Source organism: Sesamum indicum, linkage group LG1 (assembly GCF_000512975.1).
Source record: "Sesamum indicum cultivar Zhongzhi No. 13 linkage group LG1, S_indicum_v1.0, whole genome shotgun sequence".
NCBI lineage: Eukaryota > Viridiplantae > Streptophyta > Magnoliopsida > Lamiales > Pedaliaceae > Sesamum > Sesamum indicum.
The window spans coordinates 7008132-7152310 of record NC_026145.1 but is presented as its reverse complement, the minus strand read 5'-3'; the positions used below and the strand labels follow the sequence as shown (position 1 = coordinate 7152310).

General features: G+C 34.5%; 8 protein-coding genes and 1 long non-coding RNA gene across 10 annotated transcripts in view; 5 read left to right on the top strand and 4 right to left on the bottom strand.

The window, feature by feature from the left end:
* Nucleotides 1-2423, top strand: part of LOC105157699 (RNA-binding protein NOB1) — a 3637-nt gene extending 1214 nt beyond the window's left edge. The window contains exons 2-5 of the mRNA XM_011074146.2: nt 6-1116; nt 1278-1446; nt 1808-1924; nt 2050-2423. Of these exons, the coding sequence (XP_011072448.1) occupies nt 6-1116; nt 1278-1446; nt 1808-1924; nt 2050-2196 (1544 nt within the window). The 3' untranslated portion in view covers nt 2197-2423. The remainder of the gene's footprint in view (nt 1-5; nt 1117-1277; nt 1447-1807; nt 1925-2049) is intronic.
* LOC105157683 (probable LRR receptor-like serine/threonine-protein kinase At1g63430) lies at nt 2591-7984 on the bottom strand. Of its 2 annotated transcripts, none has more exons than XM_011074135.2 (13): nt 7090-7984; nt 6644-6782; nt 6407-6478; nt 6164-6307; nt 5909-6058; nt 5208-5306; nt 5056-5120; nt 4505-4762; nt 4157-4362; nt 3906-4038; nt 3638-3795; nt 3188-3403; nt 2591-3051 (listed from the first exon to the last, which is right to left on the bottom strand). In XM_011074135.2, exons 1-13 carry the CDS (start codon nt 7172-7174, stop codon nt 2806-2808), a joined length of 1971 nt encoding a protein of 656 aa, XP_011072437.1. In that variant the 5' UTR covers nt 7175-7984; the 3' UTR covers nt 2591-2805. The 2 variants fall into 2 exon arrangements, with proteins under 2 accessions (XP_011072437.1, XP_011072429.1); XM_011074127.2 differs by having other exon boundaries at nt 5208-5324; nt 7090-7978.
* Nucleotides 32120-33266, top strand: LOC105158840 (protein LURP-one-related 2-like). The gene is made up of 3 exons (XM_011075733.1): nt 32120-32359; nt 32787-33026; nt 33129-33266. The coding sequence occupies exons 1-3, from the start codon at nt 32120-32122 to the stop codon at nt 33264-33266; spliced, it is 618 nt and encodes a 205-aa protein (XP_011074035.1).
* On the top strand, nt 39886-41889 carry LOC110012144. Its single transcript, XM_020694692.1, has 4 exons — nt 39886-40136; nt 40185-40404; nt 40468-40710; nt 41206-41889. The coding sequence occupies exons 1-4, from the start codon at nt 39886-39888 to the stop codon at nt 41887-41889; spliced, it is 1398 nt and encodes a 465-aa protein (XP_020550351.1).
* Nucleotides 55710-56975, top strand: LOC105158833 (protein LURP-one-related 11-like). Its single transcript, XM_011075720.2, has 3 exons — nt 55710-56093; nt 56362-56601; nt 56718-56975. The coding sequence occupies exons 1-3, from the start codon at nt 55854-55856 to the stop codon at nt 56850-56852; spliced, it is 615 nt and encodes a 204-aa protein (XP_011074022.1). The 5' UTR covers nt 55710-55853; the 3' UTR covers nt 56853-56975.
* On the bottom strand, nt 57015-62972 carry LOC105157674 (intracellular protein transport protein USO1). The gene is given in 10 exon segments (XM_011074117.2): nt 57015-57526; nt 57846-57949; nt 58312-58470; nt 58578-60764; nt 60948-61053; nt 61148-61185; nt 61521-61643; nt 61736-61871; nt 61873-61910; nt 62312-62972. Coding segments are annotated over 10 exon segments (3192 nt in total). The 5' UTR covers nt 62390-62972; the 3' UTR covers nt 57015-57303.
* Nucleotides 85062-86762, bottom strand: LOC105157669. Its single transcript, XR_847465.2, has 3 exons — nt 86356-86762; nt 85359-85436; nt 85062-85260 (listed from the first exon to the last, which is right to left on the bottom strand). It is a non-coding gene; the product is annotated as an uncharacterized LOC105157669 (long non-coding RNA).
* Nucleotides 96099-97814, bottom strand: LOC110012142. Its single transcript, XM_020694683.1, has one exon. It carries the CDS (start codon nt 97812-97814, stop codon nt 96099-96101), a length of 1716 nt encoding a protein of 571 aa, XP_020550342.1.
* On the top strand, nt 140867-142162 carry LOC105157661 (remorin). The gene is made up of 4 exons (XM_011074097.2): nt 140867-141057; nt 141200-141287; nt 141601-141682; nt 141861-142162. The coding sequence occupies exons 1-4, from the start codon at nt 140931-140933 to the stop codon at nt 142059-142061; spliced, it is 498 nt and encodes a 165-aa protein (XP_011072399.1). The 5' UTR covers nt 140867-140930; the 3' UTR covers nt 142062-142162.

The window sequence follows — 144179 nt, the reverse complement described above, 5'->3', positions numbered from 1 at the left end:
TACAGTGATCAGCTTTGCAAAAGCTACTGGTGACTTGCAAACACTTTCAGATGTGGATCTCAAGCTTATTGCTTTGACTTATACATTGGAGGCTCAGATCCATGGGACTCAGCATATCAGAGAGAGCCCACCTCCTATTCACACAGTTAATGTTAAAAGGCTTCCTGAAAAGGACTTGCCTGGTTGGGGTTCTAATGTCCCTAATCTTGAGGAGTGGGAAGCACTGGATCAAGCAGTTGACAGTAGACCAAATCCTAAATCGAGAATTTTACCCATCAAAGATTTGAGCTTCGGTATTAATTCAACAGATGAGCAAAGTGTAGATAATGGTTCAAGTCGAGATGGCACGCAAATTCAGAATCAGGAGGATGGTGATTTTGCTTTTAGGAAGCCCAGGAAATACTTGCCAAAGAAGACAGAAGTAAAAATTGAGGGAAAAAAGATGGTGGCTGATGGTATTGATGCATCGCAAGGCGCATTTGATGATAATGCTGGTGATTGGCGACCTGCGGTGAGTCGAAGTACTCATAGAAGATATCTCAGGAGGAAAGCTAGACGTGAAATGAATGAGGCATCATCTGAATTAGGTGATCAAGAGGGCACAATTGCTAATGTGGAAAATGAAAACCTGGATGATGATCAATGTCCGGAGCTGGTGTTAGATGAAAACTTTGAAGACGGGACAAATGGTAAACTTGAGGGTGGTGAGATCAGTAACGAGAAGAATAGGAATGAAGATATCTCTGCAGTTCTGGATAAGATGAAACTGGAAGGAGGACCTATGATGCCTTCTCAGGATATTGATGAGCTAAATGTTCCTATCGAGGAAAACGAATCCAATGGTGTCAAGGTGACAGATTCTGCTTATGATGCTCCAAATAAAGTTGAATTCACTGATCATGAACTGGGGAACACGGAAATCATGGGCCAAACTGATGAAGATATAGATGCATCACATATGGATGAAATGAGTAGTGAACAGAGCTGGACACTTAGATCCTTGTCTGAATCTAGTGTGGCTTGTGTGACTAGTGACTTTGCCATGCAAAATGTGCTTCTTCAGATGGGTTTACGACTTCTGGCTCCTGGAGGAATGCAGATTCGTGAGCTTCACAGGTATGGTGTAAACTTTGTAGCAGCATCTTCATTTTGCTGTTCTTGAACCTTTCAGCAGTATAGTTCAGTTGCTTCTGAATGTTCTTGCACATCTCTTAGCCTATAAATGATTCATAGCTCAGGGTAGTAGTTTCATTACTTGGTAGCATTTCTCTGTGCAGGTGGGTGCTGAAATGCCATGCTTGCTCTAAGGTGACTACAGAGACCAGCAGAATTTTCTGTCCCAAATGTGGGAATGGGGGCACACTACGTAAGGTTGCTGTTACAGTTAATGAAAATGGTGTTGTGTTGGCTGGGCGTCGACCTCGCATATCCGTGCGTGGAACAAAGGTATTAATCCATTTAGAGAAGCAACTACGGGAAGATTTTTGGTTCTTTGTTCTGTAACTGATTTGCTGATGTTGTAATTCCTGTCCTTCCATTTTGACATTCTTTATCTATAAAAAGAACTGCACCAGTCTAAACTTAGAAAACACCACGGACGAAAGATGTATATCCAGTACTGCACATGCCTCCTTTAGATTAACAATATGTTGAATTAGCTTAAGTAACTTGCTTTATCCTAATACTTGTATATATGTGGCCTATGCCGCTTTGTCGATGTCTCTGCTGTGAGATTGTGGAAGTTGACATACAAGTATCTGCTTTTTCCAGAAATTGACTTAAATATGGTGCATGATTCTCTTTGCAGTTCTCACTGCCTTTACCTCAAGGGGGTAGGGATGCAGTTACCAAGAACCCTATTTTACGTGAAGATCAGCTTCCCCAGAAGTATCTGTACCCGAAAATAAAGAAAAAAAATAAGCAGGTTGATTTCAATTTCCCCCATCGTCTCATTTTCCTGCATCACCGAGATATTCTTTTGTTTTTCGTTTGGAAACCATCCATATTTTCCTGTCCATGACCTAATGATCTGAATGATTTGTTTTCCAGGAAGATGACTTCTTTGTTCCAGATAACATTTTCCGCCATCACACCGATAAGAAAGCTCCTCACCAGCCTCCAGTCAGGAAAGCACTGGCTGTTTTCAGTGGAAAACGGAATCCTAACGACAATCATTTTGCGCGTACTAAACATTAAACAATGCCATTCTACTAAATTAGTTTATTCACCTTCTGCTAAGTTTCTGTCCAGGAATTCGTATTGCTTAATTCTTATAGCATAGAGTGCTAAATCCTGAGTGATCCCTTTTTTTCTCAAGTGTAGCTCGGCAGAGGCTTTTTACCTTATTTGTTTTCCATTATAGCAGAGGGTTTGTGTATTACGAACACTTTAAATCAATGTGATTTGGAAATTTTGCTTATAAAGTGTGATCGATGTTACTCTTCATTAGTGGACGACTAGTCAATGTAGTTCTTACCCGAGTAGAGTTCAATACAACCAGCGATGAAAGTATAGAAATTGCTTTTAACAAGTCAGATATTACTATTCCAAAGAGATGCAGCTAAACTAGGAACATAAACATGAGACAACATTGAAGCAAGACCTTCATCACTATTTCATGACCTCAAATTGTCAGGCAATGCTTACACAAAAAAAAAAAAAAGATTGAGACATTTGCCAACAAGAAATTCTACATTTTCATGCCACGCGACATTTACAAGAGCTCAGGCATCAAGCAGATCGATGGAAAAGGTAAAAAAAAGTATTGCTACTGTATATCTCTGATTTACAGTGTCAGCCGAGTCACTACGACGAAAGTGCGAGCTCAGCCCAAGCCAGAGAAGACGCCTTAATCTCGGCAGATACGGAAGTGTCGATACCACTTTCCAACATGGAGCACAAGTCCCGCATGGACATCCTTGTGCTGGTATTAGGATAGATGCATAGACTTACCACCTCACATATCACCTTCAGATCCTCGTATCTGAAATGTTTCAATTCAGGATCCACCACATAAGACATAACTTCGGGCAAATCCAAGAATTCCTTGGCCTGCAACAAAGTTGATAAACTAAGGTGGTCGGATTTCCAAGTATAAGTTTCAAAATAGCCCTTCTGTTAGAACTGATATTTGGAAAGAGTCAGTTAAATTTGGAGGAAAAAGTTCGAAAAATTCATAACGCCTTACCCAGTCCACCAAGCACCCTTTATCTTTGCAGTATGGGGGTCTGCCGCTAACAATTTCAAGTAAAATAACCCCAAACGCATAGATGTTACCCTGGATGTGAAGATGACGTCCTTCCAAAGAATTTGGAAGGATGCAGACTGCACCTTCGTTGCTTATGGTGCCTGAGCTCTTCTCTGATCGGGCAAGAACTGTCTTCCAGCACTCGAAATCAACCAGCTGTAGAAGAAATCAAAAGTATCTAAGAACTTCGTCAATTTCAAGGGCTGGAAATTCATGCTTCTGTATGTGAATATATATAGGTATAAACAACCACATGACGTAAAGGGTGAGGAAAAGGAAAGCCAACCAACATTTCTCCCTCGCTACACTCAAGAAAAGACCAAAAAGCATAGACCATAAAAAACGTCGGTTGAGCTGGTTTCAAATGATTGACAGGTGATTTCATCTCACCTTGGGAGAAAAATCATCAGTCAGATAAATGGAACTGGAGTTCAGTTCAGATATAGTAAATGGTGGATCAAGTTCTGTGTGAAGATACGTCAATCCCCGGGCAATCCCAACGATAATTTTCATGCGCCGTGTCCAAGAGAATTGGCATGCTTCCCCATCTGCAGTTAACCGGAAAGCTTCTGCTTTCAGATTGTTGAAGCTTTACAACTACACCATGAAGTTCCTAAAGAAAGATAGGAAGGAGAAAAGTAACAGAAATTTAACATACAATGAAGATGTTCGTAGAGTGTTCCATTTGATGCATATTCAAACACCAGCATCCTTGTAAATGGACTGTTTTCTCTGCAATAGCCTAGCAATTTTCCCACATTTTCATGATTTAATCTCGCCAAATCTGCCACCTGAACCATGAATAACATAATGCCTAAGGAATGTCCATATGCAGTAAAAATTTCATGCATACCATCATATAATCCTTAAAAAGGAGTAAGCAAATTTTATGAAGAAAGAAAAAGATACCTCTTTCTGAAAATAAAGCTCAAGGTAGCCACTCCATTGCTCTTCCTTGATGCAAAGAGATATCACAGCAATTTCAGGGCCACCTTTCATGGTGCCTTTGTACACAAGGCTATCGGGAGAGGATCCTATAATGTTGCTGAAATCTTCACATGCTACCTCAAGTTCTTGTCTGCTGTATCTCATTACATCCTTCAGCACTTCAGAGTCTGCAGAAGCCTTTCACTTAGTTGAGCACTATAGAACATAGAAATCGAATATAGATATATATATATACACATGTGCAATGGAAGACTAGGTTGTAATTGTTACTGGATACAAAGGCTAAAAGAATTTTATAAGCCAGCTAACCTATGTAAACTGTCATGTGGTCCTTTGCACTTGACGATTTCTTCCACGGGATAATGATGGAAGGTTTTTTCTTCCACTTCTGGGTGGCAGTCAAAATGGCAATGACAAAGAACACACCCACCATAGTTCCAGTGGCTATCTCAAGAGCCAAGAGCCATGCTGGTTTTGATGAATTAGCTTCATGCTTGGATTCGTCTGTAGCTGGCATGTGCTTCGTGTTACCTTCTGAATGGGCTTTTGCGGGTGGAGCACCACCACCTGATATAAAAGTATCATCATTTACCAGTAGCAAAAATTGAATTATTTTTACAATGGTTCCAACAAATATTCAAAATCGCTTCAGTCTTGGAAGGATTTGTACAGTAAATTCTGAGAGGATCAATTCCAGTTCAATACTTAAGATGCAATATTAGGGAACATCAATGGGAACAAGAACATGCAGTTGTATAGGCATTTGATCATTGTTTTCATGAAATGATGAAAATTGCAATATTATTTATGTGTTCCAGCTTCCAGTGACAAATTACCATGGGCATAAGAGGGTAACGTACCACATTGTGCAGCAGAACGCTGCTTGGGATCTTTGTCTTGAAGGCAATTACCCTGAAAACTTGACCTATACCCAAAATGAATTGTTTCAAATAAAAGGTAAAGGCAAGAAGAAATCATCAAGAAGAGAGCAAGAACAAAATATGAAACGTACCTAGGAAGATACCCTAAGCACTTGGGTATGCTTCCAACCAAAAAGTTGTATGAAAAGTCGGCTACTTTTAGTTGGGAGGATCGACAAAAACCCGTAGGGCTGCCATTTGAAGCATACCTAATGTCATTGTATGAAGAAATAACATTTAGGAACAAGTTCTTATATAGACAGTTGCCAAGTATTCTTGAAAGTAAAACTCAGTGGAGCAATCATATAGAATTGAAGCCCACAATTTGAACAGTAGTTATCGGTTTGGTATCAGTCTATTGACCTAGTAAATTCATCGCTCACACAGTTCTAAGAACCTGAACAACTACAAATTCCTCAGAGTTACAATTTGAAGATTCTTTTTTTCGAATAAGATAAATATGCATAGACTCCCTACCCTAGGTACATAAGATTTCCAGCAAATAATTAAGGCAAACAAGACCTACACTTGGAATTAGTTTATTAAATAAGAGAACAAATCCCATGAGAAAAATATAGAGACCAATAATGTTGTTATTTTTCAAATTTCGTATGTGCTGTAGCAAGAGTACTCCCAAAAAAAAAAAAAATAATTTTGGATTGACGAGGCCAAGATATCACTATCACCCCACCCCGAAATAAAGAACAACAAGAAGACTACCAGCTAACTGAGAGAGAAAATTTCAGGTTTAGCAAGGAAACTACTCAAGATAATTCCAGAGTTACATACTTACATTCCATGTGCACTGGAAGGATAATCTGTGCCATTACTACCAGGTAAAGTTCCCAGAAGCCTATTCCTATCTACACGAAGTTCCTGAAGGTATTTCAAGTTACCAAGTTCAGGAGGCAACTTCCCAGTCAACCCATTGGATTGAAGATTTCTGTAGAATCAGAAGCTAACAACTAGTGAGGGGAAAAAAAAGGAAAGCAGTGGACAAGCAAAAGTCTACCAATGTACTATGACATTAACACCAATTTTCACTAACATTTTCACAATGCTGCTTAAGTTTCCAATCTCGGGAGGAATCGTTCCTGTTAGCCGGTTTGAGCCCAAATCCAATACCGTGAGGTTTTTCAGCATGCCAATTTCCTTGGGTATTGCACCAATCAACAAATTCCCATGTAAAATTCTGCCCATCAACCATATCCACAATCAGCCTATATTACTTCACAAAGAAAACTAGATACAAAATTAAAATTATTGTACATTGCCTAAAGCAAAAGCTTACAGTTCTCGCAAAGTTGAGAGTTGGTGTAATTCTGGTGCAATAAAACCCTTCAAAGCTACCCCGGAAATATTACTGCAAGCCACAGCAGCATCATAAATGGGAAGTTAGATTAGGCAAAAGCATATTTCTATTTGCTACCACTTCCAAATTCTCACCAAGAATGCTGTATATCAAAATCATGTAAATTTGTTTGTGATTTTGCTTTCCTATTAAACTAACAATGAGAGAAGATCTTACAGCTTTATGACATGATCTCCAGCCACGGAACAAGAGATGCCAGACCAACCACAAGGATCTGAGTCCACCGTATTCCAATTTGACAAAACCAGCATCGGGTCCTCAATAATAGCTCTTTTGAAGGAAGTTAGAGCTTCAACTAGAGAAAAAAGAGGGGAAAAAAAACCATAAAGAAATAAGAGTTATTCTGCAAGAAAGACTGCACCAAGATCTCAAAACTACAATTCTGCTAACCCACATTCTTACATTTACTTCACAATTTCTATGAACAACTACAATGGAAGATCTTGGTGATAAAATCAAACAATATCCCACATTGCAATCAATTGAGTAACTACCGATCAATTACTGTAAAGGGTGCGAAACATAATTCTCAAAGCCTAACCCAATCAAGAATCAAGATCTGTGAAATCCACTAAGACTAAGCCCGTAAGGGTAAAACTCACCTTCGTTCTTTGGAAATGAGGCGCAGTCCGCGAGCAAGAGTTCTAAGCTGAGCAGAAGAACTAGAAATGAAGTAAAAGATCTCATCTTTTCTTCAAAAATTCTCCACACAAACACTCACTCAACAGCTTGAAGAAGCCATCCACAGCCACATTCTCAAAGGAACCAACAATTAAATAAAAAAAGAAGTAAAGAGAAAAAGGACCCGGAAGAGCTAAAGAGGTGAGTTTATCAAGAAACAGAAAAGAATAAAAGCCAACTCAAATTAGAGGTGTTAAAAACTCTGCATCAAACACAGAATTTAAAGACTTAAAAAAGAATCCATAAGAGGAAACCAAAGATTCTCTCTTTCTTTGCACAAGGAATAAACAGCATGAAACAACCCAAAGAAAGCAAGTTCAACAGCAAATCTGGAACCAAAATCAGCAACAACTCATGAAAGCAAATCCACCGGCAAACAAAAGAGTTTAAGTTCAAAATGAGCCCATAAATGAGGAAGACTTGGATTCAAAGAGAGGTTTGGTGCCAGAAAGAAACCAAGAGAAAGAGACAGACAAGAAAGTGAGAGTAAAAGAAGAAGAAGAAGAAGAAGAAGAAGAAGAGAAAGAGAAATGGATAGAATGAGAAACAAAGAAACACAGAATTTTAATAAATTCTTTACAACAGCTGCACTTCAGAAAGTGTGAGGTAGAACACCTCTGGAATGTTTTTATTTGTTCTTCCTCTTTTTTTTTTTTGTGGGGAGGAAAAATGCAGTAAAATCTGGCGGTTGTGTATATAAGTTTAGCTTCTGTGAAAGTTGAAGCAGGAAAATAGGAACTAGGAAGTAATGGTTTCGTGGGATTAAGAGCTGCTGCTTAAGCTAATGATTGTAATTATGGGTAGTGAAGAAGAACAGCATTTGAGAAGATGGAGAGACGTATCGTGATATGATGATATGATAGTTTATTTTTAGCTTTGTATTTTCTTCTTGGCTTCTTCCCCTCTTACTCCATTCTTTATTTTCTTTTTTTTTTTTTTTATTGATCAGCACTCCTTTTCTTGTTTTTTGATATCATTTTTGCTATTATTTTGTTATAGCAAAAATATAGTTGATTCGGGTCGAAATTCTGTTCTAATCTTATCGAAGGGATACTTTAATTTGTTAATAATAGAACAACATGAGAAATAATTTAATGACGACAGTTACATCCTCCTATTGTTTAAATTATTATAAACTGTTTTGTTCTTTTTAACAGAAAAAGCTCGAGCTGTGTTAAATTTTAAGGCTGCATAGGTTCGACCATGCAAGAATCATTAACAAGGAATGGACGATGGAGAATACCATATGAAGAAATTAGTATTTAGATTTTTGGGCAGAAGTTTGGCCTAACTCAAACTTTCATACAAGACATATAATTTTAATTACTACGAGTTTGAAAATAAAAAAACATACAAGATAATACTTTTAAATTATTATTTAAAAAATGTACGTTGGAGAAATATTAGACTATCATAATCTCTACTGTACAACAATAATAATATAAAAGTATGTAATAGTAAAGACGTATAATAAGAAATGTAAATATTTGTAAATATTGAAGAATTATCTTTATATGAATATATCACGTTAAGATAAAATCGATGATGAAACTAAGAATTAAATAGGTCAATTTTATTATTATAAAATATTTTAGATAGAGATCATATGTATTCATTTAATATTTATGAAAAAAATCGTAGATATGTTACAACATTTTTAGAAATTCATATGTCATTTTGATAATACTAATCATATTATTTAACGGCAAGTTGGTCCTTCGAGATGTATACTATATGTTATGTTTTTTTTCGACATAAAAAAATCGACTGCAAAGTTGTTTTTTATGGTAATTTATAAATTTTGCAAAGTTGAAAATGATAAGTTGATACAAAAAAAAGTTTAGATGAATTAACTACCTTTTAATATTTTTTTTCTTACAAGATTTTCTTTTTTATTTTCTTATAAATCTAATATAATATTTTTATCTATAATTAAATATTAAAAAAATATAAATATTTTCCAATAGTTTCAAAAAGTTTCGCACACATTATACAGTGTTTCACAAATCACTAAATTCTTTATATTGTGTTTGTCAATTATGCCCCTAGGTTCTAGACTTCAAATTGACCTCTAGGCAGGGGAAAATTCGGAAGAGGGATAAAACGCCGCTCAATGACCTCTGAATCCTGCGCCCAGTAAGCATAATCATGATGCCTCATTCTCAGCGCACATTAGAAGCACACCGTTAATAATTGGACGGCGTCACTGACATCGAGTAATTACGATATTTTAACACTTTCTCTCATCTCATCAAAATACCGCGATAATTTCATTAACAAAAAATTAATTATTTATTAATTAATTTTTGATCAGCAAGACCTAATTAATGATGATTAAGCATAAGTATGAAAAGGGCTTCAAGTCTTGACACAGCTGTTAACCACATACTTAGCCATCAATTAGGTTGGTAATTTTTTTCTCTATTGCTATTGCAAATAAATTAATTTTATATTTTTTTTTTGCATTACTTTAGAGTTTAGCCCCCCAAATTTTTTTTTTTAATTTCTATATAAAAAATTAGATCGAGTTAAATTTGTCGCGATTATGCGCCCGTTTGACTTTGGGATTGAGCAGACCAGACTTGCATTTATATTTTCTTGAACTGTTTGACCCATTTTTCGTTAACCATTTTGAAATTAAATTTTATTAAAACATATTTTGGTATATTTTCTTTATGATCCCAATATTTTTTTCGTCTAATTACTCGCTACGCGCATTAGATATATTTTTTTAAATTATTAATTCACTTTAAGAAGAAGGTTCGTTTTAGAATTTAGCTACAAACTGTATTTGTATGATCAATATATAAAGTGTGAATTTAAACACGATAATTATTAATTTTTTTAAAAAATTAATTATTCAAAATTAATTATATTTGTTGAATTATGCGACAATGGGATCAAATTGGGTCTATCTGAATTATGAAATGTACCCATTACAAAATGGTAATGTCATAAAAGTTGGTCGAGACATGATCTAAAATTCAAACCCTATGAATTAAGCAGGGATGGTAATTGGACCTGATTTTTCGGGGCCCTGCTTCGAATGAGGCGGGTTCGGGTCATAAAATATTGGATTCGGTAGAATTTTGGTCAGGTTACGGATTTTGTATGGGACCCGACTTGAACCTGCCTCGATCTATTTTTTTTAATATTTTTTATTAATTATTTTTCATATGTAATATATTATTAATAGAAAATTGTGATGTTTTTGGTAAACTTTTAAATAGATTTGCGTGTATCCAACTCTATATATAAAATAACAAAAATAAAATAGTTGGATGTGTTATTTGTATAATATAATTTACTTTAGATAGAAAAAATTATATTAAATTACCTAATTTTACAATGATATTTAGTATTACTTATAGAAAACATTAATTGGATGTATTATTTGTATTATATAATTTATTTTGGATAAAATCGTGTTCATTTAAATGGGATATTACTTATTGTGAAATTAAAAGATTAGATTAATGTTTTGTTTATATTATATAATTCATTGTATAAGAAAAATTATGTTAAAGTACCTAAATCTAAATTAGTTATTGAAATAATAAAATATTACTTGATTGTATTTTTTGTATTGTATAATTCATTTTAGATTAAGATCTATGTTAAATTACTAAATTTAAAATAATATTACTTAATAAAAAGATAAAAACTTAGATGAATGTATACTCTGTTTTATACAATTAATTTGATATTGAAAACTATATTAAAGTATTTAAGTCTAAAAATTAGAAAAAATAAAACATTAGTTGAATGTATTTCTTTGTATCATATAATTCATTTTAGAAAAAAAAAAACTATGTTAAATTACTAAATTTAAATTGATATTATTTAATTAAATAAGTAAAAATTTAAATCGGACGAAAGGGGACGGGTTTGGCGGGGTTTATGAAGTAGGGTGGGTCTTGAATCCAAATTAATCCGCGCCAAACCTGCATCGTTGCCATCACTAGAATTAAGTATTAGTTAAGCCCAAAATTGTAGAGGATGATAAAAAAAAAAAAATTAATAAAGAATTTATGAGTTGTTTATAGAAATAAAGAATAATTATTTAAAATATGCAAGAAAAAAATGTCATTATTCAAGTAATAATGAAATAGGCGACTCTCTAACCCTAGCTAGATTAGGGTTTTTTCAAGCTTAGGCTAAGAGGGTGGTTGGATAAATTTATTGAAAATATTTTATAAACTATTACAACGTCAAAAAAAAAATTATTTTTTTTTAAAAAATATTGAATCTTATTTTAAAAAAATAACTCTTAAAGTCTTTGAATAATCGAAATATCGGAGTTTATAAAATGTTAGAGTGTGTTTGTCATGATAATAAGCTCTTCGTCTTGTAATGATGACCGATCGAAAAACCATCAAATTATATAAACAAATTTTTGGCTTTGGGAGGAGGGAGACGTCAATTATATGAAATATAAAAATATAATACGAACAAAATTATGAGAGTATTTTTATCTGTTCGATGTTAGATTTAAATAATTTAAGAAAATCTTATAAAAGAAGATGGGTTGAACCAAATAAACTATGTAGAATTAATACATAAGAATATTATTAATCGAGCCGAGTCGATTATATTATTATTTAAATTTAATTAAATTATTATTGAGTTTTAAGAGGTGTATTTGAATTTGGTTTGATTATCGATATAATCGATCGAGCTCAAATGGGATCAAACATAAGTCGAACTCGAGTAATTTAATATTTCGAACTCAAAAGTTGACCAAACAAAAAATTTTATTTAAATTTAATTTGTTAAATTTAACAAATCGAGTTCAGACGAGCTTTTATCGATCACTTTCAATTAACTATTGAATAGTTTGATTGTTTTTTAGGTCTATTTAAACATTTTTGTAACATGATTAAGATAATGATTCTTAATTTTGTTTTTCAGAATCTCTCTATTTTCATTATAGAAATTTATATTTATTCCATTCCTAAAAAAGAAAAGAAAAGAAAAATGACATAGTTTAAAGTTGCATAGACAAAATTGAGATATCTCAGTTCAAAATAAAAGAAAAATGCTATTTACGTTTGAATTTATAAAGCACGACTACTTCTCAATAGAAATTTAAATCATATATTAGATATTAGGATATATAATATATAATTAATATATATATATATATATTTAATTTGACATTTCAAGCATGTCCTAAATCCTCTTATAAGATTTTGTGTAATTAGATGTAAACGTCCTGGTTGCAAAATTACATCTAACATTCATGAGGTTTGCTTCCGTCTAACAAATAAATTTCTATTAGTCAAAATTTACTGAATTTGTTGAAATTAACAAAAGAACTGAATGAAAATTAGTATTTACCCTCGATTGACTCATTATTAGGTCAAATAATTTTTTTCGAACTAAATTATTCTTATAACGGTGAAAATATACACCTTCACATGTACTCACATGTGAAGATGTATGCGAATAATTTGATCATAAAAAAAATTATTTGCTTTGGAATAAATCAATAATAAGTCAATCAGGTATAAGTACAGGTTTTTTTTTAATTTTTTTTGTTAATATCAGCAAACTTGGTAAAATTCAAATGATGAAAAGACTTATTTACTAAATAAAAGTAAAATTTCACCCGATATTTAATCCAATCTCAGCAACCACAAATCCAGGTTAGCGCAGAATTGGCGGGGTTTGCAAGGGACTGATCCCAAAAAAGAAATTTTATTAAGGTAAATTGTAATTTTACAATACTTTATAAGTATCCTGTATTATAAACGGCTAATATGTGACTTTTTATTATAAATTATTCAAAATAATCGTAGTAAAAATTAGCGTCGAGTGATTGTGGATGTAGCATATTTTTGTGAATCACATAAATTTTGTATCTTACAATTATATAGGGAAAAATACAAGCAACCCCCTTATAATATCATAAATGAGCAAATTACCCCCTTATGAAAAAATAAATAGCGATTTACCTGCTTGTATTTTTTAAAACACATCAATTTACCTCAACATATTGTTTAAAACGGAGCAATTTACCTCCCTGTATAAGGATGTAAATTGCTTCATTTTAAAAAATACAGAGCGATAAATTGCTATATGTTTTTCATAAAGAGGTAATGTGCTCATTTTCAATATCATAGGGGTAAATTGTTATTCACCCCAATTATATATATATATATATATATATACACTTTTTGCACACAGTCACAATTGGACAAAAATCAATTATTTAATTCGGACAACTAAAATTTGAATAATTGTTTGAATGAATTGTGGGGTCATGTGGGAGCGTAGGGTTGTTTTTAGTTTCTTGAGCAAAAGTCTTACTTTAGAAAAAGTGCTAAATTCCCTCATAATTCCACATAACACAGTTGTTCTCCATCAACACATATTCTCAAACATATATACTTAAATATGACTCCTTATTTATTTATTTGGTAGTAAGAATTATTTTTTGATCATTTAAATGTTAATTAGATCAAATTAAAATTCATTGTGATTACTCTAATTATAAGAATCTAATTGCTACAAATATTTTTTTTACCGCGACATTATTTAATTTGATCGCTATAATTCCCTCCAGCACACCGACTATATCAGCCCCAATCGTCACCTAATGTTGCACAAGTATTAATGTGTAATATCTTAATAAACTAAAAAAATACGTCGTCTGTTCGAGCAATACATTAATATACTAAGAACAATGAAATTAGTTACAATAAATTAATATAAAGTGAGACAAACAGTCACACGTCTGGTGAGATTTCAATCTATAAGAAATTATTTAAAAAACATGCAGTTTAATAAATCATAGGTGTGTGTAATGTGTATATTATATCTCCTCACAAGATTAATAATTTATACATAATACAAACTTTGGATAGTCCCTTTTTGAATTTAATGAAAAAAAGGGAATAAAATATGGCAAGTAGCAAAAGCAGGAGAAGACAAGGAAAATTGTTCAAACATGGGCTTCATAATTCCAAGCAAGACATTACAAGATTCATCATTTTTTATTACATATATATATATATATATATATATATATATATTCAAGTTGTCTTAATCCTCCGCGTCCGACACACTGATTGGCTCAAGAATTAATTAATAAAATAAAAATTATGAAAAATATCACATTCGCCTGCTTTTTAGTAGTAATAATTTATACTGATTTTTTTAAGTATGGTTTAAGATTTTGTTGTTGTTCTTCTACTCTCTTTCTTATTCGTCCTTTTATTGCAATCTTATAGGACATATGAACTGCAGACGGACAGTATCAAGGTCCAAATTTTTGTTTTAGTATTATGAATTTGAATTTTATTGAAGCCGTAGACTTCGTCTCTTTATGTAAGGATATTATGGAATGACGATGGTCTGTCCATAATGCTTTGTTCTAGTAAATGTTGGGTGGATGGTCGGCCTATAAGACTTGATTCAATAAAAATTAGACTTGATTTGTTAGTATGTTGGCGATGCTGGGATGGTCAAATTGGATAATATATCAACGAGTTAACTTTTAGTCATGAAAAAGAAAATAGAATTGCATATGTGCATGACGAGATATTCACCAGTAAGTATGTAGTATTAACAATTTATATATATTTTTTATCACCATTTAAGTATGGGGTCAAATGCAACGAGCCGTGAGCCCTCTTGTGAAAATACTCATAACGACCTCTGAAGTTTCGAAGAAATGACAATGCTACCCTTTGCTGCAGGGAAATAATGAGCTTATTTTTGTTCAGAAGTTCTGGGAGCCACGTCCACTTTTTCCTTTTCTTGTTCAGAGGGTTTTGCGTCTATTAATATTTTTACATGGGGTAAAATATAAATAATCCATTTAACTATATGTGGTGTAATCTATGTATGCGACTCATTAAGGGAAAGACCCTTAGGGGTGACTACTTTGGTTGGCAAAATATGTATGGACTAAAATGCCCTTAAATATTTTTATTTCTATCACAAAAACTATCAATAAAATTTTATTGATGTATTTCGAAGTTTCGCATTTCCGAACAGTTATTTATTTTGTTTTTTCTTTCCTTTTGTTAAATTAAATAAATATAATAAAAATAGAATATGCAAGTCTCGAATGTACTTCCACAACTAGTATTTTTTTAAGACACAGAATCCTTTTCTTCTTTTATCTACTGACATAAATATATATCTATAATTTATTATTAAGGAAGAGCGCTTTCTGACGTCTCACATTTTCAGCAGGCGCTCGGCTACTCAGTCGAACCACTCAAATTAGAGAAATGAAGTCGTAGCTCACGGAGAAGGTACCGGGACCTCATTTTCATTTTTGAGGTGAAAGTCATGAATTATTATTATTTAAAATTAATCGATTACAATCATTAGTGTCGAATATCTGTATCTAACAAAGACAATTACATCAATATACTCTGGTCAACAACATCAGATAAATTATATCTAACCAATACCTACTATTGCAATATAAAGACAACACTTACTATGAAGTAGAACAACATCCCATACATTGGTGAAATTTAAACCCACGATCTCTAAGATCACGGACCTCAACTTCACTAATTAAGCTAGGTCTCATTGACGATTGAAATCTCGTTTCTTAGACACTTGACTACTTAATGTTTACCGTAGGCACGATAACTCGTAGGACGGAGCTGCGTCCTTTCCTTCCCTATAGATAGAGACCTAACCCTGTGAGTCTTAAATGCATTTCACCTCTCCATCTATATACTAATTAGGTTGTGGACATTTTGTGATTTGATCAACTATTGACATTCATGAACAATTTAAGCAATTGCATGTTTTTTTTTTTGGATTTGGTTAATTGCATGGTTGTACACAATAAATTTATAGGAATTTTTGTTCGAATTTATTATTTTTAAATTACATTATTAATTTTAATTACTAACATTCATAAAAATAATAGGTCAATTATCATTATTTAATATTAATTTATAATTAATCATAAATAACTATCACTAGAGTAAGTAAAATTAAGACCGACACATTGATGAGATCTGAATTCATGATCCTCGTATTTATGAAATCTCAATTTTACTATTTAAATCGAACCTGATTGAGACTTAATGTTATTATTTATGGAGTTAAAATTCATAAATATAAGCTGAAATATCCAATCAATAACAAATCCAATTATGCACCAAATAATCCAATTTGACAAAATAAATTATAAATTAAAAGAATACATCGAAATCCAGATATGACAACGAGTACACGAACAATACTATAAAAATATAAATGCCCACATACATGAGAATCATTAACTTTAGGAATAATCACATTCCCACCCTTAATTTATGCTCTATTTATACAAATCACCACTATATTTCAAAACTTTATACATATATCCTTCAGAAACGTCAACATGAACTACACAAATCATTCATTTTATTTTGAAAAATTACGTATACACTCCAAAATTGTTAATATGTTGCATAAACTACTCATGTGCTTTGGCTGTTAAGAGCAGTTTTTGTAATTATATAAACTACTGTGGCGTAAACATAATTATTCCCATATTCTAATTGTTACTAGCAAAAAACCAAGAAAAAGAAAGAAAGGAGAAAGTAGAAGGGAAGAGCATTATTAGAAATAGAAGCAAACGTGCATTATAAGGCAGGAAAAGAGGGCTTAATAATACCTATTTTAGAACTATTTAAGCTACCGGACCATAATCATAGAGCATTGACATTTCACCCTTTTCGAAAAGTATTTACAAATTATTGCCAAGAATTAATTAAGTAAAGCATATATATATTACTGTTAATTTTTCTTGTTTTTGGGTAATTGAATATTACCCAAAATAAAAACAAAAATAAAAATAGTATTGGAACGAGAATTAAATAAAATTTTTAATAATATCACTAATTATATGCTTTAAGGGGTGAATAACAATTTAGCCCGTGCGATATTGAAAATGAGCATGTTATCCCCATATGAAAAAAATATAGCAATTTAGCCCCTTGTACTTTTTAAAATAAAGCAATTTACCTCCTTATACAGGGAGGTAAATTGCTCCATTTTAAAAAATATAGGGATGTAAATTGTTGTATTTTAAAAAATATAAGGAGGTAAATCACTATTTGTTTTTTCATAAGAAATAATTTGCTCATTTGCGATATCACAAGGGGATTGCTTGCATTTTTCCCTATGTTTTAAGTGACAAGAATTTTAATTTTGTCGCACTGAATTGTCAAAAATTATAGTGCATTTAGCGATGGTGCCGGTGGTGAAAGCGGAAAGGCGACCACAGAGAATTAGGCAACGGTCGTCGGAGACTACAGCCACGACGGCGAAGAAGGTAGAGAGCAATTGGCCGAGAGGCAAGACACGTTTGTTATAGAAAGGGTTTCCGTATGTTTTAATTAACATCCTTAATGATTTTTTTTTATTTTTAACGATGATAATCAATCAAAATAAAGAGCCATATTTCTGCCAATCATATGATCAAATGAACATACTACACTATTTCATTTATAGATAAAGAGGAGCGGTATTTCAATAAATTTTAAGGGTAAATTATTTGAACATTTCGTATCCTTTGTAAAATTACAAGTACGTTTATAAGGGGTATTTATGTAAAATTTTATCATTAAATAGAAAATATATTTATAATTACAATTACAACCTCAATAAATATAATTTTAATTTTACAAAGGATAGAAAATATTTATGTAATTAGAATTAATTTTGAAGGGTGTTAATGTAATTTACTTTTTACAACAATTTAAAAGAAGTATGATTCAACAAGCTCTTGAGTTCAACTATAAAGCTTTAGCCCATCTCCAAGTCCAAGAACTAGAACTTGGTTTCTCTGCTCCCAACTCTATGGGCTAAACAAATGGGCTCTGGGCCTACTCAGCCCATGCACACAACTTCAGTTTCAGCTGTATAAACATGTCCACAAATCAATACAAGATGTTTCTTTGTACCATTTGATCTAAAGATCTTTGTTGAGTGTTTTTTTTAGTACTATCGCACGCGATACTCACGAACATATTAAAAAAGAATTATGGTGTGAAATAAAGAGAAAAAAAAATTCGTGAAAAGAAATAAACATGGGGTATGAGTGCAGGAGAAAAAAAGAAATATAAAAAGACAAAAGTCTATTAGAAGGGAGGGGGGAATGTGGAAAGAGGTGAGAGAGAAAAAAATTCTAAAAAAATATCAAAATTACTGTTATGATTAAATTTTATTGAATGTATTGAAATAAATAAAAATTGGATTTTTCAAAATTAATACGACAATAAGATTTTTTTTTGATAATAGTATAGATAAATTTACAAAGGAAAAAAGCTGGCAACCATTTTTTTTTTTTTTTTGTTGTGTAAGGTGGACAATGTAATTCAATGAAAATAGTAATTATTGTGATTTAAATAGTAGTAGTTAACATGTTGGGGTTTCACTTTTATTGGTCGTCGCTGTATGTTGTCCCCACAAAAAAAATAGTAGTGTGAGATGAGAAGAAAAAAATTATAAAATCTTAGTGTAAGGAGATGAAAAAGACAAAAAATCATGAGAAAAAATAAATATGGAGTGATGTGAGAAAGAAAAAATAAACTGTAATTGTGAATCTATTATAATATGAAAACTTTTGAGAAAAACAATGGAGAAGGGGAAAATCCTATTTTTGTATAATAAGCTCATTTTCAATTTTGTCCTATATGTTACACTTTTATCATATTGCATTAAATATATTAAAAAAAATTCTCAATATTAGTCCCACGTGAATTTTTCATTACAAATTGAAGGGAAAAGTCACGTGGCCGTTAGTAAGTGCACATGAAGATGGGATTTGGGGGGGGGGGGGACTTGACTATCTCATGTACCTTGCCACAAATGATGTCTGAAATTGACTTAGACAGACCTAACAGCCCTGAACAGATCATGGAAACAAATCAGATTAACATAGAAACTATCGAAGACTTACATGAAAATGAAAATCAAGAAATTCAAGCAAGACAAGATGAGAGCTTAAGAAGATCTACTAGAAACATTTCAAAACCTATTAGATTCCAAGATTACATATGCTCCAACACTTTAGAAAATTCAGATATACTTGTTGTAACACATTCACCTTCTATGCATTCTTATATGTTGGCGGCTGGATCATTGCCTCAGGAACCAAAGACATTTGATCAAACCATAAAAACAAAGGAATGGAAAGAGGCAATGTTAAATGAATTACAGGCCTTAGAAACTAATCAAACATGGGAAATCACATAACTCCCATAAGACAAGAAAGCAATAGGTTGTAACTGGATTTTTAAACTTAAGCTTAGATCAGATGACACCATAGATAGGTATAAAGCTAGGTTTCTTGCAAAGGAGTACAACCAAATAGAAGACATAGACTATGTAGATAGCTTTTCACCTGTGGCTAAAGCTGTTACTGTTAGAACTTTATTAGCTATATCAGCCAAATAAAACTGGTTTCTACATCAATTAGATATAAATAAAGCATTCTTACATGGATATCTAGATCAAGAAAATATATATGCAAGCCCCTCAAGGTTATGATGTGCCTAAAGGTCATGTATGTAAGCTAAAGAGGTCATTATATGGTTTAAAACAAGCATCTAGATAATGGAATAAAAAATTTACAACACAATTGGAAAAATATGGCTTTATACAGTCAAAGTTTGATCACTGCTTGTTTACTAAAGTTGATGCATCTGGTTTTTATTATTTACTTGTGTATGTAGATGATGTTCTACTTGCAGGGCCATGTGAAGATACAATCATAGAAATTAAAAGTTATGTACATAACCTTTTCACTATAAGGATCTTGATCCAACAAGAATTTTTCTTGGCTTGGAAATTGCTAGATGTGATGCAGGTCTTACTATAATCCAAAGCAAATATATCAAAGACATAATTGCAGACACATGTTTGGAACAAGGCAAAGCCACTACTACCCCTTTACCTGTTGGGATAAAGCTTACTTCACAAGAGAAGGAACATTTTGACAAACCTAAATCTTATAGAAGATTATTGGGCATGCTTTTATATATTGGATTTACAAGGCCTGACATATGCCACGTAACACAACAATTAAGCCAATTCATGCAACATCCTTAGAAGAAAAATTGGGAGGCAGCACTACAGTTGGTTAGATACCTTAAAGGAACACTAAACAGAGGACTGCACTTCACAGCTAAAGAAGATTTCAATATGTCTGCATATTGTGAGGCAGATTGGACTACATGCAAAGATATAAGAAGATCTATAACAGGCTACTGTATATTTTTGGGAAAAAGTTTGATCTCATGGAAAACTAAGAAGCAGACAACAGTTTCACGGTCTACAGTAGAGGCTGAGTAAAGGAGCATGGTAACAACTACTTGTGAAATCATTTGGCTGTAAAATCTGCTTGATGACCTTCAAATCAAGGTACCAACTCCAATCCCTTTTATTGTGACAACCAAACGGCCTTATAAATTACAATCCACCCAATTTTTCATGAAAGAACAAAGCACTTGGAGATAGATTGTCACTTGGTCAGAGACAAATATAAAGCAGGATTCATTGCACCCAAGCATATAGCCTCTCATGAGCAACCGCCAGATATATTCACTAAGGTATTGCCAGGTCCAAGATTTATGAACCTTCTCTCCAAGTTGAATCTCATCAACGTTGTAAGAGCTTTAACTTGAGGAGGGGATATAAAGAATCGCATAAATCAGGGAACAAAGTCAGCTCAAAATAAGCAGCTTCAGTGAAGAAGGAATTGCAGAAATTTTCCAGCTCGCATGAAAAAAGAGTAGAAGTTGCGTTTTTCCTTACACGCGTTCATCATCGCAGCAAAAGAGAAATATGTTTTTGTTAGTATAAAGTGCGAGTTAGGAAATGCAACTTAGAGTCTTTAAGCGTGCGTCTCTTATTGTAGTCGTGATAGCAATTTTAGTAATTGGTGACATGTTAATTAGTTACAGGCTATATATATATATATATAGATATACTGAAGGCCTGTTTCTTCCCCAACGAAAAAGGGGTCCCTGTGTAAAAGTTTGAGTATGAAAATGCACGGAAGCCATGGATTCAAGAAGGAAGAATTCAGTTTGTTATTGCTCAAATTTCAGAAGAAAGTTACACAGTGGAAGGCAGAGTCTGCTTTTTTATACAGCAGAATCCGTCAGTTTAATGAGGCTAACCAATTCTTGAATTTAAACAACTAACAAAGTGTTAACTAGAAAAAAAACGTGAAAGCGCTTTTATAAGTGAAGATACAAGCACTAACGAGTATTATAAAGCGCATAACCACTAATACTATAAAACGTAAAACAAAACACGAGCAACTATAAATAGCAACTCTGACGCAGGCTTTCTTCTTCCTCTTCACTGAAGCTCCATTTCCATCTTCTTCTGTAAGTGGCAGCAGCTCTTCTAGTAAAGGTAAGACCAAGCTTTAGCTCAATTTTACATCCCCTCCTCAAGTTGTACTTGTCAATACATTGATGAGTCCTAACTTGGAAACAAGTGTAGTGAAGCTTGGTCCTGGAAGTGATTTTGTGAAGATATCTACAAATTGACCTTTTGATGTCACATGTGTAGGTGCTAGAAATCCTTCCTTGTATTTGTCTCGAACTATATGACAATCAATCTCCCAATGTTTTGTTCTTTCATGAAAAACAGGATTTGCTGATATATGGTGCATATTGATTGTCACATAGGAAGGGAGTGGGAATTGGAATCTTGACCTGAAATTCACCAAGGATATTATATATCCAAATTAATTCACAAGTTGCAGAGGCCATACTCCTGTATTCAGCCTCTGTAGTTGATCTAGACACTGTTGTCTGTTTCTTGGTTTTCCAAGAAATCAATCGTCCTCCCAAATATATGTAGAAACTAGTCAAAGATCTTCTTGTATCTTTACATCCAGCCCAATCAGCATCACAGTAGAATTTTAGCTCAAAGTTCTCATTTGCTGGGAAATATAATCCTCTGTGCATTGTCCCTTTTAAATATTTGACAAGGTGAACTGCAACATTCCAGTGTTGTTTGCTTGGATGTTGCATGAATTGACTTAATTGTTGGGTTTAGCAAAACATATATCAGGTCTGCTAAACCCCAAATACAGTAACCTCCCCAGTAATCTTCTGGATTTTTCAAGTTGTTCCTGCTCATATTGACTGAGTTTGATTCCACAAGGTAATAGTGTGGCTGCTGCCTTTGCATGTTCCATTCCTGCATCGTTTATGACGTCAGTGATGTATTTGGTTTGTGTAATGGACATACCTGTTTTAGATTTTGAGATTTCAAGACGTAGGAAGTATCTGGCTGTTCACAAGTCTCTAATTGTAAAAGCCCTGTGAAGATATCCTTTAATTTCTGTAATTTCATCTTTTAAGGGCTCTGTGACTAATACATCATCCACATATACAAGTAGACAAAAAAAGACCAGCTGAAGTGGTTTTAGTAAACAAGCAATAATCATACTTAGATTGAACAAAACCATAAGCTTCTAACTCTGAAGTGAACTCATGGTTCCATTGCCTTGAAGCTTGTTTTATACCATACACAGACTTCTTAAGTTTGCACACATGTCTTTCTGGAATGTTATACCCTTCTGGTGCCTGCATGTATAATTCCTCATCTATAAAACCATGTAAGAAAGCATTATTAATATCTATTTGATGGACATGCCAATTGAGCTTTGTTGCTACAACTAATAGAATTTTAACTGTAACTGTTTTGGCTACAAGTGAAAAGCTATCAATGAAGTCAATTCCTGGTATTTGATTGTAGCCTTTGGCTACTAATTTTGCTTTTTATCTTTCAATAGTACCATCAGAGTTAAGTTTGAGTTTATAAACCCACTTGCAACCTATTGTTCTTTTATTTTCTGAAAGTTTTACAATGTCCCAGGTCTCATTTCTTTCTAGTGCATCTAATTCAGTATTCATAGCATCCTTCCATTCCTTTCTTTTGATGGCTTGACTATATGATCTAGGTTCCTGCTCATGAGAGGTAGCAGTAAGAAAACAACTATGCATTTCTTGAATGTAAACAACTGATAATATGTCTGTTTGTGCAGATTGTGAACAAATGAAATCTTGAAACCTGATAGGCCTTCTAGAAGATCTTCTAACCTGGATGTTTTGTTCAGGTTCAGTGTTAAGATTTTGGTTTTAATGTAGACTATCTGCATTATGCTCATCCTCAGGTATTTCCTCATCACTATTTATTTGGTCTATTTCAAATCCTAAGGCAGGTCTTGAGCATGTCAAGGGATCAGTTTGTTGCCCTATATATGGGAAGGTATGCTCCTGAAAGGTGACATCTCTAGATATTAGTACTTCTCCTTTATTCAAGCCATAGAGTTTGTAGCCCCTTTGATTATTGACATATCCTAACAAAACACATTTGGATGCTCTAGGATCAAACTTTGATTTATTAGGAAAAGTGTTTGTAGCAAAGCATAAACATCCAAAAGTCCTAAGATGACTATAGTTGGCAGGCCTTTTATATAACACTTCATAAGGTGTTTTCCTTTTTAAAATAGGTGTAGGAAGCCTGTTAATAATATAAGTGGCAATTAAAATGGCATCAGTCCAAAATATTTTAGGCAAATTAGATTGAAACATAAGTGCTCTAGCTACTTGTAAAAGGTGTTTATGTTTCCTTTCTACTATACCGTTTTGTTGTGGTGTGTAAGTACATATAGTTTGGTGAATAATACCTTCCTTTTTAAAGAATTCTTGACATTATGTGTTTAGGAATTCAGTGTCATTGTCAGTTCTTATAGTTCTTATCTTCTTATTGAACTGAGTTAAAACTATTTTATGAAAATCAATGAGAATGTTTGTAGTTTGGGATTTATATTTTATTACAAAAGTCCATGTACATCTACTTAGATCAACCACAATAGTAAGGAAATAAGAACATCTAGAGATGAAAAGTTGATTATATGGTCCCCATAGGTCTATATGCATTAATTCAAAAACATCCTTAGAACAGGAATTACTTACAGGGAATGGCGACCTTTGTTGCTTGGCCTGTGGGCAAATTTCACAGTGAAGAGTAGGAATTTTATTGTGTTTTATTAATCCAGTGTGTAGCATTACAGTATTTGATATATGTCCCAATCTTCTATGCCAAATTTCAGAATTAATGCTAGATACATTTAAGCTAAATTCTGCATAGGAAGCTAGAATCCTATCTATGTGATGCTGTTGAACAGATTGGTGGTCAAGAATGTACAACTTCCCTATTAGGCTTCCTACTGCAATAACTTCTCTAGTCTTCAGGTCCTGCATGATACAATGAGTAGGGAAAAATTTAAAACTAATGTTTGATAACTTGCTAACAGATAATAGATTAAATTTTAGTTTGGGAACACAAATAACATCATGCAAGACAATCTTGTCAAACAATAACATATTTTCAGAATTGATAATAGAATGTTTTGTGCCATCTGCAAGAGGAATAGAATGATTAGTTCTATAATCAGTAAATTTCTTGAACAATGTAGGATTATTGGACATGTGTGTGGTAGCACCACCGTCAATAATCCATATATTGGAGCGGAATTTATTCAAAACAGGAGGCACGAAACATTTACTTAAATATTCAACACTTACATAGCTAGTGCTAGATGCTCCAGTCTCTAAGCCTCCAAAATATTTTTAAAGTTCAATTCTGACAATTTCTGCCATAGAGCCTTAACTTGCTGCACTATGTGCAAGTTCTGTAGATTCTGTGGCCATTAAGGCTTTGTTGTTGTTCTTTCTTTGTTCAATGAGGGTTTTGTACCACTCAGGAAAGCCATAAATTTCAAAACACATCCTTTGTATGTTCACTTTTGCCACATTCTTTGCAGATTTGTGACTTCTTGTCAGGGTAGTTCTTCTTCTTTTGAAATCCCTTTGATCTTTCATATGGTTTTGTAACTTGCATTGCCTTGTTCTTAGGTTGACAAGTATTGCTTTGACTAGTTTCTTTCTGACTTTCTACTCTCATAACCATAGAATAGGCCTTGCTAGTGCTTGGAAGAGGATCCACCAACAAGATCTGATTTCATTTTGAATCATATACTTCATTCAGTCCCATTAGGAACTGCATTAGTTGGTCAGATTCCTTTATTTCTGCAATTTCTTTCGACATACCACAATTGCATTGTTTTATTGCACCACAACTGCATTTTGGGCTTGGTGTGACACATGCCAATTCATCCCAAATCTTCTTCAATCTTGGAAAATATGCAGGGACAGACAATGTACCTTGTGTGATTGAAGCCACTTCTCTTTTCAACCGATATATCATTGGACCATTGCTTTGTCCAAATCTTGTTTCCAGGTCAATCTATAAATTCCTTGCAGTGTTAGTGTACATGAAACTCTCAACAATATCCTTGGGTATTGAATTCAATATCCAACAAGTAACCATGGAGTCTGCCTTCACCCATTGCTCGAGTTCTTTTCCATTGTCAACTGGTTTGGTGGTTTCTCCATTGATGAATCCTAATTTCACTTTAGCCACTAAGGCTATTGGAGCCATCTAGAGGGGTTGTTACCAGGCATAAACCTGGATTTTCGCTTGGATGAAGTTTAAAGTTTTCTGATTCTTCTGCCATGATTTTCTTGAATTCAATAGGGATAATAAGAAGGATTTTGAAGTAGGATGAAGTAATCAGAGACCATCAATGATGGCTCTGATACCATGTAAAAGTTTGAGTATAAAAATGCACGGAAGCCAGGGATTCAAGAAGGAAGAATTCAGTTTGTTATCGCTCAAATTTCATAAGAAAGTTGCACAATGGAAGGCAGAGTTTGCTCTTTTATACAGCAGAATCTGTCAGTTTAATGAGGCTAACTAATTCTTGAATTTAAACAACTAACAAAGTGCTAACTAGAAAGAAAATGTGAAACGCTTTTATAAGTGAAGGTACAAGCACTAACGGGTATTATAAAGCGCATAACCACTAATACTATAAAATGTAAAAACAAAACACGAGCAACTGTAAATAGCAACTCTGACGCAGGCTTCCTTCTTCCTCTTCACCGAAGCTCCATTTCCATCTTCTTCTGTAAGTGGCAGCAGCTCTTCTGGTAAAGGTAAGACCAAGCTTTAGCTTAACATTACACTCTGTGAACTGCTGCAAATTCTTCAAGAATGGAATGAAACTGTTTCTTGTTACATGCCCACTATATTGCTTTCGTCTTCTTTATAGTGTACAAGAGCCCTATTGTGTTCAAACCTTGAGTGTGTGCATGTGTGTTGGCTGAGAGAGTGTGGGTAAAAAGGAAAAAATCATTAATTCTCAAGTCAGCATGTGGTATACGTGGTATGAACTCCTATTAAATAGTTGAGGCACCATTACCGAGGTATGCATTTATGATTGTGAGATTTAGTTTTTAAATCTCATATTTCTTCCGTATGAACTGACTTAATTATTTGGTAGGGTTTAGCTGAAAGACATCTCATTAAGAATGTATTACAGGCAAGCTTATATTTCAGATCAAAAATCGTAATTTGCGTGGACCCCTAAACTCTAGCTCTTAAGAATGAGGACCCCACCTATTCGAGATTGTCTTATAGTCCACGACCTCGATCCGAACCAATATTTAATATATCTAAATAAAAGATAAGGACTGTAGTAAATAATTACTTTTAAGACTAATTCCTGTTTATGAACAAGTTTGTTGAGGTTGTCTTCGTGCGTAAGAGCCCATTAATTAATTAATGAATAATAAGTTGGTCAATGCTTTTTAATTATTAATTAGTACTTTTTTTATATTTGTAATTTAATACATTAAATGAATTCATTTCGTAATTTAGAGGATATTTAAGACTGTTGCTGACATGTCAAGCATCTTTTATAAATGTATATATATATATATATATTATGCAATTATCCTCGTGTACGTTGAATGAAGTAAATATTGGAGGAGGAGTTGACATGCAGCAATAATTATCAGAAAACAATCAGTAATAATATTATTATTTTTCTCATCATATAAATATTTATGTCTTATAGTACGTATGGCGTTAGGGCTGACGGTTCAAGATATGTACATATTAGAAAATTGTCACAAGATAAAGGTGCACTTATATTCAATTGCAGAAATTATTGCAGCCCATATATATATATATATATATATTGTTTTTATGGATTGGTCTATTCAATTATTAGAAGAAATATAACTTTTCATTATAAATAATTAGTTTTCGTAGTACGTCATCCCTGCATGCATACAATGGATAAAATAAAATTATATTTTTGGTCCTGTAATTTTAGGTTGTCGGTGTTTTTGTCTGTATTCTATGTACATATTTAGTCCTTTTGACGAAATTAGTCATGAACATTTCACATTTGGTCATTTTTGTCATATGTTGATAATTTTGATCCCCTTTACACTGTAATAGATCTTATTTTTAATCCTATGACCAAAATTGTAAATTTACGACTAAATTCATCAAAAAGGTGTAAAATTTTCAGAACTAAATTGGTGAAAAATATGATTAAATGTGTAATAGAGTAAGTTGTAGGATAAAAATACTAATGACTTAAAGCTATAGGACCAAAGATATAATTCTACTAATAAATAATATTTTATGTTTTACAATATATTATGAATAAAAATATATATATATAAACCAACATATCATATTTTTCAAAAAAAAAAGAAAGAAAGAAAAAAAAGAAAGCAACACAGAAAAAAAAAAAAAGCAACAGAGAAAAAGGCCTTCTCTTATATATTAGTATGGATTACTATAAATAAAAGTAAAAAAGTATGGCGGATACTAATTAACCACAAACAACCATTGTTTTTGCAAGTGAGGCCAAAATATTAATACAGCTAAAACCATAGCAAATATGAATTAATCATGATTAAAATTGTAATAAATATTTCACGATGGATATAAAATTAAATTATAGTCGATATAAAACTAAACTATAATTAGGACGGATAAGACAAAGAAATCCCTACCCTGCACGTAAAGGTAAATTTATCAATTCGCTTACCACTGGATCAATAATATTTAAATGCAAATGAACTAATTATTCATTAGAGAAAAGTACTATTTTAGTCCGCTAAGTATGCCTAATTTTAATTTTAATCCGATAACTATGTCCATTTTTGTTTAGGTCCAGTAACTTACGAAATTGCTTACTTTTAGTCCTCTGGCAGATTTTCGGACAATTTTACCCCTATGAGTGCATATGGACTAAAACTGCCTTTCAAAAGTTGCATAGGTGTAAAATTATCCGAAAATCTGCCAGAGGACTAAAAGTAAACAATTTCATAAGTTACTGGACCTAAACAAAAATAGACATAGTTATCGGTGTAAATTTAAAATTAGGCATACTTAGCGGACTCAAATAATACTTCTCCCTATTCATTAATATGCATATGAAAAATACTATGCAATATATATATATATATATATATATATGATTTTGAAATTTAAAAACTTAAATGAGTGACTTAATTTCGAAGACATGGGCACATAGGTTTTGGCCGATATTCTTCGACACGACCATGCATGTGTTTCTCGATATAACTTTTTATATTGCATATATATAAAAAAAATATCGTGGAAAAATGCATCAGATGTTGAATTTTTTGAAATAATTTAAAAGTTTATTGGATGGAGAAGAAGCTTCGTATAATACCCCACCAACATAAACTCTATTATTCCTCATATATAGTTGAAATGTAATGGAATTTAAGTTGATCAAATTTTACTATATTGACAGTGCTTAATTAATTAACGTTTTACGACCACAATAGCGACACTAGAAAAAAAAAATAATTTTTCGCTACAGTTAGTCACTATAGTTAAAAGAAAAATATTGTAGTAAATACAAATCAATCATAATTTCGAAACGGCCATTGACCGTTTTTTCTGCAAGTGTAGCCAAAACATTAGCCATGATCAAAACCATAGCAAATATCTTGGCTATGGCTAAAACCCAAGGCGAATATCGATTAATCGTGGTAAAAATTTAAGTTTTTATTTTGATTTTATTTAATATAGTTAATAGTATTAATTTACCATGATTTTTAGGCCGTGGTCGTATATAGTGTAGCAAATACTCAATTTTTTATAGTGCGAGAAAAGAAAAATAACATTTTGATCACATCATTTATTACATCATTTACATTGCATCCCATAAGTTAAAATTTTTCTTATTTTTAGTTCTCACCTGTACTTTTTGACCAATAATTCAAACTCCCGTTAAGAGTCTCATGTGCATCTCCGTACATTTTTTGTAAATTATTTAACTGATAGAATACAATATAAGAAAATCGTAATAAATGAAATTAAATTAAAAAAGTTTAACATATGAAACCGAAAATATGATTTTTTGCGCGCGATAAATTACTGTAATAAATGAAATAACTAACTTAGTATTTATTATTATATCATTTCAAAAATTATAGTAATACTTTTATATTTCTTAAAATTTGGACTGAATATATAGTTTGCAGCTTAGTATGAACTTGTTATTATACATGTAGGGTAGTCGATCAACGGTTGTGATCCACATACTTTGACCTTTTTTCCCCTAAAAAAGCAAGGATTGAGGATATTGGCCAATTAAAAAATTAGATAATATTCGTTGTTTTTAATAATTAATATGTGTCCTCCAATAATTAACTTATTGCCACATCATTATGTCGAAAATGTGCCACATCCATATATATGTTAATAATTAATCAACAATTTCTATTTACGGTAGATAATAACTACTATTAAATATAAAAACAATTATTTATGAGTGGGGTCTGAACTCATTATCTTATAGTCACACTAAAAGAAATATAACTTTAATGTGTGCTAATTATGGTTAAAAATAAAAAAAAATATGATTACTAATTAGTCACGACTATCAGTGGTTACTAGTTGTTGTTTTCGTAAATGAGTCGAAATATTAGTAATAGTTAAAAAACAATTATGCCAAATGTTCTCGCCATAGTTAACCATGGAAAAATGTTAATTGGGTGTGGTCAAAATTTTAGTTTTTTTATTGGTTTTACTTGGCCGTGATTGGAAATATTATTTTTTACTATTATTGTAAAGATGTATTTATTTATAATGTAGGATAAAAATATTTTTTTTTTATACTAGCATGATTAGGTTTTAATTTCATCAACTAAATGAAACTTTATTGGTGTAAGATACATATACATATATATATATATATATATATTATATGAAAAATTATAATTTTAGTCATGTAACTTACGAAAATAATATTTTGTTATCTTGTATAAATTGATTTTTTCAACTTAGTCTTGTAACTGTATAATTTTGATAATTTTAGTCCATTTTTTTCTAATTTTATTGAAAAATTGTATGTTACTTGCACATGACCTAGTTAAGATAAAGTTGCAAAATTAGTTTTGTATGTATGGGGGGAGGGCAGGGCGGCAAAATTGATCCCTTAGTTAAAGAACTGACAATTTTAGATCTTTATATATTAAATTTGTAGCAATTTTGGTTCTTCCAATCTAAAATGATCGAAAAAATTAAATGGGGGGCTTAGGGTTTCAACTTTCAAATAGACATCACTTACACAGTCAACATCCTACGTGGATGTTGATGTGGCAAAGGACAGTTAGCCACCATCCACCACCACCACCACCACCACCTGGTTGCCGAAATTTTTGCCTGACAAGTCTCCAATCACGTGCACCATCATTGAACTCACAGTCTGACATTGATTCCAGCCGTAAAGCATATGCTCCAATCGGAGTTCAGACGTGCACAACAACGAACTATAGTCTTGCCCAAAAGCCTAGATCTATTTTCTCTCTCTTCTTGATTCGCCGCCGTTCGACCTATCCGCTGTTTGAGATCACCACCAATCGACTCCCCATCCTCCAACGACTCGATTACACTGAGACCCATCCATTTTCGTCCACTATCCAATCGGTTTGCTCTATTTTTTTTTTTACTTTTTTGCCGCCCTGCCACTGTTTTTCTGTCGTATCTCCGCCATCATCGATCATTTCGTTGGCAGAGCACCAACCTTGAGTTTGCCTCCCCGTGGAGCACACATACCTCCCATCAATTTCCTTCAACGACCCCGTCCACACCAGGGACTCCTTATCAATTGACTTCTTATGTTTCTTCTTTGTTTGCCACTTCAGCATCTATATACGAGGCTGATTATGTAAGTGAAGTCTATTTGTCATCGAAACCTTAAGTCCTAATTTGATTTGTTAATTTTCAGCCACTTTTGGTTGGAAGGATCAAAATTGCTATAAATTTAAAACAAAAAGGCTAAAATTGACAGTCTCATAGTTATCGGACCAATTTGGCCATCCTCCACACATACAAGAATAAATTTGCAATTTTATCCCCGATTAAATTGCAACTTTAGTCCTGTAATTCAACTCACGTCGGACCAAAAATGCCAAGTCTCCTAAGTTAAATGATTAAAATTACAATTTAATTGGGTCATATGCGAGTCGTTTTCAAATTTTCAACCAATTTAACAGAAAAGAATGAAAATTACCAAAATTTAAAATTAAGGACTAAATAACAAAAATCAATTTATGTAGTAAAAAAAATACTACCTCATACATTATGGGACTAAAATTACATTTTCATACATATATATTAAGTTAAGAAAGACATTTTTTGTTTCTCTATGTGTACACAGCCATGAGTAGTGTCCCCCAACCATGTGGTCACACATAATAAGAGTGAAATTAAAGATAAAGAAGAAAGAAAGTGAAATTTAAAAGAATTAGGGTTGTGACAATGTCCGGCAATAATTAAGGTTACAAGAACTTGGAATCCAACGTGCATAAATGCTCTTAAATATATTAATATAAGTCAAATACATCACTTACTTTCTTCCCACCCCACCTTTTCTCATTTGAGCCTACTTCTATACACACATATATATACATGTGTGTGTGTTTGTGTTTGTGTGTCTGTGTCTTTTTGTATAAAACATCCTAAAACATAATTATAATTTTGGGTGTTTTGATGGCTAAGGTACATCCTAAAACATCCATGATCTGTAGTTCTTGTCCTGAATATTCATCATCGGAGCGAGAAGTATTCACCGTTTGGATGAAATCCCTAGTGATCAGTAGCAACGGCTGCACCGTCTTCAACTCCAAAGGTGATATTGTTTTCCGGGTTGATAACTACCAAACAAAGCGCAGCACTGAAGTCTTGCTCATGGACTATAATGGTCAAGTGCTTTTCTCCATCAAACGAAAGGTACTTCACTAATTTACATATATCTCTACTACCTACTTCTGCTAACACAGTACGGGAAAATTGTAACCCAAATCGAATTGGATCAGATCTACTGAATCAATTATTTGGCAATTGTAATACACTTGTTACGTAATTGGTTCGATCTGATGAAACCCTGATTTCATTGGCAACAAGGAAATGGATTATTTCGTGTATCATGAATCATTGCGATTTAAAAATCATGACAAAACAGTACTATCTACCAGAGTCAAATCAAAATTGACGTGAAAACTTAAAATTTTAACAACGGTTAATTAAGATTTTGCCATAATTTTTAACTATAGCTAATATTTTAGGTTTCATTCACGTAAATAACGGCTAATAACCATTGTACTGTAATTAAGAAGAATTTTTCCTAACACACATGAATTTGGTGGGCTTTTTGCAGAAATTACTGATATTCAGAAGTTGGGAAGGGTACAAATGCATCAATTCCAAGTTTGATGATGATGAGGGAGAGTGGTTTAAGGTAAAGAGAGAGTGCAAAATTCCTGGGAGAGACATGATTACCTGCCATGTCATCCTAGGTTGTAATAAAACTACAGGAAACTGCAGCTATAAGATTGTAGGGTTACAAGGAAAACCGACGGTCAAGATTACAGATAGCACAGGGAGAGTATTAGCAGAGGTGAGTTAACTATGAATTAGTCTTTCTGATGTTAATTAACCATCAAAAGTAATCTTGTTTTATTGTTAATGACGAGTGATTTAGTTAATTATGTGCTTGCAGGTGCTGCAGAAGCAGTCACAGGCGGGTGGAGTTTCTCTGGGCGATGATGTATTATCTCTAATGGTGGAACCCCAGATAGATCAATCTTTGATCATGGCTCTAGTGATAGTCTATGGTATGATCAACCATAAACTATGAACATGCACTTAAACAGAGATTGATCGTATATATACATGGTTCCATGCACCAGATATGGAGAAAAACGCATGCAGTTTTGTGTAGATTTGTGACTTGAATTTCATACATACTGGTGATTTTTTCGGATTGAATTTTTTATTTAGAATCTTCTTGTATTTTTTTGTTCCAATAATATATATATGTCATGTATATAAAAATTATGTCATTAGTTTATTTGTACAGGACGTGTATTATAAATTAATTGAAATATAAGATTTAATATAATTTGAAGGGTAAATTGCATAAAATTCCCGTATTTTTAAAATTTAGTTAAAAACCTCTTATGTTAAAAAAATAGGCAAAAGAAACCCTGTGTTTTTCAAAATGTTATATACTCTCCCCTTTCGTTAGTTAAGCCCTAATGGCGTTAATTTTTTATTGAATTTTTTGTATACCCTTCTTATAACAACTCCAAATTTTAAGTAATTTAAAATATTCTTTTTTATTTTTATTTATATATACTATACATACACAATATATAATATATGTATATATAAAATATATAAGTATTTATAGGTGGCGACGGCGCCGCCTACGTGAGCGGTGGAGCCGTCGCCCGCTCACAAAGGGGTGACGTGAGGTTGCCTCTTTCAGTCACCTAGAAAGGGGCGGCGGTTAGATCTGAGGCGACGTTACCCCATAGCTAAAACCTAGGTGACCAGAGAAGAAGTCGTCTAGGCGCCATTGCCGATCACTACATGCTGGCGACAAAGAAGAAGGTGTAATAAAAAATTCTATTTTTTTAAAAGTAAAGTAAAAATAATTTAGTTTTTTCAAATTTTAAATATTAAATACTTTTAATATTTAATTTGTATTATTTATAATAAATAATATAATTTAAAAATAATTGATATTATTTTTTTGGTATTTTGTAATTTAGTTGGTCTTATTTATAAATAAATAAAATATATTTAAAAATCAATAATTTAATTGAGTTAAAAATATATATAATTATTATAACTGACTTTTATATTGCATATAAATTTTTAATTTGAAAAGTGAACTTTAGTGTATTAAATTTGTATTGTGTTTTTTAAATTCAAAATTTTAATTTTTTTCAAAAAAATATATGCTTTTTAGGTGTTTTATATTAAATTCATATATTTCATAAATAAATATAATTTATTGTAATATATTTGCACTCAATAAATAATTTAAATTAATTAAATATATTTAAATAAATAATAATATAAATAAATTAATTTAATACATATTTAAATGTGAAAGAAAGGTGAAATATATTTAATTGTGAAAGAATGGGGTAAAATGGACATTATACATTAAAAGTATCCCAAAATGGCCAAAAAATAAGGTCCACTAGCACAATAGGCGAATGTCACATACTCTCTTTTATTTTCTAACGGATTGGTGATTTTTTGCTGTATTTATAAAAAGCGAGGAATTTTTTGCCTATAAAATTAACACAGGCGGTTTTTAGCTAAATTTTGAAAACATAGAAGAGTGTTATACAATTTATCCTAATTTGAAATAGAAAACCGGCTCCCATCCGATAATATTTCGTAGAATATATTCTCTATTTCATGTTTCACCCTGTTACCACTTGTAAGAAAAGCTTTTGATTTTTTTTGGAGTATATGAATCAATTTCAGACTACATATGATAAAATCATTACGGCTTGAAAAATATGCAAAATTAATATATTAATCAAGATTAAATAAAATAATTATAATTTTCATTCTGTAAGTATCAAGGTGGAAGTTTTGATCCAATTGGAAAAGGGCACATTGCGGACATTTATGTCCTTTTTTTTTTTTTTGAGAGGAAAAATAAAGCAGATAGATTGAGTGGCAAAATCGCCAAGCAACAAAGGGTAATTTTGAAGAGTCCCCGTCCAGGTTAAGGGTTGGCCAAATGATGGGGGATTGAGTTGTTTGATCGAAAGATAAAAGAAAAGAAAACGGACTTCATCTGGGATGTAAGCGATAAAATGTCAAAAACTAAAGGACCTATAACAGATTGATCTGTTGAGCTAGGTAGAGCTTGTGAAGGCCAATGCCCTTTGATTGTCACCTTGGGTTAGGATCTTCTACATGCCAGTTTGGTTGCCTTTCTTACTGCAAATGTCTCCACCAGAATTATTGGGCCTTTTATATCCATTCGAATTGAAAGCCATGCAATGCAAGCCCCTGAAGAGTTTTGAGCCAGTATACCAAGATCTAATGTATTTCCCCCTGCCAAAAGTACCCCCGGGTTGTTGCCATGACTGCTGCTCCTCTGGTCGGGTGGGGAGCTGAATAGAGTGTTGCACCGCAAAGGCGTTGAGATAACCCCGAGCAAATTCCACAACTTGTTGGGGCAGTACGAAACCTTTGTTCAAAAGTTTTTTAAATTTCTAGACCACCAAATTGTCGAACAAATCATGAGAACTAAATCAAAATCCACATGTGACAACTTAATCGAAAGGCATGTAGCCATTCCTCGAAGGAAGAAATTGGAGCCACTCCTCGGCAGAAGAAATTGGAGCACTCCAATCTTCTCAAAAAAATGTTTGATAAATCCCATACCTATCTCGCAAAAGAGCATCACAACAGGCTATGAATAATTGTCTCGTCCACTATTGCAACAAAGGGACATACAATCTCCTTGTGTGTCAGCTTCTTTCAAAGGCTTTGTGCTGTGGGGAGAGCATTACGTACCGCTCGCCAAATGAAAGCCTTCGCTTTGTTCGGGACTTTCGATTGCCAAACAGTTATCCAGAGGTTTCTAGAGCAAAGACACCCATCAGTAGTACGTGCAGGAGATGCAAATGATAGTGCAAGATGATAAGCACTACAAACAAAAAAAAATCATTATTTGAATAGTGCGCAATAATAAGATCAGGCTCTCCTGAAATGTTAAAGTGAATCTGCAACATAATCTCTCTGTCCACCGGTCATAAAGAGAGTTAATGGTTTCCACATCCCTTTCCATGGAGTCAGCCAAGATAAGATCACTAATGCATAAGTTCTGAAAGTCATGTACAGTTGAGTAATGACTCTGAAGGAGGGCGTGCGAGGAATTCACGGATCCTTCCACACATCCACCAATTGTCCTATCCCAATGTGCCATCTACATCCTGATTGAAGGAGATCCCTTTCTGCAATAATACTCCTCCACGTGTAAGAGGGTCGAACCCCCACTTGAGCTTCAAATAGATGATTGCGGGGGAGGTATTTAGCTTTCAAGACCTTCCTAACCAAACACTCCAGATGAGTGAGGATGCGCCAGTGCTATTTTGCAAGTAATGCCAAATTGAAGGCATCCAAGTTTTAGAAACTAAGACCTCCATTGAGCTTGCGCGAGCACAATTGATCCCATGTGATCCAATGTGTGCATCTGCTATCTCCATCATGCCAAAAGAAATCCGTCGCAAGTGACTAAAACTCTTTAGGAGTGTTTTCGGCAGTCGAAAGCAAGACATTCCATAACAAAGGATTGCTTGCATGATAGATTAGATAAGGATAGCTTTACCTGCTTGAGAAAAAGTTTTTTCATGGTACCCTTGCATTCTTTTCCAAATTCGATTCATCAATGAAACAAACAACGCCTTTTTCGAGCGAAACGCAACTGTTGGGAGTCCAAGATACATCTCATGTTTATTCTCAAGTCGAATTCCATGAATATTAGCCATATGTCTTTGGACTTTTGGTGGCGTGTTTCGACTAAAGGCAACAGAGTACTTTTGATAAATAATCTCCTGTCCAATAGCAATTTTGTAATCTGCAAGGATTCCATGAACATGTCGCACTGTACTCTGATTAGCCAGACAAAAGACCATAGTATCATCTTCAAACAAGAAGGTGAAATATCATGGGAGTTCCTCGACAAACAACAATGTCCAGGACAACACCACTCACCTTAGCTTGTCCGAACAATGAGCTACCTTCTCTTTGTGGTAGGACCTGTGGCACCCCCTCGGACCACTTATTCAAAGGTTCCCACGTGGCCCGCAACTCATTGGTCTTGGACTCTCGGAGAAACTTAATAGGGTCATTATGGATGGGCATTGGCACTGGCCCTTATCACGGACATGTTTGGAGATTGTACAGAATTTGCCCATAATCTATGGAGACGATGATCGTGTTCATTGACGAGATACGAATGGACATCTCACTGTTGCATTGCTATATTGTATATTAGACCCGCCAGGACCCAAGATAGGCTGGACTTTACTACTCTCGGGCTCCCTGAAGATCCCTAGACATACATTCATACTGTGGCTTGCAATATTAGGGAAACTATCCACGATAGATAAACCGTGATTGTCTTATCTTAGCATCTGTGTTGTTTGTGATGAAGGCGCAATAGAATCACATACACACTTATTTTTCGATGTCGCTATGCCAAACGATGCCTCATAGCTGTGAGACAGGATGTTCGATTCATATGGCCAAACCAAGACTGGGCCTTAGACGTGGAGTGTGCGAAGTGGAGAGGGAAACATATCATCAATTTATCTTACCGTGTACTACTCGCTGTATGTGTCTATCATATCTGGAGAGAGCGGAACTTGCGCCGCTTCGAGCATGTTGATTGACCACCGAGCACCATTGCTGCCATCATAGTGGACGACGTTAGACAGAGAATCATTAGTGCTAATTTATCACACTTTGTTAGTACTTCTGCATTATATAGACTATGGCGTAGCCCATGTCTTGTCATGAGAGAAATCAATATTTGACTGTTGTACTGTACGCATGTATTTTTTTATTAATGAAATTTACATTTACCCAAAAAAAAACAGATTTCTACCACAAGGCTGCTCTGCCATCATCCTTTTTGTATGCAGTGCTATTCCCTCATTGCTCCCACTCATTTGCAAGTTTACTAACTTTTGTCTCTCAACTCGAAGGACCATTGAGTACTCCTTAATGATGCTTGGGAACGGATCCATGACTAGGATTTACTTCCTTATCCCGTCATAACTGTCATCTAAGCCTATTAGAAATTGTACAACCTCAGGGAGACTATCTTCTTCAGTTGAAATCTTGGTAAAGTCACAAGTGCAGAGACCACATGTGCATGTCTTGGTAGGCATAAAACATTCCAGTTCATCCCATAATGCACTCAAACAATTGAAATATTCAACAACGCTCGATGTACCTTGTGCAACAGAGGCAACAACACGGCGTAATTGATAGACCAAAGGCCCGTTGTTCTCTCCATACCTTTCTTCAAGGTCTAGCCACAATTTTCTGGAGGATTTGGTGTATAAAAACATCTTTTTGAAACCTTCTTAGTTATAGCATTCAGGATTCAGGAGGTCACCGTTGAATCCACGTGTACCCAGCTGTCATAGCTGTTGAAATCCATTATTTACAGCTCTTTAGCTTGATTAGTTGCAGTTGCTGATAAAGAAGAACAGAAAAGGAGGAAGAAGAAAGAAGGGGTGGTCGTTTTTTTAAGAAAGCGTTTTTACTTAGAGAGACGTTTCTTTAAGTTGTAATATCTCTTCTTTAGTCGTGTAGCTTCCTTATTATCTCGTTACAGCGTTTCTATTAGTAAGAAACGCGAGTTTGTTAATAGCTGTTATACTCTGTCTATAAAAGAAGAAGGAGTCTTCTTCTCAAATGTAACTTGAAAACCATCTTCTGAAATATACAGAAGTCTTGCTGCTCTCATAACTTCTGCCTTCATCTCTCAATTCATCAATTCACGAATTAAATACTCATGGTTTCGCTGTGCACAATTTCACATGGTATCAGAGCCATCATTTGATGGTCTGTGATATCTTTTGTCAAAGGAGTTCACCTGGTGTAAATTCTTGATAATCAAGAATTGTATCTGTTTCAAGAATGGCTGAAGACTTGAATGTCTTGAAACTGCAACCGGGAGATAATCCAGGGATTAGCCTGGTAACTACACTATTTGATGGAACAAACTTTCTCTCATGGAGCAGCTCCATAAAATTGGCACTCACTGCAAAGATGTAACTCTCCTTTATCAATGGAGAAAACCAAAAACCAGAAAAGAATGCAAAAGAATTTGAGCAGTGGATAAGAACCGATTCTATGGTGGCTTCATGGATATTGAATTCCATCAAGAGAGAAATAGCAGATTGTTTCATGTACACAAATACATCAAGAGCACTGTGGAAAGAACTGGAAAACAGATATGCCAAAGTAATGGGCCAATGGAGTATCAACTCAAGAAGGAATTAAGTGGTGTCGTTTAAGAGACAATGCCCTTGTCTGCATACTTCTCCAAGATCATGAAGTTATGGGATGAACTTTCTTGTATCACTCCCACACCTAGCTGTAGCTGTGGCAATTGCACCTGTAGAGCATCAAAAGAATCTGCAAGAATTAAAGAAAACGATCAGCTCATTCAATTCCTCATGGGATTGAATGAGGCCTATGATAATGTAAGAAGTCAGATTCTGGTGATGGACCCAAGACCGGACATCAACAAAGTTTACTCAATGGTCCTGAATGTTGAGAAGCACAGGGAGGTGAATTTTGGACAACCACAAACAACTCCTAATATGGCTATGCAGGTCTTTAAGAAACAAGACAACTCAAGAGACTTTTAGAAAAGAAAGAATTTAGTGGACAAAAAATCCTTGGTCTGCAAGCATTGTATGAAAACTGGACATCAAAGAGAAGGTTGCTTTGAAATAATTGGATATCCAGATTGCTACAAACCTCTCCAAGATCAAAAGAAGAACAACCAAGTTACTCCTAATAGATCTGCAGTGGCCATGAACACTGAAAATGACAGAACCAACAACAGTGTTGATGAAAGAACCATGTCCAATCTAATAAGGTCAGAATTTCATAAACTTTTTGAGAAATTGAAATCACAAGGATCTGGAAATATACATGCAGACAGGTATGAATATTCAGGTAAAAGTCTTGAACATAATCTGTTAAATATCAGAAAATGTGATTCTTGGATTGTTGATAGTGGTGTTACTACACATATGTGTAATAATCATGCCCTCTTTGATCTTGCTAAACCACATACTCAAAACACTTACATACATCTAGCAGATGGTAGCAAACACTTAATCATGCACTCTGGTAATATGAGGCTCACTGATAAACTACTGCTAGAGAACACTCTGCATGTTCCTAATCTGAAGTTCAATCTCCTATCTGTCAGTAAGCTGTGTTATACATCTGTGAGGTTCAATTTTTCTAAATGTCACTGTATTATGCAGGACCACAGGACTAGAGAGGTCATTGGGATAGCATGCTTAGTAGAAAATCTCTATATTATCAAGACTGAGTCATTTGACAAAAGATTCATAGAAGATGTACTTGCTGATTTTAGATATACAGTATTCATAGTTGCTAAGATAGAACCAGATACATGGCATAAGAGATTAGGGCACCTATCTCATGATGTATTGATTAACACAGGTTTAATTGACAAAACCACAAACAAAACTTCTACCTGTGAAGTATGTCCTCAGGCTAAACAACATAGATTACCTTTTACTGTCAGTAATTCATATTCCACTTCTTGTTTTGATTTCATTCATGTTGATTTGTGAGGTCCTTACAATGAGTACTCCCTTTCCAATTGTATGTACATGTTAACTATAGTTGATGATCATAGTAGATGCACATGGACTTACTTGATGCAACAGAAATCACAAACTTTTAACTTGATAAAGGAGTTTCACAAATTGGTATGGACTAAATTTGACAAGAAAATTAAAAAGATAAGAACTGATAATGGTCTAAAATTTTTGAATGAACAATGCCAGAAATTTTTTAAAGAGGAAGGAATAATTCATCAAACCACATGTATATATACACCTCAACAAAATGGCATTGTTGAAAGAAAACATAAACACCTATTAGAAGTTGCTAGATCTTTTTTATTTCAAGCCAATCTACCTAGAGTGTTCTGGTCTGAAGCTATACTAACCTCTACCTATATTATAAACAAGATTCCCACAGCTGTCCTAAAATGGAAGACACCTTATGAGATTTTAATGAAAAAGGCTGTTGATTACTCCTTCTTTAGAACTTTTGGTTGTTTGTGTTTTGCTACTAACACTTTACCTCACAAATCTAAATTTGACAATAGAGCTATTAAGTGCATTTTCTTGGGCTATGCCAATAATCAGAAGGGCTACAGAGTTTATGATATTGATAAGAAAATCATTTTTACTTATAGAGATGTTGTCTTTAAAGAGAACATTTTTCCTTTTGCTAATGAATGCACTGATCCCATTAATTCTGATATTCAGACTTATAACCAATCTGTCACTAGTATAATAGAGGACCAAGATGAGCAAGACATTCATACACAATCCAATCCTGAAATTATAGATGAACATACTAATGCTGTTGATCAACAAGAACATGAACATACATCTGATGACATGCATTTGAGAAGGTCAAGAAGACAAATAATTAGACCTGCAAAATTACAAGACTATGTATGTGTTTGTGATAAGGAGAACAGGGACATCTACACTGTGAAATTTCAAGATAACATGAATACATGTATGAGTGTTGTTTTTAATTTGCCTACTGAGCCTAAAAATTATACTGAAGCTATGAAGGTCAAAGAATGGTTAGAGGCTATGAAATCAGAAATAAAAGCACTAAAGGATAATGACACCTAGGACATCACCAAACTTCCAGCAGGTAAAAAGACTATAGGTAGCAAATGGATATACAAACTTAAATTAAAACCTGATGGCAGTGTAGATAGATGTAAAGCAAGGCTTGTTGCTAAAGGTTATAACCAAATTGAGGGAATTGATTACAATGATAGTTTTTCTCCTGTTGCAAAGGCAGTGACCATTAGAACCTTTCTTGCCATTGTTTGCAAACAACATTGGTTTTTACATCAGCTAGACATTAACAATGCTTTCTTACATGATTTTATTGATGAAGAGATTTATATGAAACCTCCTGAAGGATATGATGTCCCTATTGGACATGTTTTTAAATTGAAAAGATCCCTATATGGCCTTAAACAAGCCTCTATGCAATGGAACTTAGAATTTACAAAACAATTGGAAAAGATTGGATTTACACAATCTTAGGCTGATCATTGCCTGTTTACTATCCTCACAAATACTGGATTTTTTTTTGTCTTCTTGTTTATGTGGATGATGTGTTAATTGCAGGCCCTTGTGAGCATACCATAACTGATTTTAAGACAAAATTGCATAAACTGTTCACTATAAAGAATCTGGGAAAAGCCAGATTCTTTCTTGGTTTAGAAATTGGCAGGTCCAATGAAGGAATGATTATTACCCAAAGCAAGTATGTGAGTGACATTATAGCTGATGCTGGTCTCACACAATGCAAGGCTACTAACACCCCCCTACCAGCTGGTTTGCAGCTCAAGGCAGCTTCAGGACAGCAACTCAACAATCCTGAACCTTACATAAGGCTGTTGGGTAGGCTGATGTATCTTGGCTTTACAAGGCCAGATATCTGCCATGGCACTCAAGAGTTGAGTCAGTTTATGCAATTCCCTTGTCAAGACCACTAGGAAGCACCGTTACACTTAGTAAGATACCTGAAAGGGACATTATGCCGAGGCTTACATTTCAACTCAACCAACAACTTCACTGTGGAAGCATGTTGTGATGCAGACTGGGCTACCTGCAAGGAGACAAGAAAATCACTCACAGGTTATTGCATATTTTTAGGAGGAAGCCTGATATCCTGGAAAACTAAGAAACAAACTACTGTTTTGCGGTCTACAGCAGAAGCAGAGTACAGGAGCATGAGTTCAACCACCTGTGAACTTATTTGGATTCACAGTCTGCTTAAAGATTTGAAGATCAATATACAAACTCCTATTATTTTCTATTGTGATAACCAAGCAACTCTGTACATTACAGCTAATCTAGTCTTCCATGAAAGGACCAAACATATTGAAATTGATTGCCATTTAGTACGAGATAAGTACAAGGAAGGATTTATTGCACCAAAGCATATTGCTTCAAAACAACAGCCTGCAGATCTTTTCACCAAGATTCTAACAGGACCAAAATTCATGTATTTGGTGTCCAAGTTAAACCTTGTCAATGTTTTGACAGATTGAAACTTGAGGAGGGAGTGTTGAAATCCATTATTTACAGCTCTTTAGCTTGATTAGTTGCAGCTGCTGATAAAGAAGAACAGAAAAGGAGGAAGAAGAAAGAAGGGGTGGTCGTTTTTTTAAGAAAGCGTTTTTACTTAGGGATACGTTTCTTTAAGTTGTAATATCTCTTCTTTAGTCGTGTAGCTTCCTTATTATCTCGTTACAGCGTTTCTATTAGTAAGAAACGCGAGTTTGTTAATAGCTGTTATACTCTGTCTATAAAAGAAGAAGGAGTCTTCTTCTCAAATGTAACTTGAAAACCATCTTCTGAAATATACAGAAGTCTTGCTGCTCTCATAACTTCTGCCTTCATCTCTCAATTCATCAATTCACGAATTAAATACTCATGGTTTCGCTGTGCACAATTTCACAATAGCTGGAGGAATTTCTGTCAGGCATCGCATACTTTCCATCAATAAAGTCTAGCTTCATCTTTGAATGCAGTGCAATCGTCACTGACCTCTTGCAGGGCAAAAAATTTGTTCCATCAAATGGAGCGCTTACCAGCACCATTGCAGGATGATCTCCGCCATGTAGCTGCAAGAAATCTGGATCTTGTCTTGCTGCTAAGTCTGCAACAATTGAACCTCCTCTATTCATTTCTTCAGTCGCCATTGATCAAGCTATTCAAAGAATCAACAAGGTAAAGTATCCAGAAACCTTCATGAGAAGGCTCTAATACCATGGAGAACTAGCAGATTGTCGACGTGAGGGAAAACTGAAATTGTAGCCATTGTAAATGAAGATTGAGTGCTGAAAATTCTGTGTATATTATTAATGGAGTCAGTCGTCTGTTTAAATACAAGGGAGAAGAATTAACTGCCTTTAACTGTATTTAACTAACCCAAACTAACCACTAACATACTAAGCTAACTAAAGCCTTGTTTACAAAGGAGAAATATGTAGAGAAAGCACGACTTGAGACAACAAACGTATTATCAAATGAAGCGTGTCTGTGCCTCTTCCTGGTAAGTCATCGTCTTCAACAGTAAGCAACAACAGCTTCTGCAAGTACTCTGTTCAAGCTACTTGCTTCACTCACCCCAGAAAATGTTTAGCTTCTCTTCTGTTAATTTTATATTTCTCAGATATCTGTAAGAAAATCTAATAAAATATAATGACTTTGGGTTTATGCTGCTAAGCAAGTTTATTAAGCTAGCTTTCTGGCGTAATCACCAATTAATTAACAATTTATTGGTCAAAATTTGTTTAATTAGAGATTCTAACAGTCGTTGTCTTGATATTACTACTTTTGGACATATATAATATAAGGCATTGCGTCTGAATCAGACAGCACATTTTGAATAATTTATGGATTAAGATTGCGACCTATTAAGCTAGCATCTAATTATGTAATCGACCTATTAAAAAAACAAGGTTATTGCACTTTTAACATCATGCTTTTCCAAAAATACAATTTTACTCCTATATATTAAATTTTAATTGGGAGTTGATATCATACACCCATCGCTCGATGTGAATATGAACTTCGACAGTACATATTTCTTTTTAGATAGTATTAATGATTTGTTTCACATATTCTAATGTATCGACCAATAAAATGATTGGTGGGCTGAAAGAAAATATTTGTTGGATTTTGCGACATTGCTTAACTGCAATTTTTAATCTCATATTTAAATTATTTGGTGTTTGACTTAACTACATTTAGTGTCCCTTATATATTAGGGGCATAAAACAAGGACTCCATATGAGAAAAATATTTTTTTGGTACCATTAAAAAAATTATTATCGCTTTCGATACCACAATTTTAGCGAGGGTTGTTTTTGGAATTATAAAACACAAAAACATGTCTTTTTATCCCAAAAAATCATGTGCGTTGCACATGCCCGTTAGTTTTTGTTAGTTTGACTTCAAAGGCCCTGTTTAATGGTACCTGATGCGTGTAATTTTAGCACAGGTCCAAAGTCCTTGTATCCTGATGCTGATTTGGGCTAATTGAGTAAAAAAACCTGAGAAAAAGTACCTGCAAAACAAAATATTAGCACTCTAATACTTAAGTTAGTTTCGAATTTAAAAATAAATAAATATAAAGTTGTAACGAGAAATTGAAATAGAAATAAGAATATCGTAAGCAAAATATGACAAAAGCACGAATTTGAAAGTGGCAAAGAAGTAGCAAAAGAGTTTCCAAATTGTTGAAGGGAAGTCTGTTGAGGGGTGCCGTCCATATTTATAGAGGGGGAGTCCCTCTTTGCAGGAACTCTAGGGAAGGTTGCGTGTCTGAGAAGGAAGGTAGGAATTTGGGGATAAGGTACGACATTATCCTCTTCTTGACTTGAGCAGCACAAAGAGGACTTCCTCTTCACGAAGACTCTTGCTCTACAAGGAGTCCAGCTTCTTGAAAGCACCTCTCTTTACCTTGGTTGGCCTTGAAAAGGTGCAACAATCCTTGAAACTCGGTTTTCCTCTTGGGCCAAACTTGGCGCGACAGACTTCTTTCATGGACAGGCTTTGGTGTAGCGGGCTCCCCTCTTGGGCTGAGCCTAGCGCTTTTAGATGAGTTGTCTCTCTCATGGGCTGATGGGCTTGATTTGGGCTTGAAATCTCTTCTTGGCCCAACCGCTTTTAATCCATACCCATCAGTACCGAAAAAATATTTTGATCAACTTTAACCACAAATTTTATAAGAAAAAAATATTTTTTAGAGAAATAAAAATATTAGAAAAATTTTATTTTAATATATTTAATTAAAATAGATTTATAATTACACTTTTTCATATTTCAGATAATTTCTAGGATTTTTTTTTATTATTTTCAAAAAGTAAACTATTATTTGATCTGAAAATATTTCAATATTTGACCACAAACTATGAGATATAAAATTTATTTTTTAAATTAAATTATTTATATTTGAGATACATTCTAGCATCTTTACTATTTTAAAATTAAATAATTATTTGAGTTGAAAATATTTTAATAAATTTTAACCACGAACTATAATAAATAAATTTTATTATTTAAAATAAATATAATAGTGAAACTTTATTTTATTATAAAATAATAAAATAATTTTTAATTTATAATTACTTATATTTGAGACAAGTTCGAGCATCTTTTTATTCATTTTTAAAATTAAATTATTACTTATTCTGAAAATATTTCAATAATCTTTGACAACAAACAATAAGAAATAAAAAGTATTGGAAATAAATTTATCTAATAATTTTGTTTTAAAAAGTATTTTGTATTTCTTATAGTTTTGATGCGTGCCATTTTAGCACGAGTCCAATATAATCGGGCTTAGGCGTTGGGCCTGGATTGCTTATTGCAGGCTTTGAAAGAAAGAAACCTGCAAAACAAAACGTTAGTACTCCGATGCCCAAGTTAGTATTGAATTTGAAGAATAATAATTTGAAATAATAAAAAGTATTAAAAGAACGCGATATAATGATAGAAAAATAGGAATGAATTGTGTAGATGAATGCGATGGAGACAAGGCAGAGTAACAAGAAGATTTTCATAGGGTGAAGGTGCTCCTCTGCCTGGGATGAATCCATTATTTATAAAAGAGTGTCCTCATTTGCCGTGGAACTGATAATGCTCACTATTCCTAGGAGGAAGTGGATAGAATTAGTTAAGATAAAGCTTAATTGAATCCTATTTTTTAGGGATCATGTTGTTAGAGTTATTATTTGAGTAAGGAGGAGAGTTTGGGATGGAGGGAGACTTCCAGCCCTCAAGGAGTTTGCTGGGTGTCAGAGTTCGAGTTCTTGGAGGAGGCCTTCCTGCCACGTGTACTTCCTGTCAGCTAAGAGGGCATACGTGGAGGGCCCATGTGCACAAGCTTCAAAGATTGACGTGTGTATGAGGGTTGGGCCAGCTACGATGTTTGGGCTGAGCGCATTGGGCCGTGCGCAGTAGGCTTCTTCAACTGTCGTGGCCATGTACAGGGGGTAGAGTGTTTGGGATTTTTAACATGCTCTTGGGGCGAAATACGTTGGGCCATACCCATAAAGTTTGTTGTGAAATATTAAAATATTTAAAGATCAAATAATAATTCAATTTTAAAAAAATAATAAAAGGTCCTAGAAATTATCTAAATTTAATAATCATGATTCTAAATTTATTTTATTATATATGCACGTGCGATTTTAGCACGGACTCAATGATATTAGATCTTGATAATGGGCTTGGGCTGATTAAGTAAAAGAACTTGAAAAATAGGACTTGCTAAACAAGTTAGCACTCCGATGCTTTAGTTCCGAATTTAGAAATAAATAATGATAAAAATAAATCATGACGAGAAATTGAGATATAAATAAAAAGTTCATGAAAAAAAATATGGTTTAGAATGTGAGTTAATAGCTGTAACAACAGTAGAAGAGCAATTTTCATATTTTTAAAGGTGTTCCCATCAAGGGATAGTGCCTGTATTTATAGAGGGAGCATGCCCCTTCGTGGGGACTGTGTCACATTACTTGTAATTTTGAGAAAAAAAGGGTAAGATACCTGTAGATAAGGCATGATTCAATCTTATCTTTAGCTAATCAGCACATCTTTGCTTGGAAAAGGACTCCTTTCGCGTGAGAATTCTTATTCTGCATGGGGTCCTTCTAGGTTTAAGGAGTCCTGAGTCTTTGTGACGCCTCACTTCTCTTGGGCTCGGCTTTGAAGGCAAACTTGTGGTTTGGCAAGCTTTTTACTGGGCTTCTCTCTTGGGCCAAGTTTGGGAATCCTCCATTCGGCCATCTTTATTATGAGCTGATAGACTTGGCTTAGGCTTCGTGACCTCTTTTGGGCCAAGTGCTCCTAGGTCATACATATCATTCAGTCCCCCCGCCTACTCTAAGGAAGAAGGATGCCCCTTAACTCTTTAGAGTAGGAACCTTTATAACGCGAGAGAAAGGACCCTTCTTCAATACTTTGGCGCTCGTTTCTTTCTGTTGCCCTCTACAACTTAGGAAATCGTATCTCACCTTTTTGTCAGCTCGATTTGATAATCATAATTATTGCAAAGAGAGGTGAAGTTTTGGTAACGGCCCTCCATGTGCCTAGTAACCATCCATCCACACGCTTGGTAACCTTCCACTCTTGTGTGGTTACAAGTGGATCGTGGGTTGAACTCCCTTCAATCATTATTTCGGCTAAGTGAAACCTTACTATGTCTTCATTTCTCAAAAACTCCTTTTTGGAGCGAAGTTTTACATCTTTATCTCCAGTAAGTGTTCTCTTCCTTCTTGTTTTTCCTAGATTCATCTTTTCTTAATATCTTCTTCCAGTGAGTCTGTACGTTTTCTCAAGGAGAGCTTCTTGGGCGATGATCCCTCTAAAACGACCTCAAGGAAGACATGCCCTCTCTTACCTTGATTTACCAGGGGCTAGAGGAAGAGCCTAAGACAGGCGACGACTGTTGCTTGATGTTTGATAGATGAGGATTCCAACAAGGAGGTAGGGGAAAATGAGGGTGAGCAATCTTCCCCTGAGGAAGAGAGGGAGTCAAGGTCTCCTTTATGGAAAGAGAGGACACCTGGGTCTTCCTTTGGGGAGGATAAGGTGTCTGGCTCTCCTCCTATGGAGGAAAAGAAGAGGTCTCACCAAGAGGAGGAGGAAAAGGTGCCTCAATCACCGATATACTGGGGGTCCTCTACTCTGAAGACGTCTTCCATAGATTAGTTGCTCCAAGAATTTCATGTCCCTTCCTCCTTTATTGTATATACACCTTTTCCCACAAATCGTCCACTCCATCCTCCTAACTGTTTATGTTTCTTCGCAGCCCAACTACGTTTAGTTTTGTATTTTCCTATTCCCTTTTTTTATTTAGAGGTTGATTGTCTTTTTCAAATTCCTCTAAACCAATTGGTCCCCAACTCTTTTAGAATTTTGGCCGATTTATTTTATCATTTTTAGCTTTCATGGTACCCTTATAACAACACATGTCTTCGCTAAATGTTATCGCCTCAAATGGGCTGTAAAAGGCTTCTTTTGTTTTGTCCGTCCAAAAGGGGTGTCTTTTTTACCTCATAATCCCCCTAAACATAGGAAAAATAATTATTCTTATGTTCTCGTGGGTTCAGAAATCCTGCCTCTTGTACATGTAGGGGCAAGAACAACAACTCTGTCTTCTTTGTTGGCTAGATTGAATGATGCTCCCTATGATTATAGGTCCGGTAATGAGAAGAGATTGTTAGGGCACTTTCGCTTTGCCCCTTAAACTTGAACCTTTAGGGGATTCTTTAGGTATCTCTTCATTTTCTATTTGTTGCTGCATTTTTTCTTATGCATCATTGGAGTACCAACTTCTCTTTCAATTTTAAGAGAAAACATCATGTTTAGCAAACTCATGAGAGATCACATTTTGGTAGGTTGTGCTGGAGAGACCCCTACTCCAAGATCTTTAAAGGGGGTCCCCGGCTCCAGTGATTCAAAGGGTAAGTGTCCCTCTTCCTCCTTCTCTCCAGGTCTAGCAGTTGGGAGTTCTTCAAAGAGGCCTCGTACAAGCACCATGGCCCCCCTTCACATCCATCATCTATGCCTCCTCCTACCCCCTCCTTCAAAGAAGAGGTAGATACTCCTCCTAGATCCTCGCACAGTTCCTCCGCTTGCCTTCACAGTCGCCAATCCTCAAATCAAGAGAGGGGAAAAATTCTTTTAGTGCCCAACCTTAGAAGGGGGGTTTTATCTCCTGGGGATAAGCAACTTCTGGCCCCCCTTCTTAAGGAGGAACTTGAAGGGATGGGAGCTTATTATCTATTCAAGATATTGTTTCATTGATATGTCTCTTCCCTTTATGAAATGATATTCTGATGCTCCGTGTTTTCTGCAAGAAACCTTTGTATACAAAGAGCTTTCTTCTAGGTCTCAAAGGGTTCCTCCTATCCCTCTAACCGACGCCCAGAGGTGGAAGTTGGAGGATAAGGTGGAACGCTTGGGGAATAAAAATGCTAAACTAAGGGACACGAAGAAGGAAACCAAAGCCGCTGTCAACAGTTAGAAAAGGATTTGAAGAAGCTGCAGAAGGAGGTGGCCGGCCATGAGGGGACCCTTAAGAAGGTGGTATTGGACTTTCCCAATTCAGAGGAGGGCAAGAACTATTTAGAGGCTTATTGGGAGAGTCGCCTTAAGGAGTTCAAGAAATTTGAGGGCTACTAGCAGGAAGTGGCCAAGATAGAGTTACACAACCTGTAAGGAGCAATTTCAGGCTCAGAGGTACCCCCGTTTCAGGAAAGGAGCCTACCTTCATTGATCTTGCTATACCCTTGTACAATGCGCTTGATCCCTTCACAGAGCCCTCTATTCCCAGGGATGGGAGCGTCCCCGACTTAGGTTGGTTTTCTCCTTTATCCCCCACTTATACTTCTTTTCTATTTTATGTTGATTCTGCAAGCTTTTGCAAAAGGAGATTTAGATCGTTTATTGGGGGAGGTCGAGGCAAAGTAAGGAGTCCTATAATGAAGCAACAATTGATTCTATAGCAGGGGATCTCCAGGACGAAGGCGCCCCTGAGTCAAAGGAAGAAGAAGCCTCCTTAGCTGCCGACGTTCCTGCTACTCCTGTGACTGTTGATGATGCCCCTGTTGACAAGAAAAAGGAAGACCCCGCATGTGTGGAGAAAAATGATGATGTTGTCAGATTTGCTCTTTCTGGATGTTGGGTTAAAACAATTTTAATTTTCATGTTCTGCTTTTCCTCCATTTGGAATGGGGATGAGACGATTTACATTTTTCTTTGCTTGTTGCATGCTACATTGGTTTTGCCTCTGGCCATGGTTTTAGGCCAGGGGCTGTAATGCGATGCCTTTAGTTTTTGCTTCACTTTGTGCTCGACGTTCGTCGTTATGCTTGCACTACTTTCCTGATATGATGAAATCCTTAGGTTTTGTTTAAAGTGACACGATACTGGAGAGGCTTATCCTGGGGGATGCTTCCTTTGCCCTCCTTATGGGAGGTCCCCTTTAGCTTTCTTGTGGGATGCCTTCTTTTTCGTTCTTGTATACTAAGTACTCAAGCATGAGATTACTGTCCATATTATATCATAAAATTTTTTCTGTTAAAATTGTATAATGCATTCTCCATTTTTCTCCTGACTTGGGTACTAATACAATATTGGATAGCTACTCAAGGAATTGTATTTTTTTTATTCGAACTACCGCCAATAATTTGTCAACTTCAGCTTAGATAATTTTATCCTTTTCAGACTCGAAGTTTCTCTTTTTTTTATTTTACCGACTTGATGTTGGGATCTATATTGAGATGGTGAGTTATGACATTAAAGTCGGTCCCTTCTAAATCTTGGGGGTCCATACAAAGATGTCTACATTACGACGTAAGCATTAATTTATATCTACATCAATTTTAAAAAATAATAATAAGATCCTAGAAATTATCTAAAATTTAATAATCATGATTCTAAATTTATTTTATTATATATGATGCGTGCGATTTAGCACAGATCCAACGATCTTGGATCTTAATAATAGGCTTAAGCAAAAGAACTTGAAAAATAGGACCTGCAAAAACACGTTAGCACTCCGACACTCAAGTTAGTTCCGATTTTATGAATAAATAATTATAAACATAAATCGTGACTAGAAATTGAGATGTAAATGAAGTTCGTGATAAAAAGATGATTTAGAATGCGAGTTAATAGTTGCAACAAGAGTAGAAGAGCAATTTCCAGATTTTTTAAGGTGTTTCCATTGAGGGATGGTGTCTATATTATAGAGGGGGCATCCCCTTCGTGGAGACTCTGCACATTATCTATATTTACAGAAAAAAATGGCAAAATATCTGTGGATAAGGCATGATTGATCTTATCTTTAACTGATAAGCACATTTTTGCTTGGGGAATGACTCCTTTCACGTGAGGACTCCTATTCTGCAGGGAGTCCTTCTAGGTTAAGGTGTCCTGAGTTTTCGGGACATCTCTCTTCTCTTGGGTTGGGCTTTGAAAGCAAGCTTGTGGTCTAGCAAGCCTTTTACTGGAATTCCCTCTTGGTCGAGTCTGGGAATCCTCCATTAGGCCATCTTCATTATGAAATGATTGATTTGGCTTGGGCTTCGTGACCTCTTTTGGGCCAAGTACTCCTGAGCCATACATATCAATATATATTAAAATAAAATTTCTCTAATATATTTTTCTAAAAATAAAATAGTTTGTGGCCAAAGTTTATCAAAATATTTTTAGATCTAATAACAATTTTATTTCCAAAAATAATAAAGGATTTTAGAATTTATCTCAAATATAAATAATTATAATTTAAATTAATTCATTAGTTATATAATATTTTTATTTAAAAATATTCTTTTTTATTATATTTTATGGTCAAAGTCATTAAAATATCTAAGACTGAGTCAACCTTAATTATCGTCAACTTTCCCTCCTTTTCTGTTGAGGCACATGATTTTTCCCTTCTTTTCGAATGAGGGACATGATTTTTCTCTCCTCAAAATTATGGTACCAAAGACGATAATAATCATTTTAATGATACCAAAAAACTACTTTTTTGGATTCTATATAAAAGGGTGACAAATAATATCCCAAACTTAAATTGTTTTTTACAATTATAAGACCCTAACCACCAAATTTTCAACAGTGGCCGAAAATAATTGATGTGTACAAATCTATGACTCTTTAAATTGAGAAAAAAAAAATTGACTAGGCATCTATTAAAAACAACATGCCACAAGAGTTTATAAGGAAAAAATTGTATAAAATAAATTTTGAATTTATATATTTATAATTATAAATTATAAAAATAAAACTATTAAATAATATAAATTTTAAAAAAATAACCAGTCGCCCCCTTCCAACTTCCTAACCACCGTCCCCAATAGAAGAAGGCAACGCCCGCCCCCAACAGAGGGGATGGCGTCTCGTCTCCCCCAGAACATAAGTGGGCGTTGTCGCTATCGCCCAACTGTCCTCGGGAGGTGGCGAACTGTTGACCAGCCTCCTCATTCCTTTCTAGGGGGTGGGGGGTTAGTTTCTTTTTCTTAATTTTATGATATAAAATAATAATTTTATTTTTTTTAATTTATAATTATCTATAAAATACTAATTGTTTTTATAATAATTTTATGTATTTTTATTTTTTATTGTGAAAGCAAGATTATTTATGATATGGACTCAGAGACGTCGTGCTATGACAACTAAGTATAAAATATAAATTTAAAATTTGTTTTTATGATAGATGAAAGATAAAAAAAAAAGAATATCCAATCGTAAAAAAATCCCAAACAAAAAAGTATTTTTGCCTTTTTTGTCCATGTCATTGCATATATAGTAGAGAACTTTTTCATATAAATTCTTATGTGGCAGAAAAAAAAAGAATTTCTTTGACACTTGTTTATATTCATTTACCCACCCCCCCCCCCCCCCCGCCAAAGAAGGCCCTAACTTTTGTCCACCTAATGAATCTTCGGCCACTTTTGAAAATTCGATGGACAGACTCCTGTAATTGGGAAAAACAATTAATTTTGGGGTACTATTTGCAACCCCTTTGTATACGATCTTCGTTTTTCCACCACCTAATGTACGGACAATATTTCAATTAAGCCTTTAGTATTTTCGTTCTTTAACTTTTTGAGGTGCCTGCCTACTATTCCTAATGACTTATTTTTCTAGTATTTTTGTCCTGTAATTTTCTATGGCAGTATTTTGGTCCTACATCTTTTTATTTTCGCGATGGCAGTTCTTTTTTAGCTGGAGTTCATCCTTCTAGCCGATGGAGTTTAACTCTAACTTCGACGTATATTTTATTGAATGCCGGTGGATTTGGAATTCCTCATATATAATTATTTGAACTTATTTTTTTAAATGCTTCTCTCAAATTCAAGTCCACCAATTTAAATATAGCTTCAGTATCTTTCATGTTTGCCGGTGTCAAATTTATGGGTGTGCATAAACCGGTTTAACCAGCCGGATCGGACTGAATCGAGAATTCAGTTCGGATCGAAAATCGAACCAAAATTTTCAGTTTGGTTTTTTTTTTTTTTTTCCTTTAAGAAAAATCGGTTTTCGCTTCGGTTTTTGGTGATCGATCGGTTAACCGATCCGAACCGAAATTTTTTTTTTTAAATATTATATTTATATATTTATATTATATTATTAATAAATATATATTATTATAGAATATATAGAATATAATTTTTTTTTCTTAGGTGCAAGTTGAATAGTTGATGGTTGATGACTCGATGCTGAATTTTAATTCAATTCGCTATATGTACTATTTTGGATATTGAATATTGTAGTTGTACACTTGTCACTTATACTATTAAATTAGAATTTAATTTTGGTACTTTGGTATTTATATTTCTGGATAAAATTGAAAACATATCAGAACTATTTATATATATATATTATTTTTACAAAAAACAATTTTTTCGGTTTTTTAAACCAAAAAGCCTGAATTTTTTTTATTTTTAACCAAACCGAACTAAACCATTTCGGTTCGATTTTCGATTTTTAAAAATTCGATTCGTTTAATCGAAATGCACGGGTCTAGTCAAAATAATCAGTTATATATTTAGTCAATGTGCAGAAATATATGATTGGATATAGAGCAGATTAGTGGTTAAATGCCGAGACAAACACGCTTTCGCTTTCGTAAACAATTAAGTCGCTTTTGACCACATCAGCACTAAATCAGCTTAATTAGGCCAATGTTCATCCCACTCGCATTTCCTGCTCATTGAATATTAAATAAATTAGGCCAATAGTTATTATGAATTCTCTACCCTATCAAAGTTCGCTTGTTTGTTCGTATGTTTAATTTTTGAAACAACAATTAAAGTGAAAAACATTTTTCTTTATGCATATCCTCATTAATAATATATTAATTTGACACACAGTTTAATATAAAATGCAATCTCATTAATTTATCCAAACACGTTCTCATTTCATGTGAAAACCTAAATAAACACATATTTACGGTGAAAATGAAATCGCAAACAAAAAGGAGATAGAACAACAGTGGATGTAAGAGCATTTTCCGAACAACGTAAAATTTTTATGAGTTGTATTTAAGTTTTCTTTCTTATTTTCTGAGCACGTTTTACGGTCTGTTCTTGAATTTACTGACGATTTGGACAATTGCAATAGTGTTAATTATTCCTTAAAAAATGCTCTAAACTAGATGTATTAATCATGTGGAACTTAGTATGGCCAACTTTGAATTATAAAAGCAGGTGCATGCACACCTAAAATGTTCATAGCAGTTGAATGGCTAAAGATGAAGTACGTAGTCTCCAACAACCATATGTGTGTCTGAAAGGACATACTAAAGAACAATAGACAGCATTTTAATAATTTGGAGTGTAGGGTTCTAAGGCGACAAGCTCAAGAACTTGAATCTCAACGTGCAGATGTATGTAATAAACTAAGCCAAATACAACTGCTTTCTGGAAGAGACTGCTGCAGCAGGACTAGTTTCATAGCACATATTATTATATATATACACGAAAATCATTTGGACTGTGAACTCCATCATCATACATCCTTGTAGAAGCTAAGATTCGTCGATTTGTATGGCTAAAGTACATCCTAGAACATCGACGACCAGTAGTTCTTGTCATGAGAATTCATCATCAGAACGGGAAGTATTCACCGTTTGGATGAAATCCCTGGTGGTTGGTAGCAACGGCTGCACCGTCTTCAATTCTAAAGGTGAAATTGTTTTCCGGGTTGATAACTACCAAACAAGGTGCAGCAGTGAAGTCTTGCTCATGGACTACAATGGTCGAGTGCTTTTCTCCATAAAAAGAAAGGTACTTCACTGCATATATCTGAACTTCTGGTAATACACAGAAATTTTTAGTCCAAATCTGATGTGATGAACGAATCATGTGGTAAGTATAAAATGCTTGTCATGTGATTGGTTTATACTTTAGCAAGAGTAATCGGTCACATAACATATGTATTTCGACTGCTTTCCATGTGAACCGTTCAATCTGAAGAAACCTGGTTTGGATAACAATTTTCCCTAACACACTATGAATTAATTGGATGGGCTCTTTTTGTTTTCTCTTTTTGCAGAAATTACTGATATTCAGAAGTTGGGAAGGCTACAGATGGACGAATTCTGAGTTTGATGAGGAGGAGGGAGAGTGGTTTAAGGTAAAGAGAAAGTGCAAATTCTTTCGCAGAGGCATAAGTAGTTGCCATGTTATCCTAGGATGTAATAAGACTAGAGGACGCCGCTGCTACACGGTTCTAGGATTGGAAGGAAAACCAACCATCAAGATCACAGACTGTACAGGCCGAGTTTTAGCAGAGGTAAGTTCCGTAGTCCTTTCCATGTGTGGGATCATATTGAACATCTTGAAAAAACCTTAGTTAACAATGACTTGTTAATGATGATTAGCGCTTTAATGTTTGATTAATATGTGCAGGTGATGCAAAAACAGTCTTTTGGTGGAGTTTCTCTGGGAGATGATGTGCTCTCTCTAATGGTGGAACCCCAGATAGATCAATCCCTGATTATGGCTCTAGTGATAGTTTATGCTATGATCAACCATAAACTGTAAATACTCACTACATCATGAAATAGATCATGTATGATTCCATGCACCAGATGCAGAGCAATTTTGTGGAGAAGTGGAACTGAATCTCATTTTTCTTGTTCTATAGCCGATTTTTCAAGAACGATCTTTTGAACAATGTAGACGATGAAACTGAACATGTTCGTGGAAGAAAAAACAAAGAATCTACATATATATAATCACAAACAACGTTACAGATATTACAGAACAAAAGAAAATAATAAAAGAATCGGGTGTTCATGCGCCTCTCCTACACGGAGAAACCACCTTTTGATTTCGTGTTACATCCGATGAAATGAAGGAATCAAGAACGCACCAAGGAAAGAAGAAACATATTATAGTAATGTACAAAATATATGTTTCGTGTACTCTGCAAATGCTCTGCTTAACTTACTGGTATGCTGGATCCGACCAGTTTGTGGGACTTTCCGAACTCTTATTTTCCATTCTTGAGGCTGCGTAGTTTCATGACAAGTTGTTCTCGTTCACCCTCTACCTCGGCAAATTTCAAGCTGATCTCCGAATACCTCTCCTGCATTTCCTTCAGTTCTCCTTCCATTGATTTGTTCCTCTCTTTCAGTAATGTGATTTCGTTGCTTAGTTCGTTAAGGTCTCTAGTGTTATTTGAAGAACCTTTGAGTGCTTCAGTTAAATCTTTGCTGCAATTGGCAATAATTGAATGTTAGCTTGGTAATATATTTTAAGGCATAATTATACTAACACCTCCTGAGGTTTATGTATATTACAAAAAAGACCGTCTACTCTAAAAATTGCACTACAGTAATGTTTTTCAATAAAGACTGCCCCTCAAGACTAGATGGGCAGAGGGAATATGTGACCTAAACATGACTGCAGGAAGTATCAGTGTGATTTTTCAAAATTGAGAGGTTTCTTTTGTGATATGCCAAAACCTCAGGGGTATCTATGTAATAATTCCTTTATTTCCTAAATGCAACTTCTATATTGGTAACACCATACCTCTTCATTGATAAGGCTGCACAATCATTTATGTCCGAGATCTTGCTCGTAGTGCTTGATTTTTCCTTACTGTTTCCTGCTTGTTCATCCACAGCTGCATCTAGCTGCATTGGCAGAATTATTGTTGGAACTCATCGAAACAAATAATTGCAGGGAGTTTAAAGCAAATCACAGACACAAAATGGACAGCTCAAATTTGAGAGATGACAGTCAGAATCCTTCAATGAAAATAAACGACAATAAGATAATAAGAGATTAACTGTAGAATCCAACACATAACTACTGCAAATTTTCCGTACTTCAGTAATCAATGATGTAAAACTTCATATATTATTGATATTGGTTTAATGTTTTCCTAAAAGGTTCCAAACAAGGTTGAGTACAGAAGTCAGCTGCAGCATAACCAACATTAGAACACGTCTACTGCGAATCTGTAAGAAAAGCAATACATTGCAACTTTACTAACCTGGTCGACTTCATTGTTCACACGAAACCGGGCACTGATTTGGTTGAGTACTTCCAATCTTCCCTCTAACTCCTCGATCCTGTTACGAAGATCATTTTCCTTCTCTAGGAATGTATTAGCTGATGTTTCCAGAGCAGTTTCCTTCAACTTGATTTGACCCTGTTAATAGAATCATGATACAAAAATTCCATATCACCTATTTACACATATTTGACACACTGGTGAACTCTTCAACAATACAATTAACTGACTAGGTGAAGATTTACCTCAAGAAACTTTATTGTCTCCTTGAGAATCGCAACCTCTTTTGATGCATTAGGAAGGGACTTGCTGGCTTTTGAAGTAGCTTTCGTTATGTCAAGGTTTGTGCCTCGGCTGCTGCCATCCTTTATCTTCTTCTCCATGTTCTTGATTGTATCTTCTCTCTTCTTCAGATCGCTCTTTAGATGAGACACTTGCTTCCGTAATTTCTCTTTCTCCTGCCCGTCATCTAACAGAGAATGTTTCAACTCCGCACACTGAGCTTGAAGAGAGTCTAACTCCGACTGCAGATTCTCAACCATTAATTCTTTTTCTTTCACAAGACATCTCAGTTTATTTAATTCCTTGTGTGTTTCTTCAGCTTCATTCTTCATGAAACTGACCCTGTTTTCCAGTTCAATTCTTTCGTCGTTACCTTGCTCCACGAGCAACTCCATTTCCTTAATTGACATTCTCATTTGTTCTAGTTCACGCTTCAAAATTTCCTTACTTCTCATGTCCTCTAGCATAATTTTATTCTTAGCGACGTGCATTTCTATCTCTTCATGGAGCACTGAAATTTCATTCGAGAGAAGCCTGTGAGTTTCTTCAGCATGCTTTTTCTCATGTTCCAGCTGCATGTTTCTGTCTTCAATTTCTGAATGCATCTGTTCTATTTGATTTGTCAGAGATATCACTTGGCTGGTAAGTTCATGCAATCTCGTCTCGTAGTGGCCCTCGACTGATTGGTGTTCTTCAGAAGTTTTTCGGAGCATTTCCTCAAGATGACTTTTCTGTAGACGGAGGTCGTTTGCTTCAGCCATAGCTTTCGTCGCTAGTTTCTCATTGGCTTCAAACGTAGATTGCATCTGCACTGAGAGCTTTCGAAATTCGTCCTGAAGCCGCTCTGCCATGTTAGCATTTTTCCACCGCATCTTTTTCAATGATTCCTCAGCTCTTATCGCTCTTTGTTCCTGCTCAACCTTGGAGCATGTAAGAGCTTCAAGATCGGCTTCAAATCCACGTGCCTGCTTCTCGAGTTCTTCCTCTAAGCTCTTGGCACGAGCTTCAAGTTCACTTATCGCTTCCAACGAATCCACGTATTCTTTGGATCGTTGTTTGAGTTCGTTCTCCAGGTTTTCCATCTGTATTTCGAGTTCATGGGTAGCAGCATCAGAGGATGAACATTCATACTGCATTTTAAGTTGTTCCTGAATTTGGATCTGCTCCAGCTTATACAACATCTCATGATTTTCCTGCTTCGTGATTTCATAATCAAGGGCAAGCTGCTCCATTTGCATCTCTAACTCATCTTTCTCTCTCTTGTAGATTTCTATTTCGCTGTGCAGGTCAATGATCTGTTGTTCTAGTAAATATGCTTCCTTAGAATCACTGTGGTCCTTCACGAGCTCTTCCAGTGCCTTCTGTTCTTCGTCATCATCGTCATCATCCAGTTGAAATGTAGCGCTCGATTCTCGTGACTTTTCAACGACATCTTTCGCCAAAGATCCACTGGAAGAGTTCGACATTTCCTGATTTTTCTGTTCCAGCATCTCATCAAGCTCTTGCACGGCAAGAATTAGCTCAGAATTCGATTCTTGGGTCTTCTGGAGCTGAATCCGGAGATTCGCATTCATTTCTTTTGCATGATTAAGTTCTTGCCTGAGTTCTTCAACAATAGCCCGAGACTCCACTCCTTCTGTACGTCTCTGGAAGGCTTTGAGTCGCTCACATTCTCCCTTCAAAGCATCTCTTTCTTCCTTCAAGCAAACAATCTCTTTCCCGAGATCCTGCCCCCGTTTGCTCTCTTTCACAATCTGTTTACGAAGTGTCTGGAGTTCCAACTCCGACAACTCTGCTTGCCTGGATAAAGCAGCAAGATCAGATTTCAGCTTCTCGATCACAATATCCGGAGCCTCTTCAGATTGCTGCCTTAGAAAAGCTTCTCTTGGGGTGCTCGACGAGTCATCCGTACTAGCCTCAAGGGCCGAATTTGCCAGCCACTCCCACGATCTCCTATGCTCTTCGAACATTGGTGTAGCCACATCACATTTCGCCTCACGATGAATGTCATCATCCTTTATCTGCAGCTCCCATGGCGTTTCAATCCCAGAGCTGCCCTCAGAACTCGATATCGTAACGTCAGATCCACTAGATGCACGGCCATTCACATTCAATTCAGCACTAGAAACAGTCTTATTAACCAGCGCATCCTGTACAAATAGCAAAGTCCACAGATCATTCTTTATCAGTCTTTGTCGCAGAAGCAAATGTGCAAAGAAGTCATCATTTTCGGAGTTATAATACATCATTCATCGGGTACATTTTAATTCTAACATAATGGAATCTTAAATTTTGAAAGAGAAAAAGCATTGGCTAGGAGGAGACGAGATTACTTCAACAGAAATGCTCGTGATGGTTCCGTCTGCATCGTGGTTGCCTAACTCTGACTTCAAGCCATGATCGTCCGTGTAAAATTTTGCGTTTTCACTTTCTTCAACTCTGTGAAGAGCCAAGAATGTATAACATTACTCTGGAAAATCAACACAAGAGCGTAAAATATAACAGAATACATAATTTGACTATTAATCAGCACCTCTGATCCATGGATTCCTGTATCCTCTGTATTGATACCTGTTCCATACATATTTACACAAATGAGCAATCTATCCATAATATAAGACAAAAACATTCATGCAGGACGAGAGTGTTACGATATTCCAAATCGCAAGTGCATCGTTTAGGAAAAAAACAATGAAAGGAAAGTAAAACTCAAAAACACACAAATTGTACATGGTTCGTAGATGAATTTCTCAGACATCCTTGATCCCTCAGGTTTAAACTTAGGATAGGATATTCTTGTAATTAGAATACACAGCCACCCCATCAACTATATATGACTATAGTGTCTGTAAAGCATTATAAAATGACAACACAGTGTAACGTCAAATGAGGTTCCGAAAACTTACATGAAGTATGGCGTCTGTTTTCGATTTCTTGAGTGGAAGAGACACCAGCGAGACCTTATTTGCCTCGGCATAGTTTGAGAGATCAATAGAAGCTTCTCCAACAACTCCAGCTTTCGACAACCCCTATAACACACGAGAAAGTACTATTAGATTGAACAGGTCACTTGGCAAGAAAGCAAAGAGCAAAATGTCATCTTCCTCTTCACATTTCATACCGTTCCTACGACAAAGTAGTATATCCTCTCGTGAATCTTCCCTGATTTCGGATCCTGATTGAGCCTTACAGTTTCATACACGGGATTCTCCCACAGACAACTCCCATTTCGAACTGCAGCCTTGTCTGATTTTACAAACAGATATCATCAATCCATCCCCTCCAATCTGAGTCACCTGAACTTACATAACAGTTAGTTCGTTCTATCGTACCAAGAAAATGCATCAAACGTAGGAAAACAGCATTCCTGAAAATAAAAAAGACATTGCTTCATCTTCAGCGTTCTCCCAAAACATTATTGTTAGTGACAAATACTATTACATAGCTGCTTCAGACATCCTAATTACAGTCTTTTTCCTACCACTGTGGTTTTTCATTCACAATGTTTTCTCACTTAATCCAAATATGTAATTCAGTAGCTCTTTTTAGTGTTTCCAAATCCAAAAAATTCCACTATTTACACACAAAATTCAATCTTGAAATAAATGCCTTTATAACCATTAAAGAACGAAAAAAAGACACAAATGCACAAGAAATACACAAAACAAACCACAAATGAGAGAGGGAGAGAGAATACCTGAGATGCATGAAACTGCAACTTGAAAACAGCTTTAACTTTGTTTTTCTCACTCCACCACCGCGCCGGCTTGAACATATTTACTACTCAACGCTCAACCACACATTACTCTCCCCACTTTTCACCGGCACCCACGGAAGCTCTGTTCGGAAAGTCACCGGAGCTCCGGCGACCTGCGCTGGAAAACTACCATTCCACCCAAATACCACAAATGCGCTACAAACTCCAAGTGCCCACTTCGAGTTTCGAGCTAAGAAAGGCCAAAGCAGAGAGAACGCCCGTGGTAGTGAGGGAAATTCAAGTGGGCTCCGGCTGGACTCAGCGAAACAATGCAGAAACGGAGTGAATTATCCACTGTTTGATCATTATACCGAAAGCCCAGTTGTAGAAATGAGAGAGAAATGGCAAGGAAGATGTAAAGATAAGTTCTTGCTTGCTCTTTCTTTAGCCTGTGGCCATAACGCCATAACTCCTGTGTTTCTCTCTCTATATGTATGCATATACGCACTGTTCCTTTCTCTCTCTATATCTTGTGTGCGTATAGCTGCGAGAAGAGAGAGAGTGTGTAAGGAGGAGTGAGATTACTTATTTAATTATTTCCTGGGTAGGAAGAAAGTGAATAGAAAATTTGAGGGGCAACAACAGCAACACCAACAGCTTCTGTGAGTTGAAAGCTTTAATCAGACAATTAGGTGGAAACTTTAAGGTTAAATATTCACGGGTTGTCTTTGCTTTGGTAGCAGTAGGAAGCTCGTTGGTGCGAAATTGACGCTTCTACCCTTTTGTTGTAAATATGAGGGTAAATTATACTTTTAGTCCCTAAAATTTGGATCAAAATGAACTTTAGTCCCTAAACTTTTTCTTCTGATATCAAATTAATTCGATTTTGGTCCAGCTATTAAAATTGTGAATGAAGATGTTAAGAATGAGGGAACCAAATCGACCAAGATCGAAATAATTGCAAAAATTAGGGATCAAAATTGTAACAATTATAAATATTATGAACCAAAATTATGCCTCGAAAAAGTTAGAGATCAAAATTAATTTTAACCCAAAATATATATAGGGACCAAAAGTGTAATTTATCCTAAATACGAACACTACATTTGCTACAATGAGGCCCAATTTAGTTGACAACAATAGAAACAACACCTACTATATAGTAGAAACAACATCCTACGCATAATGCTATGCACTACAGAAAATAAAAGATTAGTGGCAAAAATAATGAAGTGATAATTTTAATATTATCACTAATTATATATATTTAGTGACAAGACGGTTTATTTTGTCACAATATGAAATTTCATGATTTTAATAATTACTATTATTTTGTAAAAATTGTTATTACCATGAATTAGTGACAAAAAGATGTGCACAAAGTGTTCATTAAATACATAGAGTGACGATTTAGTGACAATAATTAATAGTTGTTACTATTTCATATTGTCACTAAGTTATCGCTATAGACATTTTTATCACTAATAATATATATTGTCACTTAATATATATTATTAGTGATAACTTTAAAATTATTACTTAATAATTCGTCACTAATATCATATTTTCTTGCAGTGAGGTTCGATTCGACCTCTAAGGTCATAGGGCCTCAACTTAGGATCGACTTCATTGGCTTATTATTAATTGGTTATACATCTTTAATATTAAAAGTTGATGTATACTGATTATTGGTGATTTACATTAATAAAACAATTATGATCAATTGACTCAAACAAAAATAATGAAAGCTATATTTTCTTTAAATTTTTGTGGTACTTTATATCTGCATGAAATAACACCAAACTCAAAGTAGAGCAGTGTAATTATCCATATATTTTCTTATTTTGTAATAATCGAATCGATTGGAGTCGAGTTAGAAAGCTTGTCGAACCAAAAATCTTATTCATGTTTAATTTAGGCTTAATGGCATTTTCATCCTCTAACTTTAGCCATTTCGCATCTTAGTCCTTTAATTTATTAGGATTTCAAAATGGTCCTTTAATTTTTTTAATTTGCTCGATTTCAAGACACTTATTACCGAAAAATATCACCGGAGTCTGACGTTACATTTCAAATTGGGGAAAGAATTTTATTGGTTAATTTTATATGATGTGGCAATTACATGACTTAATAAAAAGAAAATGTGACGTAGCATTGTGACATGGATTTTCGAGGAAAAATTACATAAATATATTTTATAATTTTAAAAAAAATATTATGTTATATATATACACAAATTATGTATATACATAAAAATACACATATATATATATATATTACCTAAAATATGCGGCGACGGCCAACCGTTGCTTTAGAAGCCGCAGCAACCGTCGCCGCCACCCTCCAAGCGACGGTGATTCGTCTTAAATCTGGGCGATCACAACGAGAAGAAAAAAGATATCGTCGTTGTCTCCATCGCCCAGTGTTGGTCCTCGCCGCCACAATATATATATTATAATTATATATATATATATGTATGTATATATTATTTGTATTAGATAATGAAGTAAAAGTAATTTTATTTAAAAAAAGTAAAATAACAAAAAGTATCAAAATTTATATAAATACAAAAAATAGTAATTTTAGTAAATAATATAATTTAATGCCATGTGTTCACTAATGCACATCATAATTTATTTTTTAAAATTAAAGCACCGTAATTGCCACAACGTGCATAATTAGCTAATAAATTAAATCTCTTCCCCCAATTTAAAATGCCATGTCAAATACATGTGACATTTTCCGACAGTGTTAGACAAATTTCAACTATTGATGTTCTAAAATCGAGCAAATTAAAAAGCTCTAAAATCTTTTTCAAACCCTAAAAAAATAAAGAACGAAAACGGGAATAGACTATAGTTGGAGAACTAAAAATACCTTTAATCCATCTAATTCAAACCAAATTTTATCAATCAATTTTGATTAAATATTCATGATCTGAACTTTGGACAAATCTTCTAAACTTTTTAATTACTTGCAAAATCTACATTAATTTACTCGAAGAAGGCTATAATTGTCTTTTCAAGAGGCAATGCAATTAATTAATGCATCAATAGTCGGTTATTTAACTTATGTTCCGAAAACGACCTCTAAACTTAACTATGAGAAATACCCATTTGTGGGATAATTATATTTATTCTCTCCATTTATGATATGTTTATATAAATTATAATTATTTTTTCAATTATTACATATACACTCCCAAAAATATTAATATTATTTATACATATCATTCTTATTTTTTAAAAAATTACACATATAACCCCTAAGAACGTTAATATCATTGCACAAATTACCTTTATTTTTTAACTGAAAGTGATAGTTTTTATAATTATATAAAAAGCAAAAATAATTTATGTAAATAAATTATAAATTAGGGATGTAAACATAATTATCTCATAACGTAAGGATGTAAAACACTGCAAAAGTAGAAAACTCTGCAAACACCCCTTATGTAGTATCTATACCTTTATATAATTGGAAAACACCTTATCAGTGTCTTCATTTTGTTGGTATGTCATGTTTTAGTATTTTAATATTTTAATTAAAGGGATAGTTACACTTTCCTCCCCTGAGGTTTAGTTTAATTATACATAAATTCCCTGTGGTTTGGAAAATTACATCCAGCACTCATGAGGTTTGTCTCCTTCTAACAAATAAGTCCCAACGTTAGTCAGGATATTAATAAAAAATACAAAAAAAAAATCTATATTTACCCTTGATTGACTTATTACTGAATTGTAGCTGGTCAAATAATTTTTTTTTTTATGTTCAAATTATCCTCATTCGTCTTCACACGTTAATGCATTTGAGGAGGTAAATCTTCACTTTTATAAGGGTAGTTTAGTCCGAAAAAATTATTTGACATGCAATAAGTCTATAATACGTCAATCGAATATAAAAATCAATTTTCATTCAGTTTTTTTGTTAGTATCAGCAAATTCCGTGCATTTCACTAACGAGGGGACTTATTTATTATATGAAAGCAAACCTCAGGAATGTTGAATGTAATTTTTCAAACCGCGGAAAATCTATATGTAATTATACCAAACTTCAAGAGAGGAGAGTGTAATTATCCCTTTAATTAATATTCTTTTTGCTTTTCTCAGCTTTCCACTTTTCTCTCTCTTCTTAACTTCCCAATTTCTCTTTTCTCAACTTCAATATCTCTTTTTCTTCTCTCATTTTTGTTATTGTTTAATCACTTTTATAATTTTTAACATTTCATTAATCTAATTAATACATATTTAAAATAATAATAATTTTTTTTAAAATTTTAAATTGACTGTGCACACAAGTATGAGTGTGCCACTTATGCTCGTACATTATTTAACAATGGAATACAAGTAAAAATTGATAAAAATCATCTGTGTGATTGGTTTGGTTCGATCTGACCTATTTTGGATAAGAATTCAATTTTGTCTGTAAATTTACTTATTAAATCCGTTTCCGTAAAATAGTAGTTGTAACTGCGTTGTGCACAATGTAATTGTCCTTAAAAGAACATCATATGCACTGTATATGTAGTATTTTACCCGTACATTGCTTTGCATGTGATTTTTTTTAACAGTAAAAATCAATCAAATAATATTTATATATTATAAATTATAAATTTTTTAAAATTGAGATGATAAGTTGTTTAATATTTTTGTTGATTAATTTAAAGAATTTATGGCTGTCTCTATATTTTCTATTATTATTATTATTTTGTTTAAAGGGAAGGCTGTCTCTATCTGGACAGGATGGATACGTATAACAGAACTGGGCTTGCCCGTGTAAATGAACAACTAACGTTTGGTGCTTTTAGTTGGTAGCTACGACTCCACTACGGCATTCCATATTTATATGCAAAGTACTCGTACAGAGTTGTAAGAAAACGATGATAAAAAGTATACATTTGTGATGTGATTGGTGTAAAATTAAAAAAAAAATTATTTTTTATTCATTATGTTATTAATTCGATCCAAACAAATCTGATTTGAATTAAAAAAAAAAAAAAGAATCCGTATAATCAAAATCTTTGTTTTCAGAATCTCGAGTAATCAAATTTGTTTGACCTGTAATGAATAAATATAAACTTTCATTCAATTTTTTTTATTAATATCAACAAATTCGGTAAAATTCGACTAACATGTGGATCTATTTGTCTGAAACAAACGTCGGGAGTACTAAGTGTAATTTCTTAAATCATAAGAAATTTATATGTAATTACACAAAACCTCTAGAGAGGGCGATATAGTTATCCCATTAGTTTAATAGAGGGTAATGTTGAAAGTATTCACAATTATCTATACTATTATATATATAAAAAGAAAATTCTGTTGTCGTACCAACTCGCGAATGTCCAAATTTACCTTTTATTTCGTTTCATTTTCTTCAAAATAAAATTTGCCATATTAATGATTTCAATATTTTTAATGAATTTATTAAAATACCATTCGAACTTCCTCAACTTTTGACATTTTTATCTTTTGGAAGCCACTAACCCATAATTAATAATTAATTAATTAATAAAAATATTAATTATTTATAATTTTTTGAATATTTTTACACACAGATATCTATGGTACTACTCATTGATATACTAAAGTACTTTATCGTGATCATAATGTTAATTAATTCTGCATGTTTATGGCAATATATATAAACACCAACATTTAATGCCAATTATTTATATTCATTTCAATAAAGCGCAATCATGTCTTAAATGATGAATCTTATAATCATCGTACGTGTTTTATTTAATGAAGCTTTTATGAGATCATCTCGACTTTTACCACACAGATATTTCTAAGGATAATTACACTTTCCTCTCCTGAGGTTTGATGTAATTATATGTAGATCTCGTGTATTTTGAGAAATTACATCTAGCATCCCTGAAATTTGCTTCCGTCTAACAAATAAGTTCCTCCGATAGTCAAAATTCACCAAATTTGTTGATATTAACAAAAAAATCAGGAAAAAATCTGTATTTATCACCAATTTACTTATTATTGATTATTGCAAATCAAATAAATTTTTTCGTGATAAAATCACCCTCGTTCGTCTTCACGCATTAATGTATTTGAGGAGGTATATTTTCACCATTATGAGAGCAGTTTAGTGAGAAATAAATTTTTTGACCTGCAATAAGTCAGTAATAAAACAATCGAGAGTAAATATCAATTTTCACTTAGTGTTCTTTCTTTTTTTTTTTTTTTGTTAATATCAGCACATTAAGTGAATTTTGACTGACGTGGAACTTATTTGTTGAACGGAAACAAACCTCAAGGATGGTAGATGTAATTTTTCAAACTACAGGGTGTCTACGTGTAATTACACCAAACATCATGAAAATGGAGTATCATAACCCTTATTTTTAAGGTAAATTACATTCTCGTTGTTTGAGAAATTACAAATACTCTAATTTTTAACGTACGTCCAACAACAAATCTCTTTCACTGCATTTCGTTAGGTTACCATCGAATCTTTAGGGTGAACTAACCAAAATGTCATTTCGATATATGAATTATAATTTTATATATAATTTTTTTTATCATATTTTAAAATCTTTTTACGGATTAGTATGCTTCAAACGATTATTTACTTTACCCATCCTACGACTTTCATATTTCTCGAAAAGTTCTTCTTTCAATCCTGCATGGGTAAAATAGTAATTTCACATCATCGTCTAAGAGCTACATAATTATGTTCCAGCAAGAGATTTTTTTTTATAGTTTTTCAAATAATGAGAAAATATCCGTAATTATACCAAATATCAGGTGAGGTAACTATAATTTACCCTAATGTTTTTTTTCTCTTTATCACAATGTACTTTAATCATATAAATTGTAGTTAGCTTAAAAGATAATTAAAATATAAATAAAACAATTAATTATTTTAGAAGCAAGAAAATTAGAAAAAGTAGGAGAGAAGGGTTTTGAGGCAAAAGAAAGAAGAGTTACAAACACAAAAGGGGAAAAGATATATGAGTTGTGTTAGGTTGGAATTTGTAGGCTTTTCTTGGCTTTAAAGAGCATCATGAGCTGATGGTGGTGAGGAAAGCTACTGTTTGTCACCACTTCCACATGCATTCATGCTCTTACAAGAATGGGAAGACAAGTTTGTCGCCTCACAAACTCGTCAAGGAGGATTGTATTCGTCGATCAGAATTTTTATAATTAATTTAATATTAAATTTACAAAAATGAGAAAACATCGTTGACACCTGACAAATCCACCGGGTAGGATTGTATTTACGACATATCATCGGAAAAAAGATATGAGTTTTTGCTACGAATAATTACTGTAGTCCAGCGAAAAAAACTGCGGTAAATACAAAGCAATCACGGCCTCGCAACGGTAATTATCTATGGTTATGGCTAAAAATCCTGGCGAATATTGACTGATCGTGGTAAAAATGTATGGTTTGTTTTTTTTTGTTTAACCGTGGTTAATAGTATTGATTTATTATGATTTCTAAGCGATGGTCGTTTATAATATAGCAAAAACTCAATTTCTTTGTAGTGTGTATGTCGGCCAGAGTCCCTAATGTCACCAGAAAACAAGGTTATTCACGTTTGCTATCACACGCTGAATGCATGTGCAAAATATATATGAAAAATAAATACAATATTTATATATTTGACTCTAATTATAAAAATAATTATCGTTATTTATAAAATTTCAACATTAGCTATATATATATCTATTTTTAATTAAATACTGGATTGAAGTTAAAAAGTTATAATAATTATAGGATATTATGTGACAGACGTTACTAAATAGTTAAAATAAGAATAGCAATTTATTAAATTAATTATATTAATCCTATAGATGTTCAATCAAGTTAAAAAAATATAACATGAATTATTTACTATTGGAATTTAAGAAAATAGTGTGATCCACTGTTCAATGACATGGGGAAACCTAAAATATTGGGACGTATGATAATATATGCTTCTATCTAAATTAATATTTTTTTTAAAAAAAAAACTAGGACAAATATATTTTGTTTTATTTATACAGTATATTATGTTTAGGGATAATTACATTCATCCCCCTTGAAATTTAATGTAATTGTACGTAAATTTTCTGTGATTCGAAAAATTGCATCCAACACTCCCGAGGTTCGGTTTTGTCTAACAAATAGGTCCCTATGTTAGTCAAAATTCACTGAATTTGCTGATATTTAAAAAAATAAAAATTTATATTTACCTTCGATGACTTATTACTGATGTATTTTATATCAAATAATTTTTTTTCGTCTAAACAACCTTTGTAATGGTCAAAATATACCTCGTCTTGCATCAACACATGAAGATGTATAAAGGTTATTTGATCATAAAAAGATTTTATTTGACTTGTAATAAATTAGTAATAAGTCATGAAGGTAAATATAAACTTTTATCCCTTTTTTTTTTTGTTAATATCAGCAAATTGAATGATTTTTGGTTGACGAAGGGATATATTTGCTAGACGAAAACAAACCTTAGGTGTACTAGATGTAATTTTTCAAATAATAGGAGGTTTATATGTAATTGCACCAAATCTCAGGAAATGGAAGTGTAACTATCCCTTATATTTAAATATCACAACTGATTATCATATCAATAATTTGAAATAGAAAAATGGAAAAATTAATCAATACCCCATAAAATTAGGACAAAATACACAAACACCCTTTATTTTTTACAAATTACAGCTAAACCTCCTGAGGTTATAGTTGTACGTAATTATAACTATACCCCAAATGCAAAATTTACCCAAACATTCTTGAAAATTATTACACTAATACCCCTTAGGGAGTGTAACTATAATTTTGTAAATGAAATATTTATATAATTTGGCCTAATTTCAAGAATGTTAACGTACTTTATAAAAAAAATACATGTAAAGAAAAATCTTTTGTTGTGACTTGTGAGACTTTAATTTTGCCATTTTAACAAATATTATTAAATAAATAAAAAATAATTATTAGAAAATGAAGGTTAAAAGGCAAAGTATGTGATTAATTTTTTATAATATTCCAACATCATAATTCAAACAATAGGAAATCAAAGTGATTTAAGAAAGGGGGACCAAAAATGAAATTGTAGTTGGAAGGAGGGACCAATTACACGTTTCTAGTACATTATATTGTCATCATTGTCCCTTTATGTATAAATTATCTATCAACCAAAAAGAACGTGTTCGGACCACCCTATATATTTGACTCAATCCCCACACCACATACAATCATGTTTATGGATAGTTTGAATATTTTATTTTTATTTATTTTAGGGTAAATTACATCAACAACTTCTAATTTTATATTTATCTAGCCGTCATGTCACGTCGTTTCCGCATGCATGCGACAAATAATATTTTATTTTTAAAGTATATTATGAATAAAAAAGATATATATAAATCTACACATCATATTTCCAACAAAAAATAAAAGAAAGAAAGAAACAACAACAACAACAAAAAAAAAAAAGAAAATAAACTTAGGGGTATTATTGACATAATGATGAAATTAGTGTCGCTGTGTCGTAACCGTTGTTTGTAGGAGAAAAATGCCTTCTCCTATATATTAATATAGATTATACAATTTTTTTTTATTTTTTAAAAAATTAAATGTACACCATTTGCAAGGGTGTTTGTATAAAATTTTACGACTGAATAAGGAGTTTACTTGTAAGTTTATAAAGGACATGGAGTGTTAATTTGTGTAATTAAATTTAATTTTAAGGGTGTTAATATAATTTATTATTTATATATATATATTAATTATAAATATATAAACAATGTGAATTTTACATGTGACTTTTGAATTAATGTGAAAATTTAATGCATTTCATATACTTTGTTCATGGTTTGACTTTGATCAAAATATTTATAATTAATATTTTCAAATAGATATTTAATGCTTACATATTTTATTTTAGATTAGATATTGCAATCCAAATAAATGATATTATGTTCTGGCAATAAGGTATTCTAATTGGCGAAATTGAAGATACATGACTATATAGACTCATGCATAATTGAATCTCATTAACGTGCAAGTTTTGTTTATTTTAGCAATAGTTATTTAATATTTTCGGCGAAAATACTTTTTTAGTTTTATAGGATAGAGAGTTTCACAATTTTAGTCTTTTGCTTTACGCAATTTGTAGGGTAAATTATATTTTTGGTCCCATAAGTGGATCTATTTTCAATTTTAATCCCACACTTAGGTCAATTCGCACATTTAGTCCCATATGTGGATTTTTTTTTTTCAATTTCAGGACCAAAGGGGGAATTCCGTTAAAAAATTGAGGTTGCCGTTAAGTTTTTAACGTAATCCCCCTTTGGTCTTGAAATTGAAAAAAAAATCCATATATGGGACTAAATGTGCGAATTGGCCTAAGTGTGTGACTAAAATCGAAAACAGGTCCACTTATGGGACCAAAAATATAATTTACCCTGATTTTTAAAATGGTCCCACAATTGAAAAAAATTAACACATTTACTCCTATGCTTTAAGGTATTTTCACAATGGTCCCAACATTTATAAAACTGAACACATTTTGTCCTATAATCCATACATCAAGAGGACTAAATGTGTTGAATTTTTGTAATTTTGGGACCATATTAAGAATCCCATAAATTATAGGACTAAATATATTAAATTTTTTCAATTTTGAAACGAACCCTCCGTTGTACGAGAGTAAAAATATAATTTACCAACATTTTCCAATAATAATTGTTGGTTCATCACAAAATTGTTATCAAGTGTTAACAGTTGACATATATCACAACATAATGGTGCATATAATTAATTTATTAAAAAGAATAATAATCAGTCATATATAATATAATAGTAGAACATAGCTCCATGAGATCATCACAAAAGAATAGATTAACTCCAATATACACTATAAATTATTACAATTTAAAAATAATAAAAAATTAATATTATTTACTATAATTAAATAAAATTGACGTAGAAAAATTTAATTTTGGCCATGCATGGTTCATCAATATTCACCATGCATGGTTTTGATTGTAGCTAATATTTTGACATTGCTTGCAGAAACAACGACGTTGCATACCCCTAGTTAATTAGCATTTGATATAGTCTTTAGTTGTAGCTAATGTTTTGGTATTAATTTCTTGCAAAAACAAAAGTTGAGAGCCGCTACGCGTTGTGGTTAATTAACACTCACTATAAATTTTTTACTTTTAACCAAGATAATCAATTAACAGTAACAAAAAATCATATTTCTTTTACTATAATGTGCCAACATGTCCATAATATAAGCGATCAATGAATCTTTATCTACATGATATACTATGATCCTAATGGCATCGGCATATATTTCTTGTTAAATACTGGAATTCGTTGTAATTATTTAAATCAGCAATGAATTTAATAAAAATTTTACTTGTTAATTAACTTAAATTGATTTTAACATCCATATTTTTTTTTACATAGCTATTAAGTCATTTTTTTTTCTGTAGATATATATATATATATATATATATATGTATCATCTAATCAATGTTGTTATTTCAACCTTAATTTTGACACCAATTTATGTTTCAAATTGGGCATGGATTAAGGAAGAAGACTAAATATATTGATGGATGACCTAAGATGATTATCCACTTAATCAAAAGGGTTACTTGACTTAATTAAGAGGGAGAGTGTGTAAGTATATGAATAGGAACATTTTAATCTTTTGACATATTAATTTTATATAACTTATAAAATCATATAAAAAAAATTAGAAAAATTAACTTTTTTTTAAAGAGCTTATAAGATCTAAATTATCTTATTTTGAAAATTTATAAGTTCTTTTAAAAAAAATTAACCAAATATTTTTTTTGAGCTTATAAGCTGTCAAACATCTTATAAGATATTTTGAGGAGCTTATAAGCTTAGCCGAACAACCTATAAATCCAAATTAATTTGGAGAAATGCCTCAATCTCTCAAGTTTAATTAGTAGGTACATAGCTTTCTCCTAGTCCACTAACACATTTTGACGTGCTACATCTTCCAATTGCAACTTTCCAACTTTAGGGATGGCGACTCTTAATCCAATTCTTTCTTAAAATTTCATTGTCAAGGTTCAATAATATTACTTTACATAAAATTGCCATCTTAAGCAAGTCTTTCATTTTGATCTTATTTAAAATTGCCATCTTAAGATTTATTGAAATTAATTTACTTAGATATATTACATAAATCAATGGTGCACAAGGGTAATTTGGAAAAAGAAAAAAATAAAGTACTATATTAGGAATGGTCATAGTGAATTTTCCATTTATTATATATATATATATATATATATGTATTGAATGATGGAATATATTTTATTTTGTTGTTGTAATGATTTTATAGTTTTAATAGCGATTACGATGGCATAAAAGTGATCACTAACAATGTTGTATATAAAATTATCATTACGAACAATTAATGACATATGTATAGTGATGAAAGCAATGGCATTATTTGTATACTTGTATTGATATTAATAATTGGTGTATAATATAATTGTAATATGATTCGATCAAAAAATATGGTGTTCGCTCCACTTGAAGTGAAAAGTTGTTAAATAAGTGTTGAAAGATAAAAACGTATATAAGAGTGAAAAGAAGAGTGTTATTGCTCGACTTTTGTGTATGAGAGAGATTGATATTGAATCAAAACTTTAAGTACGAAACTACAATATTTCTTTATGCTAAAGTGGTAGCATAAAGATGAAAGTTGTATTTTGGGGGCTTAAAGTGAAAATCATGTCTTCTCCGGTTTGGAGACCTTTCTGTTCATAGGCAACCATAAGTTGATTTGAGAAGGTCACAAATTTGGGGGAACATGAACTCAAAATTGTTAGATGATGTTGAATCCCATCAGATTTGGTGGATAGTCCCTAACAGTTGGAGAATTCCCCTGAGATTCGAGGGGCTGTTGGAGTCTGCTGTATATCTTCTTGAGGATAAGGCAACCTTCTTGAATTTTCAGGGAGGTGGTTGAGGAGACTTCTCCCAACTGGAGTCCAAACTTTTAGAGCTTATAATACTTCTTACTGGGGGTGCCACGTGTTCCTATCCTTTGTGGATGCCATCAAGGTTCCCTGTAAATGCCATGTTATAGGACCTTTCACTTCAGTTGTGGATTTTAAATCCCTAAACTTCCTTGAGGGTCTGTGAGGTTTTTTCAGATTGCGCCTTTCTCAAATTTAGACCGATTGAACTTCTTTTGATCAATCTATTTTTTGGGAGAGCTTGCTGGTCTCCTAGGGGCTCCATCTAGACCGAATCTCCTGGAGGGCTTTATGAGCCCTCTCTTGAACTAGGCCCCTAGGGGCACCATAGACCTTGCATTTCTTTTTTCTTTTTGGACAACTTAATTTTTATAAGCATCATAATCGATTCACTAAAAAATTATATATATAGTGATAATTTTTTTTTTACATAATTCTTATTTGTAATAATATAATATAATAAGATCATAATCAGAATCCCTTTTTTACATATTTCTTTTCGCTAACTCTATTATATTTGGTGACAACTTTAAACTCGTTGTTTGATATTTCATCATTAATATTATTTTTCATTTAAAGGTGAAAAATAACGAGTTTATCCAAAAATTCTCTTTTTATTCTTGCAGAAAATAACTTTTACTTCTAGTTAGAAAATCAAAACAAAATATATATATATATATGTGTGTGTGTGTGAGGATTCAATTAATACATGAAGAGGATATATATATATATATATATATATATATAGTTTGGATTTAGGTCCCCTCCCATTGCCAAAAATTAAATTATTATTATTAGTAATAAAAGGAAATAGACAAGACATGTTTAGGAGAAGTGGTGATGAGTGACAGTCATATGTCAATTCTTGATTGCTTGAGAAGCACTGGTCCTTATAGATCTTTGCTAAAATTGTAAATTAAGTTAGTTAATTTTCTCATAAACTGATGTTATTGCTCAACTTTTTTGATGTCAAATATGATAATTGCTACTAGGAATATACTCAAAATAATAATTTTCCTCCAGAAATTGCGTCACTGGTTAATTATAAGAGTCGTAACATGCAAACACTGCACGTGAAATAATTTAAAATTAAATATAATTTAAACCCTATAAAAAATAATAATAGATACAAAAAATGCCTTCTGAATGAAAGTCGAAGTTATTACAAGCAACCATTCTGATATTTATTATCATTACAAAAATAAAAATTATTGCAAACACCCCCTAAGTTGTTGTGCCCGCATAAGCGAAATGAGTCGGGTATCTAGTCACTATTTAGTTATATGCATTACTAGCCATTATTGCACGCAATACTTACACGCGTGTATACACGGCACAAATTTTAAAAATAAAATGTATATATAATAAAAAGTGTTCAATTGAGTAACATGAGTAAAAATAGAAGATAATATGATAGTAATCAGTATATCGACGGTTAAAGATGACGTGGATCATTTAAAATAAATAAGTAATTACGTTGATACAAATATTAACTTATAATTAGTAATTTAAAATTTCGTATAATGGCGTCACGGTTAATTACACGTAGAGTACCCCCTCTGAAAAGATGAAATTATATTTTCCCCAAAAAAGTTTTGGAATTACACTTTTACCCCCTCCAAAAATTTACTTTTTACACCTGACTCCCTTTTGTTAGGATTTGAATAGAAAAAAATGCTGACGTTAGCAAAAAAATTTGCATAAATTTCTAAATTTACCCTTTATTTAAAGTTTTCGTGTAATAATTTGTACTTAGAAAGAGAAAAATATAACGATGATAACCTCACTCCATATATATATATATTATATTTATCTTTTTATAAGTATAAAAAATATATATTGAAATATTAAATGATTAGCAAAATTAAAAATTATGTAATTTTTTATATTTACATCAGAATTTTTCGTCAAAACTGTAATGAAAGGGGTTCAGGTGTAAAGCGATAATTTTTGGACACAGTGTAAGTGTAATTTCAAAACTTTTTGGGGGAAAGTATAATTTAGTATTTTTAGAGGGGATTAAATACGTAATTAACTCTTAATTTTATATTACTTCTCACAATTAATCCATCATTGCTTAATTATATAACTCTATATGTATTAATAGTTCTTAATATCATAATGTAATGTTTCTAAAAAGACGTTATCAGTAAACTTGTAATATGGATAGGTAAATTAAAAATGTCCATTTTAGAAAATTTTAAAAAATAATCATAACCATTTTGTCAAAATCGATCGTACTTTGACTAAAATTTTTAAATAATTGATAAGTCGTGAAAATATGAAAGTATTTCTGTTTAACAGTTATAACGAGTATAAGATAAGTCGAGGCCACGGCTCATTATAAGAACGTTTTTTATCCATACTGCATAGCGTTGTGGCATTATAATGGCAACGACTTATTATTGCGTGACCCTTTTTTGTATATAATTTATTATTCAACTTCAAATAATTTTTGAATAATCGTCATATACATATACACACACATATAAACGATGCATTTTTTAGGAAAATGTCGAGAAATCATTGATTTTTGCTAGAGTTTTCATTATCGAAGACATGATTGAGGTTTGGGGTCCCTTAAATCTCGTCGAAAACACACGTTCGTGCAAATTCAAATTCATAACGGTGTAGAAGAACCAACATACTTTTTTTTAATAATTACATACACGATTATTACATTAATATTTTAATAAATTGAGTAATACATCAATATGATTAAAAATTATGAATAAATTATAATAATTCGCATAAAGTCCGGTAGACTTTCAATCTAATTTATGTATATATATATATATATTGAGAATATATACGTATGGATTAAATGTAATTTTATTTTACCAGCATTCATTGAATTTTAGTGACAATTTGATGGATTTATAATTCTCCCATCATAATTTGTTTTTCTTTTTTCTACAATAAAAAAGTAATCATTTAGAAAAATAAAAAAAGAAGTGTATCCAAATTTCATGCCATTGAATGGAAAGAGGCGTGATGACTTTTGTTTCACGAGGAGATGATTTGCTTTATAGGGCGACTTTATCTTTTCATTCACATCATCACGACCATGAGATGGCTAATTTGGATTTATCCTTGTTGAATTTTAAAAAATATTTAAAAAATATAAAAAAAATAAAAATTAAGAATGGATAAAGCAAATAATTCATGTGGGATATATTAAAATATAATTCATAATTCAAAATGATATTTTTGTCCGTTCATCAAAAAAATCAGATAAAAATTTAATGAATGCTAACGTAACAGACTTGTTGTTGGACATACGTTAAAATAAGACTGATATTTGCAATTTTTAGAACAACGAAAAAATATTTATAATTATATCCAATTTTTTGAGAAATTATTGTAAATTCAGTCATAGAAGTGATTTGGGTATTTAATTTAAGTAATGATAATTGAACATAAAAGTCGAAATGGAGTGTGAGGGTTGCAATCATGAGAAGAAGTGCATGCTCGTGAGGGAGACAATGTAAAGTGGTCACGTGAAAGCTTTTAGGACCATGCACAAACTTGTATGCATGCAAGAAATGTACCATGTTTTGCCATTTCATCATCATCTCCTACCTACGTATTTCAATTATTAGACTATACATATCATAATATTAATGGTTAATTATGTTAAATATTTTTTAAAGTATGAAATTATATTGGTTTTAAAAAAATTAAAATTATACTTACACTCCTCGTAGAATTCACTGTTTACATCTAACTTCTTTTTCATTAAGATTTAGATGAAAAATGTTGATATTAACAAAAAAATAATGCTATGCTTTACACGTTCGCTTCCAGGACGTCACGCCTGTGCGTCTCATGATTGTAATGGTTGGGCTTGGCTCCGCTTGCCGGTTGTGCTGCGTGAGCCTCCAAGCAAGCGGAAGTCTTCGGGGCACCGCCATTGTCACGGAGCATGGGGAGGACGCTCAACGCATCAGAAAAAGCTTCGGATAAATTACATAAATTTATAATTTTATCTCTTATTTTAACATTCCCATGTAATATTTTTTGAATTTATAAGAGAAAAAATGTAATCATAACCTCATTTCATATATATAAATATATATTATATTTATCACTTTATACAAAATTATATATCAATTAAATGAGGGGCAAGATAGAAAATTTATGTAATTATTTTTGCTTATTATAATATATGTATCTATATCTATAATTACAAAGTTTCCTAATTATATTTTGATAATAATTCAACGAAATCAGGTAATATCTTATATAAGAACGTTCGATGAAAATGAATATATATATTCCACATCATTGTATAATTTACATTTTATTTAATTTTTTTTATTAATAAAATAAGTATTTGCAATTACGAAAATATTTATATTATATGATTGAAAATTGTTTAATTATTAGGTCTTAAATGGATTGATCCGAAGAGACAACTGTCTAAATAGATCAGATATATAAAAAGTTTGAGCAGTTTATAAACCCCAAAGTTTTTTTTTTCTTAACAAAGTGTCGTTTCAGAACGAAATTATAAAGTTTATAAAAAATCAAAACGGATAATACTTTGCGCAATGGGGCATCAATCGATCGCAAGCCACATCATAAACTTAATTTTTATTTGTTGGACCTATCTCATCAATCTTTGGTTGTTATATCATATATGTTTTTGATATGCACTCATAACTTTTAGAGTAAATTACAGCTATCTTTTATGAAATTTGATATAATTACTAACACCCTTTTGTTGTTTGAAAAATTATAAATTCATAATCTATAAACGCATTTTTGTAAGTTCACCAGAAAAATTGAATAAAAATTTAATGAGGCTAACGAAATGGGCCCGTTGTAAGACAGACATTAAAATCAGAAAGTATTTATAATTTTTTAAATAATAAAAAATATTTATAATTATATCTAAATTTTAATACATATGATGGCTCCAACGTAGTGTTGGAGAAATTAATGCTGTAGAAAAAAAAAAAAAAAGCCCAGAAGGTAAAAGTGACAAAAAAAAAATAAAGAAAAAGTGAAAAAAGAGGAGAAAAATAAATTAAAAAAAAATAATAATTAAAAAAAAAAAGCATAAAAAAAGGAAAGTAAGCATGTGGTGTGGTGAGGAGGACAGCACGAAAATATGGAGCTGGCAAGAGAGGGAACTCCCACTCTGTCGCGTTGTGTGTGTGTCAAATGAATTACATAATAAATTAATTATGAAAAAAATGCACGCAACCCCCTTGTGATATTGCAAATAAGTAAATTCCCCCTTTATAAAAAAATAAATAGTGATTTACCTCTCTGTATTTTTTAAAATACAACAATTTACCTCCCTATATTTTTAAAATGAAGTAATTTACCTCTCTGTATAAGGAGGTAAATTGCTAAATTTTTTTCATAAGGGGGGTAATTTGCTCATTTTCAATATCACAGGAGGGTAAATTGCTATTCACCCAATTAATTATTAATAATTCTTTTTGAAAAAAAAAAAAAAAAAGTGATAGAATCGCCAAGAAAGCTTCCTGCGAGAATGGTAGAACCAACTCTTTTGCTTTTCAGGATTCTAATATATCTCTGCTTTTTGGCAATACACCTCCATTTATGTTGTGAATCTATTCACATGCTTTGTATTTGTGTCCCGTTTGGCCCTGTGATCGAGCATGTTAATCTGTATTTCGAGTGTAAATATATATTTTTGTCCTGTTTGGTTCAATTTTCTTTATTTATTTTTAATATTAGAGTCGTCAGATTCACGTTTGACAAATATAAATATTTAATACTAAACGGTAACAAATTAAGACGTGCATTTAGCGCATGAATTTTATAATTTGTACTAATTCTTAAGTTTTTAAAGTTGTAGAGTAACTATTTTAATTGACAAAATATAAATTTTCTGAAATACTCGTACGTTTTTTTTTTTTGGGAATAAATAATTATTTGTTTTATATAATTAATTATATCAATAATGTTTTATTCACACAAATTTAAAATTAATTATTTTATTTATGTTGATTAATAATTTAGTTTAAAAAATATAATAAAAAAATTAATTATACACACGTATCGAGTATACTATGATCATTAGTTTTATAGTAAAGTTTTTGTCTAACCCTAAAACTTGAACAAAATTTCCAGCTGCAATAGCCCAAATTGAGTGGCCTTAAAACTGCCCAGCCCAATTGTATTATCAACGTTACTAACAAAAAAAAAATATTATTGGTTACAAAATTATTAATGGTTATGATTAAAAATTATATTAAATAATTACAATTAAACAAAATCTATGCAAAACATTAGTTTTTCCATTATGAAAAATTATTTGTCATAATTAAGTCTTGTGGTAAAAATATTTGTCATGACTTTTAGTTATGGGAAATGATCTAGACACCCTTGCGAAAATTACAGCCAACAACTGTTGCATAGCCGTGGTGAAAAACTATTTGTTACGACTATTTATTATTAATTATGATTAAATATTATATTTTTTATAGTGCTTGGAAACAGACCCAATTTTGTTCGATGGTTGTAGAACTGAATTTAGAAAAAGTATATGGCGCTCGGATTTGTAGAACTGAATTTAGAAAAAGTATATGGCGCTAGGATATATTATTTATAATTAATTTTAAACTATTTTTGATGTAACGTTTATCCCCCTAAGCTAATAAATGTAATACTTAACCCCTTGGTTGGAGAAAAATGCTCCTTATGCTTTGAAAATTATATTATTTTCAGTATATTTTAGTATTTTGCACGTTGAATTAATCTCTAACGAAAAGAATTAATAAGGGAAGAATTTATATTGAAAGTAGAGTAATAAGTTAATATATATATATATATATATATAATAGATATACAACAAGTATAATTTAACAAACATATGCTTTTTGAAAAGAAATTGACAATATATATTCTTAACCAAAATTTAAATATTTTTAGAAAATAAATAAATAAATATATTTTATCATATTTTCTGAACAAAATATACTCAAAAAATCATTATGTAACTACTCATTTTTATTGTAAAAGTAAATAGTTAATAACTTAATTTTATTATCAAATTAATAAAGTCATTTATATGAAAGTTTTTTGTGTATTTATAACTTTGAGTCCATACAAATATAATAAAATTTGAACTATTTTACTTTATAGTAAAAAATATTTTTCAATTAAGAAAATTTTAACTAAATTTAAAATGCAAAACTATTAAAAAAATAAAAATTAATCATTTGAACTAAATATGTATATATTATGTAAGAGCACTGTTATCCAAATATTTAATTGTAGGAGATAATTATTACATTTGATAGTTTATGAAGATTCATGTTACATCAAAATTAATTCAGGGGTTCAAAATGTTTATATAATTACATATTGCAACTAAATTTCATGAAAAAATATTTAATGAACATAATGGGTATTTAAATAAAAAATAATTATGAGACTAAAGTAATAAATTATAGATTTTATAAAAAACGCATTTTTGATGAAATTTAATCTCAAAAATAATTATTGAAAAAAAGGGCAAAACAACACAAAATTCTAAAAGTACAGATTTAACCTCCTAAATGGTAGAATCAAAAGCACACTTAATCGAAATACAATTTAGGTAAGACAAGCTTGCAGGAGAATCTTGTCTTTTCGATGTTCATAGGCTGTGCCCCCTTCGCCCCAAAGAAATTCTGGTTAATTAGCCAAATAAATAAATAAATAGATAAGATAATAGTTTTAATATTATCAACCGATTATATTTATTATTATCATTTCTTTTATTTTATCACGTTATTTTATAAAAGTTGTTACTAGCGATAACTAGTAAACAAAAGTTGTGTATAATCTTATTATTAAAAATAATTTATGACGATAAATAATTATTGTTATTATTTTTGCATTGTTTTGTTGGAAATTTATCTCCGCAGTGAGCCATAAAAGAAATATAATTATTACAGCGGAATGCAAACCAATTTAACAATAATTATAGATTAATAGGAACAATGAGAAAAAACAACAACGATAAACAACTTCGGGTCAGGGAGTCGGATCCGATGGGGAAGCCCACAACCACAAAGGCTGGTAACCCAACCACCGGTTGCTTAAATCCACCAAGGGACGACAGCCACCAAGGCTAACCTACACCACTAAGGCACACTCGCGGCTACCAAGACACCATTGAACCACTCAGGTTCACCTCTCTCTTTTCTATCGGATATTTCTCTTGTTTTTCTCTCATCATTTTCTCTCTCATTCTTAGTTATTCTCTTCTATTTTTTCTCTCTTTTCTCTCACTCTTTTTCTTCCCGAAGTTAGTGAATAAATAAAGAGAAGCCACTGATGATGGTGAAAAAAATCAAGAAAGTGGGGAGAAGACGAGGAGGGTGAATAAATTTGGTAAGGAAAAAGAATAAGAAGGGGAAGGGTTTTAGCCAACTTAAAATGGGAACAGGGTTGGGTAATGGGTGGTCGGGTCGGGCCTTCCAAGTGGTGGATTGGAGTTGTGGGCTTGGGCCAATTTTCCAAGATATTTCTAAGTAATCACTTTCAAATATTACCAACTAACTATCTTGATTTACTTGATAATGACGACACGATCTGGTCACGAGGGTAATAGTAAAAATATGATCTAAGAGAAAATATGCCTTAGAAACCTAAAGTGGATGTCTAAAAAATAGAACAAAGGAGTACTCATAAGGATTTGTTGCGAAGACAACCCCAACAAAGATTTCTGAGATGATTTCTATTATTGAAAATGAAGGCAGAGTGGTGTACATTTATACAAGTTGAAGAACAAAAACTTAACTGCTATGAGCAAACCGTAACTAAGAAAACTAACTTAACTAATTAACAGTTGCTACTCTAAACCAGAGAAACGTAAAATCACTTATAAAGTTGCATGAGTTAAAATGCAACTTTATGAAGCAGGATAAAATGCTGGAAGTGACCGCGTCTTTGTGTAGAAGAAATGCGCTTTCTTCGCTATGAACAGATGATGATGACTAGAGCTTAAGTTAAGCTCCTGTATCTATATTTCCACAACCCCCCCCACCCCTCAAGTTGGAGACGATGGGACCAAGCTTGCCAGTGAGACGATTGAAGTCACCAATAGGGACAACCTTGGTAAAAATATCAACGAGTTGTTGAGCTAGGAATATGTGCAGGAGCAACAAAGCCTAATTGAAATTGGTCACAGACAACGTGACAATCTATATCAAGATGTTTGGTGCGTTTATAGAACGCGGGGTTAGCAGTGATGTGCAAAGCAGCCTCATTGTCACACCAAAGGGAATAGGTAGCTGAGGTTCAAGCTACAACGCACGGAGGAGATAAGAAATACAAAGAAGCTCGCAAATGGTAGAGGCCAAACTCCGGTACTCAGCTTTGACAGAGGACCTGGAGACAGTAGCTTGCTTCTTTGTCTTTTAGGAGATGAGAGAAGAGACCAGAAATATGTAAAAACCTGTCACAGAACATCATGAGTCCAAACATGCGGCCCAGGAAACGTCTGCGTAGGCAGTGAGTTGTAGAGAGCTATGTGTAGAGAAAAATAAGTCGATAGAGATGGTGCCCTTGAGGTAACGTAAGATTAGGGGTGGGCGTCGGATCGGGTTTTTTGGATTCGGGTTATTCGGGTCGGGTACCCGACATGTCGGGTTTTGGAAAAATAAACCCGAACCAGAACCCGACTGAATCGGTTACCCGACTAATTGGGTACCCGTTGGGTTCGGGTACCCGACAGTCGGGTTCGGGTTTTGACTGCTTGCAAAAATGTAGATAGGTCAATTTTTCATAATGAAAGTAATTCACTAAAATATATCCATGTAAGTCTAAAATATAATTTATGGACATAAATACTTAAAGCTTTACATAAATATCCAAAAAAAAAAGTTCAATCACATCCATAAATTATCAGAAGGCCTCCGAAATCCTAATGCCTATAGACTGAAAAAGCTCATATCACATTTTCTTCCTCGACCTCGAGTCCTCGACCTGTCAAGCATTAAACGTACAAAGTGAAAGAACTATTAGAGAAAGTCAACCAAATAAAAAATGTAACGTTATTAAATGAGGTTTTACCGTTCTAGTACCTTGTCAAAAATTTACAAGTAGCAGTTAGCACAATTAAATGTCAATAATTGTTGAATCAACCCCTAACTTTGTCAACTCTACAATAAAATAGAAAATAATTAGACAAGTAAAATATATAAGTATAATACATAGAATTGTACAATGATGTCATAACGTCACATGGTAGTAGCATCACCATATATGAATTTATAGTTTACGGCCTATATTTACTGGCTATTGAAATAGGAAGGGTTTCAGTAAATTAATCAAATCACTCAGGTAAAAGGGTTTAAGGCTTCCAGCATATATATAGTCTTCATATCTAGTATTAAAAATCTCTTTATATATGGTACTTTGAATTTAAAATGACGCGTTTTCAATTTCGAGCTAATTAGCACTACAAAGCAAATTAACTAAGACAAATATATAGATAGAGAATTATTCAATTAATTTGAAGAAATTGAAGGATGAAGATCAAACATGCAAATGCAACTTCTTCTGTAAATAGACCATAGCTGTGATAAAAAAATGACAATTCATGTTACTATCATACACAATAAATAGTCGCATCAAAGCTTTGAAACATGGTAATGGTGTTTGCTTGTTCAATTAATATTACACACGACTACCAAGTGCTGCTGTTACGTGCTGATTGAATAAAACCAACAGGCATGATTTGGAAACCACTGCTTGTCCAATTGATGAAAATCCAATTTCACAGCACCATTACCCCACTTTATTTGGATGTTTTTTAACCACTGCTGTTGCATTAGTTCTGCAATTCACTTGCATTCTATCCATCATTTACTTATTATTGCTAAAAGCCTAAAACCAACGAGAGCAAATGACTTTGTGCTTCAATGTGACATTTCAACAAATACTAAGTATGCATACAAATTTACCTTCAAAGTCAAAATGTAAAACAAATCAAAACTAACCAAAAATCTAATTACAACAAAAATACATAACTATTATATGATTACATCAACAAAATAACTCCAATCGTTGAAAAATTACCAGGCACAATGCTGAAAATTCGCAAAAATAGCGACTTTTGTCGGCGATGAAGGAGAGCTCGTCGTCGTCGGAGTCCGGTGGGTGGCGCGGCCGCAGCGACTGGTTGCCGGCGCGATGTCTGGTCGGCGACAACAGTAGCAACGGCAGCAACAATGGCAGTAGACAGTAGTAAGGAAAGAAACGGGAGCAGGAGAGCAGCAGCAAGGGTTTTCTGGCTTGGATATAACCCGTACCCCTTTTTCCCCTTCTCTCAATCGGGTACCCGATCGAGTTTTACGGGTGGATATTTAATATGCGAACCCGAACCCGATTGGGAAGAATCGGGTTCGGGATAACCCGAAACCGAAAAAAAATCCGACAAACCCGAGGACGAAACCCAGTGAGAAGTGCGAGGAGCCTGAAGAAACCGATTTAATTGTTGAACGGCGAAAGAAATATCAAGTTTGGAGAATCGCAAGTACAGAAGACGACCAACCAGACGACGATATTTGTTAGGGGAATCAAGAATGAACCTGTCATCCTAGAAGGAAGAGGAGTGGAGGCAGCCTTGGCGTCCAACAGGTTGGCATCTTCAAGTATGTCAGTGAGATATTTATTTTGAGTGATGAGGAGACCATGGTAAGAACATGCAAACTACAGACCAAGGAAGTACTTTGCAGGACCAAGGTCTTTGATAGTGAACGGATGATCCAAATATGCTTTTACATCATCAATAGTAGAAGTGGAGCTCCCAGTAATGAGAATGTCATCTATATAAACTAAGAGAGCAAGGAAGTTGTTAGCAGAACTCATGACAAATAAACAATGATCATGAGGAGATTGGTGAAAGCCATATTCCAGAAGTTTTGTTATGAGTTCCAGGTTCCATTGGCGAGATGCCGGTTTAAGGCCATATAGGGACTTACTCAACTTGCAAACTTGTCCCGGTTGAACTTTTGTGTAACCTTTAGGAGGTGTCATGTAGACATCCTCATCCAAAAAATCATGTAAGAATGCATTATTCACATCAAGTTGAAATAAAAGCCAAGACTTAGTAGTAGCAACAAGAAGTAATAAACTTACAGTCACAGTTTTAGCGACAGGGGAAAACTTGTCAAAATAGTCGACCCCCTTAATTTGGTTGTACCCTTTGGCCACAAGGCGTGCTTTATATATTTCCAGATTGCTGTCTGAATTTATGTTCAACTTGAATACCCATTTAGTACCAATGGCTTTCTTGTACGGAGGCAACGTTGTAAGCTCCCAAGTTGCATTACTCTCTAGAGTGCAAAGCTCCTTTCCCATCGCATCCACTGAATTAGGATATTTGCAAGCCTGGGAGTATGTTCTTGGTTCTTGAATTGAAGATAAAAGGGCAACAAAACGCATGTGTGCAGGAAGATACATAGTAGGAGTACAAGATGGTGAACAAAAGGTGTAGTTGCATACATAGTCAGCAATCCTTCCAGGTTTAGTTGTGTGTCTAGTAGACCTTCTAGGAGGCTAGGGCTCAGGTGTAGGAGATAAGGAGGAGTCTGAAGGTGGACAAGGAAAAGAAGTAGGAAGATGATAATGACTGGAAGGAGACTCAGACAAGGTGTTTGTTTGGAGAGGGACAAAAAGAAGGGGGATAGAATCTGTAGGAGAGAGTCTGTCTTGGAAGGGAACGAAGACTCATGAAATATGACGTCCCTAGAGCTGAAGAGTGTATGTTGTTGAAGATCATATAGTTTGTAAGCCTTTTGTGTATGGCTATATCCAAGGAAAACACAAGCAGTGACTCTTGCATCAAACATAAGCACCCAAATATCCAAGGACATACAGATTGTCCATCAATTTTCCTACTGCAAAATTGACTTGTTCTTCTTGCTCTAAGTTTCTTTTATCAATTCTTAAAGCAGCCCATGATCTCTAAGTTTGCACAATTTCTTTCCATATTGAATTCAGTATCCATGTGGTGACCATACTGTCAACCTTCATCCATTATTCATACTCGGCATCAGTTTCGTACAGCTCGCATGAACGAATCCCAACTTTGTTTTAGCCCTTGCACCTCGCTTGATCAAACAACTCCACATTAGATCATTTGTACTTGTCAAGGGGATCATCCCTAGGTGATCAGATCCGTGTAGCTGCAGTATTTCAGGGAATGCTTGCCTCTCAACTCCATGTCTTCCCGCCCTTCATGTGCACCATCTTTGTCTATGATAACTTAAATATTATTTTTATTTAATAAATACTTTAAATAATAATGTTCAAATTATCGCTTGATATTTTATTATTAATATTATTGCTTATTATAGCAAAAACTCAAATACTTTTTTTGCAAGACTCAAATCCGAAAACATAGAATTAGGCTCATAGTTGCTCATGTAGGCAAGCATCCTACATTGATTGCGAACGAGAAACTTGAGTGGCTTATAAACCCCAATACCTATTTTCCCTAGCGACGCGTCTTTTCAATACAAAATCGTGAGGCTCATACGAAATTAAAGCAGACAATACCTTGCGCAATGAGACATTGACTGTGCCGTTAATACTCAATATGTGAAATTATTAACAAAATTGAAGCAAAATCAATTTTGCCTTTGAGCAAGCTTCGTTTTGGAGCAACGATAGTATATAACTATATTTCGTACATAAAATCCATGTACGTATTAGAGTGCAACACACCGTATATATACATTCATATGGTAAATAATTAGTTTTTTTTTATACGAAAAAAAGAAAATAGCAATAACTAAAATAATTCCAAGTATTCATCCAAAAAAGAAATTCCGAATAATTTGGAATACGAGATATGTTCAAGTTCATCAAAGCAAAATAAATAGAAAAAAACAATATTAAAATATAGAACATCAAGCAACAAAATATAATAAATCATGGAAACCGGAAATCTATTGGGACTTCTATACTATTAAAATACAGGTCTTCAGCCCAAAACTTATACAATGGACAAAATATATGTACGTTTATTTCGAGTATCTGATTAAATGAGTTATAGAATTGTTTTTAATTAAATAAATATTAAAAAAACCTAAATTAATTATAAGCTATTTTTTTTATATATTACTCCTTCATAATAAAATTGAGTCATGTGTTTACTTTGATTGATACACACAGGTTGAGTGAGAAATTACTATTGAACCCTTTGAGATGTAATAAAAATAAAAGAGGAAAAATGCAAGCAACTCCCTTGTGATACCCAAATGAGCAAATTATCCCCTTATTGAAAAATAAATAGCGGTTTACCTCCCTGTATTTTTTAAAATACAATAACTTACCTCCCTATGTTTTTTAAAATGAAGTAATTTACCTCCCTATATAAGGAGGTAAATTGCTCCATTTTAAAAAGTACAGGGGGGTAAATTGCTTTATTTTTTTTCAGAGGAAGGTAATGTGCTCATTTTCAATATCACAGTGGGGTAAATTGTTATTCACCCAAAACAAAAGTATAGTGGAAAAAATTGAGAAATCACATAGTTACCAGGCTGGTTGTGGTCATTAGGATGAATTATGTAGGTGGAACAATGATTAGTACAGACCCATGGTCTAATACCGGACTTCCATACCTCAAAGTAAACATTATATTAAGCTATACTATTTTTCTTATCCAGCTTAATATCTCAAAGTAATTGGGGCCTTAGCTGACCTAGATCTTCTAATACAAAATAAGGGCTTAATGCAATTCACCCCCTATAATATTGCATATAAATAAATTATCCCTATAAAAAATAGCAATTTGCACCCTGTGTTTTTAAAATAACGCTCCCCTGTTTAGGGAGGTACAGTGCTTAATTTTAAAAATACAGGGGGAGGGGGTAAATTGCTAATTTTTTTTTATAGGAGATAGTCTGTACATTTACAATATCACAGGGGGCTAAATTGCATTTTTTCCTACAAAATAATATTGTATTTATTTTATTTTATTTAATATACATACGTGTTATACATATAAAATATTTTTTAATAAATAAATTAAATATAAATGAGATGCAACATTATAAATTGTACAATTAGCATTTCTCATATTGATCCGGCTCGAATGATATGACCTTGATCAGCGATTTCGATCGTGCCACGTCGTCCTCCTGGATCTTTGATGGGACCTGAGGATCAACGAAGCAAGTTAGGCTAGTCAGGTTCGTCCCTGACGAAAACACTCCGACGCCCAAGTCAGTTCGTGGTCAAGATGGATATATGCTGGCTTAAGTAGATCAGCTAAAGTGATCGAATATGAGTTACCTTTTAATGAATCAGACATGATGTATTTATAAGGTTGACATTGGATATGGGGGTGTGGCCACGTGTCGTAATCCTGGACTCCCAGCCTCCAATCGAACGGTCCAACGCTATTCAAGCGTCCGGATCGTATGGTGGACGAGCCTCCACGATCCTAACCGCAGATCTCGCACGCAGATTCCTAATTTTTGAGGGATTTTAGGCTAAAGGCATATTTTTAGTCGGAATACTTTTTTTACCCTTAATGAAGGGTATTTTTGTCTTTTGGTAATTCTACCCTCATCACATATGATTAACATTCCTTTTGGAAAGGAATTTGATCCGAGTTCGGATTAGGTAAAATTATTATTTGGGTGTAGACAATTCAAAGTCAAGTCCAGAAATATCTCTTATTACGTTAGTTTGTAAGACTGAAATACGTGAGAACTATTATCGAGAATATTGTCTTATTCGATGTTTAAATGAATAAAATTCTATAAGATAGTAAAGTTGTAAGAATAATTAGAGTAGCAAAATGTGTATTTATAAATACAATCGAATTGTACGATTACACGAATTCGTTCACACGTTCTCACGTTCAAGCGAGGTTGGAGAAGGTGAATAAGACCCCGAGACACACGTATCCTTAAGACATTAATAAATACAACCATTTGTGACATCCAATGTGGTCTCTACATCAAAATTCAAAATGAAAATCCAACATTTTGAGCTTGTTTGAATCCGATGAAAAATAACTGTATAAAAAAAAGGAAAATAAAAATAAATATATAATATTAAAAAAACTGCATGTTCGATTATGGGGAATAAATGGAGTGAAAATAAATTTGGATGTATATAGAACTCCTCCCCAATCCAATTTTAATCTATTAAACAAAAAATGTAAAAATATAAAGCTAAAAAAATAAAATAAAATACTCATTTTATTTATATTTACTATATTACCTGGACATTATTTTACTATTAAAGAAAAACCCCTTCTAGTTGAGATACCAACATCAAAAAAATATTTTGTTATTTTTTTTTTTCAGTTGATGCATATTAATTTTTGTTAATAAGCTTACAGGTTAACTTTTTAATACTTTGAAATTATTTTAATACTACTTATTTATTTTCTTATTGAAAATGAAAAAAAAATCAAAATATTTTAAATTTACATTTTTTTAATCATATCAAACAACTTAAAAAATTGAATACAAAGTCTCGATCCCATGAAAAAATTTGTATCCAAACCATTAGGTTGTCGCATGGAGAACCACTTTCCTTCTCTTTTCATTTTCTCTTTCATCTCACTACACCATATAAAACCTGTGAGAGAGAGAGAAGAGAGAAGAGAGAGAGAAGCACATTTCAAGAGATTTGAATTTAAAGATCTCAAACTTCTTTCTACATTGCTAAATAAAACCGAAATCCATAATGTCCAACACTTGAATTCGGACCACATTACTGATTACAACGTACGGTAGACCAAACTATATATACATATATATATATATCTACACTCACTGTAATAACTCATATGAAACACCCAAAAATGACATATATATATATATATGTAAATTAAGCAGAAAAACAAGTAAAATCTACACCACCGAAGCCAGAAGCGCTTATCATCATCAACTTCTGCTGCTGACAATTATTATAAGCAGAAGGTGCAGCAGCCCGCGAAGAGGGTGTATCCTTATTGCCTCCACTCCCACTCCCACTCCCGCTCTTCACCTTCCCAGCAGCTGCTTTTTTCTCTATTCTGCGCTTCACTACGTACTCTTCTGAAATGTACACATCCATCTTCCAACTTCTGGTCAGAAAAAAGCTGTTGTTGTAGCTTAAATTAAGCTGCATGAAGCTTTTTATAGGGGTGGGTTAAGGGGAGGTGGAGGAGTCTATGGGCGGGCGTGGAAGCCCATGTTTTGGTATTAAACAAGGTGCACTTTCTGATGACAAAACGCAGATACCAACAGCGACTTTAGCTTGTTTTGTTACAGCAACGCTTTCTCATGCGACTGTTGCTGTTGCATTTCCTGCCGGACTTGGGTTTTCTTTCAGTCTTGTCCACTTCATGCCCCTCATTTTTCTTTTTCTTTTGTTTCAAATAATTTCGTTATTTCCCTTGCTCAATTATTTTATCATAGTTTCCACCGTTGTGGCATCTCGTCCCTGCATAATATAATAAATAATATTTTATATTTTAAGATATGTATAAATAATAAAATAAATTTTAAATCATCAAATTATATTTTAAAAATATGTTTATAAAATAAAATCAATTTGAGGTATTATCAACACAACAAAAGAATTGATGCAGCGGTATTAAAAGAACATGGAGTCACCTCTGTGAAAAAAGAAAACAAAAGTAATTAATTATTTTTTAAAACTATTTTATTAAGTATCATATTTAAAAATTAGTGTGAGTGTGTATGATCTTTTTCTTTTTATATTAATATAGATTATTAAAGATATATATGCTGCCAAACGATCACTTTATTTAAAAATTTAATCTATTAAAAAAGTAATTTAATATTTAATATTTTTAAAATATCATTCTTGTTATGTTTTTTTTTTCTTTTTTTCCTTTGTGTGTCTGTTAATATTAATATGTAAAAAATTTAAGTTTCAAAATCTTTTCTTTGATTTAATTCTGATATCATATTAAATAACTATTTAATTTAAAAATTTATAATCTATTAGAGAATAGAATTATTTATTATTTGATAATCAATCAATTAGTTGAGTCGACATCACTCTTCTCATTAAAAAATTATACAATTTTTTTATATATTTAATTCAATTCTAAATTTTTTCTCGCACGTGTAGGTGAGGATTTTCTCAGTTCCAAAAATAAAAAAAACAACTTATATATTTGACAACAAAAAGAATTAGAAAAAAAATTATGACTTTTGAATCATTAAAAAAAAAAAGAAGGCAATTAATTTTGAACTATTCTGGGCATAGTTTGGCATCCAAATTAAATGCATGTGTGGTAAAAAGAATCCAAAACCAAACAAGATGAATAATTTGATTTTTCCTTTTGGAATATTGATACCGAATAAAGTATGAAATTAAATTAAAAAGTAAAGTTAGATCGATTTGCAAACTTGATTTTCAGGACCTCATGCCAGATACTGGCATGGATTTTCTATTTTAATGATAGTTGTTGATTAATTTAGTTATTTAATATTAATAATTGGTATGTAATTATTATAATTACTGATTGTTGTTAAATATAAATATTTGATATTAATAATTGTATGATCGCTTTTCACTTTAAAAAGCAAAAAAAATGTAACACTAGTGTGTGATATGATAATGAGACAGACAATCTGAATTTCATGGTCAGATAATCGAGACAGACCCATGGAAAATTTGTACCTTTTTTTTTTTTTTTAAGAAAATAGTAATTATATAAATACATTAATATTTTAATAAATTAAACGATACATTAATACAATAAAGAATCATAAAATAAATTGCAATAAACTCAGATAAAATAGTAAAATAAATATCCACACATCCAGTAAAACTCGAACCCACAATTAAATTTATTTATAAGACATCAACCCGACATTATAGTAAGACATTATTTATCATAAAATTTTATGTCTCATATTTGATTTTTGCATAATCTATATTAGAAAAAATATAATTTTCAACTACTGTTAATTACTATATATAACTAAAAAAGGAAAATTGTGGCAAATGCAAATTGCCCACGGCTTTGCAATGGTTATTAGTCGTTGTTTCTGCAGCGAGAATTAATTATTGGAGACAGACAGACCGGTAAAACTACAGTAGTCACAGATACGATTCTCAATCAACAAGGTCAAAATGTAATATGTGTTTATGTAGCTATTAGGCAAAAAGCATCTTTTGTGTAAGGTTCTTCGCTTTGAATCGAATTAAACCACATAGTCCACCGCTTGTGCGGGCCCTCGTCAATTCCTTTGAGTTTCATTCTTGCGAACGTACTCCCCAGGCGGGATCGTCAATTCCTTTGAGTTTCATTCTTGCGAACGTACTCCCCAGGCGGGATACTTAACGCGTTAGCTACAGCAATGTACGGGTCGATACGCACAGCGCCTAGTATCCATCGTTTACGGATAGGACTACTGGGGTATTTAATCCCATTCGCTCCCCTAGCTTTCGTCTCTCGGTTGATAGAGGAATCTTTGATCATAATTTCCAGTATTCATACTGCGTCCAACATGAAACTTGTGGTTGTTCGTAAAACACCGATTTGCTTGTTGAGACCTAATTCTATCTTCATAGATTTCTCGAGATATTTTCTTACGAAGTTTTGTCATAGCATCTATAACTGCTTCCGGTTTAGCCATCGGTCGATCAAAAGACTGATTCAAGATAAAAACCTAAGGGCATTATCTTGAAGGGCTCACTTCATATCATTTTCTCACTCTCAAGGCTCCTGAAAAAACCTCTGAAGGCAATCTATCACAAAGGACAATTAAAAGAGGAAAAAAGAGCAAAAAAACAGCTACAGCCAAAACATTAGTCATGGCGAAAATCATGGCGGATACTAATTAATTATGGTAAAAATTTAAGTTTTTATTTTGATTTTATTTAACCGTGATTAATAATATTTATTTACCAGAATTTTTAAACCATGATCATTTACGGTGCAGTGAAAACTCAATTTTTTTGTAATGCTAGAATGTACCTATATTTTAAAATATTATATGTGTTTTGTTAGAATTTCGATGAGATATAATACTTTCTTCATGTAGTGTTTGAAGTATTGTGTCAATTACTAAATCAATCTTGATATAATTGACAATATGTTCTACACTATAAGAAAATTGTAATGATTAATTGACAATAAAAATTAATCTAAAAAGTTTGCTATATTTAACTTAGCTAAAATATTTGTTACGATAAAAAGTCATGATAAATATTTTAACCACACTCGTAAAAGTTATGATTGATAAACTTTGCAAGATTGTGATCTGTGACTGTTACTACAATTATTTATTTTTAATAGTGATAGTTAACTATAGTTAAATGTTATATATATCGTAATGACATGATATCGATGAAGTGTTCACCAAATGTATTTCAATGTGGATTAATATAATTTTGGACCCAATAAATCATTTTCCAAATATATTTGGAAAAGTATAGAATTTTCTTAGTTATTTGAAAAATATTAAGTACCATATGTATTTACTTTTTTCCTCTTTATATTTCTCTATTGATATTTTATTTTTTTTATATTTTCAACAATATATTCGTAAATATTGAATGAAAAATACACCACGATATTCGCTGTTATTTTTCTAGGTGATTCCAAATTAACATTAGTTATAACTAGAAATTATAACAAATATTTTGATCATGACTAAAATCATGACAATATTAATTAATTATGATTAAAACTTAAATTTTTTATATTATTTTATTTTTTATCGTGATAAATAGTATTGATTTATTATCATTTTTAAATTGTAATCATATAGAATATAAGGAATATATATATATTGGTGAGAATTTAACAACCGTTCAACAAGATTTAGTTAAAGTATATATATCCAAGAGCACAATTCTTTCTTCTGTGCTTTAGTTAAAGTATATGGTGCCTTGGGTTTGTAGATTTTTCCATTTGCACCTTCAAACAAATGCATCTCAGTACGACTACAATACAACTCCAAATCTTTTCGAGATCTGACATTATCTTTTGTTTTATCTTTAACGTCCATAATAGTGTTAAAGATATTATCAAAGACGTTTTTTTCGATATGCATGACATCCAGATTATGTCGGATAAGATTTGTGTGCCAATATGGTAACTCCCAGAATATGCTCCTTTTAACCCAATTATGTGTCCTGCCAAATCCATCAATTGGGTGTGTACCACCTGGTGGTTTTCCAAAGATGGTTTCAGGAAGCTCATCCACCTTTTGTCGCATGTCTTCTCCAGTTAAGCGCATAGGTGGAGAATCATTTTCACATTTTCCCTTCCGAAACTTGTAGGCTTGTCTTCTATAAGGATGGTCAGGAGGCAAAAACTGACGATGACAATCAAACCAACATGCCTTCCTTCCATAACGAAGTCTGAAAGATTTTGTCCTTTCCATACAATAAGGACATGCCAACAACCCATGAGTGCTCCATCCAGATACCATCGCATTTGCAGGGAAATCACTGATTGTCCATAAAAGAGCAGCTCTCATGTTGAAATTTTGTTTTTTGCACACGTCATAAGCTTGCACCCCAATTGTCCACAATATTTTCAACTCGTCTATTAATGGACGTAAAAATATATCAAGATCATTTCGTGCATCTGAGGCAAATGATGGATGAGTGCGATCGAAATGTTTCCATGCCTCTCCATGAGATGGATGTGCCATACTTTCCTCGCTCGAAGGATTATTTGCATGCCATGTCATGTGCTCACAGGTGTAGTTAGATGCATATAGCCTTTTCAGCCTAGGTATCAAAGGCAAATAACGCAACACCTTGAAAGCTACTCTTTTCCGTGATCCTGCCTTGATTGGCTTGTATCGAGGATGATAACATATAGGGCATTCTTGAAGGCCATTGTTCTCTTTGTAATACAATATGCAATTGTTTACACAAGAATCAATCTTTTCGTAACCTAGACCAAGTTTACCTAGGTGTTTTTTGGTCGTGTAAAAGTTATCTGGCAACTTTTCATCTTCAGGCAGCATGCTTTTGATTGTTGACACAAGTCGATCATAGCAAGCTTCAGGTAAATTGTACTCTGATTTGATACTTAATAGTTGGGCCACAGCAGAGAGTTTTGTGTGATTTTTGCAGCCATCCCATAATGGTTCGTCAGCATCTTTTAATAAGTTAAAAAACTTTTGTGCTTCTGGATTAGGCAGTTGTTCAGCACACGTGAAGTTTGAGCTGAACTCATGGCCTATTGCATCCATCACCATTGTTCTATAACGAGACGTTTCTACCTGAGGAGCGGTTGAAGAACCCCCCACATCATCTCTTGTGTTCACGGATTCACCATGTGCGTACCAGATATTATAACCCCGAGTAAATCCATTTTTTACTATGTGTAAATGCGCATCACTTCGATTCAAAAATCTTGTGTTGCCGCATTTAGAGCATGGACATTTGATTTGTCCATTATTCAGAAATCGTGGGTTATTAAAGGCAAAGTTCAAGAACTCCTGATCAACCCTTGTTACGAATTCATCTAAAAGAAACCCATTATCATCCAAACGCCTCCACATCCAACTACGGTCAATATTCATTATTCTGCAATTTTTAGATAAAGGAGGCAAGATGAATTAACCATTATTTTGAAGATCAAGATTTTTTTTTCTGATGTTGAAGCAGATGTTGAGATAAAGCAATGAGAATATGCAAAGTCAAAAGGGGATATAACTTGCATAACTCCAGCCAATATGAGTTTGTGTTTGTCCTTTTCTCTGTACAACTAAAATCCAAACATGACTCCTTATCATGCGTAATACATGTCCAACATACACAATAGCAGTAAAGGCTCATAACAGGATTCTTCCCTCAATAATAGATATTAATCTTGAATATCATTGTAAACAATCTGAATTCTACCTGTTCAGAAAGGTATAGACGCTGGCGATTCTTGTAAGTTGCTTGCTCCACTTGTGGTCCCCACCTGAGACGAGGGAAAACTGAAAAGTGAATATGTGAAAATACAATGTAATAATGTTCAATTATGGTGAGATTTTTTGTATCTTTATTTTTCCTCTCCACAATGAAACTGGCCAATTTATTAGCAAATAATGTGTGTATTTCGCACACCTGGATATTTCATGCATTTATGAGTATCGAACACAACATAATGTAGACAATATTTATTATGTATATCATACAAAATCCAGAACTCGCGGATTGGTAAATCAAGAATTTTCGTCAGAATTTCATAATTTCCAGGAAAATACCAACAAAATGAAACATTCAGAAACAAAGGTTAAAAGCATGACTCAGTGAAAAGACATGCATTTACACAAGAACAACAATTGCAGAAATTGCAGAAATTGAAGAAATTGCAGAAATTGCAGAAATTGAAGAAATGGCAGAAATTGCAGAAATTGACTAGAATTTCCCAGAAATTGCAGAAATTTTCAAGAAATTACAACATTATATACAACACTAGATACTCAATTTTTCAGAAATTTTGCTAAAAATAAGATGCTAAAAACACACCCAAACCCAAAAAAAAAAAAAGAAGAAGAATGAAATGCAACAAAGAAATAAGAATTCCCTGGAGAAGCCGTACTCGTCGCCTTCCTCGTTGCCGATTTACCGTCCTTGTTGCCGTGAGTTTAGGGCTAGGGTTCTAAGAGATGGGTTTGTAGAAAAAATGAGAGGAGAAAGATGAAAGCCGTACAAATCTGTGTTCTCGTTGCCGACCTTGCGTCCTTGTTGCCGTGAGTTTGGAGTTGGGGTTCTAAGACATGGGTTTGGGGAAGAAATGGAGATGGGTTTGAAGGAAGAAATGAGAGAGGAGAAGGAATGGAAAACAAAGAAAGAACGAGGAAGAAAGAACGAGGAAGAAAGAGAGAGAAAGATATCAGTTTGAAAATTTTTACATAGATATAGTTGAAATTAATATATGCTCACAATCTGCAAAATTTATATATTTATAAATATTAGTATAACATTGATATAACTATCATCATATATTGTTGAACAACATGGGTTAATCTGGCCATCAAAATTCAGATCAGACCGTTAGATATGATAAAACTTACAAAAAAATACGTTTGGTAAAGTTTTATACTTATTGGATATACGGATGTCGAGATATCGTACTCGAAACATAAGAGTAATCATTCAAGAAGGTGTATCGTTGAATCAGACCATGTGATTTTAAATCATACCGTCCGATATGATCTAATGGACATAGTCTTGTATATTTAAATTTTTCGTATGAATCAGGTGCCAATTATTCAACTATCATCATCATCATTATTATTGTTGTTGTTGTTATTATTATTATTATTATTATTTTTAGATTAATTCATATAATTACAACTTAATTATTATTACATAAATAAAAATTCTTATTTTTGTGTTTTAATATTTTAATAAATAAAAAAATTCCTATTTAGACCATCAGAGACGGAAATTTCCGTGGCTAAATTAAAGAAAAAATTAGCTACGGAAACAGAGACGGAAATAACCAATTCGCAGCCATCTTGATTTTTAAGGAATAATTTAACAGTATCAGAGACGGAAATAGAGACGGAATTTCGCGAAATTATAAATCCGTCTCTAAATCCGTCTCTAAAATAAAAGTTATTAATAATTTATCATATGTAAGAGTTCCGTCTCTAAATCCGTCTCTGATAAAGACGGATTTTGTTCCGTCTCTAAATTTTGGTCTCTGATACCCTGTTTTCTTGTAGTGTTACATAATTCATTAGTTACTGTTAGGTTTTCATTCATTTTATGTGGTGAAACTTATCAAAATGCCCTTGTGGACATAAATTATAATTTCACTTATTTTGAATTTTTTTATTGACTCAGTAGATAATTTTTTTTTTATTTTTAATTCACCTTGCCTGAGTTTTTCACAATTTTTTGATTTTTCTTAAGAGAAAATATACAGGAGCAAAGGTACACAACACTATCAGGTCTCTATAAAAGACTTCTATACAATTTCATTAAACATTACGAGCATATTAATAATTTTTTAAATAATGAGAGAGTATTTATAATTATAGAAAATTAACCTCAAAAGAATTTATTATAATTTATTCTAAATATTATGTCATGATAATACTAATTAAGTCAGCACTCGTCAAAGCTATGACTCGTCGAGTGAGATATTAATTAAGTAAACTTTGATATAGAATTAAACTAATTTTTATCATTATCACTATGTTATGATTTATCGTTTGATGAAAATATTTTCTGAAGTAATACTTTTGAAAACATTTGAGAAAACTTACTCGGACAATATGTTAAAATGAAAATATATTTGAATAAGTGAAATTGTAGAACTTTTCAAATTAAATTCAGAGATCGGTTTAAAATTTTGCTTTTTTGAAAAAATAAGTGTAAAGATATTGACATCCCTAATATTAGGTCTAATTACACAAATACGTCTGTTTTTTTAAACATTATATATACACTTTTTGATGTTATAATTATAATTTACTCGACACTTTTTTAAGGGCAAAAACTTAGACAAATGCCTTGCAGAGAAAGTTATATCGACGCAGTCTTAGAGCAGTCTTATATGACCATTTCCTTGTCAAAGTTTTTAGCCAAAAAAAACATCACATGCAGTATACATGTGAAAAAATAGAATAAAAAATAGAATACACACACTCCGCACACCACAACACCCACTTTTCACACACTGCGAATTTCTATAACGGATAAGGTGGATTGGATGGGATGAAAGTTAAGTTTTTGATCATGCCATGGAATCCTTGAAACAATTGAAGATTAAGTGGATGGAATCTGTTTGGGTGCAAATCTAAGAGAAACATCTCGTCAAGAGAGACGGAGCATATTATCACACTCTTTTGAATGTTGGAAATTTTTTTCTATGATGAAAAATGATGCAATTCACGCCTTGGAGGAGGAGGAAGGTGTGACTGCTTGGAGAAGATGGTGGATCCACATAAGAAAGGAAATCATGGCATGGAAAGGCTAGCTTTGGAGGATCCTTTGCAGCCACTATCTAAGTTGTTGGTGTGATTTAGAACCAACAATCTCAACACAACGATCTAAGTTGCCATGTTTGCAAGGGGGAGATCAACTTACGAAGCTTTTCTTTCATAAAGTAGCCGCATGGAAAATGACATTGAGTGTCTTCCAAATCAATAATGCTGGAGTGGAACTCCTCAGGATATTCAAGATGAATTTGTAGGATTCTATGAACATATGCTTGGTGGACATCGTAGCCGGACTATGATTAATCTTGAGCACCTTCGGCCATGCACAGAACATCTAACCACGTCGGATGAAGGGGTTAACATGACGGATCTGGTTACTATGTCCGTTGAATGGGATTCACATAGATTCTTTGCTGGGAGTAGAGGGCTGGGGCAAAGGGATCCTATATCCGCTACCTGTTTGCATTATGCATGGAAGTAGTACATTTGATGACGCGTAAGAGTATTATGGAAAGCAGTGTGATTCGGTATCATTGGCGCTATAGAGAAGTGGAGTTTTTTAGCTTGTGTTTTATTGATGATTTACTTGTGTTTTGTCAGGCTGATGTTGATTCAGTTAGCCTATTCAAGGAGGGGTTGGATTTATTTTTGGTTATCTTGGATTTGCAGGTCAATCCGGATAAGAGTCAGTTGATTCTATCTAAATCAATTGAACAACTAGGACCTTTATTACATAAGGTGTTGGGATTTCATGAGTGTGTTTTGCCCCTCTAGTTGGGGCTTCCTCTTCTTCATTTTTGTTTGGTTGTTCAGTCTTTGCTCATAAAGGTTGATAAGTGTAATGCAGGACGGATATGTATTCGGTTATCATTTGCAGGATGGGTACAAGTCACTAAGACGGTTTTGAGTTGTCTTCATACATATTGGTCACTGCATTTGTTGTTGGCAAGGGTGTGATAAAACTTATTGCGGGTGAATTGTGTAGATTCATCTGGCAGGACAAACAAATGTTTTCTTACCTTGTGATGAAGGAGGCCAAGGCATATGAGCCATTATGATGCGACAATTGTGGGATGTGTTACAAAAGGATCCTCAATCTGTATGAGTTCTGATCTTGCTCGAATTCAGCGATATCAAGGATTGACCTCTTGGTTAATTGCTATCTCCTCCAAGATCGAGTATTGGGTCCTTGAGAATAAAATAAGAATGTGAAGCTCGTCGGGTGTGTCCCCGACAACGAACCTCCGACGCTCAAGTTAGTGTGATTGAGGAAAAAATGCGCGATCAGAAGTAGTAGGTCGAAAAGTCAATCAATCAGTTACCTCGAAATATGGCGTCTGGAGGTATTATAGGGCCCATGTGGACACTGTTGTATGGGTCACCTGTCGTTATCCGGCCATCCCTCGTCCACAATCGGACGATTCTCGTGTCGGGGTCAAGTAGGATCCAGGTCCGGGTCTGGGCTAATTCGACCCGCCGATCTAAGGCGCGGATCTAAGGCACGTAATGACTAAATTGCCCTTTATTAATGGTATTTTAGGGATTTAGCGTATAAATTGGGTTTCACCTATCATTACTCCGCCACTTATTCGAAGTCCAATTATTGCTTTGAAGAAGTAGAACAGTCGCATCCGCTGATCATGTCAGAATTATTTCCACGTGGCGTCATCCTGACGCTTCAAGCATGGTGCGTTTTTCCATGTCGTGGCTCTATAAATAATCATTCCATTCAAATTGTAGTCTTGCCCATCTCCAAGTGTTCTCGATCTCGCTTCTAGGTGTTCAATCTCGACCAGCAGCTTCTCGAGCCATCCTGTTCTTAAGGTATGATGTCTTCTAGCTTTAGTTGAAACTTTGGTTCTAGCTCTAACTCCAAATCGGGGTTGTCTGCTACTTCCTCAGATTTGATGACCCCCACACACTTGTGGCTACTCCCCTCTCTCCCAAAATAGCTAAAAAAAATACTGAGATAAAGAAAACCCAAAAATCTGTACGTACCTTGACTGAACACGCTGGTCCATCAACCCATGAGAAATTCCAGGATAGGATGAGTAAGAACCCTTGGGAAGCCGTAGTTAGTGTGGTTAGACTCCCTGTCGAAAAGATTAGGGAACGATGCTTCATACCACAGGATTATGAAACTATGATCCCTAGGTCTTTCGATCGTATGCCTCGACCTCCGTCGGGTTTTTGTACTTTTTTCCTTCAGCATTTCGACGCTGGTCTGAGACTCCTTTTAGCTCCTCCAGTAGCTTCTATTCTTAAGCGGTTGCTACTTAATCCTATGCAATTGTCTCCCAATTCTATTAGCCACATAATTCTTTTTGTGATAATAATGAAGGTTCTGCGCCTCTCTCCTAGTTTTGATAATTTGTGGTCATTGTATGCCTTTAATACCTCTAAAAGATCAAGGAATAGTGGTTTTTTTTTTACTTATCCGCTAAGAAAGACTGTAGATACCTTGACACCTTGAAATCCAACGTCGGTACTTGGCGAAAGAAATATATTTTCATTCGTCCTCCCCCAGGTCAAGTGTGGCCTTTTAATCTGGAATGGAGTAAATACAAACCTGTGTCCAAAACAAGTGGAGGGGGGCTGGAAGGCGACCAGATTAATAGCCTCACGACTTATTGGTATATTCCAAAGAGACTTTTGATTGAAGAGGTGCTATGGCTCGCTCGTTTGTCTCCAGCACCCCTCCATGTCCAAGATTCCTTAGGTGATTTCCCTGTTATTTACATACCTGTTCTGTCTTTCCTTATGCGCCATTTTACTCATATTTCTTTTTCTGCAGAAGAGATAGTAATGAATTCGAGGACTGCTTTGCGACTTTAAGCCCTGTAGAACAAACCAGAAGGTCACCGAGTCGCTCCCCATGTTGATACTTCTGTGACCCCATCCCCCGCTCGTGAGTCACCCTCAGCCAGTCCTAACGATGCCGAGCCCATTCAGTAGCGAGGATACTCTCCCTTCCCCCATTTGTGCTGAGCAAAATTCTCCGCCTAAAGCCTCAGAGGATGTGGGGATTGAGGAAGAAGCTGAGGGTGGTGAAGCTGGTGAGGATGATGGAGGTACGGGCTCGAAAAAATGCAAAAGGCATCATTGTAAGAATAAGGGCAATGGTCGCGACCATCGATTCGGGTCGTCAAAGTCTTCAAAGTCCTTTAAGTCGTCCAAATCGGTAAGAGCAGCAAATCTCGAACAGAGAGCCGGATGGCCAAAGAAGCTGCTGAGCAAGAAGAGGAAAGAGTAACTATCAAATGTTTCAAAAAGTGGCTGCCTGGTGGAAAGAGGCTCGCAAAGAAATGAAGGGTAGTCATCATAGGTCCGCGGAGCTGAGGGGAGATCATTTTGTGCTAAAATAGAATATTTTAGCAAGCAGTTTTGTGTTGCGCAGTGAACCTGGGCAGGACTCATGGGAATTGTTTAGCAACTGCATCCTTCCTCGTGACCAGGCTTTTCTATTGATGAACCATCATGCCTGGTTGGAAGAGCATGGTGCTCATTCTCGTGATGCAGGTAACTGGCATTTTTTCTTAATCTCCTTTTACCTACCTTCGCACTCAGCTATCTCTACCTTACAAATTCTCGCTCTTTATCATAGTATGGCCCTTAAATGTACGGGTTACTGCCATAATCACATGATAGCAGAGAAGAAAGTGAGGGATTTGTTAGCTCAAGCTGCAGAAAGAGATAAGCGTGAAAAGTCTATGGTCGCGGAGGTGCAATAACTCAAGAACCAACTATCAGCCTCTGCAATTGAAGCTTCAAAGGCTAAGGAGAACGCCTTAGCAGAAGGCAAAATAGAAGGCTTCAAAGCCGGTCGAGAAGTTGGTCGTGTGGAGGGCCAAAAAGAGGGATCTGTAGCTGGCCATGCTGAGAGTATTGAAGAAGGCAAAGCTGGTCATATTACACTGGAAGAGCACCAGAACCTACTCTCCAGCTCACGCTTATTAGTAGCTCGCAACTTTGTGAAATCCTCTTCTTTTCAAGTCGCAGTCGAGATAAAACTGCTGATTTTTTCATCAAAGGCTTCACAACCTGTAAGACGCAGCTTAGCACTTTAGGCAGGTTTGCTGAAAATTTTGATCTTAATCGTCTGAACCCCGCCTTGGATGGACAACTGCAACCTTATTCCGGTGAGCATGCTCCCAAGGATGACGAATTCTCTACACTACTAGACGAGATCGAGCCTCAAAATTAATCCTAGCTGTAGGTTCCCTTCGAACTCTTTTTGTAAGGATGGGCCCCAATACTGACATCATTGTTGACCTAAAATTTTTTTTGATTCTGCTGCTGACAAGTTGATTTTTTTATATGTACTGTCTTTTGCTGCTACATTGGGCATCTTTATTCAGTACTAATATATATCTTTCATCCGATCGCATGGTGTAGCATGTCTTTATCAAATCGCATTATATGATGCCTCTTTTTCAGTTGGCATGATGATTGCGTCTTTTTTAGATCGCATTAAACGATACCTCTTTTTCGGTTGGCATGATGATTACGTCTTTTCCAAATCGCATTAAACGATGCCTCTTTTTCAGTTGGCATGATGATTGCGTCTTTTTCAAATCGCATTAAACGATGCCTCTTTTTCAGTTGGCATGATGATTGCGCCTTTTCCAAATCGCATTATACGATGCCTCTTTTTCAGTTGGCATGATGATTGCGTCTTTTTTAGATCGCATTAAACGATACCTCTTTTTCAGTTGGCACGATGATTGTGTCTTTTTCAGATCGCATTAAACGATGCCTCTTTTTCAGTTGGCATGATAATTGCGTCTTTTTCATATCGCCTTAAATGATGCCTCTTTTTCAGTTTGCATGATGATTGCATCTTTTTCAGATCGCATTAAATGATGCCTCTTTTTCAGTTTGCATGATGATTGCATCTTTTTCAGATCGCATTAAATGATGCTTCTTTTTCAGTTGGTACGATGATTGCGTCTTTTTCAGATTGCATTAAACGATGTCTCTTTTTCAGATGATATGGAGAAGGCAATCTTTTTCAGATCGCATTAATTGTTATCTTTGTTCAATTAAATTAAACTAAGAAATTAAGGCAGAATGGGAATCATAAACATTGTTAGAACAAAATGGGTTGGCCTTTCACAGGCACCCAATCATCCTTACGTAAATCTTGCGTATGAACATGGCCTTTGTCAGGCTCACAAAAAATGGTCTTTTTCAGACTCCCTGTACAAGTTGACGGCCTTTTTCAGGCACAATGGAAATGATCTTCTTCAGATCCTATAAACGAATTGACGGCCTTTTTCAGGCACAAAAAACATGATCTTCATCAGGTCTCCATGCAAGTTGACGGCCTTTTTCAGGCACAAAAAGGGGATGAACTGCGATCTCCTCGTACATGCATGGCCTTTCACTAGCACCCATGGTCGAAGTCAGTTATCAGGCATAGAATTTCTTCAAGTTCTGAATGTTCCATGGTTGCGGTAGATTTTGTCCTTGCATATCCTGTAGCTTGTAGGTTCCTTTCTTCTTTATCTCGGCTACTTTGTATGGTTCTTCCCATGATGAGTTGAGTTTTCCAACATGGCGAGATGCTTGTACCTTTTTAAGTACCAGATCACCTACCTGCAACTGTCTCGATCTTACCTTACGATCATGATTCTTCATCATCATTCTCTTGTGATGCAATAATTGTGCGTATGTCTTCTCTCTTTACTCCTTGATGGTAGCAAGGTCGAAACTTCTTTCGTTTTGATTGGTTTCAGGATCGTACATCATAACTCATTGAGACTCCTCACCTATTTCTGCAGGAATAATGACCTTAATTCCATAAACTAAGCAAAGCGGTGTCTCACTTGTTGCAGTTCGTGGGGTAGTGCGATAAGCCAGAGGACTCCTGGTAAATCCTCGACCCATGATCCTTTGGCCTCGAGGTGTGTCTTCAAGTATTGCAAGATGGTCCTGTTGGTGACCTCCGTTTGTCCATTGGCTTGTGGGTTGGCTACAGCTGTAAAAAGTTGTGCGATCTTCAACTCCTTGCACCATTCTGTGATATTTTTTCCTTGAAACTGAGTTCCATTATCGGAGATCAATATTCTCGGTTCCGAACCTGCAAATAATGTTCTTCCAAACAAAGTTAATCATTTCACTTTTCGTAATCTTGGCCACTGGTTCAGCCTCCACCCACTTTGAAAAATATTCCACTGCCACGATTATGAATTTTTTCTGAGCTTGACCTGGGGAAAATGGTCCCACAATATCTATTCCCCATTGATCACAAGGGCAAGCTATCTTGATCGGTTCCAATGGGGTCGCGGGTTGATGTATCAATGATGCGTACCTTTGATAACTCTCGCATTTCTTCACGAAATCCTTGGCATCCTTTATCATTGTGGGCCAAAAATAGCCTTGTCTAGCGATCTTCTGAGGTAGGGACCTTACCCCAAAATGATTCCCACAACTTCCCTCGTGGATCTCCCGCATCACATATTCGGCCCTTTCTTCGTTCAAGCACTTTAACAAAGGACCATCCACTGTTCTTTTATATAACTGCCCAAACAAGATGGTGAAGCGTGCGGCTTTTGGAATTTTAACCTTCTAGCTCTGATGGGGTCTTTGGGTAAAGTGTCATATTTAAGATACTGTACGATCTCATCCTTCCACGACTTCGACTCAGATACCATTTCAATACCCAAGCTTTATATGATCGCTGGCTTTTCCCGTATTAGCGCTATAATCTTTCGATCCTTAATGCCGGCGTCGTTGCCCCAAATTTTGACAACAAATCTGCCTTATCATTTTCAATGCGTGGGACTTGTTGGATCGCACAACTATCAAACTTGTTCATTGAACTCTTCGCGACTTCACTACACAATGTCATAGTCTTCTCGCGCGTTTCATATGTCCCTTCCATCTGCAAAGCGACCAATTGTGAGTCTGTAAAAACTTCTAGATGTCTGGCTCCAGCCTCATATGCCAACTCCAGCCCTAAGATCAAAGCTTCATATTCGGCCTCATTGTTGGTGATGGGAAATGATAGTCTTGCTGCTATTTCGATCTCTACTCCCTCGGGTGCCTAAATCCATATTCCTGCTCCTCCATTATTAGCATTAGAAGACCCATCCACGTGCCGCATCCACTTGTGCTTTCGTTCTGTCAGATCCCCAGCCAGTTTGATCACAAAATTCACCAGCACTTGTGCTTTCCGTGCTACTCTTGACTGATAATCAACATCATATTCACCCAATTCCACAACCCATTTTATTAACCTTCCTAAGGCCTCAGGTCACGACATCACATGCTTCAAGGGATGATTTGTAAGGACAACTATTTTATGGGATTGAAAATTTGGACGCAACTTCCTTGCTGTCACAACCAATGACAATGCTAATTTCTCCATTTCAGAATACCTCGTTTCAGCTCCTTGCAACATTTTACTAACATAATAAATTGGGTTCTGTTTGCCTTCTTCTTCCCATACCAACACTAAACTGATCGCATTCTCCGAGACAGCCAAGTACAAGAAGAGAATCTCGCCCTCTGTGGGGTAAGCCAACAATAGAGGTTTCATCAGGTAACTTTTGAGATCCTGCAAAGCTTTCTCACAATATTCGCTCCATTCAAAGTTTTTAGTCTTCCTTAATATCTTAAAGAATGGAAAACTTCTGTCAGCAGATTGGGAAATAAAGTGATTCAAGCATGCAATCTTACCTGTTAGCTTCTGCACCTCTTTGATCGTGGTCGGCGATTGCAAATTCATGATGGCGTTGATTTTTTATGGGTTGGCCTCGATTCCACGCTCACTGACCATATACCGCAGGAATTTTCCTCCTCCTACTCCAAATGTGCATTTGTCCGGGTTCAGCTTCATACCGTACGATCTCATTATTGCAAATGCCTGCCTAAGATGTTCGAGGTGATTGCTCAATCTCTTGCTCTGCACCAACATATCGTCTACGTAGACTTCCATCGTTTTGCGTATGAGATCGTGGAACATCTAGTTCACCAATCGCTGATAAGTAGCCCCTGCATTTTCAAACCAAAGGGCATCACATTATAACAATAAACACCACCATCAGTAATGAAAGAAGTCTTATCGCGATCTTCTTTTGCCATGTAGATCTGGTGGTACCCTTGCTAGGCGTCCATCATCGAAAATATTTCATACCCCACCGTAAAATCGACCATCATGTCAATCCTGGGTAAAGGATAAGGGTCCTTTGGGCATGCTTTATTCAAATCCTTAAAGTCCGTGCACATACGCCATTTTCCGAACGCCTTCGGAACGACGAAAACATTTGAGAGCCAATCTGTATATTAGACTTCGGATACATACACAGCCTTCAGCAATTTACTCACCTCCTGCTTAATAATCTGGTTCTTTTCCATCCCGAACGACCTCTTCTTCTGTCTTACTAGTCGCACCGTTGGATCTACATTAAGCCTGTGCACGACTAATTCCGGATCAATACCTCTAAAATTCGGGACTCCAAGAAAACATATCCACGTTCTCTCTTAAGAACTCGATCATGGAAGTCTCTAGCCCTCCCATGCATGACCCTATTCGTGTAGTTCTGTTGCGATATCCTTTGACGAGCTCTATTAACTTGTATTCTTCACTGGGCTTCATACGATCGGCCTCATAAAGTCTAGGTTCAGAACTTCCCTCAGCCTTTCTCTTCTTCCCTTCTGATCCCCCTTTTACTGAGAGATTATAACATCTCCGTGCTCCCTTCTGATCACATAATACTTCGCCTACCCCATTCTCTATCGGAAACTTCATCTTCATGTGATGTGTTGAAACAATTGCCTGAAATGCGTTCAGCCCCGGTCTTCTCAATATTACATTATAAGCAAATGGGGTGTCTACTACTAGAAATTTAACCATCAAAGTTCGACGTCGAGGCTCGATCCCCATAGAGAGGGGTAATTCCAACATTCCTAAAGGTGCGACCTGGCTTCCCCCGAACCCTACAAGCAAGCTTTTAACCGGTTCTAGTTCAGCATTTTCTAGTTCCATCTTGTCGAGGAAGTTCTTGAAGATAGTGTCTGCAGAACTTCCGCTATCCACCAACACTATATGCACGGTGAAGTTCGCAATGTCCATCTTAATGACCATAGGGTCGTTTGGCGATCCTATTTCCTGAGGTTTATCCTTGCTGCTAAGGGATATTTCTTCTTCCTCCCTCACATTCATTATGAACTCACGACCTCTGCTTGATCCGGTGTCCTCTCATACCTTTGCTCTCTCAGAATCACCTGCACTCGAGCCCCCTGCAATTGTATAAATTACCCCTTTCGTCGGTGCATTATCTTTGTTTGCAGGAGCTTTGTCTGTCTTTGTAGGGCCTGGGTTGCGATCCCGACTCCTCGACCTGCTTCTCTTTGTCTCATCCCTTCTATTCTTACGATTGCTTAGTAATCGATCCCGAAAGTATCCCTACCTAACCAGCCTTTCAATTTCATCCTTTAATTGAAAGCATACTTTCGTGTCATGTCCCCTTTCACGATAGAACCTGCAATATTTGTCAGAAAATTTTTTGATTGGGGTGTACCTGGTAGCCTCGGCCATTTCAACACATCGGCATTTTCCACCATCATCAATGCTTTGGTTCGCGTCATTGCCAAAGGAGTGTAGTTGTGATATCTGGGCTGGTATTTTACTTCCTTTGCTTTATCATTTCTCGACCGTTGGTTGCCACCTTCACGTGCTTCATTGCATCGACGGAATGTTGATCTCTTTCCCGTCGCTCTACATCATTCATGGCATTCATCTCCTCCTCATCAATATATTTCTGTGCTAATGCCATCAATTGTTCCACATCGCTTAGGGAGTCGCGTGCTAGCGTGGAAGTAAAAGGACTCTTCTTCAGTACATGTATCAAGATGCTTACCATCATATCTATCCTCAGATCCTACACCTCCAGAGTTTCATTATTGAATCTCCCCATGAAGTCTTTCAATGGCTCATCCTCCCTCTGGCGTATATTGAAGTGAGTTGCTGATCTTTTCTGCTTCCTCTTACTAGCGAAATGAAAACTGGATTTCTATACTAGCTGTTCGTATGTTTCAATGCTTCCACTGGGTAAGCTAGTGAACCACTCTTAGGTCTTACCAGCGAGAGTAGTGACAAACAACTTAGCCATGACAGGGCCTGGCTGTCCATATAAATTCATTACCAGTTCAAACGTGGCCACATGCTCATGGGGATCCTTCGTTCCGTCATACTTTTGCAGATCGGGCATTCTGAACCCTGGCTCTACCACCAGAGTCAATATCTTGTTGCTAAAAAGAGAGTTCCTGTTATAAGCGACTAGCTCTCCTCGTCTCTTCAGTTCATTAATTTGTTTTCCCAAGAGTTCGATTTGTTTTCCAACACTTTCCACCTCTGCGCAAGATATCACAGGCTCTCTCGCCTTAGCTCTAATCTGGTTGCTCGAACAAGCTTCTGATGGTATTGGTTCGCGACTTCTCCCGAATTCCCTTCTGCTCGTTTCTCCTGACATCCTTTGAGCATCTCTGCCCCGAACAACTGCCTCTTAGCTGCATCCTTAACCATGGGAGTGGCCGTTCTCCTCTCATATGCCACTATAGCCTTTCTACTCGCTTCTTCCATCATTCTCTGGAGTTCGTCTCTTGTTAAGTGTACCATTGGAGCTCCTCCCTTTACTGGAGTATCTTCCTCTGCCACATTCCTCCTCGATGAACCTTCCATCTTAAAATTGACGATCCTCAGGTATTTCCCACAGACGACACCAACTGATCTTGCTCGAATTTAGCAACCTCAAGGGTTGACCTCTTGGTTAATTGCTAAGTTCTCCAAGATCGAGTATTGGGTCCTTGAGAATAAAACAAGAACGTGAAGTTTGTCGGGTGCGTCCCCGACAACGACCCTTTGACGCTCAAGATAGTATGATCGAGGTAAAAATGTGGGTTCAGAAGTAGTAGGTCGAAAAGTCAATCAATTAGTTACCTCGAAATGGCGTTTGGGAGTATTTATAGGGCCCATGTGGATACTATTGTATGAGCCACGTGTCGTTATCCGGCTATCCCTCGTCCTCAATCGGACGGTTCTCGTGTCGGGGTCTTCAAGTAGGATCTGGGTCCGGGTCTGGGCTAATTCGACCCCCCGCATCAAGAAGGCGCGGATCTAAGGCGCGTAATGATTAAATTGCCCTTTATGAAGGGTATTTTAGGAATTTAGCATATAAATTGGGTTTCACCCATCAAGTTCAATACATGCTTAGATCTATTGAGATGGTTTGTGGCTCTTAGAGGTGGAGGAAGATGTTGAAATTGCAGCAGTTTCTCTAAAAGGGTACAGTATGAGGTTGCTACTCTTGACCCTTGCATGGTATCTCATGGACTACTTATCTATTATCTATGCTATACGAAAAATAAAAGGTCATTTTAACTCATAAAAAACTGTTACTTACACAACAACGCCAAAATTTTTTGAATTTCCAAAAATATCCCTTATATATTTTTCCATCACACCTACTCAAATTCTTCTTATATATATTTATATTGTCTATCTATACTAATCTATATCTATTTATACTTCTATACTAATAAAAAGAAAACTTCATTTTTACTCGTAAATAGAGGTTATTTACACCGAGCCAGTAATTCTTTTTTATCTATACTCCTAATAAGATAATTTTAAAAATGAATTGTAATTATTTCTTTTCCTTTTCTTTTTACAAAAGTGATACCGTTATCTTAATACCACTACACCAATTTATTTAATCTTTTTTTTCTTGAAATGTAATTTATTAATTTATATATCTTTTTCTCATTTATAATATATCTTAAAGCGTTGAAAATTATTTATTATATATACATAGGGACGGCATGCAACCGCAAATAGTATATTATACTTGAAGGGGTTCTTTGACCAATCTTTCAACTTTGACCAAATGGTAGATTCTTAGAATTTTAATTTTTTTTAATTGCAAAAGTATTTTAATTTGTAGGTGAATACTTATGGTGAATATTAAAGATTAGTTTCCTTAATTTTCAGACTCCACCTTTTTTATTTTTCAAACTTTTCGTATTTAATTTTCAAAATTTACGCATTATGAAAATATTTATGGTAAAAAAAATGCTTAATAAAGAAGAATGATGTATTTTCTAATAGAATGTAAGATATTTTATTCTTTTCTTTTTTGTTTAAATTCTAAGTTTGATAAGTATGTATCAATGTCTTTTCATTATATTAGGTTATTTCTTATTTATACATGTATATATATATATATATGTACGTATAGGCAAGATTTGAACAAAAGGAGATTTTCATAATCCAAAGTATGGGGAAAAACATTCTCCCATTGCAATTTAATTTTTATAAATATACTATCATTTCTTTACAAGTTCGTGAAATTTCTAAGATTCGAAACTTTTTTAATTGCTTTTTAATTTTTTTATTATCAATTTTTATTTCATGAAATCAGGAAAAAATAAATTCTTTCTTATTGCTTTATACTTTTTTTTGTTATCAATTTTTGTTTCATGTGTTAATAAAATATATGATTTTTGTGTTAATTACAATCATTTTTATTTAATTTGTATTAGTTTATCTTTTCAAACAATAAAAGATATTTCAAGTCAACAACAAATAGAAAAAGGAGATCAAATATTTCAAGTTAAGGAATGAATTTTTTCCTTTCCTTGATTTTTAATGTTATTTTATTATCAATTATTTTGTTTTATGAATTCATAAATATATGGTTTTACGTGTTAATTATGTAGTTTCTATTTAATTTATATTTACTATGATGCGCATTTTGACTATTTGATTAATAATCTTCAATGGAGAAATTGAATTTTGCATATACGTTTTACTGACTAGAATCAATACTATCATTGCAATTTTAATTTTGTTATATTATTTGAGTTCATGAATTATGAGATGTATACAATTGCCTCAGAATATAAAAAGACCAAAAAACTTAAAACTGTTAAGTTTTTATTTTAAAAAAATAGATTTAATGAAAAATTCATACCTATCTAAATCATATATGAAAGTTAAAATAATAAACAACCAAAGGTTTGAACAAATTTTTCTTCCAGTGTTTTTTAATTATTTTATTTGATGAGTTATAATATTTTTTATTTAAATTCATATGTCTATCATACTTATTTCATTTATCTTATTGATAACTCAGGTAGAAGGGTCGAATCTCGCTAATATTCATGCTTTTATTTCTTTTTTTAATTTTTGTTTACTGTCAATTATTTAATGTATTAAGCTCATGAATATTTATGTGATAAATACATAAATTTTAGTTATTTATTACGAGTAAAGTATTTTCTAATTGTGTAATTATGTTTTCATTAATTCATTGTATATAACCAAAATCATTTCATAACAAGCTGGATCGATATGATAATTTTGTAAAATTCTCTTCATAGTTTTAACTAATCATATGTATTAAATTCCTAAATTATACTAATTAAAGTTAAAAATATATTCTAATCAATTTTAATTTAGACATGTACATTTTATTGGATTTTCTTTTGTACGTGTTTATTTATTTGTTAGCTATTTTATCAACTAATATTTTTTTAACCTAATCTTTGTATTATATATTGATTTTTTTACTAAGATTAAATTCTCCTAACTTTAATTTTTTTTTAATTAGATTGAAAATTTTCTATCGGTTTTCTATGATTATTCTTAAATTATTTAAGTTATCAACTATTCATTCTCCTCTTCTTATGCATACTATATTATTTATGTTTAATACCAAAAAGATATTTCTTCCTCTCTTTATATTTTCAATGCAACTTACATAATTTTATTTATTTTTGTAATATGAAATCATCATTTTTAGATTTTTTTTTATCATTCCACTTTAATAATTATTGATTAATGAAGTTACAAAGACTACATTACAGGTGTCACTTTTTTAAGGTAAAATTTTTATTGCTTAGATCAATTGTTTTTCCTGGGCTTTGGGGTATCTTCTCAATATATTATTAATTTCTCATTAATAAGTAGTTGATATGATAGAATTTTGTTCACTTTCTTATAATATAGCTATACTTTGTCTTTTTTTTTTAAAAACTTTTATAGTTTTTTGCATGTCTGATTTCAAAAGAGTAGGGTTTAAGGTATTTCTATGTTAAATTTGAATTATATTAAGCTTTATATCATATGTTATAACCATATACATATTAGGGGTTTGATAAAATATTCAGCTTTAAGAATGTTATAAAGAATAATAGTTATAAAAGTATGAGGGGTTCGACGAAATGAAATCTTGTGAATTAATTGATAACTTAGATATATACTTAGAAAGTTTAGAATGTCTAGTTATTTAAAAAAAATGGAATGGATGTTTGAATTTTGATATAAATAAAATATTAAAAGATTGTTGAAAAATATACGAATATTATATAACATTTTATATAAAATTTATGATACTTACTACATATTGATCATATGTATTACAATTTACTATGGGACGCGATGATAAGGAAGAGGGTTGAGTTGCTCCTTCTATTAACCTAATCGTTTTGAGATTTGAGGTAAGTATAATTAATTGAATTTTTTATATATATATAGATATTATAGATTTATTGTTTATATATTTGATCATGGACGTTGACTATTTGCCTGGATTGCCAGATCTCTGTGGAATTATTATTATGTGTTTATTTGTGGTTATGTTGTACAGAAGTTAGATGAACGATTATGTAATCGTATAATTGATTATCAAATGAAATTAAATGAGAAAGTTAATGAAGAAATTATTATTAAATGAAATCAAATTATGAAGTTAATGATGTGATGTTGTGAATTGCAATAAAAAGATGGATTACCCAACGGGGACTATACTGCAATGACTTATGGTGATAGATTAATGACGAGTTGTGTGTTGTCATTGATCAATGGAGACAATGTGATATATTATACGAGTTGTGTGTTGTGTGATACGATTAATGATGAGATATCATATGAGTTGTGTATTATCGTTGATGATGTGGTACCACACGAGCTATGTGCTATATCATATTGGAAAAAGACAAATGATGAGATATTATGATTGAGGTGATGATAGCTGACAAAGGCCATTGAGTGATGCACTCCAGTTTGGGTGAGCAGGGCCATAGAAAAATAAATATAACTTCATATATTATATCGTAGACTGATATGATTGTGGATAAGTGTTATCTCTTACATTTGTTGCTATTATATGACGAATATTGGTTGGTTGGTATGATTGTATTACGCTTGACTTGCCATAAAAGTATATATATAGACTGATTGGATATACTTATTGAGTAGGCAACTCATCCTTTGCCATATATTTTTCAGGAGATAGGTAACACTAACTAACTACATTGAATTTTGAGTTGTGCTGTTATTCTTATTAGATGGGTCAGTTGTGACATCTGAAGTCAGGAGTTCTGACTATGTAAATATTAAATATATTAGTATTTTATCGGGTTTGCATTTAAAATTTTGTACAGTTGGATATTTCGTTGTCTCCTTTTCAGATTGTATACATGAGTACATCATAGAAGTAAATATAGACTTTTGGGGATGCCTATTATCGCTTGTGGCATTTATATATTATATTGATAAAAATAAAATTTATTTTATTGGTTAAATAAAAATTTCTTATAAAATGGATTGTACTTAAAGAAAGTATATGAGAATTAATGGTAATAAAGTGCAGTGCCATGAGAGGGTGCTACAATTAATCTAAAAGCATCTCTTGCATTTGACTTTTACATAATTAAAACTTTTATAAAATATATAATAATTATATTTTAATTTAATCCGTGCATTGCATGGGGCACACGCTAATTATAGATATCCAAGAGCTCCTTCTACTGTTGGACTTCCTCTTGACGTGTATTTGGATTTGATTATGATTGATGAGTAGTGGCATTGCCCTTCTATTACTGACTTGGAGATGTTGGATATGACTGAGAAACTACTCTTGATTTGTGACGGACTGAGCCGGACCCGTTAGAACAACTCCAGTGGAATTCTAACTAACTTTGATGCTTTGTATTTATTACAGCCCAAAGGTCTCGAAGCAGGTTGATTTTCACTATTTTTTAGTCCCTTTCATATTTCATAGAACTTGTTTATCCTATGTTTAGCTATCTTGAAATGGTTTTTTTACTTTGGATACACCATGGTGTAGGATGGATGATCAGGATCGTATATTGTGTAAGACTCATTATATGGAGACTCATAGCCATTTGTTCTTACATGTCCGTATGCACAACCATGCCTTGCTATTATTGTGCTACACTTGCTTCTTTCGTGTATCACTTATGGCGTGAACGTAACTTGAGGCATTTCCAGAATACTCTTATGGAGGCGGGTATGGTTGCTACTCTGGTACTTGAGTAGATTCAATCTCGCATTCTTAGTGATGTGTTGAGCTTTAGTTAGATTTCGATTTCATATAGACTGTGGCATACTCCATGGAGTCTGTAGTTGGATGATATTTTGTGCTTATTTGGTGGTTTTGTTGTTGTATCTAACTTAGGCTCATTGCCCAAGTTACTGTTGTACCACATTTTATTATTAATGGGATTTACCTTTACCTTAAATATCACATATGCACTTTATATAATATTTTTCAAATAGAAAAATCAATTGAAAAATGGTCATATATGGCTAAATACAAATTTCGTAAAGTTGAGATTGAGAATTGACATACAAAAGAAAAAGAAAAAAAAAAACATAGCGGACAAAGTATAAAAACGCATATAATTCGGACGACAAAATGTATTTTACCCTATATTTTTTACAAAATTATCTCAAATTAACATCAGATTACATTAAATTAAAATTAATCACATTAAAAATGCAATGTACTTATGATATAATTAATGTATAATTTAAAAAAAAATCATCAATTTTTGCAGCAAACACAACACTACATTGCCAAACCATTTTTTTCTCCTAGAACCATGAATTTACCACTAAAAAAAGTTTACTATTGCGTACATTTTTAACATATATGGACTAAGTATTGTGGTAAATAATTATTATTAACTATGATTTAATAAAATCAATGTAAAAGTTTAGCTTATCCACTATGAGAAATATTTTTACCATGGATATGAGCCATGACAAATATTTTTGCTACATTCACAAAAAACTAGAGCCAATAATTGTTGCGTTGCCAAAGTTAATGACTATTTACTACAAGTATTTATTTTTAATCATGATAACTTTTTCATAATAAAATATTAATTATAGGTAAAATTACACTTTTGGTCGTGTAACTTTAGGTTATTAGTACTTTGGTCCTGTAACTTACTTCATTCACACATTTGGTCATTTTTAGTTTTGAATATCTCATGTTAGGTCATTTTTTGGCAAATTTAGTCATGTATTGATAATTTTGGTTCAATGACTCATAGTTACAGAAAAAAAAAATTATGTCTATTACAGTGTGAAAGGAATCAAAATTGTCAACACAGGACTAAGTTTGTCAAAAAAGGACCAAATATTCAAGACTAAATTCATAAAAAAAAAAAAAGACAAAATGTGTAAATAGAATAAGTTAAAGGACCAAAAGTACAGGAGCGAAAATATATTTTTACCAATATTATATTTCTTCTAGTGCCAACAAACAATTGAGTTCGAAGTTGAGCTGTCATTCCTTTTAGACTATATATTTGAATTGATGAATTTGAAGTTATAAATTTCAAATCACTGATAATAATTTTTTGCAATATATTTGAAAAATTCTAAATTCAAAGAATTTCAAATCTTTAACTCTCAATTTGAACATGTGTTTGTTGAACACAGAAATTCAAATATTTAAAGCATGGAGTTATTTGAAATCCTACAAATGCAATCAATTGATAGAAATGTAACCTTAGGTTTTTGAAAGTGTGCTTAGTGCTTCGTGAATTGCATATAGAGATACATGTATGATTCGGGTCGAATATGGCGATATCCGTGGGCTCATGTGTTTTCGATCTCTTCAAGATTATCCAGATATAAGTGTGGTCCCCTTGAAAAGCGAGAAGCACGTTAGACTAGTCAGGAGGTTCCTAACTAAGATCCTCCAATCAGCTCAAGATCGAGATGGTTATATCCAAACTGAGGTATTAAATCAATAGAAAGTAATAAATATATCATACCATAAATGCAGTGGAATAAAGATATTTATAGACTCAAATGTGCTTCACATCCTGGTCCACATATCATCATCTCAAACTCTGAGTTGTCTGAGGTCTATGGTTCAAATCTCTCTTTGGAGCAAATTGTTAGAGCGAATTGATCCAACTCGACTAGACATAAAAAGATGCGGATCCTGGGGATCTAATGAAATTTTGATGTTGTTTGAGGGTTATTTATGTGTTTTTCGAATGGGTACGATATACCCTAATCCATATATAACATGTATGCAATCTTTGTCAAAATCCTCCGTGGTTTCTAGTAGGAATACTAATCCTACCTTATGAGTTGTGGTATAGGAAGCATTACAGATTCGGATGGAAGGTAGATAAGATCTTTACTTGGGACTCTTGTCGATGGTTGGAAAGTCTCGCAGGGATGTCTTTCAATCAATCCGGGATAGAATTTGGTAGCGAATCAGCGGTTGGAATGAGCACAACCTCTTGTAAGCGGGCAAGGAATTTATCATTAAAGTGGTCGCTTACGCCATTCCTACCTTTGCAATGGGCTATTTCCGACTCCCCACTATGCTAATCAAGGAAATCTAGTTAGTGGTCGCAAATTTCTGGTGGCACAACGGCAATTCTAAAAGGATTCATTGGATTAGTTGGTAGAAACTGAGCAGGAAGAAATCTAAAGGTGGTATGGGTTCCCGCGACCTCCAAGCCTTTGATCTTGCAATGCTTGCCAAAAAGCTATGGAGAATTATCTCGAACCCGAATAGTCTACTGAGCAGAGTGCTTCGAGCAGGATATTTCCCAAATGGTCAGGTTCTAAACGCGAACATTGGATGAAATCCATCGTTCACATGGCTAAGCATTCTCTCATCATTGCACATCGTGAAAGGAGGTTTAGATGGTGCATTGTCAATTGTCGAATAGTATGAATTTAGGATAACCTCTGGATCCCGAGGCCTTTCTCCTTTCGTGCTCTTTTACCTCACGACACATAGTACAATCAGTGTCAGGTTTGTGATCTTATTGACGCCAGCACAAAGGACTGGAACCACCCCCTCATTCGTAGCATATTCTGGTCGGAGGAAGCTGATACCATACTCAGGCTTTCGCTAAGTATGGTGGATGGCTAGGACTTCTTCGTTGGGCACCATATGGCGAATGGTACATTTTCTGTTCGTAGCGCTTATCATGTTGCTATTGCTTTGGTTGATTTGTCACGTCCTTGCACCTTGCTATCTAGCTCTTCTGTTTGGAAAATTATTTGGAATTCTAGAGTCCCCAAGGAAGATTCAGGTTTCTGTTGGAAATTAGCCTAAAATGCAACTCCTGCTGAGCTAAATTAGAACAATCGAACGAGGGATGACTCGTTTGTTTGTCTGTTATGTCAAGCTGAGCAAGAAGGCGCGGAACATGCTTTTCTCTGCTGGCTTTTTGCTCGACAAAGCTTGAGTTTATCACATTTACCTTAGGCTATCATGTCTGATTTCTCTATTGATTCTTGTGGCTGGCTGGAGAGAACTGCCAAGGGTCTTATTAAAGAGGAGTGTGATCTTTTCATTACCGTATGTTGGGCCCTTTGGTGGACCCGTAATCACACTCTCATGGAACATATCACCCTTTCGCTAGACAAGTTGATTACATTTGCCCTCAATTACCTCCAAACGTATCGCCAAGTTCATGCGTCCCCAGAACGTATTGCTCCCACGGTGATCCCTATTCGTTGGTCCCCGCTCGACAATGGAGGAACGAAACTCAACTTGGATGGAGCAGTCTCTACAACATCCATAGAAATTGGTATTGGCGTCATTGCCCGTGACTCTACTGGCAATTGCGTGGGTTGGAAATTTGTGCGACAGAAGAGAAAAGCGATCTGAACTGGTGGAAGCTATAGCTGCTCGAGGGGCCATCTCCTTTTTTTCCCGTAGTTCCAATTGGAGGAAGATCATCCTCGAAGAACTATCTTCTCCCCAGTTAGACTGCTCGAAAGTTTGTGTTGTTCTTCGTGATATTAAATCTCTAGCATCCAGTTTAGATAGCTGTAAATTTTCACATATTACAGAACTGGAAATAGCGTAGCTCATTTCTGGCTAGACATGCTTCTTGTTCTGATTCTGGGACTGTTGTTTTACCCCTATCCTGTTTGACTATTCTATTATTATAGGGTGGTAAGAACCCCTTCGTGGTAACTTCTTTCACAATAAATCAGCCTATCAACTATTACAGAAGTTGGAGTACGAAATTCCTTAAATATTACAGGCCAATATTACAAATCACGAATAATAGTAACAATAAAATGAAAGAATAAAGGAATAACAACGTTTGTATGAAAGAGGCTCAGAATGAGCCAGATCCAAACCAAAAGGGAACACGGTCACTAGTCACCCACGAACACAAACCGACCAACGGTTGCACCTTACCATTTATAGATTTTAGATCACAAAAAGCTCAACATGAAACAGTCACGAAAGGCCCACCACTAACGTTCACAAAGAAATTTGAAAAGAGGGAGAGAAAACGTATCAGAACCGGTTATTTTAGCCGAGGAGTCAAACCCCATTTATAGGGGTGAAGGATCAGTGGAAAAGGAAGGTTTGGGTGGCTTTCCAAAAGCCATTATCGTGGCTTTGGAAAGCCACCGCCTTTAAAGGAAAGAGAGACAACTATGGAAGGGTAGAGAGAAGGCAGACGACGGATGAGAGAAGAGGGAAAAAAATGAGAGAGAGGGTTAGAGTTTAGGATTAAATAGGTAGTCATCTAGGTCGGGTCGTCGGGTGGTGGGTCGGATTGGGTGCAGGGCCTCCAAGTGGGTCGGTCAACAGGTGGGCCTGCCTACCAATTAAATAGGTCATTGGGCCACAAATTTATAACAATTATCAGACATTGAGTAATAAAAGTTATGTTCCCTTTAAAAAAAAAAAAAGAGTAAAACAAGATAAGACTTAAGGAGTATTTGTAAACGCTTAAAGTAAACATTTTTTGTTTCCTTAAAAAAAAAAAGTAAAATCTAAAATTTAAATTATTTTTTCAAACACTTTAACTTTAACTTATTTTTTATGTTTATTTTTTATCTTCAAATACTCTTAATTTTCACTGCAATTTAATCCACCAATAAAATAGAAATCATTAGAAACAACAGTAGTATCAAAAATTAAGAAAAGAAGTATGTCGAAAGTCTGAGAAACTTCTGGCAGTGGTGTCTGTTTATCTGACTTAAATACAGATTAGGTCGGCTGGAATAGATTGCTGCCAACATTATCCAAAATTATAATTAATTAATTAATTAATTAGCACCGAAAGTTTTCAAGGCAAACAGCCCATTGAAAACAAACATATGTGGATTCCCTAACACAGGCACGTGCACTCACATGATATATGTGATTAACTCAGTAATTGCCACGTGACCACCAAAATTAATCTGTCATTTGTCAGAAATTAATGCCACAAATGTTGACTTAGTTGTTGAACAAACATAATTATGCCAAGACTGGATGTCCTATTTTCCTGTCCAAACACTAAGCACTGCACTTCTTCAACAGGTTATGAGTGTGAGCACCAAGAACATCAATTAACTATTTATTCATATCATATTTTCTTGAGTAAATTTCAATTTATCCTTCTAAAATATGACATGATTACAAATATTCCCTCTTCATTTAAAAATTATCAATATTTCTTGATGTTTGACGAAATTATACAATTTTTGAATGAATACTTAGAATCGTCAATTTTATTCTTACTGTATTTTTTTGCTCTAAAAAATTAAAAAAAATTTATATATATAACAATCGAAGTGGTTGGAAACTTGGAAAAATTGTAAAGAAATTATCCAATTAGTAAAAAAAAAATTAATTAAATATGAGTAAAATTATAATTCATATTTAACTAATGTATTTTGATCAGTTCATTAGAAAAATAGATGAAAACTTAATAGAAACTAACGAATTGAGCTAGATATTGCACAATCGTTAAAATCAGGAGTTATCAGTACTTTCTCAAATAATAGGGTAAAGCCACCTTTGTATTTTGTAAAACTTAGCAAAAATATATATTTTTCGTTAGTAATTAATGAAAGATGTAGTGAACACGATCCTTGTACATTTTTGGGGTGTCTTTTTTAATTATTTTTTACCTTATTTTTTAATATTTTTAAATAAAATGTCCTCATGATATTTATATATTTTTTACTTGAGCATCTTTGACTTGTTTTGAATGAGTTTTTTTTTTTTTTTTTTTGGCATTTTTATTTATCGAAAAAAAGTAAATAATATTTTAAATATATTTACTTAAAATACAAAAAAAAATATATAAATTTTTGAAGTTTTATAATTTAAATTAAAATCACATACAAAAATTAATATAGTAAATGTATATTTTAAATTTAAAATCTTAATGAATATAAATATTAATTAATTATGAAAACTATATATTATTAACTAATTTAAATTATTGTTCCGTTAAAAATATTAAATAAATTATTTTTATTTACAATAAATAATATTTTATATTTAAGATATCGTTATAGGTATTTAAATTTAATGAATCAACATCTAAATGAATTACTAAATTTAATTAATTAAATTTTTTAATTACTTTTAAATCTAAAATTTAGAAACTAAAAAAAATAAAAGAATAAAAATTGGGTTTAGTCGTTACCGTCGCCTCCTTTTATATTGTCACCCCCCCTTCTTTAGGGAGCCACGAGTAGGGTTGGGGGCTGTTGCCCCCTTAGTCATCCTACAAATTCGAGGGCGACAATAATTAAGGGAGCCGTGGGTGAGGATGGGGGGTAGGGAAGGGCGACGTGAGAGGTGGGATTAGGGGTAAATTTTATTGAATTTATTTTTTTAAATAATATATATATTTAAAATTAATAAATCTAAATTCTTAAATATTTTTTTTGAATTTTAAAAAATTAATTAATTAGATCAAATAACTCCCATATAATCATAAAGATTCAATAATATATAATAAGAGTATAACGATCATTTCATAAAAGAGCTACCGTCTTTAGTTATATTTGACACAAAGGGATGATTCAGCAACATTCAAGAAAATGGTTAGCCCTATTTTAAAATATAAGTTAATACAATATAGGATTCTTCAGCCTTAAGTTTGATTATTTTAAAATTGATATTGGGGGTCAGGTGTAATTACGTTTTCAAGGCATAAAGTTAGATATTCTTGCAATTTAGTAATTTGATATGCGGTTATGCGGCAGAAGCACCGTATCATATGGTACGCATAGCCGATAGGTTCATGAAAATTTAACCTATTCTCTAGTGCTTTAAACCATTGCTAAATGATTACCCACGGTAATGGGTACCACTCCAATTAAGGGGTAACTGAGGGTGGTTAATTCATGGTGATTAATTAATTTAGCGCAAATGAGTTGCCAAATAAATTTTATATTGGATTCAAGCCCAAGTCTAGCTAAAACTAAACCTAAAGGATCAGACACAAATCCTTAATGGAATTGGAGAATATGATACTAATATTGCAAGGTATCCTAAATTGTTGTACCAAAAATGCAAGTTTCTTGTTTTGTGCCCGTCCTTGCCCTTGCTGCATGACTTCATGACCACGTGGCCTTGCCGTTAGAAATCTAATGATAAGTATAAAAAATGCAAACAAAGCCTTTTTTTTTGTACCATTTCAAGCTATTTTAAAAAATATAATACCAATATTGCAAAGTATCCTAAATTATAATACCAAAAATGCAATTTTCTTTGGTAACAAGTATAGAGATGTTTTTAATGTAATAGTTAAACATTGTCTCAAAATATTGATAAAGATAAAAAAGAAAAGAAAACCTACAAAGACATCCCCTCAAATATATAAATATAACAAATCCATCCCCTTAATTAAATTCCTATAGAATTCTAGCCTTCTAGGTAGCATGTCTATTTGGGAGTACCTTTTGCTGGTGTGAATACTTCATGCTCACAGACCTTGCTCTCTTTCTTTCTTCATATTACCCTTTTAAAATGAATAATGACTATTAAGGAGTAGAAAGAACATACATGGAATATGGATTGCCTTCTACATTTTGTACATGCTCGCTTTTATGGTTTGTTGATAGCAACATATCATCTAGGCACGTTTGTATGTGGCCCCTTGACAGAAAAATTTGCAATTCTAATTATAAATTCATTGAAAATTTCTGTTTTAAGTGCTCACCGGTGGGATTTTTTGCCGACAAGAGGAGCGAAATGAAGGTGAGAGAAAAAGGAAGAAGAAGAGAGGTGGTTTTGAGGGTTTTCACAGGTGAAGGAGGACATCTGTATTTCTTCGTCTTTACCGTAAGAGTGGGAATGACGGATTTTTACCGGTTGAGATGGGGGCTTTCACCGGTAAAATTATTTTTGTATTTTCTTTAATTATTTTTTTTTCATAAAATTTGTAGGTTTTGTGTTCAAATGTACAAAAATATTGCAATTCTAATTATAAATTTATTAAAAATTTCTTTATTAAGTGCTCATCGGTGGAATTTTTGGGGGTGAAGATAAGCAAAATGAAGGTGACAGAAAGAGGAAGAAGAAGAGAGGTGATTTTGAGGGTCTTCACCGGTGGGGGAGGACATCTGTATTTCTTCGTCTTTACCGTTGCAGTGGGAGTGAGGGATTTTTACCGGTAGAGAGGGGGCTTTTACCGGTACAATTATTTTTGTATTTTCTTCAATTGTTTTTTCTCCATAAAATTTTTAGGTTTATGTTCAAATGTAGAAAAATATGCATTTCTAATTATAAATTCGTTGAAAATTTCTGTTTTATGTTCTCACCGGTGGGATTTTTGGGAGTGAAGACAAGCGAAATGAAGGTGAGAGAAAGAGGAAGAAGAAGAGGGGTGATTTTGAAGGTTTTCACCGGTGGGGGAGGACATTTGTATTTCTTCGTCTTTACCGTTGGAATGGGAGTGAGGGGTTTTTACCGGTTGAAAGTGGGGCTTTTACCGGTAAAATTATTTTTGTATTATCTTTAATTATTTTTTTTTACACAAAATTTTTAGGTTTATGCTCAAATGTAGAAAAATATTGCAATTCTAATTATAAATTCATTGAAAAATTTTGTTTTAAGTGCTCACCGGTGGGATTTTTGGTCGTGAAGAGAAGCAAAATGAAGGTGAGAGAAAGAGGAAGAAGAAGAGAGGTGATTTTGAGGATTTTTACCGATGGGCGAGGATATCTGTATTTATTCGTCTTTACCATTGGAGTGGGAGTGAGGGGTTTTACCAATTGAGAGGGAGGCTTTTACCGGTAAAATTATTTTTGCATTTTCTTTAATTTTTTTTCAATAAAATTTTTAGGTTTATGTTGAAATGTAAAAAAATATTGCAATTCAAATTAAAATTCATTGAAAATTTCTGTTTTAAGTGCTGATCGGTGGGATTTTTGGGCGTGAAGAGAAGCGAAATGAAGGTGAGAGAAAGAGGAAGAAGAAGAGAGGTGATTTTGAGGGGTGGAGGAGGACATCTGTATTTCTTCGTCTTTACCGTAGGAGTGGGAGTGAGGGGTTTTTACCGGTTGAGAGAGGGGCTTTTACCGGTAAAATTATTTTTGTATTTTCTTTAATTATTTTTTTTTCCACAAAATTTGTAGGTTTATGTTCAAATGTAGAAAAATATTGCAATTCTAATTATAAATTCATTGAAAAATTCTGTTTTAAGTGCTCACCGGTGGAATTTTTGGGCATGAAGTGAAGCGAAATGAAGGTGAGAGAAAGAGGAAGAAGAAGAGAGGTGATTTTGAGGGTTTTCACTAGTGGGAAGGACATCTGTATTTCTTCGTCTTTACCGTTGGAGTGGAAGTGAGGGGTTTTTACCGGTTGAGAGGGAGCTTTTATCGGTAAATTACTTTTGGATTTTCTTTCATTGTTTTTTTTTTCCATAAAATTTTTAGGTTTATCTTCAAATGTAGAAAAATATTAATTAGAATTGAAAATTTCTGTTTTAAATGCTCACCGGTGGGAATTTTGGGCGTGAAGAGAAGCGAAATGAAGGAGAGAGAAAAAGGAAGAAGAGAGGTGATTTTGAGGGTTTTCACCGACGGGGGAGGACATCTGTATTTCTTCATCTATAGCGTTAGAATGGGAGTGAAAGGTTTTTACTGGTTGAGAGGGGGTTTTTACCGGTTGAGAGGGGGCTTTTACCGTTAAATTATTTTTGTATTTTATTTAATTATTTTTTTCCATAAAATTTTTAGTTTTATGTTCAAATGTAGAAAAATATGCAATTCTAATTATAAATTCATTGAAAATTATTGTTTTAAGTACTCAACGGTGGGATTTTTTTGCCGAGAAGAGAAGTGAAATGAAGGTGAGAGAAAGATGAAGAAGAAGAGAGGTGATTTTGAGGGTCTTCATAGATGGAGGAGGACATCTGTATTTCTTCGTCTTTACCGTTGTGGTGGGAGTGAGGAGTTCTTACCGGTTGAGAGGGGGCTTTAATTGGTAAAATTATTTTTGTATTTTCTTTAATTATTTTTTTTTCATAAAATTTTTCAATTTATATTCAAATGTAGAAAAATATTGCAATTCTAATTATAAATTCATTGAAAATTTCTGTTTTAGGTGCTCACCGATGGGATTTTTGGGCGTGGAGAGAAGCGAAATGAAGGTGAGAGAAAGAGAAAGAAGAAGAGAGGTGATTTTGAGGGTTTTCACCAGTAGGGGAGGACATCTGTATTTCTTCTTCTTTACCATTGGAGGGGGAGTGAGGGGTTTTTACTGGTTGAGAGGGGGGCTTTTACCGACAAAATTTTTTTTGTATTCTCTTTAATGGTTTTTTTTCCATAAATTTTTTAGGTTTATGTTCAAAACGTAGAATATATTGCAATTCTAATTATAAATTTATTGAAAATTTCTGTTTTAAGCGCTCACTGGTGGAATTTTTGGGCGGAAGTGAAGCGAAATGAAGGTGAGAGAAAGAGGAAGAAGAAGAGAGGTGATTTTGAGGGTTTTCACCAGTGGGGAGGACATCTGTATTTCTTCGTCTTTACCGTTGGAGTGAGAATGAGGGGTTTTTACTGGTTGAGAGGGGGGCTTTTATCGGTAAAATTATTTTTGTGTTTTCTTTAATTATTTTTTTTTTCATAAAATTTTTAGGTTTATGTTCAAATTTAGAAAAATTTGCAATTCTAATTATAAATTCATTGAAAATTTCTGTTTTAAGTGCTCTCCGGTGGGATTTTTTGCCGATAAGAGGAGCGAAATGAAGGTGAGAGAAAGAGGAAGAAGAAGAGAGGTGATTTTGTGGGTTTTCACAGGTGGAGGAGGACATATATATTTCTTCTTCTTTACCGTTGGAGTGGGAGTGAGGAGTTTTTACCGGTTGAGAGGGGGGCTTTTACCGTTAAATTTTTTTTGTATTTTCTTTAATGTTTTTTTTCCATAAAATTTTTAGGTTTATGTTCAAAATGTAGAAATATATTGCAATTCTATTTATAAATTTATTGAAAATTCTGTTTTAAGCGCTCATCGGTGGAATTTTTGGGCGTGAAGTGAAGCGAAATGAAGGTGAGAGAAATAGGAAGAAGAAGAGAGTTGATTTTGAGGGTTTTCACAGGTGGGGGATGACATCTGTATTTCTTTGTCTTGGGAGTGAGGGGTTTTTACCGGTTGAGAGAGGGGCTTTCACCGGTAAATTATTTTTGTATTTCCTCCTCCACCGGTGAAAACCCTCAAAATCACCTCTCTTCTTCTTCCTCTTTCTCTCACCTTCATTTCGCTTCTCTTCACGCCAAAAAATCCCATCGGTGAGCACTTAAAATATAAATTTTAAATGAATTTTTAATTAGAATTGCAATATTTTTCTACATTTGAACATAAACCGAAAAATTTTATGGAAAAATAAATAAAGAAAGAAAATTGGAAATTAATTTTACCGATAGAAGCCCGCTCTCAACTGGTAAAAACCCCTGACTCCTATTCCAATGGTAAAGATGAAAAAATACAGATGTTCTCCCCTACCGGTGAAAACCCTCAAAATCACCTTTCTTTTTCTTCTTCTTTCTCTCACCTTCATTTCGCTTCTCTTCACGCCCAAAAATCCTACCGTTGAGCACTCCTGAAGGACCCCTTCTAAAAAATATCCTCACGTAGGGCATCCTACAATAAATCCTCTTAAAGGACTCCTTCTAAAAATGTCCTCCTGTGGGGTATCCTACAATAAGTCCTCCTAAAGGACTCATTCTAAAAATGTCCTGAAAGACTCCTTCTAAGAATATCCTCCCGCTGGACATCCAACAACAAGTTCTCCTGAAGGACTCATTCTAGAAATGTCCTCCCACAGGGCATCCTACAATAAGTTCTCCTAAAGGACCCGTTCCAGAAATATCCTCCTTCAAGGCATCCCCCAATAAGTCCTCATAAAGGATCCCTACTAAAATCGTCCTCTTGAAGAACACCCGTCAAAATTTTCTTGCAGGGCTCCCTTTACCAAGTATACGTCTGCGAACATCCTTCTAAAAAAGGTATGTCGTATTACATTCATTAAGGCGAGACGTAGGAGTAAGCTCTACCAAGACTCATGCAGGCCTCCATCTTCAAAAGGACATCCGGGACTCCCAATTTAAGCCCTCATTTGCTTTATATTTCACTATTTCTTTTTAAAATACATATTTTATGATATATGTTCAAATGCTCACATGAGAGAAAAGTTAAAGAGGCATCTACAAGAAAATTGAAGGGAGCCTGCCTACCCAGAAGCTCTAAGGAGACATCCTGCAAGAAAATTGAAGGGAGCTTGCCTACCTAGAAAGTTCAAGAAAGCATCCCTCAAAGGAATTGAGGGGGACCCGCTTGCCTAAAAGTTCTAGGAGGAGTTCTTCAAAAAAGATAAAAGGAACCACCCTACTAAAGAACTCTCAAGAGGCATCATTCAAAGAAAATTACAGAAAATCTTCTTGCCAAGAGAAGTTTGAGAAGGCATCCATCCAGAAATTGAAGGAAACCCTTCATCACAGCCAAGCCTGAAGGCTTCAAAGTATTAACGGAACATGTTCGGAACAACTAGAAGCATCGCATTTCAAGCCCCTGGCCTAAAACTACGGCCAGGGGGGCACAAAAAAAAGAAGCATCCCAAAGAGCAGAAAATTAAAATAGTCTCATCCCCATTTTAAATGGGGAAAAGTAGGCAAAGTAAGAAAGTAAAAATTATTTCATCCAATCGGCAGTCACATTACATTATCAGATTTTTCCCCACAGGCGGGGGTCTTCTATCTCTCTCTCTAGAGGAGCATCAACGACAGGCATTGGGCAGTGGCCAGAGGAGGTCCTTCTTCCTTCCCTTCTAAGGCGCCTTCTCCTTGGAGGTCCCCGCTGCGAAATCAACTGCGGATTCGTCTAGGGGACTCCTTACTTCCGACTCAGCCTATTCCAATAGTTATCCAAATCTCCTTCTGTAGAAAATTTTGCAAAGATCAGTACCAAGCTGAAAAGATGAAGTATGGGTGGAAGGCCAGGAAATAAACCAACTTGAATCTGGGGGGAAGACTCCTGTAGGATGGAGGGTTCGACAAAGGAATAAGGCGCGTTACATAAGGCTGTGGCAAGATCAAGGAAGGAAGAGTCCTCTCCTGCAAGGGGGTACCCTTGAGCCCGGAATTGTCCTTTGTAAGCTGTGAAGTCATGCTTAAAGAATGGCCCCGCTATCTTGGCCACCTCTTGCTAATACTCCACGACCCCTTGAACTCCTTCAAACAGCTCTTCCCATAAGCCTCCAGATAATTCTTGTCCTCCTCAGAGTGGGGTAAGTCGATCACTACCTTCTCCACCGCCTTCTTCACTCATGCTTGGCTGCCTCCTTCTGTAGTTTCTTCACCTCCCTCTCCAACTGTTGGCAGTAGCTCGTCACCTCTTTCTTGGTTTTCCTCAACTTGGTATTCTCGTTTCTCAGACGCTCTATCCTATCCTTCAAATTTTGCTTCTGGGCATCATTCGGGAGGATAGGAGGAGTCCCTTGAGACCTAGAAGAGAGTTTCTCATAAATCGAAGCGGCCTATACAACGCAAAAACTATTACAAGAAGGTACACATGCAAAGACACATGATATAGATAAAAGGTACCTTGAAGATATAGAGAGCCCCCATTCCTCCCAATTCTTCTTTTGAGAGGGGACAAAAGTTGCTTGTCCCCAGGAGATAAAGCCCCTCTCCTCAAGTCCTCCACCGAGGAGGCCTTCCCTTTATCCTGATCGAGTAGGTGACAGCCAGAAGAAGGAAGGGCATTTGCCATTTGAATCGCTGGAGGTGGGGGCCCCCTTTCAAGACTTAGGAGTAGGTGTCCCCCCAGAACGGCCCCCTATCACAATCATTACAAAAAACATAAAGGATGAACTAAAAAATAATAATATACCCAAGGAATCCCCCTAGGGTTTTGTAAGGGGCCAGCCCTAAGTGCGCCAACAACCTCTCATCAATTAATGTCCGACAATCATAGGGGGAGGCATTGAACTTTTTGAACAAGGAGGACAAGGCTGTTGTCCTTGGTCCTAAATGCGTAGGAGGAGGGGTCTCGAAGATCCACTATCTTGTAAAAGACCAAGCATAAGGAGGGAGAACAAAGAAATAACTGTGCTTCCAATGTTTTGGAGAGTGGGGAGGATGCAAGAAGGATACCCCCAGATCGGGAACAAAGTAGAAGAACCCCTTCTCATCCTTCTTGAGGCGATAACACTTGGCAAAAAGGTGGATAGTTACAGGATGACCATGAAAGTGAAGGATTATAAAAAAACCCGGCCAAAATCTTGAAGGAATTTGGAACTAATTAATATAAAGGAACTTGAAAAATATGAGCAACCTCAAAATAAAAAAGGGAAACAGAAAAATGGAGACCTGGCCTCAGTTGTAAGGTGAAGAAGCATAAACATTTAAGTGGAGGAAAGAGAGGACGACTCACTAGGGAAGACGTATATACAACAAAAGCGGAAGGAACGTGGCACTCTTGGAGGAGCTAGTTTGTGGAGGAGGTTCGCAAGGTGGAAGACCCCAAGTCTGCTGGCGATTGAGGGGCCCTCTCCTCCACTCCCTCCTCCACATACGGGACTGCCTCGTCCCCTTCTTTCGAAGGAGACCCAAATGATTTATCCGTAGAGGAGGACTCTAGCATCCCTACCTCCTTAGATGGAGATCTTACCCTCTCCTCCCCAGGTCTCACGAGGCGCCTATCACACAGCGCGTCGTGTGGCTAGTAGTCCGCTGACTACGTCCGCCAATACCTCCGCTCGGCACAAATGCAGCGCGCCGAATATATCAGAGTCGGGAGGAACAAATCACAAAACAGTAAATTGCGCACGCGGATTCAGAAAACCAAATTGCATTGAACTGAAAATGCGTATACAATGATCAACGATGCTAGAGCAAGGGGATCGCCTTGAGGGGGACTCTAACACGTCACTAAACCAAGCTTCTTGAACTCATTCCCCCCTATAATAGGCTTAAAAAAATAAATCCTATTGCCTACACTAGACACTAGAAAAGCTGAAATTTGCAACTCAAGAGGCGTAACGTCCCCTTGAGGAATCTAAACAACATAAAGCAAATAACAATGCAGTAACAAAGCAATAAAAGGCCTACACCTAAGACTCTAACACAGTTGGGTGTCCGTCGTCTGTCGATGAAGGCTGAGTGGTCGGCCATGTAGAACGGTTGAGTGGCCGAAGTGCGCGTCACGGGGGCCTAGTGTGCGGGCAGCCCGTGACATTCTCCCCCACCTGAGATAGCGACGTCCCCGGCGCTACGGAAGCATGGTACGCTTCGACAAGGGGTAGAAACGCCTTTAGGTTCGTCACTCGCTCCCAAGTGTTCTCCTCGCTGCTGCATCCCCTCCATTTCACCAAGTACTCTATGTGGTCTTTCTTCGCGGTACTCGTCACTCGGTGATCTAGGATCGCTTCAGCCACCTTCTCCTTCATCTTCTTCAATTCGAGTTGTGGGCGGCTGGGTTGATTGCGGGTATCGTCTTCCCTGTCTGCTGAATACTTTTTCAATTGGCTGACATGGAAGACGTTGTGGATCTTCCACCACGGCGGCAGCTCCACCTTGTATGCTACCGTCCCAATACGCCTAAGGACCGGCAAAGGACCAACATATTTCTGCATCAACCGAGGATCTCTCCCCCTTGATGACTTTGACAATCTCGGATCCGGGACCTTCACCAGCACCAGGTCTCCCGCATTGAACTCAACGAAGCGGCGATTCTGATCTGCATACTTCTTCATCCGCTTCTGAGCTGTCTCCAGGCAACTTTTAGCGATATCAACATTCTGCTTCCACTCCTGGGAGAAACTTCGAGCAAGAGGGGATCTCACACTTTGTGGGATGTCAAGAGTGTGAGGAAGGAGCGGCTGCTGCCCAGTGACGATTTCAAAAGCGCTCTTGTTAGTCGAAGAGCTCTTTTGAGCATTGAAACACAGCTGAGCGACATCCAGGAGCTTCACCCAATCCTTCTGCGTACCTCGCACAAAGTGCCGAAGGTAGTCCTCCAACATAGAATTAAAGCGTTCTGTCTGACCATCGGACTGTGGATGATAGCTCGAGCTCATGGAAAGTGTGGACCCGAGGAGTTTGAACAACTCGGTCCAGAAGACGCCAGTGAAACGGGAGTCGCGATCACTGACAATATCTTTTGGCAGTCCCCAATGTTTGACGATGTGCTTGAAGAAGAGATGAGCCGTCCCTTCTGCTGTAACGTGTTTGGGTGCTGCGATGAATGTAGCATATTTTGACAAACGATCGACCACGACGATAATAGAGCCTAAGTCCCCGACTTTAGGCAATCCAGAGATGTAATCCATGGAGACGCTCTCCCATGGACGCTTTGGGATGGGAAGTGGTTGTAGCAAACCAGCCTTCTTCTGATGGTCTGCCTTGTCCTGCTGACAAATCAAACAAGTGCGGACATGCGTCTCGACATCGACCCGCATTTGTGGCCAATGATAGGCCCTCCGCACCGAAGCAAACGTGCGGTCCTGTCCTTGGTGTCCCGCCCAACGTGTGTCGTGGCATTCGGAAAGAAGTGATTTCCGTAGGTCCCCGCCTCTCGGAACGTATACGCGGTTTCCCTTGGTCATCAGCAATCCATCCTCGATCCAAAAGTGTCGAGCCTTGCCCTGCTCGACAAGCCGAATCAGGCGTTGCGCCGCGGGATCTCTCGGTAGTAACTCCCGCACCTGATCCTTCGTAGAGATAGCAGCCGCGCTAGAAGAGAGCGCTGCTATCGACTCCAAGTTCGCCAAGTCCGCCCTGCGGCTCAAGGCATCTGCTGACTGCTTCCTAAGCTCCACAAGCTTAGGTTGCGGTATTCTGTACGGTGCCCTAGCGGGCGGTCTCGTGCCAGGCACCGACTCGATCTCGTGATCCACTGCCCTCTTCGGTGGTAGCTTCCGAGGCAGCTCGTTTGGCATCACGTCTTTAGACTCCCCTAACAGTTCCTTACTACCGCCCGGGGTGGGCCCTGACACCTCTTCCATCTCTTCAAAACAAAGGGTACCCAAGTAGGAGATCTCATCCTGCTTGTGCCCCTTCTCAAACTGCATGGCCGACAAGTTCTTCTCTCTAGTACGTCCGGCCAAGGTAGGAATGACACACGGCTTCGCCCCCAACATCATCAGCGAATCGGCATGAGGTAAGACAGCAGTGCGTGTATCCCGTAGAAATTCAAGCGATAAGCTAAGCTTGAAGTCGTCCATTGCCACAACAGAAAGATTGGTCTTGCCCTCATAAGCACCAACCTTAATCAGCCTTGGCTACACTACACCGGCAATGGGTTGTGCAGCCGAGTTGATCGCCTTCACACGCCCAACTCCCTTCTCCAGCACGAGCCCGAGTCTCGCCACTTCGGCGCTCGCAAGGTAGTTGTGAGAGGCTCCAGTGTCGATCATGGCTCGAATCGGCTTGCCATGAATCTTCACATCAACGAACATCAACCCTTTCTTCCGAGGAATCCGGGGCTGGACTTCTTCTTCTTTCTGTTCCGGCTGTTCCACAGTAAGAGCCGGGACAGTCTTTTCCGGCTGCTCCACAGTAAGCGCCGGGATGGTCCTTTTCGCAAGGGGTGGCGCAACTCTCTTTGCCGCCACCGTAGAGAATGTGTTGCACCATTGGTTCACGGCCCCCAAGTTGTCCTCATACTCCTCCGTGTCATTCTCACCACCTGCCTCTGCTTGTGGCTCCACACTCTTTGAGGACGACGCCTTGTCGGTAAAGGTCGTTGCCAATGCATTCAACACCTGTCTCTTCGGGCAATCCCGATACATATGCGGACCATCGCAGATCAAACACCCTCTCCTCCTCTCGGGTGCTCCCTGCCTGTTCTCCTGGGGCCTGTTCCTATCCGAACCGCCCTGTGAACCATTCTGAGCATGGGGCCTCTGGTCTCCCCCACCTTTGTTGAAGTTATTCCTGAACCATCTCGTCCCATTCGACTTCTCCCGCTCAGGACTAGGCGTCGCCTGCCTATCCTTTTGAGTCTCTAGGTTGAAATCGGCCAGGCGTTCGGCCGCTATAATAGCCGAACTCAAATCGGTCACTCGTTGCCTCTGCAACTCGTTTCTCGCCCACTGTTTCAAGCCTTCCATGAAAGTGAACAGCTTGTCTGCCTCCGACATGTCTCGGATGTTCAGCATCAGCGCTGAGAAAGCTTTGACATATTCCCGCACGGAACCTGTATGTTCAAGCTTTCGCAATGCCCTCCTGGCATTGTACTCCACATTCTCGGGGAAGAACTGCTCTCTGATCGCCTCCCGTAGAAGAGCCCACGTGTCGAGCTGTATTTGATGAGCCTGGATTTCCGCAAACTTGGTCCGCCACCACAGCTTTGCGTCACCAGTCAGGTACATGGTCGCAGTCGCAACCTTCCTTGCCTCGTCCCGCACGTCTGCCGCAAGGAAGTACTGTTCCATGTCGAAGAGGAAGTTCTCGACCTCCTTCGCATCCCGCTCACCGCTATAGGCCTTCGGTTCTGGTATTCGAAGCCTAGCACCGGGGTCGTGAGCAACCATAGGCGTGCTACCCACTGCACGCTGGAGCAGTCCGATCTGAATGGACATCTGCTCCATGTCACGCCGCATCTCGGCAATGCTGTCGTTTCCGAATACGCCAGCCATCTCCTGAATCACGTGCCGACACTCGTCCAACTCCGAATTCAGCACCGTGATCTCAGATTCTAGAGAAGAGACCTTCGTCTCCAATTCCACCAACCGGGAGTGTCCGTCCTCCGGGTTCTCAGCTCTCTCGCTGGTTGAAGCTGCGGCATGTCGCGGGCTTTCCGGATCTTGCCCCGATGCCCTCGCAGCAGTAGCGGTCCGCCTCGGCCCCATCGTGGCACGAGGCTCTGATACCACCTCTCACGAGGCGCCTATCACACAACGCGTCGTGTGGCTAGTAGTCCGCTGACTACGTCCGCCAATACCTCCGCTCGGCACAAATGCAGCGCGCCGAATATATCACAATCGGGAGGAACAAATCACAAAACAGTAAATTGCGCACGCGGATTCAGAAAACCAAATTGCATTGAACTGAAAATGCATATACAATGATCAACGATGCTAGAGCAAGGGGTTCGCCTTGAGGGGGACTCCAACACGTCACTAAACCAAGCTTCTTGAACTCATTCCCCCCTATAATAGGCTTAAAAAAATAAATCCTATTGTCTACACTAGACACTAGAAAAGCTGAAATTTGCAACTCAAGAGGTATAACGTCCCCTTGAGGAATCTAAACAACAGAAAGCAAATAACAAAGCAGTAACAAAGCAATAAAAGGCCTACACCTAGGACTCTAAGACTAGTTGGTTGTCCAGCGTCTGTCGATGAAGGCTGAGTGGTCGGCCATGTAGAACGGTTGAGTGGCCGAAGTGCGCGTCACGGGGCCTAGTGAATGGGCAGCCCGTGACACCAGGGGAAGAGCCCTCCCCTTTGTTCTCTCCCTCTTCCTCATCCGTATCCTCATCTATTAAACGGCGGGCGGCAGCAGTAGCCTACCTCAAGCTCCTCCTTTGGCCCTCTCCAAAACAAAGCAAGATAGGGTCCGTCCTCTTGGAAGTTGCCTATGAGGGATCATCGCTTAGAAAAGTCTCTTTGAGAAAGCGCACCAACTCACTAGAAGACGATATTTTTCTTAAAGAAAGAAAAAAACTCTGAAAAAAATGGAGAGAAAATACTTATAAAGGAGGATAAGAGCTCGAAAGAGATACTGGTGCTTTGAAGAAGACTTTTTGAAGGAGGAAGAGAGAAGAAATCAAAAGGCTGCTAATGGAGGAGTTATTAACCCACGACCCTAAAAACCGTTGCACCAAGGACAGTTACCACACGCGTGGGAGGAAGGTTACCAAACGTACATGCTACGGTTACCTAAGGAACGCACCTCTTGCCATAATTACGACCATTAGATCAGCCTTCCAAAAAATTTGAGATATGCTTCCCAATAAGCTAAAGCTTCAGCAGGCAATCAGAAAGATGAATGCCAGACTAACTAAGACAGGATCCTCCTGCAGAGGGTTAGGAGACGCCCTCCTTCTTTACAGAGGCAGTCGGGTTCCTTCTTCCGGTGATACAAGAGCACTTACTCTAAGGAGCTAGGAGACATCCTCCTTAGAGTGGGGGAGATTGAAGGATGGGTATGACCTAAGATTAATTGGCCCAAGAAGAAATGCAAAGACCAAGCCAGGCGCGACGGCCTAGGAAAAAGTTAGGCCGTCCAAGAGTGCTAGGTTCAACCCAAGAAGCAAGCACCCTGCAGGGTTCGGCCTAAGAGGGAGGCCCAATAAGCTCAGCCCAAGGAAAGAGATCCAGTGCGAAGACCTGTTGCACCTTTCCAAGGCCAGCAGAGAAGGAATGTGCCCTCAAGGAATTGGACTCTTCAGCCTAAGAGGACTCTCCACCAGGAAGGAGTCTTCACCAAGAAGGAATCCTTCCTCACCCGAAGACTTGCTGCTCAATGAGCGAATAAGGTGTAACCTTATCCACCAGAATCGCGCCTTCCTTGCCAGACACGTAGCTCCCCCTAGAACTCCTACTATAGGGGTACTCCTTCTCTATAAATAGGGGACGCAGCCCTCAATAGACAACCCCCTTCCACATTAGAGAACCTCTCTTGCTGCTACTCTATCATTCTAAGTCGTCCTCTTGCGTACGAAATTCTTATTTTATTTCTATATTTATTTGTTCTTAAATACGGGACTAACTTAAGCATCAGAGTGCTAACGTGTTGTTTTGCAGGTACCCTTTCTTAAGTATTTTTGCTCAATTAACCCAAACTCAACACCAAGATTCAAAAACTTTGAACCAATACTAAAAACGCACGCTCACAAATCAAATCATAGATATCAGAGTAGCTTTCTAATGTTAAAAATATTTATGTTCGATGACTCTCCTTTTTAACAATCTAAAATTTTAAATGAAATAGTTGTCTAATATGGTATTAGAACAAAGCTAAATAAGCAATTTTGAGTTCAAATTTCATCTTCTCCTATTTATAAGAAAAAAAAAAGTTATGTATTAAGATATTAATATTTAAAAATATTAATCTTAAATAATTAACTTAACTATTTAAATTTTTAAATAAGATAATCATTGAACATTAAAAACATTTTCCTAAGCCTTTTCTTTTCTATATCTTTTTTTGGTTGGAATTAGTGTAATCTCATCTTCTTTCCTTCACCGGAGAAATCATAAGCGTAACGCAAGATGATATTATAGCTCTGTTCAGCTTTCCACGTCAGCATTTAAATTTTTCCATTCTAATTTTCCAAATTTAAAATTTTCAAACAATCACAAACTTTTTTTTTATTATTTATTTCATAATAAACCCGCCCACGTAAATTTAAAAACATAAATAATTTCGAAGGTTCGATATTCAAATTTAGATCTTATTATTTATTTATTTTTTAATAGAAAAATCTCCAAATATTGTCAAGAAAACCTTCATTGGACGATCTCAAAGAGTGAGGTGGGGAAAAAGTGGAACAGTCTCCTGACGTTACTCTGAATCAGAGAATTTGAGGATATAGGATTGATGTAACGTCCAGACTTAACCTTTTGACAAACGTGCTTCTACTTTAATCTTTTACCCACCAATTTTTGTTAGAAACTACGTTATCTATACTGTTATAAAGAAAAAATATGTTATAAATAATGAATGACAATTTTGATATAGTTGTATTATTTTTATATGATCTTAAAAATGCCCTTCAACTCAGAAAATTATTAACTTATTTAATTTTTAAAATTTTAAATTAACTTAACACCTCAATTTTTATAATTATATTTTCATTTATAATATATTTTAAAGTATTAAAAAGTATTTATTATATACACATAAAATTGACGTGTTAGTATGACTAGTGTATAGATGTATATATATAGTATTTGGGACATTTAATAAAGGGTAAAATATACTTTGCCCTCGTAAACTATTCGTCATGTAACACTTACTCCGTAAACTAACAAATATAACATTTACCTCCTTCATTGGACAAAATGTCCCTCATGCCTAGAACAATTATATTATTTTAATGTATTTTAATATTTTTCACATTAAATCATCAGTAATTTTTTTTGATTAATTTTTTTAAAAAAGTGAAATATTTACATTAAAAGTGGAGTATAAACTAATATATATATATATAATAGATACACAATGAATATAATATAACCAACAAATCATATATATTTTTCAAAAGAAATTAACAAATATAATTATGCTTAATCAAAAGTTAAATACTTTTGCAAAAAATGAATAAATATATTTAATATTCATTTTTATCTAAAATAATAAATAGTTAATAACTTAATTTCATTATCAAATTAATAATTTTTTTCATGAAATTTTTTTGTGTATTTATTGTACTCATTTATTATAAATAAAAGATGTTTTTCGGATTAAGAAAATTTTAATTAAACTTAAAATGTAAATTTTCTAAAAACAATTTTTTGAATTAAATATATATATACAATATAATGGTAATATTGTTTTAAAAATTTAATTATAGAAAGTGAATGTTATATTTATTAGTTTAAAAGAGTAATTGTCAGACGAATATTTAAAGACACAAAATGTATCTTACCCTTTAATAAATATTGACAGCAACATCCAACCGAAATTTCCTATCACTATAACCCCACCTCGCCACTTTTTTTTGGCATTATCCAACTGTATCTACCTACCCCCACCCCCCTTGTGAATATTTGGGTTTTGTTTCCTTCTACGTGTGTTTTTAATATATTTGATTTTGTGTTTTATATTAACATAATATAAATAAAAATAATGAAAGAATTACATTTTTGTCCCTACATAATAAAGGGTGTTGTACTTTTGATACCGCAGTTTATGATCTTAGCATATTTGGTTTTATAAGACAAAAAATTATAGTTGTTTTGGTTCCATAGAATAAAAAATTATGGCACATTCGGTCTAATAGGATAAAAAATTATAATACTGAAGTTATAATTTTTTAGTTTGTGAGATCAAATATGTTAAATTCGTAAACTGTGGGACTAAAAATGACATACCCTTTATCTATGAGGACCAAAAATGTAATTTTCTTGAAATATATGAGCAAGGATTTAAAAGGTGTTTTTCTAAGGGTTGAAAAATAAATACAAGTGGTGGATATACCCAGACATTCTCGTACTCTATCAAAGTTAGACATATTAAGGGAGAAGGCAATAATGGGAGAAGAAGAAACGAAGAGATCAGCTGATGAACAACGCCACCACCACTCTTCTGCTGAAGGAAAAGCACTTGTCCCACTTCCACAACACCATCTTCAAGTTGGGAAAAAACCCAATGATAGGGGTAATTTCTGGGATTTAATTATTTTTCTTTCTTTCTTTTTTTTTATATATTTTTTGATTGATTTTAATTAAGAAAATATTATATATATATATATATATATATATGATAATTACACTCTTATCCGGTGAAATTTGGTGTGTAGATGGTGGGCTTGCAGAGGTTGAAAGGGAGAAGAGATTGGCTCTTATCAAAGCATGGGAAGACAATGAGAAAACTAAGGCTGATAACAAGTATGGGGATTCTTCTTTCTTAGTAATTCTTGCTTCTCTATTTCTTTGTACGAATCATGTGAAACTCTAATCCAAATCGAGTTCAGTAGAATCTGAACTGATTATATAAAAAGTGCAGTACGCTTACCTTATGATTGATGTACAGTTCAGAGAAATTGACCGGTGACACAGCAAATTATTATGTAATTGGTTTGGCTGGGCTGAACCTGCAAGTTTGAATAAGAATTTTACAACAAGGAGTTAGTACATGAGTTGTTCATGTTCTGTCCTGATTTGTATTAATTCACATGAGAGTGTGTATTAATTCTTTCAGAGCATACAAAAGGTTGTCTGGTGTGGATGCTTGGGAGAATGCCAAAAGGGCATCCTTAGAAGCTCAGCTGAAGCAGATTGAGGTAAGACACTTTTTGTCCTAATTTGGTTACTGCTAAGAATCTTGATACATAATTATATGGGATTCCGAGGTGGTGTTTATGTTTCCATGAGCTTCTGTTTTTGTGGTGGGAAAAAGTTGTGAGTTCAGTTCTGACGGCAAAGGGAAAGTGATTTTTTTCCGAATTCATATAAAAACAGGAGAAAATTGAAAAGAAGAAGGCCGAATACGCAGCGAAGATGAAGAACAAGACGGCGATGATTCATAGGGCTGGTGAAGAAAAGAGGGCAATGGTGGAGGCCGACCGAGGGAAAGACCTGCTCATGGTGGAGGAAGCTGCTGCTAAGTATCGAGCAACGGGCAACGTTCCGAAGAAATTGTTTGCATGCTTTAGCTGCTGATTGTTCTTGTGAATGTGATGAATTATTATCAAGGGGATGTATGCTTCTTGTTTGCAGATAATGTAACTAAGTTTGCAGATACATATAGTTTAGTTTCTATCTATCTTGGTGTCAAATTTCTCTTAAAATTTACTGTGTTTGTGTGTTAATCTTTGCCGTTCAGATCTTTTTATTGTAATCTGATACTGAATCTTGTATTTATTTAATATACACATGTCGCTATAAATTTTTTTTTATTGGAACAATTATTTTTATTTTGTAATAATTTTTATTAATTTAGAATGACTTTTTTGCAACGAAAGCCCATTTGCTTTTATTTCAGGTGTTACAAAAGAATTGTAACGGCTCTAGACGAAACCGTTCCTAATTGTATTGAATATTGTAACGGCCACCATAAATGTTATAATAATTAACTGAATGCAAAAAATGACTTTGGAACTCTTTTTGGAATGACAATTTTGAATTTATTATACCAATTTTTGGAACGGCGTTTGGATTTTTGTTTCAGTTTTAGTAATATTTTTTTAAAACAAAGACATACATGTCTCATTTTGGTATAATTTTTGGAACGGGTTTAGGAATTGATCCATATTTTGTGATAATGAAGTTTATTCCTAAAACAGAAGCCGTTACAAATGTAGTACATTTTTATATGATTTATTTAAATTTAAATAGAATTCTTTTAGTTATAAATTTTTTGATGAATTTGTTAAATGTGAAATACTATATAATTAAAAAAAGTTAAGTACTATTTAAATATTATATTCATAATAGGTAAAATTACAAAATTGGTCTTGTAAGTATGAGGGTGTGGCAAAATTAGGACCGTAACTATAGGACTGGCAATTTTAGTCCCATATGTATTGATTTTTCGGCAATTTTGGTCATTCCGACCAAACCCGTCCAAAAACACGGCAGAGAGATTTGGAGCTTAGGGTTTTGACATCCACGTGTGCGCAACTTAAACACCTTGCAGTTTGTGTGGCTAATGAGGTGGCGTGGGCGGGAAAAGAGGCCAACTGGGCCAAAGTTACACAGTTAGCAGCACGAGTGGCCTGAAATGTGGCATAACTTGATGACGTGGCAAGGCGGGTAAAAAACTGACTAAGGTAAAAAACACGACTGTAAAACTCTCTCCCCCCAAATCATAGTAGATTCTCTCAAATCCCAAAAACCCTAAAAATTCTTCCTTCAACTGGAATCAAGAATTGATCGTTAATTGAGGAGGAAGCAATGCCACTTCGGAATCCTAAGTTCAATGATTCTGCTTCACCTTCATACGGTAAGTTTTGTAAAATAGGCAAACGGGTTTGTGTTTTAGCGTTAAATATAGGGTTTTTTGTGGTCCCAAAAAATGAAAGTGGTCTCTTGTGCTTCGTTCAGAAATCTCCAACACTATGGTCTCATTGTGTTGTTATTGTCTGGAAACCAACAATGGCCTTTAATTTATTTTTTTTTCTGTCTGCGTAATATTCTATTTGTCCCATGTGCGTGCTTCTAGTTGTCTATTTTCTGTACATTTATTCATTTTGTTGTTATTGTCTGTACATTTATTCATTTTATTTTGTTTTTTTTGTGTATGATTTTGTATGAATTTTTCTGTGATTGAAATTGTAATTGGTTCTGTTTTGTGTTTGTTTTTGTTCCTTTTTGTTTTTGCAGATAATAATGATAGTTTGTTAACAACTATTACATTACATTTTTGGGGGAATGTAATGTACAAATTTGATTATAAGGATGTGTATGAAATGTCTATTTCAAAACTGAACGAAATGGCTAGTGAGGTTGGTTATTTTGGTAATAAAATATATTTCACAAAGCTTGGAGATGTGTGTTACAAAGTAAGTGGTGATGAGGTTTTGTTTGATATATGTGCTGGTATAGCTCCTGAAAGAGAAATCAATATATATATTGAAATTGATGGCAATATTATGGCCTGTCAGGTTGGTGAATGTAGTACACAACTTCAGGAGGGTGGGTGAAAAGAATGAAAATTTAAAAGAATCTGAATCATTTGAAAATAGTGATTATGATTTTAAAAATGATGAGATTAATACTAAAAGAATAGGAGAGTACATTGATGAAGAGGTTTTGGAAAAACAAATAGAAAGAGAAGTA

What these genes read in the sequence shown, in the direction of transcription:
- LOC105157661 (XM_011074097.2), top strand. Translation starts at nt 140,931, where the DNA reads ATGGGAGAAGAAGAAACGAAGAGATCAGCTGATGAACAACGCCACCAC. An exon ending in GAAAAAACCCAATGATAGGG is followed by an intron (nt 141,058 to 141,199) that starts GTAATTTCTGGG and finishes TTTGGTGTGTAG; the next exon opens with ATGGTGGGCTTGCAGAGGTT. An exon ending in CTCAGCTGAAGCAGATTGAG is followed by an intron (nt 141,683 to 141,860) that starts GTAAGACACTTT and finishes ATATAAAAACAG; the next exon opens with GAGAAAATTGAAAAGAAGAA.
- LOC105158833 (XM_011075720.2), top strand. Translation starts at nt 55,854, where the DNA reads ATGGCTAAAGTACATCCTAGAACATCGACGACCAGTAGTTCTTGTCAT. An exon ending in TTTTCTCCATAAAAAGAAAG is followed by an intron (nt 56,094 to 56,361) that starts GTACTTCACTGC and finishes CTCTTTTTGCAG; the next exon opens with AAATTACTGATATTCAGAAG. An exon ending in CAGGCCGAGTTTTAGCAGAG is followed by an intron (nt 56,602 to 56,717) that starts GTAAGTTCCGTA and finishes TAATATGTGCAG; the next exon opens with GTGATGCAAAAACAGTCTTT.
- LOC105157683 (XM_011074127.2), bottom strand. Translation starts at nt 7,174, where the DNA reads ATGAGATCTTTTACTTCATTTCTAGTTCTTCTGCTCAGCTTAGAACTC. An exon ending in TTAAGCAGCATTGTGAAAAT is followed by an intron (nt 6,059 to 6,163) that starts GTTAGTGAAAAT and finishes CTGATTCTACAG; the next exon opens with AAATCTTCAATCCAATGGGT. An exon ending in ACTCTACGAACATCTTCATT is followed by an intron (nt 3,796 to 3,905) that starts GTATGTTAAATT and finishes GGTTAACTGCAG; the next exon opens with ATGGGGAAGCATGCCAATTC.
- LOC110012144 (XM_020694692.1), top strand. Translation starts at nt 39,886, where the DNA reads ATGAAAACTGGACATCAAAGAGAAGGTTGCTTTGAAATAATTGGATAT. An exon ending in GGAAATATACATGCAGACAG is followed by an intron (nt 40,137 to 40,184) that starts GTATGAATATTC and finishes GTTAAATATCAG; the next exon opens with AAAATGTGATTCTTGGATTG. An exon ending in TGAAGTTCAATCTCCTATCT is followed by an intron (nt 40,405 to 40,467) that starts GTCAGTAAGCTG and finishes TGTATTATGCAG; the next exon opens with GACCACAGGACTAGAGAGGT.
- LOC105158840 (XM_011075733.1), top strand. Translation starts at nt 32,120, where the DNA reads ATGGCTAAGGTACATCCTAAAACATCCATGATCTGTAGTTCTTGTCCT. An exon ending in TTTTCTCCATCAAACGAAAG is followed by an intron (nt 32,360 to 32,786) that starts GTACTTCACTAA and finishes GGCTTTTTGCAG; the next exon opens with AAATTACTGATATTCAGAAG. An exon ending in CAGGGAGAGTATTAGCAGAG is followed by an intron (nt 33,027 to 33,128) that starts GTGAGTTAACTA and finishes ATGTGCTTGCAG; the next exon opens with GTGCTGCAGAAGCAGTCACA.
- LOC110012142 (XM_020694683.1), bottom strand. Translation starts at nt 97,814, where the DNA reads ATGAATATTGACCGTAGTTGGATGTGGAGGCGTTTGGATGATAATGGG.